This window comes from Physella acuta, unplaced genomic scaffold (genome assembly GCF_028476545.2).
Source record: "Physella acuta isolate Inbredline_101_S28 unplaced genomic scaffold, ASM2847654v3 ptg001167l, whole genome shotgun sequence".
Classification (NCBI taxonomy): Eukaryota; Metazoa; Mollusca; class Gastropoda; family Physidae; genus Physella; species Physella acuta.
This window is the reverse complement of record NW_026732684.1, coordinates 54,289-198,467: the sequence shown is the minus strand read 5'-3', so window position 1 is coordinate 198,467 and position 144,179 is coordinate 54,289. Positions and strand designations below refer to the sequence as shown.

The 144,179-nt window shown below is 39.2% G+C and overlaps 5 protein-coding genes and 4 long non-coding RNA genes across 15 annotated transcripts in view; 2 read left to right on the top strand and 7 right to left on the bottom strand.

Annotated features, from left to right (window-relative positions):
- Positions 1-12,921: 12,921 nt before the first annotated feature.
- LOC131956652 (thyroid hormone receptor alpha) lies at positions 12,922-14,696 on the bottom strand (the record flags this gene model as incomplete). The annotated part of the gene is made up of 4 exons (XM_059321185.1): positions 14,597-14,696; positions 13,718-13,818; positions 13,086-13,239; positions 12,922-12,992 (listed from the first exon to the last, which is right to left on the bottom strand). Coding segments are annotated over exons 1-4 (426 nt in total), but the record flags the coding sequence as incomplete, so codon positions are not given.
- Positions 14,697-36,351: 21,655 nt separating this feature from the next.
- LOC131956659 (protein PTHB1) lies at positions 36,352-89,005 on the bottom strand. Of its 4 annotated transcripts, none has more exons than XM_059321194.1 (23): positions 88,987-89,005; positions 77,981-78,114; positions 75,147-75,300; positions 73,159-73,223; positions 66,191-66,304; positions 65,780-65,954; positions 65,162-65,240; positions 61,853-61,940; positions 55,535-55,630; positions 53,274-53,403; positions 52,881-53,062; positions 50,766-50,842; positions 50,397-50,453; positions 49,440-49,542; positions 49,012-49,116; positions 48,278-48,418; positions 47,822-47,920; positions 45,359-45,531; positions 44,564-44,716; positions 42,904-43,086; positions 42,429-42,618; positions 42,155-42,322; positions 36,352-36,540 (listed from the first exon to the last, which is right to left on the bottom strand). In XM_059321194.1, the coding sequence occupies exons 2-23, from the start codon at positions 78,090-78,092 to the stop codon at positions 36,467-36,469; spliced, it is 2,718 nt and encodes a 905-aa protein (XP_059177177.1). In that variant the 5' UTR covers positions 78,093-78,114; positions 88,987-89,005; the 3' UTR covers positions 36,352-36,466. The 4 variants fall into 4 exon arrangements, with proteins under 4 accessions (XP_059177177.1, XP_059177176.1, XP_059177174.1 ...); XM_059321193.1 differs by lacking the exon at positions 88,987-89,005 and adding an exon at positions 79,333-79,351; XM_059321191.1 differs by lacking the exon at positions 88,987-89,005 and adding an exon at positions 78,696-78,835.
- On the top strand, positions 84,645-107,317 carry LOC131956660 (endoplasmic reticulum resident protein 44). Of its 2 annotated transcripts, none has more exons than XM_059321196.1 (13): positions 84,645-84,778; positions 92,751-92,817; positions 93,055-93,094; positions 93,187-93,256; positions 93,407-93,452; positions 93,855-94,039; positions 94,295-94,410; positions 96,394-96,451; positions 100,056-100,169; positions 100,354-100,465; positions 101,779-101,926; positions 103,669-103,792; positions 106,369-107,317. In XM_059321196.1, the coding sequence occupies exons 1-13, from the start codon at positions 84,737-84,739 to the stop codon at positions 106,501-106,503; spliced, it is 1,257 nt and encodes a 418-aa protein (XP_059177179.1). In that variant the 5' UTR covers positions 84,645-84,736; the 3' UTR covers positions 106,504-107,317. The 2 variants fall into 2 exon arrangements, with proteins under 2 accessions (XP_059177179.1, XP_059177178.1); XM_059321195.1 differs by having other exon boundaries at positions 106,366-107,317.
- LOC131956662 (uncharacterized) lies at positions 106,798-107,999 on the bottom strand. The gene is made up of 5 exons (XR_009388980.1): positions 107,945-107,999; positions 107,817-107,882; positions 107,011-107,105; positions 106,887-106,944; positions 106,798-106,853 (listed from the first exon to the last, which is right to left on the bottom strand). It is a non-coding gene; the product is annotated as an uncharacterized LOC131956662 (long non-coding RNA).
- A 47-nt stretch (positions 108,000-108,046) lies between these two features.
- LOC131956664 (uncharacterized) lies at positions 108,047-108,485 on the bottom strand. The gene is made up of 3 exons (XR_009388983.1): positions 108,445-108,485; positions 108,168-108,382; positions 108,047-108,105 (listed from the first exon to the last, which is right to left on the bottom strand). It is a non-coding gene; the product is annotated as an uncharacterized LOC131956664 (long non-coding RNA).
- A 1,218-nt stretch (positions 108,486-109,703) lies between these two features.
- Positions 109,704-110,142, bottom strand: LOC131956663 (uncharacterized). 2 transcript variants are annotated; one of them, XR_009388982.1, is made up of 3 exons: positions 110,102-110,142; positions 109,825-110,039; positions 109,704-109,762 (listed from the first exon to the last, which is right to left on the bottom strand). It is a non-coding gene; the product is annotated as an uncharacterized LOC131956663 (long non-coding RNA). The 2 variants fall into 2 exon arrangements; XR_009388981.1 differs by having other exon boundaries at positions 109,716-109,762; positions 109,796-110,039.
- Positions 110,143-115,915: 5,773 nt separating this feature from the next.
- LOC131956658 (adenosine receptor A2b) lies at positions 115,916-127,253 on the bottom strand. Its single transcript, XM_059321190.1, has 3 exons — positions 127,151-127,253; positions 122,491-123,555; positions 115,916-116,180 (listed from the first exon to the last, which is right to left on the bottom strand). The coding sequence occupies exons 2-3, from the start codon at positions 123,496-123,498 to the stop codon at positions 116,001-116,003; spliced, it is 1,188 nt and encodes a 395-aa protein (XP_059177173.1). The 5' UTR covers positions 123,499-123,555; positions 127,151-127,253; the 3' UTR covers positions 115,916-116,000.
- A 1,495-nt stretch (positions 127,254-128,748) lies between these two features.
- LOC131956657 (uncharacterized) lies at positions 128,749-130,090 on the top strand. The gene is made up of 2 exons (XR_009388978.1): positions 128,749-128,796; positions 129,835-130,090. It is a non-coding gene; the product is annotated as an uncharacterized LOC131956657 (long non-coding RNA).
- Positions 130,091-138,962: 8,872 nt separating this feature from the next.
- The window catches only part of LOC131956670 (epidermal growth factor receptor), a 19,006-nt gene continuing 13,789 nt past the window's right edge, over positions 138,963-144,179 (bottom strand). Inside the window, exons 4-8 of one of the 2 annotated variants that reach the window (XM_059321215.1) lie at positions 143,629-143,718; positions 140,787-140,918; positions 139,608-139,682; positions 139,403-139,518; positions 138,963-139,089 (exon numbers count right to left, since the gene is read on the bottom strand). In XM_059321215.1, the coding sequence (XP_059177198.1) occupies positions 139,000-139,089; positions 139,403-139,518; positions 139,608-139,682; positions 140,787-140,918; positions 143,629-143,718 (503 nt within the window). In that variant the 3' untranslated portion in view covers positions 138,963-138,999. Of the gene's footprint in view, positions 139,090-139,402; positions 139,522-139,607; positions 139,683-140,786; positions 140,919-143,628; positions 143,719-144,179 lie in introns of both variants that reach the window. The other variant, XM_059321214.1, reaches the window with a different exon arrangement.

Here is a 144,179-nt window from a genome sequence, read left to right as displayed (position 1 = left end):
TCTGAATGGATGAGGAATCAAATTTAAATTAGTTTTAAAATCGTGTTAAACAAAGCTCAATTGTAAGCGTGTGTACTAAAGTACTGTGTACATAACTATGTGTGCGTACGTGTGTGTGTGTGTGTGTGTGTGTGTGTATATATAGAGGCTGTTAAACTGGTGAACGGAAAAAAAGTCACAGGAAAAAAAAAACACAGAAAAAAAGTCACAGTTTTTGCTAGGAAAAAAAGTCACAGAGGAAAAATTTTATCGGAAAAAAAGTCACAGAAATAAAGTCACAGAAAAAAGCCACAAAAATATTTTTAGAAATATTTTTATTAATTTGTTAAGAATTGTAAAATTTTGTATGTTTATTGTTGTGGGTTGTATTTTTTGATAGCATAAATTATTTATAGACGTTAAAAGCATTATGATTTATAACAATTGTAAGTAAAAATACTCTAAGATAATTAACACAACAACTTTTGTTACGTATTTAGTTAAATACGCGGTAGAAAAGTTAATTATAAAAGAAATTTCAGCACATTTTGCCGTAGGCTATTCTCTGGTCGGCCTCTCCTCAGTAGGCATTGTCCGAACATATTTTGTGTTGTTGACGTTATGCGTCAATGACAGCCTTTGAACCTTGTCGGCTTTCTGTTTTGATCCTAAGTTTTGTTATGTAATGAGCGTGATCGTGATAAATGTGGGCAGTAAAGGTGGTTGTACTAAACATAACTATTGTTGCCATGAGTTGAGGGCAGCAAGTCAGATGAACTTACCATTTCATGGTAATTTGATATTGGTATTTAAAATAAAAACACGATGAAAAACGAGGACTTTGGAGCATACTAATCTTAAGTTTAAAATAATTACAATCTACATACTTCTTATAAATATTTTTAGATGAATTTTAAAAATCCTATGCGTATACAGCCTACACACATTACATTACATTTAATTAATCCTAAGTTAATTTGCACTCTCTAAATATTTAATACATAAAAGTATTAACAAATATCATGCAAATATATATTTGTGACTTTTTTCCTTGTGACTTTTTTTCCTGTGACTTTTTTTTCCTGTGACTTTCCTGTGACGCCTGTATCGTGGTGAGGGGAATGCACATGGTAGTGGTACTCTTTAAATGGTAGTAGATCACGTGATCAAACACGACACTCTCACAGCAGCCCTAACAGGCATGTATAAATTTGTCATCTAGTCGATATAGGTATTTGTGCTAAATTTCTCTTTTGCATATTTTTCGCTTTTTTTCCGTTTGCGCTTTTTCTGTTTGCGCTTTTTTCTGTGTGCGCTTTTTTCTCTTTGCGCTTTTTTCCGTGTGCGCTTTCTTCCGTTGCGCTTTTTATTTGGCGCTTTTTTCCGTTGCGCTTTTTTCCGTTGCGCTTCTTTCTGGGAACCATTTTAACTATATCGCCTGTGAAATATGCCCACTATATCGACTGTGAAATATGCCCACTATATCGCCTGTGAAATATGCCCGCTGTACCGCCTGTGAAATATGCCCACTATATCGCCTGTGAAATATGCCCACTATATCGCCTGTGAAATATGCCCGCTGTAACGAATGTGAAATATGCCCACTATATCGCCTGTGAAATATGCCCACTATATCGCCTGTGAAATATGCCCGCTGTACCACGCCTACGCCCGCTAGAAGGCTGACCTGTCCAAGATTTCCCCACAAACTACTTGACTTGTGTTCTACAATTATCTCCCCTCCAAGCTTTTCATCCATTTCACCCGGTCTCTCTTCCTCACCCCCACCCCTGTTGTTAGTTCTCGCCTTGTTTCTCAGAGCAACTCCAAGCTAGACCACAAGCATCGGGGTTGGGGGGGGGGAGGGAGGGAGGCTAAAAAGAAAATTCTCTTTCATCGGATCAAAACATTTTGGTGCCTGGGCAGCGGCAGAAGATTCCAGTGGCCATTTCATGTTGGCCATTAGAGCCCAATGGCCATTTCATGTTGGCCATTAGAGTCCAGTGGCCATTAGAGCCAAGGGGAAATTTCAGATCGGCCAGCACGTTGAAGGTTTCTTAAGACTGGCCCATCGGTCAGTTGGCCCACCGGTCAGTTGGCCCACCGGTCAGTTGGCCCACCGGTCAGTTGGCCCACCGGTCAGCTGGCCCACCGGTCAGCTGGCCCACCGGTCAGCTGGCCCACCGGTCAGTTGGCCCGACAATAATTTGGCCCACCACTAACACACCTTAAGCCCATGTCATCACCTGACCTTGGGGGTCAGCACACAGCGTGACGTCAGAGATGTGTCAAGCAGCGCATGTGTAGGCCAGCACCGGACAGATGGTCAGCACACAGCGTGACGTCAGAGATGTGTCAAGCAGCGCATGTGTAGGCCAGCACCGGACAGATGGTCAGCACACAGCGTGACGTCAGAGATGTGTCAAGCAGCGCATGTGTAGGCCAGCACCGGACAGATGGTCAGCACACAGCGTGACGTCAGAGATGTGTCAAGCAGCGCATGTGTAGGCCAGCACCGGACAGATGGTCAGCACACAGCGTGACGTCAGCACACAGCCGACCTTGCGGGGTCAGTTGCTGTAACTCCCTTATTCAATCTGGGCGTGCAAGGGGGGGGAGGATATGGATGGATTCAAGTGGCTTACGGGGAGGGGGTACGAGTGGCGTACGGGGAGGGGGTACGAGTGGCGTACGGGGAGGGGGTACGAGTGGCTTACGGGGAGGGGGTACGAGTGGCTTACGGGGAGGGGGTACGAGTGGCTTAAGGGGAGGGGGTACGAGTGGCTTAAGGGGAGGGGTTCAAAACACTTAACTTTGGGGAATTTTGGGGCATTAAAACTAGTGTTTTGAACGGACACACATTTTGAAAATTCATAAAGAATTAGTTTGAAGATATGCACTTAAAATTTTTAGCGGATTGCCCCAAAATATGGAAGAAGATTATGAATTGATTGTTTATTGGGCTTAAAAAATGTTATATTTTGTGAATGGTGGAAAACCTACGAAGGGGTTAATTTTTCAAGATGGCCGCCGTTGTCATAGTTACCAAGATTTTTTTCAAAAATTTTTTTTAGTGGTAATGCATATGCAGATGTATCTTAATAAAGCTGTAAAAAAATAACTGTTTTCTAACGAGTATTAAAAAAGTTTTTTTTTTTACCGGAGCCTTCCCCCTTAAGACTTACAGTGAATGAATCTATTCTGTGCTGCTTTTATAGGTATACAAACGACTCAGCATTGATTCATTAGTTCCCCCAATTAAACTCTTAGTTATTTCTTTCAGGCCTAGAAGTTATAAGAACAAAAAATCGGCAGTTCTTGTGTTAAAAATACCAGCTCAACGAGTGAAAAGCATCCAGAGGCGTAACTAGGGGAGGGCGAGGAGGGCGGCCGCCCCGGGCACCGACCCTAGGGGTGCGCCAAAAGGGGTTGAAAAAACATTTAAAAGCTCATTTTAAAATTTAGTTTTGAATTATAAACAGTCACAATAAAGAAATCTAACGGCCAAGGCCCTGTGCATACTGATTTAACTGTTCTCTTCCTTGATTTTGTAACTGTAAAACATATACCCTTAGGAAATAGTGACAAGAAAAAACCGCTTACCAGCTTTTCTTGATGGGGGCGGGGGCGCTTTTTCAAAGACTAAAATCGGAAAAATTTACTCTGGATTAGTGAGTAGATAACCGTTAGAAAAGAAAGCCATTGTACTAAAGCGTGTTATACGATTGTGTAGCATTAAAAAAAGAGTCAGTGACGTTTAAAATCTTTATTCAAAGATAGTGAGGAGGGGGGGGGGGGTTGAGGCATTTTCACCAACAAAAAACCGCAGGCTTTGTACTGGATCGGTGAGTAGATAACTCCTTTAACACTTACAAAAGAAACCAATTGTAATAATCTAATAACGCTTAATGTACGATTTCACTACCCAGTTTTGCTAAGACATGACGCGACTAGTTCTTTGTATGATTCTTACGATTCTCTCGACTTAACGTGAGTGATCAGATACTTTTACTTGATTGCATTACATCTTACCTGGACCACTGCATTAAAGAGAAATAAATATCACGGATTCTAGAATCACTATCCGTCAGTAAAATAGCATACGGTCGAGCGGGTGGTTGGAAAGCAACACTCTATGCCAAAATTTTACGAGAAGAAAATTAGTATATTGTACTGAATGGATTACTTTTTTAAATTGCTTTTTTCATAACACTTTGTTCAACCAAAATTGATAATTTAAAATTGTAATATACTATTATCGAAATTGATCTAAAGACACGACCAAATGTAGACCAAAAAAAGCTTGCACCTTCTACAAAGTACACCTAAAGCAGTGGTTCTTAACGTTTTGGAGGTACTAAACCCCACCTGTTTCATAGCGCATTTACTGAGCCCTTCTTAATAGTTGTATCGTCCACACTGACAAAATCCGACCGTGAATCATATGAGTTGGGTGTTTGTCTTGACTTCCGTGAAAGCACTGAGACTGAATTAGCGAACCTCTTGGGTTCGATGGAACCCACTGTTCTAAAACTCTTCTGATTTTCTTCTTTTATTAGTTTCGGCTTCCTAATGAGCATAGGCGTAGGCAACACTTCAACTCACTTGATTTTTATGAAGATCGAACTCTTATAATCCAGCATCCCCCTTCTCTATTTCAAACGATTTCCTTCAGGTCTTCAGGACTTATTTAGTCTTTTTCTCTTCCTCTTTCCCCGTGAGCTTCACACAAGCACCTGTATAGTGATGTTATTTTTGTTCTGTCTCATATTGTGCCTTAACCACCACTTTTTTATTCTCCACGGTCTGTAACCTAGCTCCGAGTAAAAGAGACTTCACATTTAGCTATAGATCCTGAATGAATTTTTTTGACAATGCATTTGAATTCCACATTGACTTAGAATGTTAAAACGCATTTTATCGCTGCTGATTCTAATCAGAACGTCATGGGCGGTGCCAAGATCTTTAAACCGATTATTATATCTTCTTTAACCAGTACAATTAGTTCTGCATTTGTTGTTGACTGTGTGCGAGAAGGCAGCACACATCTAATAATTCCAAGACTTCGAACTATTGTGTCCGTTGGACTCTAATTGGTTTCCTCTAGCTTGTTTCATTATACAGTTAACCAGTCAATGAAATACCCTCATGTACAATAATTTGCTATGAAATGTCAATTGTATAAAATTGTATAAAATTAATTTAACAAACTTCCAACAATATACTATATCATAACACAGACCAGTGTATCTTCCAGACTTTTTTCTCCGGGGGGCCACTTGAAATTTTCGGGGGGGGGGGGGGGGGGTGGCGGTAGACTTTCTTCGGGGGGGGGGGGGGGCGGACACTGCTAGAAGTATATATATTCTATATAAATTATATAAATTTCATTTCGTTCGGGGGGGGGGGGGGGCGGTAAAAAAATTTGAAGAGATGCCTGGAAGAAACTCTGACATAGACTGTTCCAAAGATAAAACATAAAAAGACTTAACCCAGATAAGGTTTATTTTTTTCTTACATAACTTATCATTTTTAAAGGATAATGTGTCTTAAGGGGAAATTGAATTTGCGTCGAGTAAAGTTTTAGGGAGGACAATCATCGTGATTTTTAACTTTTTTCCGGACTGTCGCACACACACACACACGCACACACACACTCACACATACACACACACACACACATATATATATATATATATATATATATATATATATATATATATATATATATATATATATATATATAAATGGGGGGGGGGCGCCAAACTGAAAGTTCGCCCCGGGCGCCGGGAGGGGTCGCTACACCTCTGAAAGCATCAGATGTAGCTGTATAGAGTCATTGCATATGACGTCACGGATCGTTCAGTATGTAAACACCCGCCATTGCCTAAGAAAAAAGCGGCAATTTTTACAAGCGGGGGGAGGGAGGGGCAGGAGCGTAGCGAACAGGGGAGGGCTGGTGGGTTCGAACATATGTCCCCGGGCGCCGATCGAAAGTTTGAGGGGGGGATGCAAATACAAATCTTGAGGGGGGGGGTGCAAATCGAAAGTTTGAAGGGGGGTGCAAATCGAAAGTTTGAAGGGGGGTGCAAATCGAAAGTTTGAGTGGGGGGTGCAAATCGAAATCTTGAGGGGGGGGGGGTGCAAATCGTAAGTTTGGGGGGGGGGGGGGGTGCAAATCGAAAAGTTTGTCCCCGGACGCCGGGAAGGGTCGCTACGCCTCTGCTTGACAATCATATAAATTAAATGCTATCAGAACTTGGAGTTATGCACGCTGTATCCTAGATCTGTATGCGCTATATGCGCTCATGTTTTAAGTTTAACGTACAGACGTTTAAATCACATTTAGGCCTACCCAAACACTTCATCAATTGACGGGATATTATCATATTATGGAACCCACTCCCCCTGACCAAAAACAAACTTCACATAGATCCAGAGGCGTAGCGACCCATCCCGGGGATAAACTTTTAATTTGGCGCCCCCCCCCCCCATATATTTTTTAATATTTATAATTCAGAACTGCAGCTAGAATGAGCTTTTAATTATTTTTTCAACCCATTTTGGCGCCCCTAGGGTCGGCGCCCGGGGACAGATGCCCCCTCTCCCCCTCACACGTCGCTACGCCTCTGCATAGATCTAGTATTAATTTGTATTTTAATCATATTAAATTTGAAAAAAAAAACAAGTTTAAAACAAACAACTATTTATTGCAACATTTAAAAAAGTTTATAAAAATCTGCATAAATGGTAATTATAAATATTAAAAAATAAAAGAAATAGTGAAACTATTTAGCTGTAGGTTCACCGGAAGTGTAAGGCAGCAGAAGTAGCACCGGTGAGAAGTCAAAAAAGTCAGGAGGTCACAGAAATATGAATATAACTTATTACAGGAATAAATTAACCGGGCAATATTGCATCAATGAAGTACACAGGTTTAATTATTGCAAATTTAAAAAGTTAGTGTTAATCTATCATTTTACGTACCCAAAACGATAGATTACCCCTTAGTCTACTAATCTAATTTACAAATTTAAAATGTAATGACTAAAAAAAAAAAAAAATGACTAAAAGTAAAATCAGAAATTTAATTAATTTAATCTTCATTGTCTGTCCCTACTATCCGCCACTCACACATCACTCACCTACATTCTCTTGTACTTTATACTTTTCAATTTCATTAACAACGTATTATTAGATCTAGATTCTACTAAATCTAGATCTGGATCTATCATTTTTACCATGACAATGAATGAGATATATATATAAATATAATTATATATTTAGATCTAGATCTATATAGAATATATTGTCATGATCATCCAACACTTATTATAATTAATAATAATAGTCTAGATCTAGACTAAATACTAGACTAAATGTATTTTATACTATAATACTTAAACTAATACTATGCATGACTAGCTGAATTAACTTTTTTTTACCTCATACAAATACAGCAATAGAATAGTTACAAAATAGTAACATATTTCATATTGTTCGTACTGTAAAACTTCACAAGTTCATTCATTGACTGGAGTGTTGATAGTAATGACGAGCAGTGGTAATTTTAAATATTTACAAATTACTGAAATATGTCAAAATACAACTCAGAATAATAAAGAAAATCTTTTTAACATGATAATATTTGTGAATTGTCATGTTATATAATTAGTTAAATATTTTCAAAATATTTCAGCACACCATATAAGTAAGTAAATAGAAAAATGTTATACAAACTATTTACACTTAAAAAAACAAAACAAACTGCTGTCTTTGGTATAAAAGCTTATCATGTAAACGTATTAATTTTTCAACAAGTATAAAAATTTTAACAATATAAATAGGACCTATACATTTGAGTGCTGCAGGTTTAGTTGAATTTGAGAAAATTAAAATAACATTTTAACAGAGATTGTAAAAGTAAAAGTAACTATTTGGAAAATTGATTTATTACTAGACACTGATTCAAACAGTCATGGTTCAATTGTTTCTTCTATGGCTAAAATTCTATAAAAAAATTTTTTATAAAATTATGCATACAATTTAACTGCAGCTTTCATCACAAAGCTGTATTTACATTTACAAACATATTTTCAACAAACAATCAAAATACATGTTGAGCAGATTTTCTCATTTAATATTATGCACAAAAACTTGGCTTTGCTTTGTTTAGATTTGTATTGCACAATTAAATGTTTAATTTTAGAAAATTTACATTTTCTCCGTGACAAAGTAAAAATCAAGATTTTTAATAACTCTTACATTTTTAAAGGATCCGATGTCACACAATGAAAATGAAAAAAATATATAAGCAAAGATTCAAGTGTAATTATTAATTTTTACAAAAGGAAGTTTAAAAATCAGAACATGAAGCTTTGATGACTTATATCAGGGGTCTCCAAACTACGGCCCGCCGTCCAAATGCGGCCCGCGAGGTCCTCTCATCCGGCCCGCGGAGATCTTTTTGTCCACGGAAAAAAACGTTTGTTAGTGATGGCTGAGGAACTTTGCCTAGAAAAATGAAAGACATGCCTGTAAGAAAATGGCCCGCGAACTGAAATTTTATAGTTAATGTGGCCCTCGGACTGAATAGTTTGGAGACCCCTGACTTATATGGTCAGATATGTCCATTGTTTGGATCTGATAGGTTTACATTGTATGTGGCTCAAATAGAACTTAACTTGTAGGCAAACCCATAACATTTAGGCTTAACCTTTTTCTGGCTTCACAATTTTCACTTGTTCGAGAAATTTTCTTATTGAGCTCTTAAAGCTCACTAATTCAGCTCATAAACTCCAATTAAACTCAAAGTGAGTGAGCACAAACAATCCACTGCTTCATCTGACACAATCTGCAGATAAAGCTGACAAGATCCTCAGATAAAGCTGACAAAATTCAAAGATAAAGCTAAAATTCAAAGCACTCCCCTGATAAGTAAAAACTGCCATCCCTGTTTGTAAGAAGGTTTGAACTTGTTTCCAAACACATTAATTCCTGAATCACCAGCAGCATGTCCTTCTAATCACAGGGTTCCAAAAAATACATCCATATGATGAACAGATCATCAGTAGCCTTCTATCAACTACTATCACTTTAGAAAACATTACACATTAACATCTTGGCACCTTTGTGAAGTAAATTAATATTTAACAAGTCAACAATTCAGTGTGTCAATAAATGAAGAGCATCAGTGCAATAAGATGATCAGATACAGACCACATGTTCTTGTCAATAGGGAGACAAAATCAGGCCCCATTATACACATGAATCCATCAGATACAGACCACATGTCAATAGGGAGACAAAATCAGGCCCCATTATACACATAATTCCATTGTGTCCAGCACAAAGAAATGAAAATATCCAAGGTTTTACACTAGCCTTTTAATATCTAGAGTTTTACACTAGCCTTTTAATATCTAGAGTTTTACACTAGCCTTTTAATATCTAGAGTTTTACACTAGCCTTTTAATATCTAGAGTTTTACACTAGCCTTTTAATATCTAGAGTTTTACACTAGCCTTTTAATATCTAGAGTTTTACACTACACTTCTAATAATATTACGAGTTTTACACTACACTTCTAATAATATTATGAGTTTTACACTATACTTTTAATATCTAGAGTTTTACACTACACTTCTAATAATATTATGAGTTTTACACTATACTTTTAATATCAAGAGTTTACTTAAAACTTTTAATATCCAGAGTTTAACTCTAACCCTAATAACCTACTCCTAGTATTGTACTAGCAATGTTTAGCTATTCAATCAATCACATTTAAGTCAATTCAAGTTTACCTTGACCTATTTCAAAAAATAATTATGGCATCTAGTTATGGCTTAAAATTTCATTTAAACACATTGGTACTTTGCATGAAATATGGCTTGTACTTTTGGTTAGAATAAATGATTAATAAAATGACTAAAAAATAATAATTAAAATATTGCTGACTAAAAAAACAAAATAAAATGTAGCTGACTAAATAAATGAAATAAATGTCTTAGCCAACAAAAAACAAAATAAAATGTAGCTGACTAAATAAATGAAATAAATGTCTTAGCCAACAAAAAACAAAATAAAATGTAGCTGACTAAATAAATGAAATAAATGTCTTAGCCAACAAAAAACAAAATAAAATGTAGCTGACTAAATAAATGAAATAAATGTCTTAGCCAACAAACAACCCAGATCTGCCACTTACAGCTTGACTAGAAAACCCATTGAACCAATGCATTAATTGCACCATATGCACACTGGTGTTGATAATCAGCTACGGTAAATCATTTGAACTCTTTTTTTATATAGGATGAAAGAAAAGTGTTTTTGCCATAGAATACTAATTGACATTGTACTGGTTGGCTTTGCACAGACTAAATGTGCTGGTGATGCCAGTAAAATATTATGAATCTTGTGAATATACCATTAGCCATCTTTTCTTGAGTCCTTGATTGACCTTGACCTCATGACCTACTTTATTTTTTCTAAGGTCCATGGGGGTGCTAACTGTGCTGGGCTCCTCCTGCCTGTATTGTACAGCTTGCTGGCTCCCGAGCTGAGTTAGTGCTGTATAGCTTGTCATGGTGCCACTGCCAGCAGTTGCTAGGGGAGGCTTCAGTTTAGGGGAGGTGGGAGCCTGGTAGTGGGAGCTGTGCTGGGGACTGGAGAACTGATCCATTTGGATGGGGCCTGGGTCTGTGTGAGCTAAAGGCTGATATATGTGGGCCTGGGGTACAGGCTGGATGATGTGGGTCTGGCGGACAGCCTGGATGATGTGGGCCTGGGAGATGGGCTGGAATGTGCTCAAATGCAAGTTGAGACTGTCAAGGGTGTAGGTTTGGTCCAATGGTGAGCTGTGATGGACTGCTGGGGAGGGATGAGAAGGGTACCCAGGTGAGCTGTGATGGACTGCTGGGGAGGGATGAGAAGGGTACCCGGGTGAGCCGCCAACTTCCATCTTGACTTGTGGGCTGTGTCCCTGCAGTTGTCTGAGAGATGCCTCTAAAGCAGCTTTTTTAATCAGAAGTGCCTCCACGTGATCTTGGATGCCCCGAGGTGGGGGGTGATAGTTGATCTGTTGAAAATGAGTTGACGGATGCTCATAATATGCTTCAAGTCTGCCGTTGCCCAACCAACGTGTGGCATGAGCATCCTGAACCTTGACTGACAACATATCACCTATTAGCCCACTAGGGCTACAGCCCAACACAACTCTGTCATGTCCTACATTTGCTGGAGAAGTGGACACCTGTCGGTCAATGTGTTCAACATGAGTGTCTAGATTTGCCATATCTTGTCCAATCTGAGCTAAAGTCTCTTCATCTGTTTCCATCCCAGCATCCACCATGGTGGATGTGCCAGCATCCACTATGGTGTAGACATCTTTTTTATCCACTTCTGTTTCACACTTGAGTTGGTAGCAATCTCTCATCTGTGCGTGGTCTTCTGTGTTCTCTCTCGGCTGTCTGGAGTTACTTGTGTCACCTGTGTTCTCTCTCAGCTGTCTGGAGTTACTTGTGTTACCTGTGTTCTCTCTCAGCTGTCTGGAGTTACTTGTGTTACCTGTGTTCTCTCTCAGCTGTCTGGAGTTACTTGGGTCACCTGTGTTCTCTCTCAGCTGTCTGGAGTTACTTGTGTTACCTGTGTTCTCTCTCAGCTGTCTGGAGTTACTTGTGTTACCTGTGTTCTCTCTCAGCTGTCTGGAGTTACTTGTGTTACCTGTGTTCTCTCTCAGCTGTCTGGAGTTACTTGTGTTACCTGTGTTCTCTGGCATCATAAGCTGACCTGCTGTCACAAGCTGGGCTGGCTTGAACCCAGTCCGGTCAAGCAGGGCCAGATCCAACAGCACATCATCTGAGCTGAGCATGGCCAACTTGGTCACTGTCTTGGCTTGGTAATCTCTGATGTCCTCTAAGTCAGGCAACCTGCTGTAGATCAGGCGGATCAAGCCAGGCTTCTCCTGTGCCAAGTACTTGTGGAAAATGTTCTGGATATTATCCATTATCCCAGTCACCAGATTGGAGTCCACTACACTTGTGTTATCTACAGATGCAAGTTAGGCCAGTGAATTAGTTTAATTTTAATAAAACAACATACAAAATATAACACTGGCTCTCTCTATACTACCCCTGTACATGCAGTTGGAATGACAGTACTTTAGAACTAAGCAAACAGACCTGTGTTGAGAAACCTGGTAGCACACAGACAACCAAGGATGATCCCATCTGCTGTGACAAACTTGGCATATTCTCTGGCAAAGTAGAAGATCAGAGACAGGTGGGGCTGCTCTTTTAAGTCTCCTTCACCAAGTCGAAAGTTGGGAAAGCAAAGCTCATTTTTCTGCTGGTCAAACATCTCAGCCAGGCGAATTGCAACCACGTCAATGAGACGAGCACAACACAGAGTGTAGAGGTCAGCACGCGTCACCTGCAGACAAGCACAAACATTGTCAGCTCACCAGAAATACACACGTCACTGAATGGCATGTCAAACGTGACAAAGTAATATTAGCTTATGACCACCTAACGTGGTCTACACATCTACCTTGTTGATGTCTGGAATGTTGAAGACAAAGTCCACCAGCTGCTTTAAGCTTGGGTTAGACAGACGTGATCCTGGTGCTGGCTTTGTCGCTTCAGTCTCGTCTGTGGCATACAGCTCCTTATGGGTCAGATAGATACATAGAGGAATGGAATGTCACAGATATACAGGGAACATTAGATTGTCACAGGTATAGTATACATAGAGGAATGGAATGTCACAGATGCACAGATAGGAATGGATTGTCACATATATACATAGAGGAATGAATAGTCCATTAGAACGCACCTGTCGACTGATGTACGTGTAGCAGTCTGACACAAAGGCCCTTTTGTAGCTGAGTCCTAAATGTTTCAGGGTGTTAAGTTCCTCATCTGTCAGTGTTAGCACCCCTTTTTTTTTTCTTTCTTTTCTATTGGTGTCAATCAATACTTTCAGATTTTGTCGCTCTCTCTCATTCAACACAGCTGCAGAGATTCAAAAAATTATTTTGGGTACATACTTTCTGTTACAGCAGCTCCTGCTACAATAAGTATGTGAAGTACACAAAACAGCCTTACATCCTGGGTCCATCCTCATGGCCAGACATCTCTGGAACCTGCAGTACTGGCAGGCATTTCTTGTCTCAGGTGTAATCTCACACTGTTTCTCCTTCTTACAAAGCAAGTCAGGAGTGCCTCCATTACTTTTCTGAATGGTCCGACGAAAAAAACCCTGATAATTGATCAAAAAGCAAGTTATTTAGACAATTTTCAAAACACATATAAAACTGATGATACATTTGAGCTGTTGTAAAGAGAATGTAACACTCCATTAGACCCAAAGTGACAGTTTTGACTTATTGCAATAAATAGCAACTAACACATAAGAAGAATGTGTCCATAGAGACTGACTAACCTTGAATCTAAGATGGTTCACCTAGCCCCTAAAATAGTTCACTTTTCTTAAGATGACAAATTATCAATTAGCTAGACTGCACTACTTTTCTTAAGATGACAAATTATCAATTAGCTAGACTGCACTACTCTCATCCAGCCCTACAGAGATGACATCCCCCAACACCCTCTATAAAGTCATCTCCTGAAAGACCTATACATGTCCTGGCAATGAGTCCTCTAATGTCCTGACAATGAGTCCTCTAATGTCCTGACAATGAGTCCATGAATGTGGTAGCATGTATGATGTGACCTACCTTACAGCCTTCACATGTCATAGCCCTGTAATGTGTCCCAGTAGAGTTGTCACCACACACCACACACTTCTCTCCTTCTTGTACATAGGAGGGGACGTAAGCTGACATGTCAAGTTTATACATTGGGAAGATTTCAGGAGTTAGTTATAAGTAGGTAATTTATATATTGCTAAGATTTCAGGTAGATCTATATTTGGCTTAAGGGTGTAAGTTTTAGAAACAAAAGATTTAATGTGTAAATTGTAAATAGGTAAGCTGTCAAGGAAGCTTGGATGTGAGTCCACCGAAACTGACCAGTTAGGAAAACTAAGTTGGCTAAGCATATTGCTGACCTTGACATGACAAAGACATTGAAATAGACAAACTCTACTTCACATGAATAAGAAGGAGGAAGTGGCGCTGGGTGGGTCACACACTGCGAAAGGCTCACACAAATGTTACACGCCAAGCGCTTGAGTGGAACCCACAGGGAAAGCGGAAGAGAGGGCGCCCAAGACAGACCTGGAGGCGGAGTCTTCTTGAAGAACTGAAGCCAATAGGGATGTCTTGGGAGATGTCAAAATTAATAGCCGAGGATAGGAAGAAATGGAAGGAAATGGTGGAGGCCCTATGCTCCATAAGGAGCAAAGAGGACTAAGTCAAGTAAGTCACTTCACATGCCTTGGTAAAAAATGAAGCTTTCATGTGTGATTTTAAATCTCTCAACTGTCTAGTGTAATGAATGTTAAAAGAAACCTTCTAGATGTGTCTCAACAACAAAATTGGTTAGATGCAAAGTGTGTTACAGATAGTTTAGTTGTCATCCAAATCAAGTGTATTATGATGTGGATGAAGGATGATGTGGATGAAGGTTGAAAAATTTAAGACAGATGGTTTCACCTTTTTTGTTGGCGTCTTTCCTCTTCTCACTGTCTGCCCGTGTACGTTTCTGTCCCTTGGGGCTGGATGAACTAGTAGATACTACAGACTGGGAACTCATTCTTCATTCAAGACAGCAACCATGCATCCTATCATTCATCTGCTATTGATGGTGTGATTCTAGTACTATAATCATTAGAATGTTTCATCATTCATTTTAATTGTATTGAGGTTTTGTTTTTGTTATCCTTTGTGTTTTGATTTCTCCCACTAATCTAAAGCCACAGGTGTTTTGCTGATGATCAAGTACCCCATCTCTAGACAGCAAAGTTGTGTTGTAGCTGAATCTTTTGTTGACTGCAGCTGTACTGGAAAATCGAAAGCACCTGCAACTGCAAGTAAAACAGTTCAAAGTAGTAAATAGATTCTTGTAAGTAAAACAGTTGAAACAGTAGACTACATAACGTGACCTGCCAGTTGACTACATAACCTTTTCATTAAAGACTGTTGTGACCAGCATTGCTGCAGGCAAACTTGATATTTTAAGAGGATTTTGTCAATGTTTACCAATGGTGCATTTTTGACGCGCAACCTTCTAATATTGAGCTTTGTTTACACTCCCGCACAGATGCCCTTGGATGTGCTTAACAATTACCTATGGTGTATATATTAATCAACCTCCGTAATAGTGACTGGAACATACCTCGACAACGGTCCTTGTATCAGGGGTGTTGTAGGGCGCTCTTTGGGAGCCACTTGTTACACTACCACTGGCGCCGAGTGCGTCCTCTGACTCGGGTTAGTCATTGAATGTTGTTGCTCACTGTGTCAATATTGTAGGGTGCTCCTTAAACCTTATGTAGGCACCATAGTGCTCATATGGGAGGCTGGGTTACAGTCACGGGGCTGGTGGAAGTGAGGTTTGATATAGCCAATGGTTATAGTACTCCACCATACTCAAAGCCTATTTTTCTGTTTAAAGGAAATGTAGGCACTATATTCCTCATGGGGGAGCCCAGGGCGCCTAATCGCCCTCTGCTGGGGCACAGGGGGATGCGCCTGATTCAATTTAGTGGATGAGTCTGGTGTAGTTGATTCAAGAAATACCCCTGATCTCCTATGTAGGACACCCGATCAACAGATATCAAGTGTTGCGATAGCTGCTCGGAAACTGGGCGCCAAATTGTATCCAACTTATACTTGATATAAATTAAATTTATATATAATATAATATACTAGCGTACCCGTCCACGCACGTTGCCGCGGGAAAAGAAAGTCCGACGAAATATATAAGAAGGGTTTCATCCATGCAGTGGCGTAGCGAGGTCAGGTGTCACCCGGTGCGGCACTTCATGGTGTCACCCCCCCCCCCCCCCGAGGCGTAGAGACCCGTCCCGGGGACAAACTTTCAGTTTTCGATTTGCACCCCCCCCCCCCCCATCAAACTTTCAATTTGCATGCTCCTTCAAATTTTTCTCTATATATTTTGCTATTTTTTTCCTTGGTTTCATCCGGTGCGGTCCGCCCCCCCCCCCCCCTCTGCATCCATGCGTTACCAATCCTATATTCTTAGACGCGTGACCTTATTTTCTAAAAGTGAGTCATTTAAATGTAAACAATGCCTGCGCTTTGATCATAAATATCGGGACACGGGTTTACCTACACTACCGCATGAAAACCTTGAGTGTACATTAATCACTCACCGAAATAATGAGGTAGAACACACTTCGGTGACCGCCCATGTATCAGGGATGAAGAAGGGCGCTCTCATGAGCACCCCCCCCCCTAGATTACACTACAGCATAGGCGCCGCTTACGGCCCCTGGCTCCTTAAAACTAACAGGCGCCATCGTGCCAAATAGCATCCGGTTAACAATGATGCAGATTGCGTAATTTGCTAAAGTGACACAAATGAACAGGATTTTTTCTTTAACACGAAAAAAAATTATTTGACGTGTTTTAAACATCAGTGTGACTGATGCAATATGCTAGCGTTACTAATGGTCTATTACTATTATTAGATGCTCGATCTCAATTTCTGATTGGATTGTCTAAAATTAGATGCTAATTGCTTCATTCGCAAAGTGACGAAACTGTTTGGATTTTTTTTACGGACAAAAAGAAACATCCCAGTTAATCTAACCTTGGTTAATTTTTATGATTATTAAAATAAAATGTATTACATGGCCCTCAGCGGCCCATGTGAGCCTCTGGTGGCCGAAACTGAAATTTTTGTTTGCAGCCTAATCGCACTCTGCCAGGGCGCCGGCGGACACGCCTGATTCAATTTTGTGAGCGTTTGTAAAGCCCCATCCTATCCATTGTCTATCACACTGTTAATAGCGAACGTAGTCGCCATAGCGCTCATGGAAAAGACCAAGGCGCCAAATTCCATCCAGCCGGGGGGGGGGGGGGGGGCATGCACAATTAAATCCCCCCAACACCACCCACCCACCCCACCAGAAACCTTCACGGAAGTATTCATCAACTCCCTTAAGTTTTATGGCTCTCGGATAAACTCTGTCGAACCGCAATCGTCTTTTATTTTTATATACCGTATATAGAGGAAAAATCGCACCATTCCGTGGCGCCGCCCTTGCGAAATAAAAAAAAAAGATTTTGTTACATAAACCTCACCTAAAGTGTTCTAATTAACTCCCCAAAGTTTGATGGCGATCGGATGAACGCTGGGAAACCGCAATCGACGTTTATTTTTATATACCTTTTATAGAGAAAAAATTTAATCGCGCCCTGCCGGGGCGCCACCCCTGCGAATTTGAATTTTTTTTCCCACATAAAACTCCCCAGTAGTATTCTCAACAACTTCCTAAAATTTCACGGCGATGAGATGAATGGTGTAGTAATGCATAAAAGACAAACAGACACACACACACACACACACACACAGACATTGCTGTATATATAGAGATAGATTATAAATTATTAAATTAATATTACATTAAATTATTAAAGTAATATATTATAAATATTATTATATATAAATTATAAATATTATATATAAATAAAAATTTATAAAAATTAATTTTTTCCCTGCAGAAAACTTCAAATGAGCATTCTCAACAGTTCTCCAAAATGCAATAGCTATTGGATAAAAGGTGTAGTAATACATGAAGGACATACACACACACATACTTTGATATTTAAATATATTGACTTGCGTGCCCACCACCTCGCGTTTCCGATCTCAGAAAAAAGTCGCATGCAATTTTTAATAGGGTTTTTATAAGTATATCATTACTTTACTAATCCTATATTCTTAGACGTGTGACCTTGCTTGTATTCAAACATCAAGTTATTAAAATGTAAACAATGTCTACGCTATAGTTATTAGATCATATTTGCCCACACTACCACCCAGCACACCCCAGCGTGCTATATGAAAGCTTTGGGTGTACGTTAATTTCTCTCAGTAATAAGGTAGTACACACTTCATCGATCATGTTAGGGACGTAGAGGGGCGCTCTCGGGAGCCCCCGGTTACCTTACGTTGGGCGCCGGGTACTGCCCCTGGCGTGGTTTTATCACCGAATGTCGTGTGCCACCGGGTCAGTATTGTAGGGTGCTCTTTAAAACTAAAATAGGCGCCATAGTGCTCACGGGATAGCCGGGAGCGCCAAATCTCACCTTGGCTCTGGCGTATGCTGCTGATTCAATTTAGTGAGCAACTACAATACCCCATCTGATCCATAGTCTCCCGCACTGTTTAAACGAATGTGTGCGCCATTTGGCTCACGGGAAAGCCCTAAGTATAACGTTTCATGGAAACAAAATGGGAATACCAGTGGCGTCGCTAGGTGGGGTGTCCCCCGGTGCTACACCTCATAGTGTCATCCCCCTTCACCGTCTCCCATTTTGCCGAATGACGTCAATTTGTGTGCACAAATATTAATCCACCAATTCATTAATAACTAATGTGGGAAAAGTATTGTTTTCTTCGTAAATTATTAGATTTCGGCTGACTTATCTATCAGTTATTCAAAATACTCAACAAAACCTTTTTCCCCTGTTAAGTAAGTAGTTGGTGTTATACTCCCCCCTCCCCCCTCCTCGGTTGATAGTTTTATAGTGTGCACAGTTAATAGTAAATATGTTATCTATAGTCAGTTATTAATATAGATAGAACTGGCAAAAAGCCTATTTCTTCTATATATTTTGCAACTTTCGCCATGGTGTCACCCCCTAAGTGGTGTCACCCGATGCGGTCCGCACCCCCGCCACGCGACGCGTCTGTTGAGTACCATTGCTATTGTACCATTGAAAACCCATTGATTTATCTAATAGCTTATTCAATTGACGTCGATCTTCATACAGACAGACGAAGTCTAGTGATACTCCTTACTTACTAAGTGTAATGACACATTGTTAAAATTATTTCTTTCTTTGTATTTCGCTGTTTTTCAATTAAATTGTTCAAGTGGTATGCCTATTTAGAAGTTTTCAAAGAGTAGATTGTTCAAGTAATAGGCCCATTAGACAGTTATTAGCATCAGTTTTAACGTCATGCTGCATTCTAATATTACCGCAGCGTAAGACCCTTTAACTTGTAACCTTTAACCCTTAGCATGTAAGCCTAATCATTTACTATACTACTACTAGGCATACTGTCTAGCTTAGGTTTAAAAAAAAATTTAATTGAATTTGAATGATTAATTAATTGGTTATCGCTGTTAGTGTTATGTGGAGTGCTTAAGTTAAAAGAGTAATTTCATGACCGAAAAATGTATGTTGAATATTCGCAACGTGATTAGAACTGCAAAAGTATAACCCGAATATTATATTAAATTAACTTTTGCAATGAATTTTTACAATTTAATTACGATACATAAGATAATTTTTTAACAACATTTTTATTTAAACAAATGCTATACTTTGTGGATTTTTTTATGTTGAAAATTGTATACATTTTTTTAAAATAAACCGGGAGTGATCTCGAATATTCTTATATGAAATAACAGGGGATGGCAACTCGGGATATAGACATGATTTTTAATCCATTTTAAATACTTAAACTTTTTAAAATAGAATAAAATCTCGTTGAAAAAAGAATTGCTCACCAATTGAATGCCAAATAAAATGTGCACAGTAGTGCGGAATATTATTAATACTTTATAAATTCACATTCGCTTTGTGAGAGATCGGAAATAGCGAAAATTACTACTTCTGGTCAATGAAAATTAGTCAAAAATTGACATAAGGGAGAGAATTAGATCTTTTACTTACGTGTGAAATTTCATTTATCTATCTGAAATAGTACTCAAGTTTTTGGCCTTTAAAAAATTCTAAGTAGAAAAAGTTCCACTTCCAGTTATCGGAAATCGCTCAAAAGGACTTGCAAACTATCAGCAACAATCGTTCACTTCCCTTTAATGCCCACGTTTATCCTGCTGGTTACATAACAAAGCATAGGATTCAAGACAAAATAAATAATGTATAAAGGCTGTCATTCACGCAATCATCTACCATATACAATCTCCCACAAGGACCCAGGAAAGACCGTAGGCAAAGAAAAACAAACAAGACACAATGACATGCCTACATGTTATACTGTGTATTAAAAATAAAACGGTAGTGATCTCCCCTAAGCTTGCTCGTATATCCTTGTATAACACTAAAGCAACGGGGCTGTTGCTTGCAGTGTCATTGGGCTGTACTCATTAAGGCGTGTTGTTTAAAATCATTAATATTTAAATCTTACTTAGTTAGTACTCAAGTTATTTGGCTTTTGAGAAGCCGGAAGTAGAGTCAATACAACTGAAACATCTCAACGTGTTCACAGACAAAAGTGAGGTGTAAGACGTCACGATTATATTCAGCATACCAGAAAGTAAAAATTGATTAAAAAAAAATTTGAGGCCGACTATTGTGACTTCTTTCCCCAGAAAATCATTTCTATGTATTTTTAACCGCATATATATATATATATATATATATATATATATATATATATTTGCCTCTGATCCACAATAAAAAGGAAAGCTCGAGATTTAGTTTAAAGGTCTACCTTATTACACCCAATCTATTGTATAGACATTTAAGTTGTATAGCAACTCTTCTTTTTTAAAAGGGTACAGTAACAATGACTTGAATATTTGAACTGTACATTATTCTTTGCCTCGACCTCTAGATTCGTCAGCTCACTTAGAGCGCAGCTACCTAGCTATTTCCAATCGTATTTAAGGATCATAACGTCAGTGTTTGAAAACTAATTAATTTACTATTCTAATGAAATACGGACATCAGTATCATCCTACTCCTAGATAGGAAAATTTGAAAGTAGTCGACTCAATTCGAAAGAAATAAGTTTCAGTAAAATTAAATAATTGTACATTCTTCATATAAAGAATCTAGATCTGTACAAGTATGATAGTTGAATGTGTGAAGACGTTCGAAATTAACTAATTGTTGTGCTGGCTTTGCGCAAAGATAGCCATAACGAACTCCCCATCAAACATGGCAACCGTCAAACCAAAAGCGGAATTGTTGCGGGTTTTTTTTAAAGTATATTTTTTTAAATAAAAAAATCTTGTGCTGTACCGTTTTCCCCGAAGTTCGTCCTGTTTTTTTTTTAAATAATTAATAAAGAAAAGTAATAAATCGAATTGAAAAAAACGCAGGGGAAATTATCTCCCTTTTGGCACACGTTTCCTAGTTTACTTGCAACGAGCCGACCCGCGGCGTATCATACGCCGCTATTTAGTTGTTTTATTTTCTACTTAACTTTTCAGTAATTTATAATTTGTGAATTCGACAGTACCAATGCAGACATTGAAAATAGTTGCCTTAAAACACTATCAGTAGGTCGTTAAGGACGATAATCCTCCCACCCGTGAAAGCAGCCTCCTCTTAGTTTCCTCCCCTACGTTTAAAATCGTTTCAAACTAAATTATCTGCCCCTAAAAGCCGCCACTAAACCCGGCTCTACGATTGTAAACATTTAGCGTGAACCACAGCTCACCAGACCGTGTGGGGGTAATAGGGATATGCTTAGAAAGGAAGAGAAGGGGGTGCTAGGCGCGCTTACAGCTTTGTGTTTTCTAGGGTATCCAAGAAGAGAATTATATATATAGATATCTAAAAGTATCATCTCTAATTAATGTGGACAATCTAGCAGTAGCTTCTGAACTTTTTTTTAGTATTTGCAGTTGAATTGTAGATTTAAATTATGCCTTAAATAACATCAGGGAGAAAAATACAATAAAATCACGACTATCACGCTAATTTCTAGATGGTACTATTAGATACTGAATCAATCTTGTTTGTTGTATATAGTAACTACCATTATGAAGAACTTAGTAAGAAGTAACTAGGACTTTTACTAGGTAGATCTAGATCTTAACTTTTATACTACATACGAATCCTTCAGCATTTATTTGCCTGGGCCTAGAACATAGCAAGGCATAAATAATCAGATCAATAATAAAGTCAAAGCTATGGGTTTTTTATTAGGGGGGAGGGGGGCTAATGGCTAACTTTTTTAAAAAAAATTAAGAAATAACTATATTTTTATTTTTGACTTTGTAAAGAAGCGTCCGCGCGTATGATCCTCTTTTTGGCTTCAAATTCCTCTTTCTAGGCATGACTGTTCCTACTTTTGGCTGACAGGGGTAGGCATGTCTGCCCCGGTGAACGGAAAAAAGTCACAGAAAAAAAAGTCACAAAGGAAAAATTTTATCGGAAAGAAAAGTCACAGAAATCTTTAAAGTAAAGAAATATTTTTTTTTAAATTTAATCGTTGTGTATTCTTAAATTTTGAGTGTTTATTTATTGTTTTTTTTTGTAGCATATTTGCAAACTTTAAAGTTTAAAACAATAATACATAAAAATACTATAAGATAATTTATACAGCAACCTCAAATTTCGTTACGTATTTAACTAAATAGGCGGTAGTAAAAAAAATTATTAAAGACATTTAGGCACATCATTGTGTTTTGCCGCAGGCCATTCCCTGATCGGCTTTTCCTTTGTCGGCCTAATCCGTCCATATTGTGTGTTGTTGACCTTTTCGTCAATGACAGTCTTTGTACCGTATCGGCTTTCTGTTTTGATCCTATGGTTTGTTATGTAATGCGCGTGAAAATGTGGTCAGAAAGGCAGTTTTGTATAAGCTGCGTGCAGCAAGTAAGATTATTTACGTTGTATGCCATCTCACGCTAATTTAAAGTTAATGTTTAAAAAAACATGATTAAAACCAATAAGGTTAGAATGTTCTATCAAATTCTATTAAATATTACATAGGCCTATAACGGAATTAAAACACGTACTTCATACAAAATATTTTTTAATAAATATTACTATGCGTAAACAACCTACACACATTATATTTAATAAATCGTAAGTTGATTTGCATTTTCTGAATATTAAATACATTAAAGTATTAACACATTTTATAGGAAATATATATTTGTGACATTTTTTTCTGGTTTTTTTTCCCTACATTCGTCTGCCCCAGGTTCATACAAGCTTTAACCCACCCACCCGCCAGTATGTCACACCCCATATTATAAAATTGGCTACCTAGCAGTGGTACACACTAGCGTACCAGCAACTACAAACTACAAGGCTAGCAGTGGTACACACTAGCGTACTTGTGTCAACAACTACACCAACACACCGCCTGACTCAGTGCTACGGGGCAAGGGTTGCCACGGTCCATTGGCCTTGCTTTAGGACAGAAGGGCGACCTCGACCTTTATCAAGTCCAGCGTTGCGCAGTAGGTGGGAAATGACTGGTCAGTGTGTAGAAGGCAGCTGACCGCTGTGCTCATGACCTGATTACAACCAGGAAATACGGCCTCAACTTTTCGTGATCGTTATATATGATCGATGAGCACATGCTCAATTGAAAGAACAAATCATGCTCTTGAAATGTCAGTCTATCGTGTTAAGAATTTCCATGTTCTTTCAAGACGTATTGATTAGTACCTGTTGTGTTTGCTGTCATTCACTCTGAACAACCCCATCTTACACCAATGCTCGAGTTTTCTTCACCTTCTGTCTTTTGGGACCCTCTAACCTATACAGAGTCTTATACTCTACTGCATCATCAAACATGCATACATGTTTGTGCCGAGACCAAAGTAGTCTGATGGTTCGATCTAGACCTAACCAGTCTGGTTATTGTATCAATAGACAACTGGAGCTTGCGGGTGATGTTTTGAGTAACCTCGACATATGAAGGGATTGTGTGGTCGCTCATCTGCCTTGAGCCAGGCACCCGTCCTAGCGGGTAGACTGGAGTAACACGCGAGACTTGCGTGTTTGCAGTTTTGTGGGACGTGCAGTTTATTGTAGAGAAAGTGAATAGTACTAGGCCTATATCACACAGGTTATATGCTTATTATAATATTTAGGCAATAGTTTAAGAATAAAGCACCCCGGCAGGCACCTTTCGAGAAATTTCTCACAATTTGTTAAATTAATTAATTACGCCCCATACAACCTCAGCTTTGTAGTAGTACTCTAGTGAATATGGGTAAAACTAAAACCAGAGTTCATTAGGCCTAATGTTACTTTAAAAAACAAAACAGTCATATAGCCTATAGTAGTAGTACTCTAGTGAATATGGGTAAAACTAAAACCAGAGTTAATTAGGCCTAATGTTTAAAAAACAAAACAGTCCTATAGTAAGTAAGTTGTTATTTCTTATGCCATATATTTAGACACTGAATGGCAATCGTCTAATATTTAAAATACTATTCTAAATATTGGTGTAGGTCTATTAAATTTGAATAAAAAGAAAAAATAATAATTCAATAGACCTAAACTTTGATCTGAAATTTTATGGTTACCATTTAGCCTGTATTATACTTTCTAGTTAGGCCTGGGCTTTTATATTTTTAATGACGGTAGGGGCCTACTAAATGAACTTTTCCAATAGAAAAAGGTAGTTAAACACAAAATAGTTGTGAACCGTTTGTAAATTAAGAACACTGCACATGCTAAACAGAACTTTTGTGCCCAAGCTTAGAATGATTACATACTACATAGACCTAAATGAATTCAAAGTTTCCTAAGGCTTTAATCAACTTAAATCGGTGAATGACTTCAGATTTAGAAGCTCCAAGTTTTTTTCTATGACCTTAATGTCCTGACTTGAACGAAAGGAGTCTTACCTTCAAGTTTGCAGCCTAGGTCCTAGACTTTGGGTCATGGCGTTTGACCACAACTGACCACAAGCTAGTTCAGGCCCTTTGAACCCAAGGCTAGTGCGTCATATGAGCACTGGACCTTAGCTGACCGCAATGGTCAGTCCGAGTAGGCGTGGCTAAATCACAGGACACGCTCATTGGTCACGACCCACAGCTTTGTTCAGTGCTATTTATAGACTCAGGCTCAACAACATATAGGGCCTTACATTAGTCAGTTGAGAAGTGTCTCTCCCCAGCTAGATCGTTCCAAAGTGGCCAGTAGTCCCAATGTATCTGTCAGCTGTGTCTTCAGTAGTCCCAATGTATCAGTAGCACCCCTGTGTGGCTCTTAGAAGACCTTTTAAATTCAGTGGCCAAAAGAAACCTACAGTTTATAAGTCTCATATTAAATGCATACAATTTCTTGTATTACAATCACTACTAGTAGATTCGATAAGCATTTCTAATCAGAAAATTTCACTGTTTCTAATGATCACACTCTTTTAATACTTGAGTATTAGTTATAGAGGCAAAAGCACGTAAAGATAGCTTGATAATTAATAGACCATTTCTCAATGTTTATTCTATTTTCATGGTATTATTATTTACGTATAATCCTAGGGTTTTATTTGACGGTGTAGTTACAAGTAGATCTAGATGAAAGTACTAATCATTCAGTTCTAGTATACCGGTAATGGTGTTTATATGGTGAACGGAAAAAAAAACCCATAAGAAATAAAATAAAAACACAGAAAAAAAAGTCACAATGGAAAAATTTTATCGGGAAAAAGGTCACAGAAAAAGTCTCAAAAATCTTTTAGAAATATTTTGATTTATTTGTTAAGAATTGTAAAATTGTGTATGTCTATTGTTGTGGGTTGTATTTTTTGATAGCATAAATTATTTATAGACGTTAAAAGCATTATGGTTTATATCAATTGTAAGTAAAAATACTCTAAGATAATTTATCCCACAGTCTCAACTTTTGTTACGTATTTAATTAAATATGCGGTAGAAAAGTTAATTATAAAAGAAATTTAGGCACACCGTGTTTTGCATATGTTTTGACGTAGGCTATTCCCTGGTCGGCCTCTCCTCAGTAAGCATTGTCCGAACATATTTTGTGTTGTTGACGTTTTGTGTCAATGCAGCCTTTGAACATTGTCGGCTTTCTGTTTTGATCCTAAGTTTTGTTATGTAATGCGCGTGATAAATGTGGGCAGTGAAGGTTTGTTGAGCTTAGCATAATTATTGTTGCGATGAGTTGAGGGCAGCAAGTCAGATGACCTTACCATTTCACGGTTAATTAATGTTGGTATTTAAAAAATAACGCGATGAAAACCGTGGACTTTGGAGCATTCTATTAAATGCTATTAATATTATGTTTAACATAATTACAATCTACATACTTCATTACTTCATACTAAATATTTTTAGATGAATTATAAAAATTATTATGCTTATACAACATACACACATTACATTACATTTAATTAATCCTATGTTAATTTACACAGTCTTAATATTTAATACATAAAAGTATTTAAAAATTTCATGCAATTATATATATGTGACTTTTTTCCTGTGACTGTTTTTTTTTCCTGTGTTTTTTTTCCTGTGACTTTTTTTTCCTACAATCGTTTATATACCTGCTGTACATGAACGATAGGCCTACACAATCTGTGTTAAAAACAAGTGTATTCAAACTTCTGCCACTCGCCTATACAACCCTCACTCGTAGCATGTCATTTAATATTATAACCCACAAATTAAAATAGAAAGTCAGCCCAACAAAACGCTTGCAATCTAAAAACAAATGTTTTAATATTTATAAAATATAGGCCTCTTACGATTGAAAAAGGACTTGACTTAATGTCAATTCATGAGATTTTCTTAGTACTTATTTTCTATATGTTGTGTACAGTGTCTTGCTAGTGACGAGCTGTGTATTAAAGACATGTGCTGTGTGTACACTATTTCTGGATACAGACATGTGCTGTGTGTACACTATTTCTTAATGGAGGCATGCGCTGTGTGTACACAATTTCTGTATACAGACATGTGCTGTGTGTACCTATGCCATGCTAGTTCACATGTTTTCTACACGCTGGGGTGGAAAACTTACTCCATTGGTGACGTCATAACCGAATGGTGTGTGACCCCAGGCTAGTTGGTATAGAAACGTAAGGTAAACTTAAAAGCTGTTGTTTGTGTACGGTACGCAAGTGGACTTGGATCCCCCGTGTTTTGTCCTTGGTTAGCTAGCCGTAAGTGGTGATCCTTTTGTTGCCAGTTTAAGACTTGCCTTCTTCCATCCATGCTTTGGGAGGGCTCTTAAATCTTACCGAAATTATAAGACTTGCCTTCTTCCATCCATGCTTTGGGAGGGCTCTTAAATCTTACCCAAATTATAAGACTTGCCTTCTTCCATCCATGCTTTGGGAGGGCTCTTAAATCTTACCCAAATTATAAGACTTGCCTTCTTCCATCCATGCTTTGGGAGGGCTCTTAAATCTTACCGAAATTATTCGACTGTACCATGTGCTTCATTTAAAAATTTTCACATCATTTGACCCTGTGTGTGACCTTTTGTTCAAATTTTCACATCATTTGACCCTGTGTGTGAACTTTTGTTCAAATTTTCACATCATTTGACCCTGTGTGTGACCTTTTGTTCAAATTTAACATGACCCCCCCCCCCCCAATGGCGTAGCCAGGGTCGTGTTATGGGAGGGGGGGTTCAAATTTTTTTCGATATACGTATGTATGTCATTGCTTTGCTACGATGTAAAATAAATGAAAAGAGTACTCTGATGAAGGAATAAGGACAAACACACAATATAGGCCGAAAAAAAACAAAACAAGTTATCACTCCAAAGAAAAAAACCAAACAAAATATACACATGGTGACAACCAAAAACAATGATCGCAACACAATCTGTTTTATAATTCTTGGGGAAAAAAATTACAGGATGATTTCTGTAATATTAAGACAAGCGAACTATAAGTGGAAATAATCTCTCAATATAGATATGTAGTAGGCCTATATGTCTACACATTTATGTTAAAACAGATAAATAATTACTTTAGTATGTAACATAGTACCTTAGCACTATTCGTTTTTACAAAAATATGTTGTCTAAAAATACTACAATCAGAATAAAATATGTTTTGATCATAAATGCTAAAATATTACAGTATAAAGAAAGTTTTTGAAATCAGAGTTTGTATAAAACCGCGCTTTTCTCTCTAATTGAAAAAGTAGATCTAATAGATGGAAAGTTCTGAATAATAACATGTATAACTAAAGTATTGGTCTTGCAGTTGAGAGCTTACATTTTAGAACTAGCAACTACGTGTGTGTTCTTTAAAGATCATTTTTACTTTCTCGTATACAGAAATAGAGTATAGAGAAAGTATTGTAATCGTGCACACAAATCACATAAAATTTATTTTGACAGTTTCCACCGTTTTACTTCTCAGTACTTCATCATAAACGAAGTATAGGTGACTTATTTTAATCGGGTAAAAATTCTAAATCCAGATTTAGTAAAATTTAGGCGCTTTACGCGTAATCGAGTCGGACTTTGCAATTCTGTCCGTATGTGTGTGTGGATGTGTCTGTAAACATGATAACTTGAGTACCGTTACAGCTAGGTTGTTGAAATTTCAGATATAAGTATTATATAAAACGAGCCGACCCGCGACATATCATACGCCGCTATTTAGTTGTTGTTTTTTCTACTTTTCAGTTATTCATAATTTGTGAATTCGACACTACCAACGCTGCCACTGAAAATATTTCTTTACAACACTATAAATAAGTAGCTCGTTATGGACGATAACCCCCCCCCCCCCCTCCGTTAAAGTAAACTCCACTTAGTTACCCCCCCCCCCCTAAGTTTAAAATTGTTTCAAACCAGTGGCGGAACTAGAAAAAATGGGCCACCCCGCAAAAAATTTTTTGGGCCCCCCATATATGTATATATATATATATATATATATATATATATATATATATATATATATATATATATTATATATATATATATATATATATATATATATATATATATATATATATATATATATATATATATATATATATATATATATATATATATATATATATATATATATATAAACACAATACGAACATAGGATACTCATTTCTGGCCTGATCGGGTTTTGAAAAAAAAATTCAATTAAATCTAATCACAACATGTCATGTGTATCAGTGGCGGAACTAGACAAAAGCCCCCCCCCCCCCCCCCCCCGAAGATTTTTTTTGGGCCCATATATATATATATATATATATATATATATATATATATATATATATATATATATATATATATATATATATATATAACAAGGTTCGCTCTCAATTTAAAAAAAATTCCATCTGGTACACGAATAAATCAGAGGTTTTCCAACACACGAGCTGGCCCCTTTCTAAATCTAGTCCAACACACTAAACTGAGGCTTTCATCAAAACGTTACTAACCGTGTGCCCTGTTTTCCAGAAGTTGAATTAAATGTTAACAATGTCGGCAGTTCATTTCTTGGATCTTAGGGCGCGGGTTTGTCCACACTACCAACTAGACACGCCAAGGCATGCTGTAAATCCCTCGGCGACGGCCCAGGTGTCAGGGGAGTCACGAGGCTCTTGGAGCTACCGGTTACATTACTGCACGGGTGATGGATGCAACACATTGTTTCTTCCGGCAGAGCTCCCCCCCCCCCTCCCCTCCCCCGAAAACAGTCTACCCTGGAAGAAACATTGGTGCGACACCTAATTAGATTTAGTCATCGAGTGTAGTAGCGAGACTTATTCCTAGTCTTGTGGGAACTTTTAAACGACTGTCTGTGGGGGCCAACTTGCTCATATGTAATGCGCTCAGGATGACACTGACGCCAGTTGTATTCAAGTAGTAACCTCATCCGCTTATGCAGGATCACGGGGCGCTAAATCACATATTTCCGTTAGGAGTCCCCACTCAAATATGTACAAATGTTAGGCCTATGACAGAAACCTTTGCGGGGCTGTACTCAACAGCTTCCCAAGTTTTCATGGCGATAGGATGAATGTAATGCATAATAATAATAGAGAGAAAAATGTTTTTCACATGTACAACTGTATGTGGCCAGGTCACGCGTTGGATAACCTTCTGATTTAGGGGAGGGGGGGATTAACAAAAAGCCTGACCCTCACACACCCCCACCTCAATGACTATTAATAATGTTCAATTAATTCTAAACGTTCTAATTAATTTCTAAATAATTATATAAAAAATAATCTTACCTGCCCTGTTTTGTGAATTAGATGTGCCTAATACTATGAAAGTAAATTAATATGTGTTGACTAGATCTAGTGCTGTCTAGTGTCTGACAAAATGTGCTGAAGTGGTGAATCGTACGGTTAGGAAGTAGTTCATAAACGATACATTTATCTCCTCGATACTTGTGAGGTTGAGAAAGAGGGATGGGATAGGGGTCGGCTCGGGAAAAAACTTGAAAGGGACAACAAAACGCCTTGATCTATGTATGTCAGCATCGCCCATTGTAAAACTTACTCAGGGGAGATAATTTGAAGTATAGGCCTTAAAAGTTTACTATATTTCTTGTAAAATCAAAAACAAGTAAACGTATATAAAACTGAAGTTTCTAGTATTATATTATTTTTTTAAAATTATTTGTACGATACAAGATAGTACAGGATACAAATTCAATCACTACCACAAACACATATTAACATTGAAAAATGTACAATGGATTTCGGGTCCCCTACCAATGCCGCAAATAAGAACTGCGCATCATGAAAATATTGCAAGCCCACTTCATATGTAGCGGCTTTTCGTGCTATGGACTTTGTTGTTTTTTTAAAAAGAATTTTGCCGGCGACAGCGTGTGTTTGATTGTAGGGAAATAGAACTCGGCCTTGACGATGGTTAAAAAATACAACTATAAATAACTGTTTTAAATATGTAAAATATTTGTCGACAATTTTTTGACCCCCTTTTTGGTCCCCATCCCCTGCCCCATCCGCCACAGTATACTTTGGAGGATCGGTCAAACAGTTACGTGTCCTCTATTTAGCTATCAAAGGGAGGGGGGGGGCAACGAGTCAAAGAAGTCATTCAAAATTTGAAGAGTTGCCTATATTTTACACTGTAGTTTGTGTAATGGATTTTATCTTTTGCGGAAGAGCGTGGTATAGTGACTGTAAAATAAAGATAATCGTACCGCAGCTACAGTGTTTTTCTTTTACAAACCAAATATTAAGGCAAAAATTAAATTCAAAATTAAAAAAAAAAAAATTTTGGTCAGCCGTGGGCCCCTAAACGGCCTCCCCCCCCCCCCCGCGCATTGCGGGGTCTGGCGGGACTGTAGTTCCGCCCCTGTTCATCAGGTAAATGAACAACTACTGACTAGTGTCTTTAACAAAACGTGCAGAAGTGGTCAGTTTACAGTTCATAGACGGTTCGTTAATCTATGCATTACATCTTATTGTAAGAGTAAGGGTGTGGTGAGGGGTAGAAGTGAGGGGTAGGGGGGAGGCGGGGGAGAGAGTTGGGAAGGGAAGGGCACAAGAAAGCGCCGATAAACATCTCCATCAATAGTGCCGACTTTTTCCGATCGTCTAGAAGACCAGGATAGTCGCCTCGCCGCAACATTTCCCCAGCCCGATTTCAAAGCGTACCGGCACAGTCAAATTTCAGATGCTACGTCTTTGAAGTTGTCTATATGTCTGGCGGTCTCTCGAGCTATAGTCTGTGCATTTTTCTCAAAGACGCTTGCCGACTATCGTGTTTGTTTGTAACTGTAGAAGAAAGATAACTCGACCTCCACCTATTTTTTTTTAAAAATAATTTAGCCAGGATTTTTGGGCCCCCAATTGGTCTGGGCCCCCCCGCATTGCGGGGTCTGGCGGCACTGTAGTTCCGCCCCTGTTTCAAACTAAATTATCTGCCCCTAATAGTCGTCACTAAACCCTGCTCTGTTTGTAAACATTTAGAGTGAACCACAGCTCACCAGACCATTTAGGGGTGGGGATGGTAGGGAGCGCGTTTACAGCTTGTTTTCTAGCGGCTCCCAAAAGAGAATTATATATATACGAGCCGGCCCGCGGCATAACATACGCCGCTATTTAGTTGTTTCTAATTTTCAATAATTCATAATTTGTGAATTCGACAGTACCAACGCTGACACTGAAAATATTTCTTTAAAACACTATAAGTAGCTCGTTAAGGACCATAACCCCCCCTTCCTTCCCCCCCCCTCCCCCCCTACGTTTAAAATCGTTGGCTCTGCTTGTAAACATTTAGAGTGAACACAGCTCACTAAAACCATGTAGGGGTGGGGAGGTAGGGAGAGCGTTTGCAGCTTGTTTTCTAACGGCTCGAAGAAGAGAATTATATATATAGATAGATTTGTAGATCCGTATCAACTTTTCAGCGATTTCCGATAACCGGAAGTGGAACTTTTTCTACTTTGAATTTTTCAAAAGCCTATAGCTTGAGTACTTTTTCAGATAGATGAATGAAATTTCACATACAAGTAAAAGATATGATTTTTCTCCCTTCTAACAAATTTTGAGTAATTTCCGTTGACCGGAAGTTGTAATTTACGCTATTTCCAAATGATCAAAATAATGCATGTGAATTTATAAAGTACTAATAATATCCCACACTATTATGCACATTTTGTTTGGCGTTCACTTGGTGTGCAGTTCTTTTTTCTACGAGATTCCATCTATTTTTAAAAGGTTTATTTTTATTTTTTAAAGTTTAAGTAATTACAAATGGTTTAAAATAAACTATTGTCTATATCGCGAGTTGCCATCGCCCGTAGAGGAACCGGATAAAAGGCCGACACGGACAAAAGGCCGACAAGACAAAAGGCCGACTGCCAAAAGGCAGACAAGACAAAAGGCCGACAAGACAGAAGGCCGATAAGTTTTATAAATAACAAACTACAATTACAGCCGTGTTTAATATCTAAAATATGTAATTATAAACGACTTTTTAAGTTTCTAATAAATATTGTTTGGTACATACAATAGGATAAAATAAAACACGATGTAACCAATTATTTATTGCTGTTATATTGGTCCATATATAGGAAATCACAGGGGTAAATTTAGACAAAAAACAAAAATAACACACCAATTTCGGTACACTTGTATCACAATCACAACAGAATTAATGAATCCAACGAATATAATATACACTTTTTTTCACGCAATTCTCAATGGACGAAACTAAATATAATTGAAATTTTGTCTGTATTTAACATGTAGTCTAGTCAAGGCAGCGATTGTTCTACTTCATTCGGTTTCTTTGATTTCTTTGCGAAATATGGTGGTAACGCCACCTTTCTGTTTATCCTTTGTACACTCCCGTCATCTCCAGTCGCATGGACCCCATAGTTCACCTTATAAGGATCGCAACTAGCATTGTCTCTTGGCGTTCCAACATGTTGCATGTGGGCGATGATGCCGGCGGCTTTTTACTTGGTTCTTTGATGATTATCTCACCTCGCTTACATAGAAGGAGCTATGAAAGACAGCAGTGACAGTATTTCGCAATATTTAAGTGTTGATCATTTGTATTTAAGACGCTCCCGTAATCTCCAGTCGCTTGACCCGATGGTTCACCTTATAAATAAGGATAGCAACTACCATTGTCTCTTCTCTTGAACGTTTCACCTTATTTCATGCCTTATTTCGATGGTTGTCAAGGTAGGAGCTATGCAGTAACACATATTTTGTGATATTAGAATTTGATATGCTTGTCGGCCTTATGGTCTGTTTGCCTTATGGCTGTCGTGCATACATTTCTTTTAAATCAATGTTTTTTCTACATAGTATTTAAATATTTAGGAAAATGTAAGGCTGTTTTGTAAAGTATCTTTACTTATAAAGTTAACAAATATTTATATTTTAAACCATATGTAACACATATGGTTACCAGCCTAGGGGGGATAAGTAATAAAGTTGTAATTCATTGGGTTGCGGCCCCTGTGCGACCGCAACTGTTGATGTAGTTTTTTTGCATGCTCTTCAGTGAGCGATTTTACCTGTGGCCCATGTCATGGGATTTTGGGTTGTTCATGCTTAGCCGTGTCAGTCAGACCTAAGGCTGAGGTAGATCACGACAATGTAGGCCTAATGAAGGTAATATTATGTTTTATATTACTGTACTACTCCTACTAGTGCTGCATGTTGTAGACTTGGGGTGGAGTATTATTCCTGCTAGTGCGGCATGTTGCACACTAGTTAGGTGTGTAGAATTTATTTAAGTAGTTCTTATTGTGCTGCGTATTGGCAGTAACATATTTTAGTGCACCCGTGTATGTTTGTAGCCAACACGTGGTATTACCAGTGATGTAACCGTTTGTTTACATTTGTTTTAGGGCTACAATTTAATCGTCGTCGGCATCGCCTTCTTCTTTGGTTTTTGTTTTGCTGTGATCTACTGTCGGTTGGTCAATCATTTGTCACAATTCGGCTGCTGTTTGTGTTTTCTAACGCTAAAATCAGCTCATTTTATTGTCATAAGGTGGTCCGTGAGCTTCGGCTTGATATAAACAATGTCTGGCTAGGAGGTGATGACAGCTGCTATTTATACTTTAGTGTGTGCACTTGTTTATTTTGAAAAAAATCACTGTGGCTAAATCAGCTGATCCAGTGTGGCTAAATCAGCTGATCCAGTGTGATTATCAAGTTCTACTATCACCACTCACAGTCAGAAAATCATCCCAGAATCAGGAAACCTAGTTTTTAATAGGTTATTAAAATACTACAAGCAAAGTTAAGTAATCAACAAATGTCACATGTTATAATGACAGAAATCAAACATCACTTGTTAAATTATAAAAAATATTCCACAACATTTGAGTTCAGACAGCTTGATCTATCAAGTAACTTAATAAACAGCAGTGTGTCGTGTCTAGATGGTGCCCCAGTGTGTCGTGTCTAGATGGTGCCCCAGTGTGTCTACATGGTGCCCCAGTGTGTCTACATGGTGCCCTAGTGTCTACATGGTGCCCCAGTGTGTCTACATGGTGCCCTAGTGTCTACATGGTGCCCCAGTGTGTCTACATGGTGCCCCAGTGTGTCTACATGGTGCCCCAGTGTCTACATGGTGCCCCAGTGCGTCGTGTCTACATGGTGCCTCAGTGTGTCTAGATGGTGCCCCAGTGTGTCTACATGGTGCCCCAGTGTGTCTACATGGTGCCCTAGTGTCTACATGGTGCCCCAGTGTGTCTACATGGTGCCCTAGTGTCTACATGGTGCCCCAGTGTGTCTACATGGTGCCCTAGTGTCTACATGGTGCCCCAGTGTGTCTACATGGTGCCCCAGTGTGTCTACATGGTGCCCCAGTGTGTCTACATGGTGCCCCAGTGTGTCATGTCTACATGGTGCCTCAGTGCGTCTAGATGGTGCCCCAGTGTGTCTACATGGTGCCCCAGTGTGTCTACATGGTGCCCTAGTGTCTACATGGTGCCCCAGTGTGTCTACATGGTGCCCTAGTGTCTACATGGTGCCCCAGTGTGTCTACATGGTGCCCTAGTGTCTACATGGTGCCCTAGTGTCTACATGGTGCCCCAGTGTGTCTACATGGTGCCCCAGTGTGTCTACATGGTGCCCCAGTGTGTCTACATGGTGCCCCAGTGTGTCATGTCTACATGATGCCTCAGTGTGTCTAGATGGTGCCCCAGTGTGTCTACATGGTGCCCCAGTGTGTCTACATGGTGCCCCAGTGTGTCTACATGGTGCCCCAGTGTGTCATGTCTACATGGTGCCTCAGTGTGTCTAGATGGTGCCCCAGTGTGTCTACATGGTGCCCCAGTGTGTCTACATGGTGCCCTAGTGTCTACATGGTGCCCCAGTGTGTCTACATGGTGCCCTAGTGTCTACATGGTGCCCCAGTGTGTCTACATGGTGCCCTAGTGTCTACATGGTGCCCCAGTGTGTCTACATGGTGCCCCAGTGTGTCTACATGGTGCCCCAGTGTGTCTACATGGTGCCCCAGTGTCTACATGGTGCCCCAGTGCGTCGTGTCTACATGGTGCCTCAGTGTGTCTAGATGGTGCCCCAGTGTGTCTACATGGTGCCCCAGTGTGTCTACATGGTGCCCTAGTGTCTACATGGTGCCCCAGTGTGTCTACATGGTGCCCTAGTGTCTACATGGTGCCCCAGTGTGTCTACATGGTGCCCTAGTGTCTACATGGTGCCCCAGTGTGTCTACATGGTGCCCCAGTGTGTCTACATGGTGCCCCAGTGTGTCTACATGGTGCCCCAGTGTGTCATGTCTACATGGTGCCTCAGTGTGTCTAGATGGTGCCCCAGTGTGTCTACATGGTGCCCTAGTGTCTACATGGTGCCCCAGTGTGTCTACATGGTGCCCTAGTGTCTACATGGTGCCCCAGTGTGTCTACATGGTGCCCTAGTGTCTACATGGTGCCCCAGTGTGTCTACATGGTGCCCTAGTGTCTACATGGTGCCCTAGTGTCTACATGGTGCCCCAGTGTGTCTACATGGTGCCCCAGTGTGTCTACATGGTGCCCCAGTGTGTCTACATGGTGCCCCAGTGTGTCATGTCTACATGGTGTCCCAGTGTGTCATGTCTACATGATGCCCCAGTGTGTCTACATGATGCCCCAGTGTGTCTACATGGTGCCCCAGTGTGTCATGTCTACAACTGTCCATTTGACTGAACTGTCCACACCACTGCTATCAGCTGTCCTGAGTTAAACTGTCCAGATCAGGAACCAACTTCTGTATTTTCTTATCAAATTCTCTGTCTTGACCTGGGGAATACAATCTTTTATTTATATACAAGCTTTTATTTGTCCTGTGTTAGAATAGAATTCTAGGTAACTTACACCCCTCCCCCCCTCCCCACACACAAAGGTTTAAGACCAACCAATTCATTGGGGGGGGGGGGGGGGGGGCGTACGTTTTCCCAAAAGACACATTGCCCGAATGTCAATTTCCAGAATGGGCACTTGCCGGAAAAGCCACTTGCTCGAAGGCCGTTTGCTCAAAAAGTGTTAATATATGATAAATTATATTACCAATTAGACATTTTTAATCAATTATAGTTTGAAATTTTGATAATCAACACAATTCTAGGCATAAAAACAAATTTGTTTATATTTTTAAAATTTTGCTTTTATTTTTTGAGTTATGAGAAAAAAACTGCCTTATTCTTTAATAAATGTAAGTTGATGTTAGCTGCGGAGTCTTTACATTCTTTAATGAATGTTTTGAACACCTTGTTTAACCAACACGTTGTGGTGCTTATAGGCCTATAGCTTTTATGACATAGTGTAGGTGGCACGGTGTCTCCTTACATTTAACAGATAATATGCTTATCTTGTGTTGTGATCATTTCCCAAAAGAATGAGGCTCGGTCTAGGCGGCAAATTTAAAAACTAAAGGTAGTCTTTTATGTGTGATCTCCATTTAATGCACCTTGTTTAGACGATCTGTTCAAGTGATTACTTAATAAAGAAAGTGAGATAAAATGTTTCCAGACATGCCTACCCACGTCAGCCAAAAGTAGGAACAGTTGTGCCTAGAATAAGGAATTTGAAGCCAAAAGTAGGAACAGTCATGCCTAGAATAAGGAATTTGAAGCCAAAAGTAGGAACAGTCATGCCTAGAATAAGGAATTTGAAGCCAAAAATAGGAACATTCATGCCTAGAATAAGGAATTTGAAGCCAAAAGTAGGAACAGTCATGCCTAGAATAAGGAATTTGAAGCCAAAAGTAGGAACAGTCATGCCTAGAATAAGGAATTTGAAGCCAAAAGTAGGAACAGTCATGCCTAGAATAAGGAATTTGAAGCCAAAAAGAAGAACATACGCGCGGACGCTACTTTACAAAGACAAAAAATTAATTAATTATTTTTTTTTAAAAAAAGGAAAAAACTTTGACAAAAACGGGATGGTGGAAGAGCAACTGTCTTTAGGGAATTTGTTGTAGACCCAATTCATTGACATCCAAAAGATAAAGGTATTTAAGACCAACCCAATTCATTGACATCCAAAGATAAAGGTATTTAAGACCAACCCAATTCATTGACATCCAAAGATAAAGGTATTTAAGACCAACCCAATTCATTGACATCCAAAGATAAAGGTATTTAAGACCAACCCAATTTATTGACACCCAAAAGATAAAGGTATTTAAGACCAACCCAATTCATTGACACCCAAAAGATAAAGGTATTTAAGACCAACCCAATTCATTGACATCCAAAGATAAAGGTATTTAAGACCAACCCAATTCATTGACATCCAAAGATAAAGGTATTTAAGACCAAGCCAATTCATTGACATCACAAAGATAAAGGTATTTAAGACCAACCCAATTCATTGACATCCAAAGATAAAGGTATTTAAGACCAACCCAATTCATTGACATCCAAAGATAAAGGTATTTAAGACCAACCCAATTCATTGACATCCAAAAGATAAAGGTATTTAAGACCAACCCAATTCATTGACATCACAAAGATAAAGGTATTTAAGACCAACCCAATTCATTGACATCCAAAGATAAAGGTATTTAAGACCAACCCAATTCATTGACATCCAAAGATAAAGGTATTTAAGACCAACCCAATTCATTGACATCCAAAGATAAAGGTATTTAAGACCAACCCAATTCATTGACACCCAAAAGATAAAGGTATTTAAGACCAACCCAATTCATTGACACCCAAAAGATAAAGGTATTTAAGACCAACCCAATTCATTGACATCCAAAGATAAAGGTATTTAAGACCAACCCAATTCATTGACATCCAAAAGATAAAGGTATTTAAGACCAACCCAATTCATTGACATCACAAAGATAAAGGTATTTAAGACCAACCCAATTCATTGACATCCAAAGATAAAGGTATTTAAGACCAACCCAATTCATTGACACCCAAAAGATAAAGGTATTTAAGACCAACCCAATTCATTGACATCGCAAAGATAAAGGTATTTAAGACCAACCCAATTCATTGACATCCAAAGATAAAGGTATTTAAGACCAACCCAATTCATTGACATCACAAAGATAAAGGTATTTAAGACCAACCCAATTCATTGACATCCAAAGATAAAGGTATTTAAGACCAACCCAATTCATTGACATCCAAAGATAAAGGTATTTAAGACCAACCCAATTCATTGACATCCAAAGATAAAGGTATTTAAGACCAACCCAATTCATTGACACCCCAAAGATAAAGGTATTTAAGACCAACCCAATTCATTGACACCCAAAAGATAAAGGTATTTAAGACCAACCCAATTCATTGACACCCAAAAGATAAAGGTATTTAAGACCAACCCAATTCATTGACACCCAAAAGATAAAGGTATTTAAGACCAACCCAATTCATTGACACCCAAAAGATAAAGGTATTTAAGACCAACCCAATTCATTGACACCCAAAAGATAAAGGTATTTAAGACCAACCCAATTCATTGACACCCAAAAGATAAAGGTATTTAAGACCAACCCAATTCATTGACACCCAAAAGATAAAGGTATTTAAGACCAACCCAATTCATTGACACCCAAAAGATAAAGGTATTTAAGACCAACCCAATTCATTGACACCCAAAAGATAAAGGTATTTAAGACCAACCCAATTCATTGACACCCAAAAGATAAAGGTATTTAAGACCAACCCAATTCATTGACACCCAAAAGATAAAGGTATTTAAGACCAACCCAATTCATTGACACCCAAAAGATAAAGGTATTTAAGACCAACCCAATTCATTGACACCCAAAAGATAAAGGTATTTAAGACCAACCCAATTCATTGACACCCAAAAGATAAAGGTATTTAAGACCAACCCAATTCATTGACACCCAAAAGATAAAGGTATTTAAGACCAACCCAATTCATTGACATCCAAAGATAAAGGTATTTAAGACCAACCCAATTCATTGACATCCAAAGATAAAGGTATTTAAGACCAACCCAATTCATTGACACCCAAAAGATAAAGGTATTTAAGACCAACCCAATTCATTGACACCCAAAAGATAAAGGTATTTAAGACCAACCCAATTCATTGACACCCAAAAGATAAAGGTATTTAAGACCAACCCAATTCATTGACACCCAAAAGATAAAGGTATTTAAGACCAACCCAATTCATTGACACCCAAAAGATAAAGGTATTTAAGACCAACCCAATTCATTGACACCCAAAAGATAAAGGTATTTAAGACCAACCCAATTCATTGACATCCAAAGATAAAGGTATTTAAGACCAACCCAATTCATTGACACCCAAAAGATAAAGGTATTTAAGACCAACCCAATTCATTGACACCCAAAAGATAAAGGTATTTAAGACCAACCCAATTCATTGACACCCAAAAGATAAAGGTATTTAAGACCAACCCAATTCATTGACATCCAAAGATAAAGGTATTTAAGACCAACCCAATTCATTGACACCCAAAAGATAAAGGTATTTAAGACCAACCCAATTCATTGACACCCAAAAGATAAAGGTATTTAAGACCAACCCAATTCATTGACACCCAAAAGATAAAGGTATTTAAGACCAACCCAATTCATTGACACCCAAAAGATAAAGGTATTTAAGACCAACCCAATTCATTGACACCCAAAAGATAAAGGTATTTAAGACCAACCCAATTCATTGACACCCAAAAGATAAAGGTATTTAAGACCAACCCAATTCATTGACATCCAAAGATAAAGGTATTTAAGACCAACCCAATTCATTGACACCCAAAAGATAAAGGTATTTAAGACCAACCCAATTCATTGACACCCAAAAGATAAAGGTATTTAAGACCAACCCAATTCATTGACACCCAAAAGATAAAGGTATTTAAGACCAACCCAATTCATTGACATCCAAAGATAAAGGTATTTAAGACCAACCCAATTCATTGACACCCAAAAGATAAAGGTATTTAAGACCAACCCAATTCATTGACATCACAAAGATAAAGGTATTTAAGACCAACCCAATTCATTGACACCCAAAAGATAAAGGTATTTAAGACCAACCCAATTCATTGACATCCAAAGATAAAGGTATTTAAGACCAACCCAATTCATTGACACCCAAAAGATAAAGGTATTTAAGACCAACCCAATTCATTGACATCCAAAGATAAAGGTATTTAAGACCAACCCAATTCATTGACACCCAAAGATAAAGGTATTTAAGACCAACCCAATTCATTGACATCCAAAGATAAAGGTATTTAAGACCAACCCAATTCATTGACACCCAAAGATAAAGGTATTTAAGACCAACCCAATTCATTGACATCCAAAGATAAAGGTATTTAAGACCAACCCAATTCATTGACATCCAAAGATAAAGGTATTTAAGACCAACCCAATTCATTGACATCCAAAGATAAAGGTATTTAAGACCAACCCAATTCATTGACACCCAAAAGATAAAGGTATTTAAGACCAACCCAATTCATTGACACCCAAAAGATAAAGGTATTTAAGACCAACCCAATTCATTGACACCCAAAAGATAAAGGTATTTAAGACCAACCCAATTCATTGACATCCAAAGATAAAGGTATTTAAGACCAACCCAATTCATTGACATCCAAAAGATAAAGGTATTTAAGACCAACCCAATTCATTGACATCCAAAAGATAAAGGTATTTAAGTCCAACCCAATTCATTGACATGCAAAAGATAAAGGTATTTAAGACCAACCCAATTCATTGACATCCAAAGATAAAGGTATTTAAGACCAACCCAATTCATTGACATCCAAAGATAAAGGTATTTAAGACCAACCCAATTCATTGACATCCAAAGATAAAGGTATTTAAGACCAACCCAATTCATTGACACCCAAAAGATAAAGGTATTTAAGACCAACCCAATTCATTGACACCCAAAAGATAAAGGTATTTAAGACCAACCCAATTCATTGACACCCAAAAGATAAAGGTATTTAAGACCAACCCAATTCATTGACATCCAAAGATAAAGGTATTTAAGACCAACCCAATTCATTGACATCCAAAAGATAAAGGTATTTAAGACCAACCCAATTCATTGACATCCAAAGATAAAGGTATTTAAGACCAACCCAATTCATTGACATCCAAAGATAAAGGTATTTAAGACCAACCCAATTCATTGACATCCAAAAGATAAAGGTATTTAAGACCAACCCAATTCATTGACATCCAAAAGATAAAGGTATTTAAGACCAACCCAATTCATTGACATCCAAAGATAAAGGTATTTAAGACCAACCCAATTCATTGACATCCAAAGATAAAGGTATTTAAGACCAACCCAATTCATTGACATCCAAAGATAAAGGTATTTAAGACCAACCCAATTCATTGACATCACAAAGATAAAGGTATTTAAGACGAACCAGAGACAGGAACATCCATTTGAGGAACACCCAGGGGCTGTAAGGTTTTCTTTTTGTTGGTTTGTTTGTTGGTCTGTCTGTGTTTCAACATTCCACTCAGTGGAGTCTCACTAGGGTCAAGGTCATCTTTCTTTGCTGCAGAAACTTGACGGGATTTTTCACCTCGATCTGAAGAAATCAAATCAAAATCAACTGCCAGTTCAAGTTCTAATAAGGTTTGAAAAAATCAAACTTTCATCAACTGCCAGTTGTAAAGAGTGAGAGGTGCAGCAACCTTTGATGCCGTCCACCAGAGCAACACCTTTCCCAAGTCTGTCACAGAACAAGGCAATGTGTTTCTTCAGCCTGCTCGTGTCTTGGGGCAGTGCTAGAGGGCTGGGGTTCACAGCCTGGTCCTTGCTGGACTTGGCCAGCACAGTTCTCAGCAAGTGGGTCAAGGCCGCATCCACAGACTCTTCCCAACCCTGGGGAGAAATAGTTCAAAAATAGTTGAAGTCAGTGAGACACAAGTTGAAGTCAGTGAGACACAAGTTGAAGTCAGTGAGACACAAGTTGAAGTCAGTGAGACACAGGTTGAAGTCAGTGAGACACAAGTTGAAGTCAGTGAGACACAAGTTGAAGTCAGTGAGACACAAGTTGAAGTCAGTGAGACACACGTTGAAGTCAGTGAGACATTCTTGAGGTTCACATGATAGTCTCACAGGTGCCAACAACAGGTGTCATGGCAGACTGTAGAACCTGGAACTTACCTGATCCTCACAGGTGCCAACAACAGGTGTCATGGCTGACTGTAGAACCTGGAACTCCTCCTCTGAAAGATCCAGCCACAACTTAAGCAGGAAGTTGATCAGGTAAGTTCCAGAGCTCAGGTGACTGGCAGCCAGCAACTCAGCTCTCCTCGTCTCCTCCGCTAGGTCAGCCAAAGCCAGGATCTGGAATCAGGGGCTTACTTCAGTCATAGTGATTAGGGTCATGGCAGATGGGTCATAGTAACTAGGGTCACTGTGACAAGCACACAACAGCTAGATGTGGGTCAAAAGTGTGACCTACTTAGGTCTGGTAATGTTTATTTTTACATTTGTTATAATACCATATATGGTCTGTGGTGTAATGACCGTTTTTTTCCGCTGTCTTACTAAGTGAGTCTTAGACTCAGAAATTTTCCATCAAGATATGATTGATTGATTCAGACCAGATGACCACCCCAACCAATGGCCTTATGATTTGAAGGTGACCTTCCATGTTGCCTAAGTCTATAAATAGACTGCGCACAGGCGTCTCGAGGCAGTTCATTGATCAGACGTCGTTGAGAGACATAAGCCCTGTGTGTTGCCGTTTAGTACTAAGTTGTTTAAGTAGCATATTCATATATTACTTGTGGTTAAGTAGAAGTAATTCTTTATGCTTATAGCAGTGATGTGTATACTGTGGTGATTTTTCTGAAGTGTTAAAAGCTGTGATAGTGTATCATATTATTTTTTCCCACAAATTGTAAGTTGGGTTTTGTTCATTCTGTAAATCTATTTCATTCCTGTATAAATCTAGTGTTCTGCCACGACTTTGTACACTCATTACAAGTTATATGCAGATTAAAGGTATTGTTGGCATCAGTAGTTTCTCTAGTGTTTCCCCTAGACATCCATTACGAGTCCTAGCGAACTAGTGTGTTAACTTTCTTTTATTTAGGCTTGTCGCCATCTGTGTATAATCAGTTAAACGAATCCGGGAGCGTTCGCCATCTATCTGGCTGATAGATTGGTGTCCGTTACAACAGCTATGTTTGGGTCAACAGCTAGATGTGGGTCAACAGCTAGATGTGGGTCAACAGTTAGATGTGGGTCAACAGCTAGATGTGGGTCAACAGTTAGATGTGGGTCAACAGCTAGATGTGGGTCAACAGTTAGATGTGGGTCAACAGTTAGATGTGGGTCAACAGTTAGATGTGGGTCAACAGCTAGATGTGGGTCAACAGCTAGATGTGGGTCAACAGCTAGATGTGGGTCAACAGCTAGATGTGGGTCAACATAGTACTCACCTAGTGCTGTGTATTTCTCAATAGTCAACATGTGCCTGTGTGTGTTTAACCTGTCTCACCTGTCTGTCTGTACGTGCCAGTCTCACCTGTCTGTATGTGCCAGTCTCACCTGTCTGTATGTGCCAGTCTCACCTGTCTGTACATGCCAGTCTCACCTGTCTGTACGTGCCAGTCTCACCTGTCTGTCTGTACGTGCCAGTCTCACCTGTCTGTCTGTATGTGCCAGTCTCACCTGTCTGTACATGCCAGTCTCACCTGTCTGTACGTGCCAGTCTCACCTGTCTGTACGTGCCAGTCTCACCTGTCTGTACATGCCAGTCTCACCTGTCTGTCTGTACGTGCCAGTCTCACCTGTCTGTACGTGCCAGTCTCACCTGTCTGTACGTGCCCTCCAGTAAAGTGTCCAGATTAAGTAATGGAGCTGGTGTCTTGTCTTTAAACCGGGTCAGCAGACGTTTCTGAATGACTCGGAATTGGGCAGCTCTTTGCGCCAACATATCCTGGCATTGTACGGCAGCGAGTCTCAGCTGGTCAACACAGAGGACATTAGGACAGTCATTAGATAGGACAGTCAAACAATAATTAGATAGGACAATTCAGTCATTAGATAGGACTGTCAAACAATAATCAGATAGGACAGTCAAACAATAATCAGATAGGACAGTCAAACAATAATTAGATAGGACAGTCAAACAATAATTAGATAGGACAGTCAAACAATAATCAGATAGGACTGTCAAACAATAATCAGATAGGACAGTCAAACAATAATTAGATAGGACAGTCAAACAATAATTAGATAGGACAGTCAAACAATAATTAGATAGGACAGTCAAACAATAATTAGATAGGACAGTCAAACAATAATTAGATAGGACAGTCAAACAATAATTAGATAGGACAGTCAAACAATAATTAGATAGGACAATTCAGTCATTAGATAGGACAGTCAAACAATAATTAGATAGGACAATAATGATAGATCAAAATGCAGAACAATTCATTAGATAAACAGTGCGTAGAAATAATGTGATAGGCTGGGTGGATAAGTTTATAAAATTGATTAGACAGCACAAACTTATAATGTCCTGCTTATCTAGTGAGTATTTGTCAAAATAAAAAGTGCCCAAAATTTAGGTTTTCTTTTGAAAATTGTTTTTATTACTTACTTCAAAATGATGATCAACAATCTGAAAATAATCCTCCAATGGTAAAGCCCCATCAAAAGAGACCCTAAAATCAGTCTGAGATCCCTTTTTGTAGTGGCCATTGAGTCGGGCCACCAATTCTTTCAACGGCAGCCACATGGTCTCTAGTTGGTCACTCTGTAAGCGGTACCTCTCTGTTCAAAGTTTACATGATCTATAGAACAATCTCTGTTCAAAGTTTACATGATCTATAGAACAATCTCTGTTCAAAGTTTACATGATCTATAGAACAATCTCTGTTCAAAGTTTACATGATCTATAGAACAATCTCTGTTCAAAGTTTACATGATCTATAGAACAATCTCTGTTCAAAGTTTACATGATCTATAGAACAATCTCTGTTCAAAGTTTACATGATCTATAGAACAATCTCTGTTCAAAGTTTACATGATCTATAGAACAATCTCTGTTCAAAGTTTACATGATCTATAGAACAATCTCTGTTCAAAGTTTACATGATCTATAGAACAATCTCTGTTCAAAGTTTACATGATCTATAGAACAATCTCTGTTCAAAGTTTACAAGATCTATAGAACAATCTCTGTTCAAAGTTTACATGATCTATAGAACAATCTCTGTTCAAAGTTTACATGATCTATAGAACAATCTCTGTTCAAAGTTTACATGATCTATAGAACAATCTCTGTTCAAAGTTTACATGATCTATAGAACAATCTCTGTTCAAAGTTTACATGATCTATAGAACAATCTCTGTTCAAAGTTTACATGATCTATAGAACAATCTCTGTTCAAAGTTTACATGATCTATAGAACAATCTCTGTTCAAAGTTTACATGATCTATAGAACAATCTCTGTTCAAAGTTTACAAGATCTATAGAACAATCTCTGTTCAAAGTTTACATGATCTATAGAACAATCTCTGTTCAAAGTTTACATGATCTATAGAACAATCTCTGTTCAAAGTTTACATGATCTATAGAACAATCTCTGTTCAAAGTTTACATGATCTATAGAACAATCTCTGTTCAAAGTTTACATGATCTATAGAACAATCTCTGTTCAAAGTTTACATGATCTATAGAACAATCTCTGTTCAAAGTTAGCATGATCTATAGAACAATCTCTGTTCAAAGTTTACATGATCTATAGAACAATCTCTGTTCAAAGTTTACAAGATCTATAGAACAATCTCTGTTCAAAGTTAGCATGCTCTATAGAACAATCTCTGTTCACAGTTTACATGATCTATAGAACAATCTCTGTTCAAAGTTTACATGATCTATAGAACAATCTCTGTTCAAAGTTTACATGATCTATAGAACAATCTCTGTTCAAAGTTTACATGATCTTATAGAACAATCTCTGTTCAAAGTTTACATGATCTATAGAACAATCTCTGTTCAAAGTTTACATGATCTATAGAACAATGTCTGTTCAAAGTTTACATGATCTATAGAACAATCTCTGTTCAAAGTTTACATGATCTATAGAACAATCTCTGTTCAAAGTTTACATGATCTATAGAACAATCTCTGTTCAAAGTTTACATGATCTATAGAACAATCTCTGTTCAAAGTTTACATGATCTATAGAACAATCTCTGTTCAAAGTTTACATGATCTATAGATCTGTTTTAAGTTTACATCTACATTCTACTAAAACTTTCTGGAATACTTACGTGATGTTTTTGAAGCAAGAACTGTAACAACTGGACCCCCCTTAACCTTGACTTACGTGATGTTTTTGAAGCAAGAACTGTAACAACTGGACCCCCCCTTAACTTTGACTTACGTGATGTTTTTGAAGCAAGAACTGTAACAACTGGACCCCCCTTAATCTTGACTTACGTGATGTTTTTGAAGCAAGAACTGTAACAACTGGACCCCCCTTAACTTTGACTTACGTGATGTTTTTGAAGCAAGAACTGTAACAACTGGACCCCCTTAATCTTGACTTACGTGATGTTTTTGAAGCAAGAACTGTAACAACTGGACCCCCCTTAACCTTGACTTACGTGATGTTTTTGAAGCAAGAACTGTAACAACTGGACCCCCCTTAACTTTGACTTACGTGATGTTTTTGAAGCAAGAACTGTAACAACTGGACCCCCCTTAATCTTGACTTACGTGATGTTTTTGAAGCAAGAACTGTAACAACTGGACCCCCCTTAACTTTGACTTACGTGATGTTTTTGAAGCAAGAACTGTAACAACTGGACCCCCTTAATCTTGACTTACGTGATGTTTTTGAAGCAAGAACTGTAACAACTGGACCCCCCTTAACCTTGACTTACGTGATGTTTTTGAAGCAAGAACTGTAACAACTGGACCCCCCTTAACTTTGACTTACGTGATGTTTTTGAAGCAAGAACTGTAACAACTGGACCCCCCTTAACCTTGACTTACGTGATGTTTTTGAAGCAAGAACTGTAACAACTGGACCCCCCTTAACCTTGACTTACGTGATGTTTTTGAAGCAAGAACTGTAACAACTGGACCCCCACCATAGTACTGGAATCCAATGGCTGACCCTTGACCTCCAGCATTCTCACCAAGCATGTCTGAAAAACATTGAGGTCAGGTTTGAGCACAACATGGGAACTGATTTAGTTAAGTGCTATCTTGTCTAGCTGTTTCTACAAGGAGACACAGCAAACATACAAGTAGGTTACAAAGGGAATAGGGGAGTGGGTTACACAGGGAACAGGGGAGTATGTTACACAGGGAACAGGGGAGTGGGTACACAGGGACAGGGGAGTATGTTACACAGGGAACAGGGGAGTAGGTACACAGGGACAGGGGAGTATGTTACACAGGGAACAGGGGAGTAGGTACACAGGGACAGGGGAGTAGGTACACAGGGAACATGAGGACATGAGGACCTAAGTATGATGTCCCGTTATCAAGGTGGTAGATACCTGGGAAAAGCTCATTCAAACTGACAGGTGGTCTGTTGGTGTCGACTGTTAATTTCTGGGCTGCAGTTTTCACAGGCGTCACAGGTTTGAGGACAAGTTTGGATGGCAGGTTGGCACGAGATGTCACTACTCGACGTCCACCTAAGGACAAAAATCAGTTTGGATGCTTTGGTTTTATGAGGGGGGGGGGGTTGTTAAAACTGAAAATAAAGGTGATCCTCTGTGAGACAACGCTCATGTGGATGCTAGATGGTACGAGGAAACAGAAGACGGTACAAGGAAATGATTTAGGGGAAGGCTTTGAGGGAAGGATTGTGTGATGTACATTGTATGCTTTGGTTTAATAGGAAATAATAGGAAAAATGTTAGTTGATTTCAATCAAAGTAATACAATGTTCAGTTGAAATCTATCTAGTGAACCTATGACTGGATAGAATTACCTGAGGCTGATGAAATCTATCTAGTGAACCCATGACTGGATAGAATTACCTGAGGCTGATGAAATCTATCTAGTGAACCTATGACTGGATAGAATTACCTGAGGCTGATGAAATCTATCTAATGGACCCATGACTGGATAGAATTACCTGAGGCTGATGAAATCTATCTAGTGAACCTATGACTGGATAGAATTATCTGAGGCTGATGAAATCTATCTAGTGAACCCATGACTGGATAGAATTACCTGAGGCTGATGAAATCTATCTAGTGAACCCATGACTGGATAGAATTACCTGAGGCTGATGAAAAGGTGGCAGAAATGTGCAGGTAGAGGTGGGAGGGCAGACCTGACCAACGCTGGAAAACAGCAACAAACGTCTCGGATGGGCTGTTGGGATCTGGTGGTCATGTCATAGGTGGTTAGCATAGGGCAGCAGGTGACATTTCAACTCAAATGTCATCTGCCATTAGTCAACATACTCAATGTCAACAGTCACCTGTCTGTACACATCAAATGTCAACACTCGCCTGTCTATACAGCAAATGAAATGTCAACAGTCGCCTGTCTGTACAGCACATCAAATGTCAACAGTGGCCTGTCTGTACAGCACATCAAATGTCAACAGTCGCCTGTCTGTACAGCACATCAAATGTCAACAGTCACCTGTCTGTACAGCACATCAAATGTCAACAGTCACATGAAATGTCAGGCTTATCTCACCAACTTTTGGGATGGTAAACTCTGATTGGTTGCAGCCTAAAGGCCAAGGACAAATCATTTCCAGCTTGACATTTTCCAGGACAAGACGAGACTTCATCTGGATCTGCCATACAAAGTTGCTGTTACTTCAAAATCATGGCAAGGATATCCACATGATGCAACCTCACTCCCTCACACTCATCCATCCCTCACACACACTCATCCCTCACTCCAACACTCATCCCTTCCTCCCACACATCCCTCCACCACTCATCCCTCCCTTCCCACACTCATCACTCCCACACCCTTTCACATGCACATGAATGTTCCCTCCCTAGTAGACACCACCCATCTTTTGGTTACCCATAAAGTTACAGATGGGATACCACCCATCTTTTGGTTACCCATAAAATTACAGATGGGATACCACCCATCTTTTGGTTACCCATAAAGTTACAGATGGGATACCACCCATCTTTTGGTTACCCATAAAGTTACAGATGGGATACCACCCATCTTTTGGTTACCCATAAAGTTACAGATGGGATACCACCCATCTTTTGGTTACCCATAAAGTTACAGATGGGATACCACCCATCTTTTGGTTACCCATAAAGTTACAGATGGGATACCACCCATCTTTTGGTTACCCATAAAGTTACAGATGGGATACCACCCATCTTTTGGTTACCCATAAAGTTACAGATGGGATACCACCCATCTTTTGGTTACCCATAAAGTTACAGATGGGATACCACCCATCTTTTGGTTACCCATAAAGTTACAGATGGGATACCACCCATCTTTTGGTTACCCATAAAGTTACAGATGGGATACCACCCATCTTTTGGTTACCCATAAAGTTACAGATGGGATACCACCCATCTTTTGGTTACCCATAAAGTTACAGATGGGATACCACCCATCTTTTGCTTACCCATAAAGTTACAGATGGGATACCATCCATCTTTTACTTACCCGTACAGTTACAGATGGGATACCATCCATATCTTCCAACTGTAAGCTAGAGGCCAACTGTGGATGTATGATTGTTCTCATAACAGATTGACAGAAGAAAGTTACAACTAATGTGTCAACTTAAGGACAAAGTTACAGGAAATTTCAACTTAGGGACAAAGTTACAGCTAATGTTAACTTAGGGACAACGTTACAGCAAATGTTAACTTAGGGACAATGTTACAGCTAATTTCAACATAGGGACAAAGTTATAGCTAATGTCTACACTTAGATATACAAGCACACAGAAGGACTGACATACAAGCAGACAGAAAGACAGACATACAAGCAGACAGACGGACATACAAGCAGACAGAGCAAACTACTCACCGACACATCATCTAGGTTTGGGCTGACATGGACATGTAATGACAAATCATCCTCTGGTTTAATTGTTGGTGCCAGCACTGAAATAGGACAAATATAGCACACTTGTTACATATATAGCACCTTTGTTACATCTATAGCACACCTGTTACATCTATAGCACACTTGTTACATACATAGCACACCTGTTACATACATAGCGCACTTGTTACATACATATCACACTTGTTACATACATAGCACACTTGTTACATCTATAGCACACTTGTTACATACATAGCACACTTGTTACATACATAGCGCACTTGTTACATCTATAGCACACTTGTTACATCTATAGCACACTTGTTACATCTATAGCACACTTGTTACATACATAGCACACTTGTTACATACATATCACACTTGTTACATCTATAGCACACTTGTTACATCTATAGCACACTTGTTACATACATATCACACTTGTTACATACATAGCACACTTGTTACATCTATAGCACACTTGTTACATACATAGCACACTTGTTACATCTATAGCACACTTGTTACATCTATAGCACACTTGTTACATCTATAGCACACTTGTTACATACATATCACACTTGTTACATACATAGCACACTTGTTACATCTATAGCACACTTGTTACATACATAGCACACTTGTTACATCTATAGCACACTTGTTACATACATATCACACTTGTTACATACATAGCACACTTGTTACATCTATAGCACACTTGTTACATACATAGCACACTTGTTACATCTATAGCACACTTGTTACATCTATAGCACACTAGTTACATCTATAGCACACTTGTTACATACATATCACACTTGTTACATACATATCACACTTGTTACAAACATATCACACTTGTTACATACATAGCACACTTGTTACATCTATAGCACACTTGTTACATCTATAGCACACTTGTTACATCTATAGCACACTTGTTACATCTATAGCACACTTGTTACATCTATAGCACACTTGTTACATACATAGCACACTTGTTACATACATAGCACACTTGTTACATACATAGCACACTTGTTACATACATAGCACACTTGTTACATATATAGCACACTTGTTACATCTATAGCGCACTTATTACATACATAGCACACTTGTTACATACATATCACACTTGTTACATCTATAGCACACTTGTTACATCTATAGCACACTTGTTACATCTATAGCACACTTGTTACATCTATAGCACACTACTGTATCAAATTTATAAATAATTCCGCTCTCATTAACAATTTTAATTTATTTTTATTGATCCAAACATTTGTTTAAATATAGTGCATGAATAAAACAAATTTTTTTTTTTTAAATGTGGTCACTCATAAGTAAAAAAAATCATTTTATCTTTGCTTCCCTACCCATCCATTCAAATACTTCAGTAATTGGCTTACTTTAAACAAGTGTAGACATTATATAAACAGATAAAAATCTTTCTAATAGCAAATACTAAATTACTATTGGTGAAAATGATACATTGCAATGTTTTATTAAAATTACACCAACTCACACAACCCAACCCTATAATATACACACCCAACCACACAACCTTACAGTCGTACAGCAGCCCATTTAACAGCAACCCAGCCCCACATTCCACACCCAGCCCCACACCCAGCCCCCACACCCCAGCCCCCACCCCACACACTGACCAGAGCTCTGACTTTTGGACTTAACATGTTTCATCAGATGAGCCATCTCAGCATCAAGTGCAGCATAGTTAACGTCCCACACCCCCACACCCAAGCCTCCCACCCCAGCCCCACACCCCCCACCCCAGCCCCCCACACCCCCACCCCAGCCCCCCACCCCCCCACACCCCAGCCCCCCACACCCCAGCCCCACACCCTCAAACCCCAGCCCCCACACACCAGCCCCCCACACCCCAGCCCCACACCCCAGCCCCCCACACCCCAGCCCCCCACACCCCAGCCCCCCACACCCCAGCCCCACACCCTCACACCCCAGCCCCCACACCCCAGCCCCACACCCTCACACCCCAGCCCCACACCCCAGCCCCCACACCCCAGCCCCACACCACACCCCCACACCCAAGCCCCACACACTGACCAGAGCTCTGACTTTTGGACTTGACATGTTTCATCAGATGAGCCATCTCAGCATCAAGAGCAGCGTAGTTAACGTCCCTTGAGTCCACCTGGGGTGGGACAAAAATGGCGGGATCTGTGCCCAGGTACATGACCTCTAACCTTCCAGTCTCACTGAGTGCAACAACAGCTGATCTGACTCCACTAGCAGGGGAGGGAGGGGGGATACAGAGATCTCATCAAAGGAATTTTTAAAAGCATAGAACATAAATGGTGGTAGTCTTGAATGGTGGTGTGCAGTGGTGGTGTGCAATGGTGGAGTGTGGTGGTGGTGTTGGTTTGTTGGTGGTGTGTGGTAGTGCTACAGCATTTTGAATTGAATCTCTGCCACATAGTGACCAAAGTTTGGACGTACTTAAAATTTCCAACCCTGAGTTGAACAGGAACAAACTGTGACTTGGCCATCCACTTGAGCTGGGAGTCTTGGTAGACGAGCAGAGAATTGGTGTGTGCTCCCACCAGGTAGTTGACTTTGTTCTCTACCACTGACATGAAAAACATCAAGACAATACAGATGGTGGAACCCACTGCTAGCAACACCTGGTCTAAACAATACAGATGGTGGAACCCACTGCTAGCAACACCTGGTCTAAACAATACAGATGGTGGAACCCACTGCTAGCAACACCTGGTCTAAACAATACAGATGGTGGAACCCACTGCTAGCAACACCTGGTCTAAACAATACAGATGGTGGAACCCACTGCTAGCAACACCTGGTCTAAACAATACAGATGGTGGAACCCACTGCTAGCAACACCTGGTCTAAACAGTACAGATGGTGGAACCCACTGCTAGCAACACCTGGTCTAAACAATACAGATGGTGGAACCCACTGCTAGCAACACCTGGTCTAAACAATACAGATGGTGGAACCCAATGCTAGCAACACCTGGTCTAAACAATACAGATGGTGGAACCCACTGCTAGCAACACCTGGTCTAAACAATACAGATGGTGGAACCCACTGCTAGCAACACCTGGTCTAAACAAGGCAATACAGATGGTGGAACCCACTGCTAGCAACACCTGGTCTAAACAAGACAATACAGATGGTGGAACCCACTGCTAGCAACACCTGGTCTAAACAATACAGATGGTGGAACCCACTGCTAGCAACACCTGGTCTAAACAATACAGATGGTGGAACCCACTGCTAGCAACACCTGGTCTAAACAATACAGATGGTGGAACCCACTGCTAGCAACACCTGTTCTAAACAATACAGATGGTGGAACCCACTGCTAGCAACACCTGGTCTAAACAATACAGATGGTGGAACCCACTGCTAGCAACACCTGGTCTAGCAATACAGATGGTGGAACCCACTGCTAGCAACACCTCGTCTAAACAAGACAATACAGATGGTGGAACCCACTGCTAGCAACACCTGGTCTAAACAATACAGATGGTGGAACCCACTGCTAGCAACACCTGGTCTAGCAATACAGATGGTGGAACCCACTGCTAGCAACACCTGGTCTAAACAAGACAATACAGATGGTGGAACCCACTGCTAGCAACACCTGGTCTAAACAAGACAATACAGATGGTGGAACCCACTGCTAGCAACACCTGGTCTAAACAATACAGATGGTGGAACCCACTGCTAGCAACACCTGGTCTAAACAATACAGATGGTGGAACCCACTGCTAGCAACACCTGGTCTAAACAATACAGATGGTGGAACCCACTGCTAGCAACACCTGGTCTAAACAATACAGATGGTGGAACCCACTGCTAGCAACACCTGGTCTAAACAATACAGATGGTGGAACCCACTGCTAGCAACACCTGGTCTAAACAATACAGATGGTGGAACCCACTGCTAGCAACACCTGGTCTAAACAATACAGATGGTGGAACCCACTGCTAGCAACACCTGGTCTAAACAATACAGATGGTGGAACCCACTGCTAGCAACACCTGGTCTAAACAATACAGATGGTGGAACCCACTGCTAGCAACACCTGGTCTAAACAATACAGATGGTGGAACCCACTGCTAGCAACACCTGGTCTAAACAATACAGATGGTGGAACCCACTGCTAGCAACACCTGGTCTAAACAATACAGATGGTGGAACCCACTGCTAGCAACACCTGGTCTAAACAATACAGATGGTGGAACCCACTGCTAGCAACACCTGGTCTAAACAATACAGATGGTGGAACCCACTGCTAGCAACACCTGGTCTAAACAATACAGGGTGGAACCCACTGCTAGCAACACCTGGTCTAAACAATACAGATGGTGGAACCCACTGCTAGCAACACCTGGTCTAAACAATACAGATGGTGGAACCCACTGCTAGCAACACCTGGTCTAAACAATACAGATGGTGGAACCCACTGCTAGCAACACCTGGTCTAAACAATACAGATGGTGGAACCCACTGCTAGCAACACCTGGTCTAAACTGTACTTTATTTTTTTTTTACCCATATCATTTAACATTACTTAAATGCAATCTTGTGAAAATTGAGAATAGTTGTCATGTATCTATAGTCGACAGTTGCTGTCATGTATTTATTTAGATGCTGATTTACATTTACAGGACACTACTTGTCAGTCAGGCTACAGAATGGTCAAGAGGGAAAACTTGAAAAGACTTACAGGAAGCATAAGGCAACAAGCAAGATGGATCATATTCCAGTTTCTTGGCAAACTTCAACATCCCATTATCAGTCAAACAGAAAATTGTTCTCTCCCCTGCAATATACAAAAATATTTTTCTAACCAATATTAGGTCAAACATTTTTATAAGCTTTTTAATAGTTCACATTATCTTTCTGTTTGTTGGTTTTTGGCAAATTTTGAAACGACATTTTAACTCACTGCTAGTGCAGCAACTATTTTGCAAAATGAACTTTCCAGATACATTAGTCTCTGGAAACAAAGCAAAAATATTTAATTTTTTTTAGAATGAACAGATGACTAAAAGCTGATGACAGTCAGCTCAATCAGCTGGTAGATGACAGTCAGCTCAATCAGCTGGTAGATGACAGTCAGCTCAATCAGCTGGTAGATGACAGTCAGCTCAATCAGCTGGTAGATGACAGTCAGCTCAATCAGCTGGTAGATGACAGTCAGCTCAATCAGCTGGTAGATGACAGTCAGCTCAATCAGCTGGTAGATGACAGTCAGCTCAATCAGCTGGTAGATGACAGTCAGCTCAATCAGCTGGTAGATGACAGTCAGCTCAATCAGCTGGTAGATGACAGTCAGCTCAATCAGCTGGTAGATGACAGTCAGCTCAATCAGCTGGTAGATGACAGTCAGCTCAATCAGCTGGTAGATGACAGTCAGCTCAATCAGCTGGTAGATGACAGTCAGCTCAATCAGCTGGTAGATGACAGTCAGCTCAATCAGCTGGTAGATGACAGTCAGCTCAATCAGCTGGTAGATGACAGTCAGCTCAATCAGCTGGTAGATGACAGTCAGCTCAATCAGCTGGTAGATGACAGTCAGCTCAATCAGCTGGTAGATGACAGTCAGCTCAATCAGCTGGTAGATGACAGTCAGCTCAATCAGCTGGTAGATGACAGTCAGCTCAATCAGCTGGTAGATGACAGTCAGCTCAATCAGCTGGTAGATGACAGTCAGCTCAATCAGCTGGTAGATGACAGTCAGCTCAATCAGCTGGTAGATGACAGTCAGCTCAATCAGCTGGTAGATGACAGTCAGCTCAATCAGCTGGTAGATGACAGTCAGCTCAATCAGCTGGTAGATGACAGTCAAGTGTTGCTCAGGGACTAGGGGACAGATTATTCTTTTAAAGATCGCAAGCTACATATCCTAGGGACAGATTATTCTTTTAAAGATAGCAAGCTACATATCCTAAGGGACAGATTATTCTTTTAAAGATAGCAAGCTACATATCCTAGGGACAGATTATTCTTTTAAAGATCACAAGCTACATATCCTAAGGGACAGATTATTCTTTTAAAGATCGCAAGCTACATATCCTAGGGACAGATTATTCTTTTAAAGATCGCAAGCTACATATCCTAAGGGACAGATTATTCTTTTAAAGATCACAAGCTACATATCCTAAGGGACAGATTATTCTTTTAAAGATCGCAAGCTACATATCCTAAGGGACAGATTATTCTTTTAAAGATCACAAGCTACATATCCTAGGGACAGATTATTCTTTTAAAGATAGCAAGCTACATATCCTAAGGGACAGATTATTCTTTTAAAGATCACAAGCTACATATCCTAAGGGACAGATTATTCTTTTAAAGATCGCAAGCTACATATCCTAAGGGACAGATTATTCTTTTAAAGATCGCAAGCTACATATCCTAGGGACAGATTATTCTTTTAAAGATCGCAAGCTACATATCCTAGGGACAGATTATTCTTTTAAAGATAGCAAGCTACATATCCTAAGGGACAGATTATTTTTTTAAAGATAGCAAGCTACATATCCTAGGGACAGATTATTCTTTTAAAGATCGCAAGCTACATATCCTAAGGGACAGATTATTCTTTTAAAGATCGCAAGCTACATATCCTAGGGACAGATTATTCTTTTAAAGATCGCAAGCTACATATCCTAAGGGACAGATTATTCTTTTAAAGATCACAAGCTACATATCCTAAGGGACAAATTATTCTTTTAAAGATCGCAAGCTACATATCCTAAGGGACAGATTATTCTTTTAAAGATCACAAGCTACATATCCTAGGGACAGATTATTCTTTTAAAGATAGCAAGCTACATATCCTAAGGGACAGATTATTCTTTTAAAGATCGCAAGCTACATATCCTAAGGGACAGATTATTCTTTTAAAGATCGCAAGCTACATATCCTAAGGGACAGATTATTCTTTTAAAGATCACAAGCTACATATCCTAAGGGACAGATTATTCTTTTAAAGATCGCAAGCTACATATCCTAAGGGACAGATTATTCTTTTAAAGATCGCAAGCTACATATCCTAAGGGACAGATTATTCTTTTAAAGATCGCAAGCTACATATCCTAAGGGACAGATTATTCTTTTAAAGATGGCAAGCTACATATCCTAAGGGACAGATTATTCTTTTAAAGATAGCAAGCTACATATCCTAAGGGACAGATTATTCTTTTAAAGATTGCAAGCTACATATCCTAAGGGACAGATTATTCTTTTAAAGATCGCAAGCTACATATCCTAGGGACAGATTATTCTTTTAAAGATAGCAAGCTACATATCCTAGGGACAGATTATTCTTTTAAAGATCGCAAGCTACATATCCTAAGGGACAGATTATTCTTTTAAAGATCGCAAGCTACATATCCTAGGGACAGATTATTCTTTTAAAGATAGCAAGCTACATATCCTAAGGGACAGATTATTCTTTTAAAGATCGCAAGCTACATATCCTAAGGGACAGATTATTCTTTTAAAGATCGCAAGCTACATATCCTAAGGGACAGATTATTCTTTTAAAGATAGCAAGCTACATATCCTAGGGACAGATTATTCTTTTAAAGATCGCAAGCTACATATCCTAGGGACAGATTATTCTTTTAAAGATCGCAAGCTACATATCCTAGGGACAGATTATTCTTTTAAAGATAGCAAGCTACATATCCTAAGGGACAGATTATTCTTTTAAAGATCGCAAGCTACATATCCTAGGGACAGATTATTCTTTTAAAGATCGCAAGCTACATATCCTAGGGACAGATTATTCTTTTAAAGATCGCAAGCTACATATCCTAAGGGACAGATTATTCTTTTAAAGATTGCAAGCTACATATCCTAAGGGACAGATTATTCTTTTAAAGATCGCAAGCTACATATCCTAAGGGACAGATTATTCTTTTAAAGACAGCAAGCTACATATCCTAAGGGACAGATTATTCTTTTAAAGATAGCAAGCTACATATCCTAAGGGACAGATTATTCTTTTAAAGATCACAAGCTACATATCCTAGGGACAGATTATTCTTTTAAAGATAGCAAGCTACATATCCTAAGGGACAGATTATTCTTTTAAAGACAGCAAGCTACATATCCTAAGGGACAGATTATTCTTTTAAAGATAGCAAGCTACATATCCTAAGGGACAGATTATTCTTTTAAAGATTGCAAGCTACATATCCTAAGGGACAGATTATTCTTTTAAAGATCGCAAGCTACATATCCTAAGGGACAGATTATTCTTTTAAAGATCGCAAGCTACATATCCGTTTTTCAAGCAAATAATGTTAGCCATATGTGGTTGCAACTTAAAAAAAAATAATTGCACAACAAATGAACAGTAAAAAATGTAAATAAAGAGAACCTTGATTAATTTTCAAAGAGTTAATATGTCATCTAATTAAGCAACATTCATTGTCTTTGATACTTGACCTACTTGAAAAGTTTAAAATAAATAAAATGGTCTGGAAGAAGTGTTTGAAATTTGGCTTGCAAGTTTCCAACCATGGACCATGACAGACCACGACAGACCATAGACAGACCATGACAGACCATAGACAGACCATGACAGACCACGACAGACCATGACAGACCATAGACAGACCACGACAGACCATGACAGACCATGACAGACCATAGACAGACCATGACAGACCATGACAGACCATGACAGACCACGACAGACCATAGACAGACCATGACAGACCATGACAGACCACGACAGACCATAGACAGACCATGACAGACCATGACAGACCATAGACAGACCATGACAGACCATGACAGACCATGACAGACCATAGACAGACCATGACAGACCACGACAGACCATAGACAGACCATGACAGACCATAGACAGAGGATAAAGTAAAAAAATTAATTCTGATGTCCTTTTCTAGAAGTGGGAAATAGAGTGAAGTACTACATCAAGTCAACAGATATCTCTCAAAGTTTGACGGTAACGAGAGAATTAGATCTTTTACTTTTATGTGATATTTCATCTAACTAACTGGAACAGTACTCGTTACAGGCTTTTGAGACATGTATGTAGAATAAATGCCACTTCCAGCTATCGCTAAAAAGTTGACAAAATTGCAAAAGTTTTTCCGACTCAGGGAGGTGTAAAATGTACAGATTTATCTAAAATTTAATTTTTTATTTTTTTGCACGATTACAATACTTTCTCTATGCTTAGTATACAAGAAAGTAAAAATGAAGTTTTTATATTTTAAAAAAAAATTTCCTTGGATTTAAAAGATTATTAGTTTTATTATATACTAGCGTACCCGACCCCGCGCGTTGCCGCGGGGATAGAATAAAGTCTGACGAAATGTATTAGAAGGATATCACCAATGCATTACCAATCATATGTTCTTAGACGCGTGACCTTGTTTTCTAAAACTGTGTTATTTAAATGTTAACAATGCCTGCGCTTGGATAATAATTTTCCTACACTACCGCATGAAAACCTTGAGTGTATATTAATCACTCACCGAAATAATGAGGTAGAACACACATCAGTGACCACCCATATGTCAGGGACGTAGAGGGGCGCTCTCAGGAGCCCCCCCCCACCCCCCGATTACACTATCGCAGAGGCGCAGCGTACGGCAACTGGCTCCTTAAAACTAACAGGCGCCATCGTGCTCACAGGATAACCCAGCGTGCCGATAGCATCCTGTAAACAATGATGCAGATTTCGTCATTCGCTAAAGTGACACGAAAAAAATTATTTGACGTGTTTTAAACATCAGTTTGACTGATGCAATATGCTAGCGTTAATAATGATCTATTATTAGATGCTCGATCTCAATTTCGGACTGGATCGTCTAATAATAGATGCTTATTGCATCATTCGCAAAGTGACGAAACTATAGTAGGCTCCTCATATTCAAAAAGTTATTTTTTCATCTTTCGCAAGGTGACGAAACTGTACAGGATTTCCTCGCGTTACAAAGTTATTTTTAGAAGCCTGTTTTAGTTTTACTGCTGAATATAGTAGTACCCCTTACTCGCTATGCAGGACACTCGATTAACGGATCCCAAGTGCCAACAGTCGCTCTAAAACTCTGGGCGCCAAACCGTGTATTGACGAAAGTTGTACCCTACATGGCGCCGCCCATAAGAAACTTTAGTTTTCTTTTTCGCAGAAATATTCCCGGGAGTATTCTCATCTACTCTTTAAAGTTTCAAGGCACTCGGATGAACCGCATCCGAGTTTTATTTTTTATATACCGTGTACAGAGAAAAAATCGCTCCCCCGGGGGCACCGCCCTTGCAATATTAAAACATTTTTTTTGCAGAACCCTACCATTTAGTGATCTAATCATCTCCCCAAAGTTTTATGGTACACGGATGAACGGTGTGAAACAGAAATAGACTTATTTTTATAAACCGTATATAGAGAAAAAACAAATCGCGCCCTGCCGGGGCGCCACCCCTGCGAATTTGAAAATGTTTTTAGCGCAGAAACCTCGCCATAAATATTCTCAACATATTCCCAAAGTTTCATGGCAATCGTGTGAACGGTGTCACGGCTATCCACTTTTATTATTTTTATATACGGTATATAGAGAAAAATCGCACCCTCCCGTGGTGCCGCCCTTGTGAAATTAAAAATGATTTTTTTACAGAACCCTTCCTTAAAGTGTTCTAATGAACTCACCAAAGTTTGATAGCGATCAGATGAATGGTGTCAAACCAAAATCGACTTTTATTTTTATATACCGTATATAGAGAAAAGCAAATCACGCCCTGCCGGGGCGCCACCCCTGCGAATTTGAAATTTTTTTTTTTTGCAGAAACCTCCCCTGGATATTCTCAACAGCTTCCCAAAGTTTCACTGCGATGTTATAAGTGGTGTGGTAATGCATAAAAGACACACACACACACAGACACACATACATTTCTTTTTATATATATAGATAGATTAATTTGTTTTTAATTTCTAACCTACAGTGAAAAACACTATTATTAAAAAAGGAAGTGGTTATCTCCCTTATAATTGACTGACCAAGTACCAGTATAGATGGCGCCATGCCAGAGTATTCCATGTAACAGATGTCAATAGCCTGCTCACCAATGTTGTAGGACCAGTCCACCTGCCAGGACACAAACAGAAATTACTGGAGTTCTATTCAATCAATTCATTACAGGGGTGGATATGTCAATTCATTACTGGACTTCTATTTAATCATTACATGGGTGGATATGTCAATTCATTACTGGACTTCTATTTAATCATTACAGGGGTGGATATGTCAATTCATTACAGGGCTGGATATGTCAATTCATTCAGGGGTGGATATGTCAATTCATTACTGGACTTTAATGCAATAAATGGTTAGGGGAGTTTCATTCAATAAATTAATTACTAATGTTTGATTTAATTACCAAATTAATGGACTTTAATTAAATCAATTAATTACTGCAGTTCATTTAAATAAATGAACTGCTGAGATTGCTGCAGTTTAATTAAATCAATAAATAGATTAAATCAAATAACCCCCACGCCTGACCTACCGCAACTTACTTGCCAGACTTGTCATTTTGTATAACCTTCCGCAACTTTCTTGCCAGACTTGACATTTTGTATGACCTACCGCAACTTTCTTGCCAGACTTGTCATTTTGTGTGACCTACCGCAACTTTCTTGCCAGACTTGACATTTTGTGTGACCTACCGCAACTTTCTTGCCAAACTTGACATTATGTATGACCTACCGCAACTTTCTTGCCAAACTTGACATTTTGTATGACCTACCGCAACTTTCTTGCCAGACTTGACATTTTGTATGACCTACCGCAACTTTCTTGCCAGACTTGACATTTTGTGTGACCTACCGCAACTTTCTTACCAGACTTGACATTTTGTATGACCTACCGCAACTTTCTTGCCAGACTTGACATTTTGTATGACCTACCGCAACTTTCTTGCCAGACTTGACATTTTGTATGACCTACCGCAACTTTCTTGCCAGACTTGACATTTTGTGTGACCTACCGCAACTTTCTTACCAGACTTGACATTTTGTATGACCTACCGCAACTTTCTTGCCAGACTTGACATTTTGTGTGACCTACCGCAACTTTCTTGCCAAACTTGACATTATGTATGACCTACCGCAACTTTCTTGCCAAACTTGACATTTTGTATGACCTACCGCAACTTTCTTGCCAGACTTGACATTTTGTATGACCTACCGCAACTTTCTTGCCAGACTTGACATTTTGTGTGACCTACCGCAACTTTCTTACCAGACTTGACATTTTGTATGACCTACCGCAACTTTCTTGCCAGACTTGACATTTTGTATGACCTACCGCAACTTTCTTGCCAGACTTGACATTTTGTATGACCTACCGCAACTTTCTTGCCAGACTTGACATTTTGTGTGACCTACCGCAACTTTCTTACCAGACTTGACATTTTGTATGACCTACCGCAACTTTCTTGCCAGACTTGACATTTTGTGTGACCTACCGCAACTTTCTTGCCAAACTTGACATTATGTATGACCTACCGCAACTTTCTTGCCAAACTTGACATTTTGTATGACCTACCGCAACTTTCTTGCCAGACTTGACATTTTGTATGACCTACCGCAACTTTCTTGCCAGACTTGACATTTTGTGTGACCTACCGCAACTTTCTTACCAGACTTGACATTTTGTATGACCTACCGCAACTTTCTTGCCAGACTTGATATTTTGTATGACCTACCGCAACTTTCTTGCCAGATTTGACATTTTGTATGACCTACCGCAACTTTCTTGCCAGACTTGACATTTTGTATGACCTACCGCAACTTTCTTGCCAGATTTGACATTTTGTATGACCTACCGCAACTTTCTTGCCAGACTTGACATTTTGTATGACCTACCGCAACTTTCTTGCCAGACTTGACATTTTGTGTGACCTACCGCAACTTTCTTGCCAAACTTGACATTTTGTATGACCTACCGCAACTTTCTTGCCAGACTTGACATTTTGTATGACCTACCGCAACTTTCTTGCCAGACTTGACATTTTGTGTGACCTACCGCAACTTTCTTACCAGACTTGACATTTTGTATGACCTACCGCAACTTTCTTGCCAGACTTGACATTTTGTATGACCTACCGCAACTTTCTTGCCAGACTTGACATTTTGTATGACCTACCGCAACTTTCTTGCCAGACTTGACATTTTGTGTGACCTACCGCAACTTTCTTACCAGACTTGACATTTTGTATGACCTACCGCAACTTTCTTGCCAGACTTGACATTTTGTGTGACCTACCGCAACTTTCTTGCCAAACTTGACATTTTGTATGACCTACCGCAACTTTCTTGCCAGACTTGACATTTTGTATGACCTACCGCAACTTTCTTGCCAGACTTGACATTTTGTGTGACCTACCGCAACTTTCTTACCAGACTTGACATTTTGTATGACCTACCGCAACTTTCTTGCCAGACTTGACATTTTGTATGACCTACCGCAACTTTCTTGCCAGATTTGACATTTTGTATGACCTACCGCAACTTTCTTGCCAGACTTGACATTTTGTATGACCTACCGCAACTTTCTTGCCAGATTTGACATTTTGTATGACCTACCGCAACTTTCTTGCCAGACTTGACATTTTGTATGACCTACCGCAACTTTCTTGCCAGACTTGACATTTTGTGTGACCTACCGCAACTTTCTTACCAGACTTGACATTTTGTATGACCTACCGCAACTTTCTTGCCAGACTTGACATTTTGTATGACCTACCGCAACTTTCTTGCCAGACTTGACATTTTGTATGACCTACCGCAACTTTCTTGCCAGACTTGACATTTTGTGTGACCTACCGCAACTTTCTTACCAGACTTGACATTTTGTATGACCTACCGCAACTTTCTTGCCAGACTTGACATTTTGTGTGACCTACCGCAACTTTCTTGCCAAACTTGACATTATGTATGACCTACCGCAACTTTCTTGCCAAACTTGACATTTTGTATGACCTACCGCAACTTTCTTGCCAGACTTGACATTTTGTATGACCTACCGCAACTTTCTTGCCAGACTTGACATTTTGTGTGACCTACCGCAACTTTCTTACCAGACTTGACATTTTGTATGACCTACCGCAACTTTCTTGCCAGACTTGACATTTTGTATGACCTACCGCAACTTTCTTGCCAGATTTGACATTTTGTATGACCTACCGCAACTTTCTTACCAGACTTGACATTTTGTATGACCTACCGCAACTTTCTTGCCAGACTTGACATTTTGTGTGACCTACCGCAACTTTCTTGCCAGATTTGACATTTTGTATGACCTACCGCAACTTTCTTGCCAGACTTGACATTTTGTGTCTCATCTTTCCCTGCTGTATCTGAGGCAACAGCCAGCACTTGATACCTGCAAGTCAAAACTTTACAGTCAAAGTCACCTGCGCAAACCTTCTTCATGAGACAACCATCTACCTGCGCAAACCTTCTTTATGAGACAACCATCTACCTGCGCAAACCTTCTTTATGAGACAACCATCTACCTGCGCAAACCTTCTTTATGAGACAACCATCTACCTGCGCAAACCTTCTTTATGAGACAACCATCTACCTGCGCAAACCTTCTTCGTGAGACGACCATCTACCTGCGCAAACCTTCTTCGTGAGACAACCATCTACCTGCGCAAACCTTCTTCATGAGACAACCATCTACCTGCGCAAACCTTCTTCGTGAGACGACCATCTACCTGCGCAAACCTTCTTCGTGAGACAACCATCTACCTGCGCAAACCTTCTTCGTGAGACAACCATCTACCTGCGCAAACCTTCTTCATGAGACAACCATCTACTTGCGCAAACCTTCTTCAAGAGACAACCATCCGTCTGAGACAACCATCCACCTGTCACAACCATCCACCTGATACAACCATACATGAGAAAACCATCCACCTGTAAGATTCCAGCCTCCAAGCAGAAGAAGCAGTGAGAAATGAATCAAGCCTGGGCAGGTATTTGATTGGTCCAGGTACCAGAGCCCCAGGCAGAAAGCGGCTAAAGGCAAAACTTTCCTGCTCGAATATGCTGACTGTTCCATCCATCGACTGGACACACAGGAAGTCTTTACCTAGACATAGACAGACAGAGTGGATTGAACCTACTAGACACACAGGAAGTCTTTGACTAGACACAGACAGAGTGGATTGAACATACTAGACACACAGGAAGTCTTTGCCTAGACACAGACAGACAGAGTGGATTGAACATACTAGACACACAGGAAGTCTTTGACTAGACACAGACAGAGTGGATTGAGCATAACATCAATGATGTGGGAAACTGAACCTTTAACCCTGGACTTACCTTTGACCCCACCAAAGGGCCCATAACAAAAGTTAAATGCAGTCCTCTGTAGAGTATGTTCATACAACAAAGAGAACTGGTACTGACTTCCATGCTCAACAGTTCCAGAAATTTCTGGAACAAATAGTTTGTCAAATACTTTAGGGCTCAAAGAGAATCTTACATTAAAACTAGCTAGAGTGAGGGTCATACACTTTAGACAGATTGACCAGTGACAAACTGACAAGTGGATCAAACACTTTAGACAAACTGACCAGTGGATCAAACACTTTAGACAGACTGACTGACCAATGGATCAAACACTTTAGACAGACTGACCAGTGGATCAAACACTTTAGACAGACAGACTGACCAGTGGATCAAACACTTTAGTGACAAACTGACAAGTGGATCAAACACTTTAGACAAACTGACCAGTGGATCAAACACTTTAGACAGACTGACTGACCAATGGATCAAACACTTTAGACAGACTGACCAGTGGATCAAACACTTTAGACAGACTGACCAGTGGATCAAACACTTTAGACAGACTGACCAGTGGATCAAACACTTTAGACAGACAGACCAGTGGATCAAACACTTTAGACAAACTGACCAGTGGATCAAACACTTTAGACAGACTGACCAGTGGATCAAACACTTTAGACAGACTGACCAGTGGATCAAACACTTTAGACAGACAGACTGACCAGTGGATCAAACACTTTAGACAGACAGACTGACCAGTGGATCAAACACTTTAGACAGACTGACCAGTGGATCAAACACTTTAGACAGACAGACTGACCAGTGGATCAAACACTTTAGACAGACAGACTGACCAGTGGATCAAACACTTTAGACTGACTGACCAGTGGATCAAACACTTTAGACTGACTGACCAGTGGATCAAACACTTTAGACAAACTGACCAGTGGATCAAACACTTTAGACAGACAGACTGACCAGTGGATCAAACACTTTAGACTGACTGACCAGTGGATCAAACACTTTAGACAAACTGACCAGTGGATCAAACACTTTAGACAGACAGACTGACCAGTGGATCAAACACTTTAGACAAACTGACCAGTGGATCAAACACTTTAGACAGACAGACTGACCAGTGGATCAAACACTTTAGACAGACTGACCAGTGGATCAAACACTTTAGACAGACAGACTGACCAGTGGATCAAACACTTTAGACTGACTGACCAGTGGATCAAACACTTTAGACTGACTGACCAGTGGATCAAACACTTTAGACAAACTGACCAGTGGATCAAACACTTTAGACAGACTGACCAGTGGATCAAACACTTTAGACTGACTGACCAGTGGATCAAACACTTTAGACAGACTGACCAGTGGATCAAACACTTTAGACAGACTGACCAGTGGATCAAACACTTTAGACAGACTGACCAGTGGATCAAACACTTTAGACAGACAGACTGACCAGTGGATCAAACACTTTAGACAGACTGACCAGTGGATCAAACACTTTAGACACACTGACCAGTGGATCAAACACTTTAGACAGACTGACCAGTGGATCAAACACTTTAGACAAACTGACCAGTGGATCAAACACTTTAGACAGACTGACCAGTGGATCAAACACTTTAGACAGACTGACCAGTGGATCAAACACTTTAGACAGACTGACCAGTGGATCAAACACTTTAGACAGACAGACTGACCAGTGGATCAAACACTTTAGACAGACTGACCAGTGGATCAAACACTTTAGACACACTGACCAGTGGATCAAACACTTTAGACAGACTGACCAGTGGATCAAACACTTTAGACAGACTGACCAGTGGATCAAACACTTTAGACAAACTGACCAGTGGATCAAACACTTTAGACAGACTGACCAGTGGATCAAACACTTTAGACAAACTGACCAGTGGATCAAACACTTTAGACAGACTGACCAGTGGATCAAACACTTTAGACTGACTGACTGACCAGTGGATCAAACACTTTAGACAGACTGACCAGTGGATCAAACACTTTAGACTGACTGACCAGTGGATCAAACACTTTAGACTGACTGACTGACCAGTGGATCAAACACTTTAGACAGACTGACCAGTGGATCAAACACTTTAGACAGACTGACCAGTGGATCAAACACTTTAGACAGACTGACCAGTGGATCAAACACTTTAGACAGACTGACTGACCAGTGGATCAAACACTTTAGACAGACAGACTGACCAGTGGATCAAACACTTTAGACAGACTGACCAGTGGATCAAACACTTTAGACAGACTGACTGACCAGTGGATCAAACACTTTAGACAGACTGACCAGCGGATCAAACACTTTAGACAGACTGACCAGTGGATCAAACACTTTAGACAGACAGACTGACCAGTGGATCAAACACTTTAGACAGACTGACCAGTGGATCAAACACTTTAGACTGACTGACCAGTGGATCAAACACTTTAGACTGACTGACTGACCAGTGGATCAAACACTTTAGACTGACTGACTGACCAGTGGATCAAACACTTTAGACAGACTGACCAGTGGATCAAACACTTTAGACAGACTGACCAGTGGATCAAACACTTTAGACAGACTGACCAGTGGATCAAACACTTTAGACAGACTGACTGACCAGTGGATCAAACACTTTAGACAGACTGACCAGTGGATCAAACACTTTAGACTGACTGACTGACCAGTGGATCAAACACTTTAGACAGACTGACCAGTGGATCAAACACTTTAGACAGACTGACCAGTGGATCAAACACTTTAGACAGACTGACCAGTGGATCAAACACTTTAGACAGACTGACTGACCAGTGGATCAAACACTTTAGACACACTGACCAGTGGATCAAACACTTTAGACAGACAGACTGACCAGTGGATCAAACACTTTAGACAGACTGACCAGTGGATCAAACACTTTAGACAGACTGACATGTGGATCAAACACTTTAGACAGACAGACTGACCAGTGGATCAAACACTTTAGACAGACTGACCAGTGGATCAAACACTTTAGACTGACTGACCAGTGGATCAAACACTTTAGACTGACTGACTGACCAGTGGATCAAACACTTTAGACAGACTGACCAGTGGATCAAACACTTTAGACTGACTGACCAGTGGATCAAACACTTTAGACAGACTGACCAGTGGATCAAACACTTTAGACAGACTGACCAGTGGATCAAACACTTTAGACAAACTGACCAGTGGATCAAACACTTTAGACAGACTGACCAGTGGATCAAACACTTTAGACTGACTGACCAGTGGATCAAACACTTTAGACAAACTGACCAGTGGATCAAACACTTTAGACAGACTGACCAGTGGATCAAACACTTTAGACAAACTGACCAGTGGATCAAACACTTTAGACAGACTGACCAGTGGATCAAACACTTTAGACAGACTGACCAGTGGATCAAACACTTTAGACAGACAGACTGACCAGTGGATCAAACACTTTAGACAAACTGACCAGTGGATCAAACACTTTAGACAGACTGACCAGTGGATCAAACACTTTAGACAGACTGACCAGTGGATTAAACACTTTAGACAGACTGACCAGTGGATCAAACACTTTAGACAAACTGACCAGTGGATCAAACACTTTAGACAGACTGACCAGTGGATCAAACACTTTAGACAAACTGACCACTGGATCAAACACTTTAGACAAACTGACCAGTGGATCAAACACTTTAGACAGACTGACTGACCAGTGGATCAAACACTTTAGACAGACTGACCAGTGGATCAAACACTTTAGACTGACTGACCAGTGGATCAAACACTTTAGACAGACTGACCAGTGGATCAAACACTTTAGACAGACAGACTGACCAGTGGATCAAACACTTTAGACAGACTGACCAGTGGATCAAACACTTTAGACAGACTGACCAGTGGATCAAACACTTTAGACAGACAGACTGACCAGTGGATCAAACACTTTAGACAGACTGACCAGTGGATCAAACACTTTAGACAGACTGACTGACCAGTGGATCAAACACTTTAGACAGACTGACTGACCAGTGGATCAAACACTTTAGACAGACTGACCAGTGGATCAAAAACTTTAGACAGACTGACCAGTGGATCAAACACTTTAGACAGACTGACTGACCAGTGGATCAAACACTTTAGACTGACTGACTGACCAGTGGATCAAACACTTTAGACAGACTGACCAGTGGATCAAACACTTTAGACAGACAGACTGACCAGTGGATCAAACACTTTAGACAGACTGACCAGTGGATCAAACACTTTAGACAAACTGACCAGTGGATCAAACACTTTAGACTGACTGACCAGTGGATCAAACACTTTAGACAGACTGACCAGTGGATCAAACACTTTAGACAGACAGACTGACCAGTGGATCAAACACTTTAGACAGACTGACCAGTGGATCAAACACTTTAGACAGACTGACTGACCAGTGGATCAAACACTTCAGACAGACTGACCAGTGGATCAAACACTTTAGACAGACTGACCAGTGGATCAAACACTTTAGACAGACTGACCAGTGGATCAAACACTTTAGACAGACTGACCAGTGGATCAAACACTTTAGACAGACTGACTGACCAGTGGATCAAACACTTTAGACAGACTGACCAGTGGATCAAACACTTTAGACAGACTGACCAGTGGATCAAACACTTTAGACAAACTGACCAGTGGATCAAACACTTTAGACAGACTGACCAGTGGATCAAACACTTTAGACAAACTGACCAGTGGATCAAACACTTTAGACAGACTGACCAGTGGATCAAACACTTTAGACAGACTGACCAGTGGATCAAACACTTTAGACAGACTGACTGACCAGTGGATCAAACACTTTAGACAGACTGACCAGTGGATCAAACACTTTAGACAGACTGACCAGTGGATCAAACACTTTAGACAGACTGACCAGTGGATCAAACACTTTAGACAGACAGACTGACCAGTGGATCAAACACTTTAGACAGACTGACCAGTGGATCAAACACTTTAGACAGACTGACCAGTGGATCAAACACTTTAGACAGACTGACCAGTGGATCAAACACTTTAGACAGACTGACCAGTGGATCAAACACTTTAGACAGACTGACCAGTGGATCAAACACTTTAGACAGACAGACTGACCAGTGGATCAAACACTTTAGACAAACTGACCAGTGGATCAAACACTTTAGACAGACTGACCAGTGGATCAAACACTTTAGACAAACTGACCAGTGGATCAAACACTTTAGACAGACTGACTGACCAGTGGATCAAACACTTTAGACAGACTGACCAGTGGATCAAACACTTTAGACAGACTGACCAGTGGATCAAACACTTTAGACAAACTGACCAGTGGATCAAACACTTTAGACAGACTGACTGACCAGTGGATCAAACACTATAGACAGACTGACCAGTGGATCAAACACTTTAGACAAACTGACCAGTGGATCAAACACTTTAGACAAACTGACTGACCAGTGGATCAAACACTTTAGACAGACTGACCAGTGGATCAAACACTTTAGACAAACTGACCAGTGGATCAAACACTTTAGACAAACTGACTGACCAGTGGATCAAACACTTTAGACAGACTGACCAGTGGATCAAACACTTTAGACAGACAGACTGACCAGTGGATCAAACACTTTAGACTGACTGACCAGTGGATCAAACACTTTAGACAGACTGACCAGTGGATCAAACACTTTAGACAGACTGACCAGTGGATCAAACACTTTAGACAGACTGACCAGTGGATCAAACACTTTAGACAGACAGACTGACCAGTGGATCAAACACTTTAGACAGACTGACCAGTGGATCAAACACTTTAGACAGACAGACTGACCAGTGGATCAAACACTTTAGACAGACAGACTGACCAGTGGATCAAACACTTTAGACAGACTGACCAGTGGATCAAACACTTTAGACAGACTGACCAGTGGATCAAACACTTTAGACTGACTGACCAGTGGATCAAACACTTTAGACAGACTGACCAGTGGATCAAACACTTTAGACTGACTGACCAGTGGATCAAACACTTTAGACAGACTGACCAGTGGATCAAACACTTTAGACAGACTGACCAGTGGATCAAACACTTTAGACTGACTGACCAGTGGATCAAACACTTTAGACAGACTGACCAGTGGATCAAACACTTTAGACAGACTGACCAGTGGATCAAACACTTTAGACAGACTGACCAGTGGATCAAACACTTTAGACAGACAGACTGACCAGTGGATCAAACACTTTAGACAGACTGACCAGTGGATCAAACACTTTAGACAGACAGACTGACCAGTGGATCAAACACTTTAGACAGACTGACCAGTGGATCAAACACTTTAGACAGACTGACCAGTGGATCAAACACTTTAGACAGACAGACTGACCAGTGGATCAAACACTTTAGACAGACTGACCAGTGGATCAAACACTTTAGACAGACTGACTGACCAGTGGATCAAACACTTTAGACAGACTGACCAGTGGATCAAACACTTTAGACAGACTGACCAGTGGATCAAACACTTTAGACAGACTGACCAGTGGATCAAACACTTTAGACAGACTGACCAGTGGATCAAACACTTTAGACAAACTGACCAGTGGATCAAACACTTTAGACAGACTGACTGACCAGTGGATCAAACACTTTAGACAGACAGACTGACCAGTGGATCAAACACTTTAGACAGACAGACTGACCAGTGGATCAAACACTTTAGACAGACTGACCAGTGGATCAAACACTTTAGACAGACTGACTGACCAGTGGATCAAACACTTTAGACAGACTGACCAGTGGATCAAACACTTTAGACAGACTGACCAGTGGATCAAACACTTTAGACAGACTGACCAGTGGATCAAACACTTTAGACAGACTGACCAGTGGATCAAACACTTTAGACAAACTGACCAGTGGTGTTGTAGACAGCAATTTTCCTGGGGTGTAGAACAGCCAGCTTTAAAACTTCTGAGGCCCTGCAGGGGGAGTAGAGTCAACATATTTCTCAACTCTTTATTTTCTTTTACATCCAAACAGTTCTATCTTTAGATCCAAACAGTTCTATCTTTACATTCAAACAGTTCTATCTTTACATCCAAACAGTTCTATCTTTACATTCAAACAGTTCTATCTTTACATCCAAACAGTTCTATCTTTACATCATCTTTACATCCAAACAGTTCTATCTTTACATCCAAACAGTTCTATCTTTACATCATCTTTACATTCAAACAGTTCTATCTTTACATCCAAACAGTTCTATCTTTACATCATCTTTACATCCAAACAATTCTATCTTTACATCCAAACAGTTCTATCTTTACATCATCTTTACATTCAAATAGATCTATCTTTACATTCAAACAGTTCTATCTTTACATTCAAACAGTTCTATCTTTACATCATCTTTACATTCAAACAGTTCTATCTTTACATTCAAACAGTTCTATCTTTACATTCAAACAGTTCTATCTTTACATTCAGTTCTATCTTTACATCCAAACAGTTCTATCTTTACATCCAAACAGTTCTATCTTTACATCATCTTTACATTCAAACAGTTCTATCTTTACATTCAAACAGTTCTATCTTTACATTCAAACAGTTCTATCTTTACATTCAGTTCTATCTTTACATTCAAAGAATTCTATCTTTACATTCAAACAGTTCTATCTTTATATTCAAACAATTCTATCTTTACATCCAAACAGTTCTATCTTTACATTCAGTTCTATCTTTACATCCAAACAGTTCTATCTTTACATCCAAACAGTTCTATCTTTACATTCAAACAGTTCTATCTTTACATCCAAACAGTTCTATCTTTACATCATCTTTACATTCAAACAATTCTATCTTTACATCCAAACAATTCTATCTTTACATTCAAACAGTTCTATCTTTACATCCAAACAGTTCTATCTTTACATCATCTTTACATTCAAACAATTCTATCTTTACATCCAAACAATTCTATCTTTACATTCAAACAGTTCTATCTTTACATCCAAACAGTTCTATCTTTACATCATCTTTACATTCAAACAATTCTATCTTTACATCCAAACAATTCTATCTTTACATTCAAACAGTTCTATCTTTACATCATCTTTACATTCAAACAATTCTATCTTTACATCCAAACAATTCTATCTTTACATCCAAACAGTTCTATCTTTACATCATCTTTACATTCAAACAATTCTATCTTTACATCCAAACAATTCTATCTTTACATTCAAACAGTTCTATCTTTACATTCAAACAGTTCTATCTTTACATCATCTTTACATTCAAACAATTCTATCTTTACATCCAAACAATTCTATCTTTACATTCAAACAGTTCTATCTTTACATCCAAACAGTTCTATCTTTACATCATCTTTACATTCAAACAATTCTATCTTTACATCCAAACAATTCTATCTTTACATTCAAACAGTTCTATCTTTACATCATCTTTACATTCAAACAATTCTATCTTTACATCCAAACAATTCTATCTTTACATCCAAACAGTTCTATCTTTACATCATCTTTACATTCAAACAATTCTATCTTTACATCCAAACAATTCTATCTTTACATTCAAACAGTTCTATCTTTACATTCAAACAGTTCTATCTTTACATCATCTTTACATTCAAACAATTCTATCTTTACATCCAAACAATTCTATCTTTACATTCAAACAGTTCTATCTTTACATCCAAACAATTCTATCTTTACATCCAAACAGTTCTAATAATAATTAGTATTATTGTTGGGCTTTAAAAAAAAATAAAAAATAAAAAACCACTTGATTTCTATTATATCAAGTTTTTAAATTATAAAGTTATCTCATTGTATAACTTGACCAGTAACTAAATGGTAAATAGAGGTATCATGAGCACTTACGATGAGAATTTTCCAATTTCCACCTGTAAAATGGGTTGTTTAAAAGCTTGTTCAAGAACCAAGTCTTCTGCAGAGCTTACGCCATTTGTGCTAGAGTTTGGGTTAGGGTTGTAGATCCTTAAAACTCCCTGATAGCTGCCAATTACCACTTTATCTTTCAAATGAGACCAAAAAAAAAAAGTCACACAAAAACATGGATGATGACAAGCTTTTTAATGCACTAAAAGAAAAAATAAATTATACTGACTTATTCCTCTTGCTGACAAAACTATGGATGAAATGTGGCTAGCCGTCAATTAAACAACAAACAAGTAGAGCAAGTAAAACATTTCACAAATATAGGCAGAATTGTCAATTATGAAGGAGACTGCACCATTGCAATAAAAACCCACATCTCTAAAGCTAAGAAACCTTTACAAACATGCAGAAAAACATGATTGGAGTGAAGAAAATAACCTCCAATACAAAAGTAGTCCTTAGAGTCCTACTTTACAAAAAATGTCCTTAGAGTCCTACTGTACGGTAGTGAATGAAGGAAATTAACAACCACCACTAGCAGAACGCTGGACTCTTCTCAAATGATAGACTACTAGGAGAGATGGAAATGGAAGCTGATCAGGGGTGGAACTACAGTGCCGCCTAACCCCGCAATGCAGGGGGGGGGGCCCACGCCGTTTAGGGGGCCCACAGCCGCCCATAATAAATTTTTTTAAGTTAAAATTAATTTTCTTGCATTTTTGACCTGATGGTTGTTTTGAAAAAAGAATTATGTAGCTGCGGTTGGACTTTCTTTATTCTATAGACACCATTCCAAGCTCTTGTATATTCTTTATCCTTTTAATAGATTTGTAATAATCAAATTAAACAGCAATTACTTTTCTTAATTATTTTTTTTTTAAAATAAGTACTAAAGAATGGTATAGTATAATAATGAAATGTAGTTAAAACTGATAATATTAATACAAAAAACATAAAAATAGACATAACACGAGACACCATTACTTATACAAAGCTTCATGATTTATATACTTTTGACCGACTTCATGATTAGAAGTATTAAGGTAAACATAAATGAAAACGGAGATTTTCAAAACAGACCAATGCACTCTTACACATGACATGTTGTTGTGATTAGATTTAATTGAATTTTTCTTTTCAAAAGCCGATCAGGCCAGAAATGAGTATCCTATGTTCGTATTGTGTGTTTATATATATATATATATATATATATATATATATATATATATATATATATATATATATATATATATATATATATATATATATATGGGGGGCCAAAAACATTTTTTTGCGGGGTGGCCCATTTTTTCTAGTTCCGCCACTGAAGCTGATAGACTACTAGGAGAGATGGAATTGGAAGCCATTTTAGAAAAAAATTAAAGAAGATGGCATTGGATGGGTCAAGTTTTAAGAATGGGTTCAGGAATGGAGCTTAACTGGACAGGAATGGAGCTTAGCTGGACAGGAATGGAGCTTAACTGGACAGGAATGGAGCTTAACTGGCAAGGCCAAGGGAGACGTGGAGGTGCACAACAGAAAGCAGCTGACAAAGGCAAGATTATCTTGGCTCTCTGCTAGATGCAGGAGCCCCTTGTGTCCTGGGCTGAGAAGAAAAAGATGATGAAAAGTAAGAAGTTTCTAAGTCAATGGGACAACTAAGTCAATGGGACAACTAAGTCAATGGGACAACTAAGTCAATGGGACAACTAAGTCAATGGGACAACTAAGTCAATGGGACAACTAAGTCAATGGGACAACTAAGTCAATGGGACAACTAAGTCAATGGGACAACTAAGTCAATGGGACAACTAAGTCAATGGGCAACTAAGTCAATGGGACAACTAAGTCAATGGGACAACTAAGTCAATGGGACAACTAAGTCAATGGGACAACTAAGTCAATGGGACAACTAAGTCAATGGGACAACTAAGTCAATGGGACAACTAAGTCAATGGAACAACTAGTCAATGGGACAGCTAAGTCAATGGGACGACTAAGTCAATGGGACAACTAAGTCAATGGGACAACTAAGTCAATGGGACAACTAAGTCAATGGGACAACTAAGTTAATGGGACAACTAAGTCAATGGGACAACTAACTTCTAAGTCAACGGAACAACTAAGTCAATGGGACAACTAAGTCAATGGGACAACTAAGTCAACGGGACAACTAAATCAACGGGACAACTAAGTCAACGGGACAACTAAGTCAATGGGACAACTAAGTCAATGGGACAACTAAGTCAATGGGACAACTAAGTCAATGGGACAACTAAGTCAATGGGACAACTAAGTCAATGGAACAACTAGTCAATGTGACAGCTAAGTCAATGGGACAACTAAGTCAATGGGACAACTAAGTCAATGGGACAACTAAGTCAATGGGACAACTAAGTCAATGGGACAACTAAGTTAATGGGACAACTAAGTCAATGGGACAACTAACTTCTAAGTCAACGGAACAACTAAGTCAATGGGACAACTAAGTCAATGGGACAACTAAGTCAACGGGACAACTAAATCAACGGGACAACTAAGTCAACAGGACAACTAAGTCAACGGGACAACTAAGTCAATGGGACAACTAAGTCAACGGGACAACTAAGTCAATGGGACAACTAAGTCAACGGGACAACTAAGTCAATGGGACAACTAAGTCAACGGGACAACTAAGTCAACGGGACAACTAAGTCAATGGGACAACTAAGTCAATGGGACAACTAAGTCAACGGGACAACTAAGTCAACAGGACAACTAAGTCAACAGGACAACTAAGCCTATCTGCGAGTTGAACTATGAATGTAAATACAGACCGTAACCATGTGTTGAGTTGTCAATGTTTCCAATACACATACAGCCAAGGTCAAACTCTTCATCTTCCCCAACACTAGCGGACCACCAGTCTCTTGTCTTAAACAAAGACATTCTCACTGCATCCTCCAGCTACCTGAAGAAGGTAATCAGTAGGTAGTAGGTAGCCACACAATCAGTAAGTTGTCACACAATCAGTAGGTAGCCACACAATCAGTAGGTTGTCACACAATCAGTAGGTAGCCACACAATCAGTAGGTTGTCACACAATCAGTAGGTAGCCACACAATCAGTAGGTTGTCACACAGTAGGTAGCCACACAATCAGTAGGTAGCCACACAATCAGTAGGTAGCCACACAATCAGTAGGTAGCCACACAATCAGTAGGTTGTCACACAATCAGTAGGTAGCCACACAATCAGTAGGTTGTCACACAATCAGTAGGTAGCCACACAATCAGTAGGTAGCCACACAATAAGTAGGTAGCCACACAATGAGTAGGTAGCCACACAATGAGTAGGTAGCCATACAATCAGTAGGGAGTAGGTAGCCATACAATCAGTAGGGAGTAGGTGGCCACACTATCAGTATTGAGTAAGTAACTATTATACAATCAGTAGGTAGCCACACAATCAGAAAACAGTAAAAACAATATCATTAGAATAAATCTCCCTTCATTTTTATTAGCAAAAATTGATTAATTAATCAATTATTTACCTAATTAGATTACAATTGTCCTGTATAGCAGACAATTTTTTTTAAATTTATTATATTTTGTAATTTTTTGGTAATCTATAGTTTTAGGTATGTAAAATGGGCTGAGACTGACTAGTAATCTGAATCTGAAAAAAGGTGACTCCTTAAATGTTAGTAATTATTTCACATTTCTAGGAGGATTTATGTTTTAAAATTTACAAAAATGTTTTAAAGTTTCATTTATGTACATGTTTTTAAACGATTGTATATTTTGTATTAAAACTTTTTAGTAACAAATAAAGACTAGTGATGTTTTCATCAGATGCTATCAAAATTTAGGGGAGATCACTCCCGGTTTATTGACATTTAGATCTATGATTCATTTATCCAAACCAACCCGTCTCACTATTTCACTGCAAAATATGTACGATTATACTAATTATACCAAAATAAATTATAGGGGGGCCTAGATTTGTCTAGATACCGATATGATAATGATATAAATAATCGGTAATCTATCGTTTTAGGTACGTAAAATCGCCCGCGACTAGTAATGTGAAAAACAAGTGACTCCTTAAATTTTAATAATTATTTCACATTTTGAGGAGGATTTATGTTTTGAAAAATACAAAAATGTTTCCTTGTTTTATTTATGTACCTGTTTTTAAACAATTGAATTAAAACTTTTCAGTAATAAATGAAAACTAGCGATGTTTCCAACAGATGCAACATTGCTCATTTACTGTAGCAGCCATCTTGTTGAAGTTTTTTTATAAACTTAAAGCGCAATATTCAGGGGAAGCCACTCTAACTTACAGATGGCCGCTTTTTATATAGCAAATCTGCTCGCAAACACTGCTGTTTAAAGTTAATTTCTTGCCTATATTGATATATTTAGCCATTGATTTAGGTATATTATTCATTTATCAATAATATTTGACACAAATATATCACAGTATACTTCTATTAAAGCCTTGACAATGAGGTAACTTTTTCGGACATTTCTAGCCGCGGGCGATTTTACGTACCTAAAACGATAGATTACCAAATAAATTAATAATCATTATAAAATATAAGACTAAGACTCTACTCTAATACTAGATCTAGATCTAAAAATGTTTTTTAATTTGGATTTGTGATTCATACTATTTGTAGATCGGTAATCTATCGTTTTAGCGTAATCAATTCGGCCGTCACTAGTAATGTAGGGATAAGGTAACTAATAAATATAGCTTAAATATGAATAAATGTTTGCATATTCTACTTAAATACTAAAGATAATTGAATATTAAACCACATTTAAGGGTTAAATCAATAAAAATGTCATGAAATTAAGGTTTAACAGCGATGTTCCAGATACTAAATTTGCTATTAAAAACAGCGGCCATCTTAAGAAAATATTATTTTGAGTCATTTCCCTTTAATTTCTATTTGTACGGAACTGTATTGATGTTTGCTATTAAATACGTTAGTCTTGTGTTTAAATAAAAAGCATGCGTTTTTTTTTTAATTCTGCCCTTTAAACAATTTAATTGACTGACAATAAACATCTGTTCTAGAATTATTATTATGAGATGCAATTTTTATACATTAAGATACTCCCTTTTTTTAATAGAGCTACCACTACATATCTAATGTTTATTTAAATATTAGTTTGAGTAAATTCTTATTGTTTGTGTTACTGTTTGTTTGCTATTTTCATTTAATATGTTCATGCTTTTTTCCTTTAATTAGTGATTTAATCATAAATGACGTCCCGTTTTTTGACCTCTCTTACTATTTGTAGATCGGTAATCTATCGTTTTAGCGTAATCAATTCGGCCGTCACTAGTAATGTAGGGATAAGGTAACTAATAAATATGGCTTAAATATGAATAAATGTTTGCATATTCTACTTAAATACTAAAGATAATTGAATATTAAACCACATTTAAGGGTTAAATCAATAAAAATGTCATGAAATTAAGGTTTAACAGCGATGTTCCAGATACTAAATTTGCTATTAAAAACAGCGGCCATCTTAAGAAAATATTATTTTGAGTCATTTCCCTTTAATTTCTATTTGTACGGAACTGTATTGATGTTTGCTATTAAATACGTTAGTCTTGTGTTTAAATAAAAAGCATGCGTTTTTTTTTTAATTCTGCCCTTTAAACAATTTAATTGACTGACAATAAACATCTGTTCTAGAATTATTATTATGAGATGCAATTTTTATACATTAAGATACTCCCTTTTTTTAATAGAGCTACCACTACATATCTAATGTTTATTTAAATATTAGTTTGAGTTAATTCTTATTGTTTGTGTTACTGTTTGTTTGCTATTTTCATTTAATATGTTCATGCTTTTTTCCTTTAATTAGTGATTTAATCATAAATGACGTCCCGTTTTTTGACCTCTCTTACCTTAACCCCCCCCCCCCCCCCCAGTTTCGCCGTCACGAAATAGTCGTAATGTCGAAAATAACCTTTTTGCCCTGTCTATTAAAAAGTCAAGCCATAATTCTAATGAAAAAGATATTTTCAGCATTTTTGTATTAGGCGAAATACTTAACGTCTCACGTTTCTTACCCATCCCACTTCCCGCGTAAAACGTCGTCTCAAAACCAGTTACTCCACCCCTTAAGTGTGCGATGTCATTTATGGTAGATGTCAAGTCCTATATACATTTAGAATAACCTTTGTTGTCAAAATGTTGATACCAAATACCCAAAATGAGTTATATTATTTATATGGGGTTGTCCATAAACGATGCTATGCTAATGTGACGTCAACTTACGCAGGGTGGTCGGGGGGGGGGGGGATGTGTGACGTCTATTTTGGAATCTTCTATAAAGCTGTGTTCAATGAAAATGAGGAACATAAAGCGTTCATTTTCATGCATACATTTGTTCATAACGAATGATGATAACTATTGCATGCCTGTTGTCCTAAGCGGTGTTAAACAACCTCAGCACATCATCCCCGACAAAAAGGCCTGCCACTAAATGCCTACCGACGAAAATAGGCCGCACTATATTGACTCCAAATGAAAAAATAACTTCTGACAACAAGGCTCAAACCAAGTAGCTCCTGACGACAATATTCGACAAGAGTCCATGACAATTATTGACTAGCAGGTAAAATGGGACACATCGAAAATTGAAAGTTTGTCGCCTCTGGGGGGGGGGGGTGACACCATTAAGTGCCGCACCGGGTGACACTCGACCTCGCTACGCCACTGAGCTAATGTAAAGCCACAGCTCAGTATAGGCTTGAATTTAACATAAAATAGTGTTAGCAGTGGACAGCCTCTAAGACTGTGCATTAGGAGTACGGCCGTCGGCAAAACGCCAGAGTCCGACGATATCTGAACATCAATTTTGTCTTTGATGAAGTGCGGAGCACCTTTAAGACCTGAGCTTGGCCCCTGTTGACACCACCACTAGCGCCGCTTATGTCCACATATTAATCACACGTTTTGCGTGGAGCTTAATGGACAGACGTTTATAGGTGGGACAGGGAGCCTAAATGCAGTTACCGAAGCCGTTGTGTCAAGGGCATTTTAGAGCCGAACGTCTCAGGGCAGCATGTTGCAGAAATTAAAAGCACGTGAATTTGTATAGTAGAGGGAGAACATCATGTCACTGTAATAAATTAAACACCAATATAATTCACCGAACTAAAGTCATTTAGATCTATTCGTCAGGCTAAATGTCGCTAAAGTCTCATCGCCATAGTCATTTAGTGCCTGTTTCGATTTTTTTTTAATTACGCGGTATCTCTTTCTTAAACATTAGCCTAAAGACAAATGACGTCACGCGCGCCGCGAACTTTGTGACGTTGTGCTTAGTGGGGGATGAAACGGCGTGGTTGAGAAAAAAATGACGTATTTCTTTTTTTTTTTTAACAGACGAATAAGTAATAGATTCTAATTTTCCTACGAACTGTAGGTTGATCTAGTTTTTTTTTTCTAGAGGGAGATATCACTATATTGTGATGGGGGGGGGGGGGGGGGGGGTTATATATAATTCTCAATATATTCTGATCTACTACTATTCATACGGCAACTATTATACTCGTGAGGAGGACGGGAATCACTCTTATGTTCCGCAGACACTAATTAATAATGTCAACAACTTCGTTTATGAAATAACATGAACTTTATTAACACACACTTATAGGTCATTTGCACAATATCAAAAACAAAATACGTCCGTCTTCTACTATATCTAACCCCCAACTAACTTCACTGCTGCGTCTTACGTCATCGGTACATTGTCGCACCATGCTCACGTCACACTCACGCCACACATATTTTATTAAACACGCGCATAATACTCTCGCACCAAATCGTCTACCGTCAAGTTCGTACCGTCCTTAGTAACCTGTACTCGTCTAGTCTAATTCTATATATCTACGCTATGACATATATAATGGGTGTTTTTTTTTTGTAATAATGGATGGTGTGGAGGGGTAAACATTGACTACTGAAGAAATAAAAAACTGATGACAGCAGAAGACAAAGAAAAAAAACCATGTGGTATTCAAATGTAACTAATAAAAATTTGAACATATTTTAAAAAACACAATAATCTTAATTTAGAAAAAGTGTAGGCCTAAGACTAATGTCTATAGACAAAATAAACAACTAGGCTTAATTAAATGGGTCGCCCATAAATGACGTCATACTTTTCCCGACGATTGCCCTCTCACCCAATAGTTGCTAAAAACAAGATGATGATTTAATATCATATCGCAGTTCTACTATACCCGAACCCTTAATCACAATTTCTAACGAAAACGAATATATTCTTCAGGGATGTATATTAAACAACAAAATCAACACAATATACATACGAATAGACATTTTCATCAAGGGAAACTACTCTAAATTTTATTTGGAAAGATGGCCGCTGTTTTTTTCTACTAATATTTATCTCGAACACCTAGTTTAAAGTTAGTTTCATGTTATTTAAATTGTTTTGGTCACTGATTGTTATTTTAAATCAATTATCTGTGATATTTTGTAAAATTTGACTTAAATAAACTTATTTAAAATTTAAACAAATATATTCATCAGTTACCTCTCCCGCACATTACTATCTCAGCCGAATTGATTACGCTAAAACGATAGATTACCTGTAGATCTATATAGAATCTGGAAAACTCTAGATCATCAGTAGATCTAGACATCTATATCTATTACTATTATATTTCAGAATTTAGATCTAATATGAATGGTAGACTAGTTTATAAACCCTACTCAGGTCGTTTCCGTTTCTATAATAAACAAACTCTTCTTGCATTAAGGATGCGCGAGCGAAGTCTAGAATCTATATCCGCCCAGGATATTTCGTCGCATCCTACAATCGACTCAATCTAAAAATAGAAACATGAACACGGCTGCAACTAAAAGGCTTAATTAAGTAGTGTAATAGTAAATTGAGTAAAGTATGGCAATTAGAATTTAGATGCATTTATAATAAGACGACATTTACTTTTGTTTTAATACATATCTTAATAATAAAAATGTTAAGGCCTTATTTTAAAATAAGCCGGCAAAAGAACAGGCATAACTGTGCATTCTGGCCGTAAATAATAAATACTGAGAAAAGTTGAATTATAAAAAGGTTCTGCTCAATGGCTCTCATTCGCTTTAACCTTCAAAAATTTATGAGATAAGCAATTAAATCATAAAATAATTATCATCATCTATAAATTGCGATACATAGTTATTGAACCGATCTGTTTATAGTTTATAGGCCTTTGGCGTAGGGCGAAATCCCCCTGTGACAAAAAACTAAATAAGGTCTACATTATAACAAAAAATATGTTATTATTATTAACAGTGTAGAAATTATTTTGATATATGTAGATCTATATTAATATTTATAGATTATATATTTATATTACAATTACAAATAAAATGTGGTTTTGTTTCGGGCAATTATACAAATTCCCGTATAACGAGATTACACGCAGACACTCGCCATGTTTATTATTATCCATCCGGTTTGTAGACTGCTGTTCGCCGAATCTTCAAATTTCGGATACTGCTGCTAAGCAACAATTTCCAACATGCACAAAGTGTCTTTATTAGGCGAAACTTTAGTGCTAGTGGTAAAAATTTCCATTATTTTAAACGGTTTCACAATTACACCAATTAGAATCTAGATCTAGAAATCTAGATTCTATCGTCTTCCTCCGAAAGTGAGCCGGTAGTCTAGCACTGGATTAGCTACTCTACTGAACTGTACTCTGCACTGTTACTCACTGTAGCTAGCTAATCTAGATCACTAGTCTAGACTCAAGAGTAGATTTTATAATTTAATTTTTGACTAAAATTTTCTGTCACTTATCCATATTGCTTACGGGTTAATTTTAGACCAAATTTAATTGTCTAGCTTACTCAAGGGCTGAGAAAAAAAATCGGTAATCTATCGTTTTGGGTACGTAAAATGGCCCGCGGCTATTAATGTACGAAAACGTTACCTCATTGTCAAGGCTGTAATAGAAGTATATTGTGATATGTTTGTGTCAAATATTATAGATAAATGAATAATAAACCTAAATCAATGGCTAAATATATCAATATAGGCCCGAAATTAACTTTAAACAGCAGTGTCTGCAAGCAAGATTTGCTATATAAACAGCAGCCATTTGTAAAATAGAGTGACTTCCGCCTGAATCTTGCGCTATAAGTCTATAAAAATAAAACTTTAACAAGATGGCTGCTACAGTAAATGAGCATGGTTGCATCTGTTGGAAACATCGCTGGTGTTCATTTATTACTGAAAAGTTTTAATTCAATTGTTTAGAAACAGGTACATAAATGAAACAAGGAAACATTTTTGTATTTTTCAAAACATAAATCCTCCTCAAAATATGAAATAATTATTAAAATGTAAGGAGTCACCTGTTTTTCACATTACTAGTTGCGGGCGATTTTACGTACCTAAAACGATAGATTACCAAAAAATCAAAATTACCTAATTCAGTAATTACCAGTCCGTCTCCTTATATAGATCTAATAGTATTACTCGCTAAGTTGGAGGTGTGGTCGTTTGCTAACAACAATATGGCTTCCGGACGCATGACTTCCGACGATTTTTCAGCCAAATTCCAGTGACCTTATACAAATTACTTTTAAAAATGTTTACCGTTGTAAAAATGTTTGCGTTGGAAAATAAAGGCTAAATTTAAAAGTTGGTTTTATTAAAAATACTAGAACTTTTTAAATATCAACCTGAAGAGTACAAAAATGAAATGAAGTCTGTAGAACTATTAGTATAATTAGGTTTATAAGTCTATGTAAAAAGGAATCAAATATTGCTAACCACTTTTTTTATAAACGATGGCTTTTGAATGACAACCAAATTTATTTATTTTTTTAAACCACATGAATGCTATTTGGGGATCACTAGAGAGGAACTCTGGGTGCATGGCCACTTAAAAAGTCTAACCGGATTTGTGGTTTTCTTTAGCTTCAAACATAAGAAGAGTTGTCATGGAGAGGTGTGTTGTGCATGGCAGTGAGTGACGATAAATATTAAATTAAGTAACTTTGTCTAAAACAAACTAAAAACTTCAAAATTGGTGCCTAATGGATTAAATATGGATGTCTATCATTCAGTGGTCATGTTTAAATTTAAAATTGGGTAAATTTTAGATTTAGTGAGAAAATCTATAATATATAACCCTGATATGTCACGCTCCGAATTTTTACGTTTATTTTGAGGGTCCTATCAAATGAAGAACTGCTCATCTCAAAATTTCATAATTTTTCTAATTCTAAACGTTGCTCCTATAATCGCCCAGTTTTCTTAACAGACGGAGAAAATTACTGACACTGTTTAGGGGGTCATTGTGAGTTCAGATCAGTTTAGATATCAGTAGTGTAGGCATATAACATACATCTTAGCATAAATATTGCTTTGAGAGATTGTTGATAACCTCACTTTAGTCGTCCCTAAACCAAGCAAGATGAAAAACTTATTTGGGATCATTTTGAGTTCATATAAGCTTTTATTTTCTAATATCTCGAATGTTTGGTAGCAGGGCCTACTTTTACTGCCACGTATGCGAGATATTAGTTTTCAAGACACAGTTCCTGAGAGTTGTAGACTATCTACATTAAGCTATTTTTTACTACATTTAGCTATTATATAATCTTAGGACTGATATAAAATTAAATTACGTTTAAAAAAGAGAAAAAAGAATAAATTTTTACATGTGATAAAGTAACAAATCTTAAATACAGTATTTCAGGCTGTTTTGAACTTGTAGTATTCAAATAATGAAAACAAGTTATTCATTTAAATTTTAATGCTGCATCATCATAATTTTATTAATATGTGAATTGATTTTTATAATTTGAATAACAAAAAAATATCTAGATTCTAATTAATCAAGAAAATACATCCAAAATTGCTTGGCCAGAGAAATTTCACACTATAGGCCATATCTAATAGACCTTACACGTCCCGTTCGCCATGGCATTTTTCAGGAATGATATCGAGGTATTTAAAGCAAGATCTTCAGATACCGTATGGAATTGCAAGAAAAAAAATGAAAACATAAAAGATATATTCAACATCCTAAAAGCATTATCGTGTTAAGAAATAAAATGCTGGATCTGAACAGTTGCCTGGTCCGAATAGAAGCAGATTAAATAACATCAAATTAACCCTCTCAATCCCAGCCACTCCAAAATGTAATACACCGGTTGGTTCAGGAAAAAATTATAGCAACTTTATCTTGCACTATACATTCAAGAAACAAAGTGTATTGTATTAAGTACTGATTGCTCCCCACGAAAGATTATCTTTGGAAAGTATCATCAACATTTATTGTAGTGCATGGTCCTACATGTTCAACAAAATCATGAAGCTGTACCTCAGTCAAAATTGTCGACCAGTCTCGATCACTATCTTTATTGAATTGTTTATTCGTTCTTGGCCTAGTGCCATCATCATCAATACTAGAACTAGCATTATCTTCATCACTAAAAATACACATTGCCACTTTCTTTATAATTTATTAATTCATCAGACTCTTCATCATTAACATACTAATCAATATCCTCATCCAAATGAGAGAGTTCAGCGCCATGATTTATCAAACTTGTTAGAAAATTGAAAGCCATTCTAAAACTACGATATCTCCGGCATGGATCAGTATTATTTTTATTAAATTTGTTAGTAATCTCACCTAGCCTCGTCTAGTCTCTCAGACGTGAGATTTCATTTTTATAGGCTACAGTTCAGTTGCTATTTATCAACGCCTGAGCCGTGTATTTTGCGGCCGGATTTGGCAGTTGCAGGATTGACATGGTAACTGCTGTTACGGGATTGAATGGGTTAAAACAGTATAAGCAATCTCATTTGAATGGTAGGGTGAGGGGGTATATACTCTTTGAAAAAAATCTACAGTGGTTTTGGCCTTGGATGACGTTGGTGCACGCTGGCTTATAATTAAAATGTGTTTCAAATCTGCATTTAAATAAATAAATTCAAACGCCTACCTCCTTCAGTAGACCTATTAGGCCACTTGCATGGTAACACATCTACATTTTTTTTAGATTTTGTAATGAGTGGCCTAGGCCCCCTCGCTAGAATAAAGGACTGTACTCAATAACAATGAAAATAATGAAATGCCTGCTTCAAACTGTTGATCTACTGTATTCTTACTACTGTAAATCTGTAATTATATCTTGCTTAAATAACCCCACCCTCAACCCCTTGCTTAGTTGAATATAAAATTACACTTTAAACGCTGTTAGGATTGTAATTGTGAGCCAACAAATAAATCCCTAAAAATGAAGCTAAAATTTTCTCAGCTAAAACTAAAAGAAATACAATTTACTTTTAAAAAAAAAAAAATACCATTGAACTGCCAGGTTTTTTAACAGAATTATTTAAGTCTTTTAATCAGTGTGTGCGTTTAATATGGTGTTCTGTTGACTAATAATGTATATAATTTGGTTTTTCTAATTGGAATTGTTAACCTATGTTTTTTTAAATGTGTCGGATTTTAGCTATTTAGTTATTTCTTTGCTTTGTCATTAAACGTAAAGTAAAGCATATTGCGTTTTGACCAATAACTATTTTTTCAAATACTTTTCTCAAACCAGTATGTATAACATAAAAATATATAGGCCTATAATCCATGTGTAACGGTTACTGTTAGTTATCAGAGATTGAAAAAATACACTGACTAGATGAATACAGAGTTATATAAATGCATATTATAAAAACACTCAAATCAGCATTCTAGATAGGGCCATTACAACTTTCAAAATGAGTTTTAAACAAAAAGAGTTCACTTACCTTGTCTGTTTTTGGCCATAGATTCTGCATTTGAATGTTTTATACCAGGGGTCTCCAAACTTTTCAGCCCCAGGGCCGCACTAACTATAAAATATCAGGTCGGGGGCCAGAGTTTCTTCTAGGAAGTTCTTCGAGTTGGCGAAACTGCAGCTGAAGGTCCTTGATGATCTCATATGCAAATGATTCAGCTGTTGATTTAGCCATGAAGACCTTGCACTGCTGAAAGTGTGTCAAGTTTTTGACCTGTACTTGTTCCAAAAACAAGACCCGTTTGGATCTGAAGGCCTTTATGTGGGTGTATAGAACAGAAACTAGATTTTACTTTCCTTGTAGTTTTAGGTTCAGAAAATTTAAATGACTAGTTATGAATGCAGCAAAGGTCAATTTCTATACCCACTCTTCATCAGACATTAATGGTTGTGTCTTGCCTTTACTTTCCAGTAAGGTGCCTATTTCCCTGCTTAACTTAAATACTCTGCTCAAAACTTTCCCACAATTTAGCCATCTTACTGTTGTATAATATGGTAAATGCTGCGTTTCTGTGTTTGTATCTTTCAACATGTCTCTGAACTATCTATGGTTGAGCCCATGTGGCTTTATTAAATTCACCATCTTCACCACAGGATTCAGTACACTGCTAATGTCCATATATTAAGCAAACAAAGCTTGCTGGTGAATAATACAGTATAGGAACACTGGTTGTAAAATGTTTTTCTCATTCGAGTGTCCAACTAAGCCTTTCTTTATGCCACTCATGTCCTTTTCTCCATCAACAGTCAGGTAACTAAGGCTAGTCCAGTCCAAGTTTAAATCGCATTTTTTAAAACTCATTGAATATACCCTCTCCGGTAAAAGTGGCATACATGCTATGTAGGGAAGCCAGCTCTTGTGAAATGTTCATGTCTTTATTCACACCTCTAATGAACACAAGCAATTGAGAGGTGGAGCAGCTGTCCAGCGACTAATCCATTGCAATTGAAACATGGCGTAACTTGTTGCATTTTTCGCTATTTGAGATACAATGTTTTCACCAATTTCTACAACACGGCGGGCAATGGTAGTTGCACCAAAAGATACATTTTCAAATTGTTTTGATTTTTTTTGGCAAAGTTCCTCAGCCACCTGCAACAAAAATCTTTTCCGTGGACAAAAAGATCTCCGCGGGCCGGATGAGAGGACCTCGCGGGCCGCATCCGGCCCGCGGGCCGTAGTTTGGAGACCCCTGTTTTATACAAAACTACTGGGCGTCTGCTTGTCGGGTCTGTGTCCACTCAATTCTTTTATCCCCCCAGTTGTAACACAATATAACAAATATAACAATAATAGTATGATATTAAGGATATGAAGTATATTGTCACCATGTAGAGTTTATAAGTAAAAGTGCTGGCTGACTGTTATGGTTGGCTAGGGTGCTGGGTGACTGTTTTGGTTGGCTAGGGTGCTGGGTGACTGTTTTGGTTGGCTAGGGTACTGGCTGACTGTTTTGGTTGGCTAGGGTGCTGGGTGACTGTTTTGGTTGGCTAGGGTGCTGGCTGACTGTTTTGGTTGGCTAGGGTGCAGGCATACTTTGTTGGGTCAAATTTACATCTCAACTTATTACAATTTTATATTGAAATACTGCATAAATAAAACTCATGTTTGATCATAACCCCCCCCCCCCCATCCTCAAACATAACCCCCTATGTACACAAGTAACAAGCAGGTCAAATTACATAGTTAACTCAAGAAATTCATGTTGAGACTGTAGTGAAAATTGTTACTGCTATAAAACAGTTGTGTATATCACATACATCCCAACAAAAGGAAGGCTAAATTTTTAAAAAAAGGCTGATGGCTTATAATCACAGCTGTGTATTGCTATCTTTTGTTTGTTGTTGTACGCCCTCTTCTCTACATTAAGGGGGTGGGGGGCTGCATGTAAGCTTGAGTATATGGTATGTGGAGAGCTGGTCACAGCAATCGATAGCAAATTATTATCTTAGCTATTGTTTGTTAGACGAGACAGAAAATCATTAACAATTACCACACCTGTTTAAACTAGTACATCCCACATACCATCCTCAATTCTTTTTTTTTTTTTTTTTTTTTACTTCTAATGTAGAAATGGATTTGCTTGTCCATATTATTTTCAAATTGTATTTAAATTAATGCTTTTTTTTTAATAAAGTATTATTTTTTAATGTCATAGGGTTTAAAAAAATTTTATATTTTAAAACCATATCATTTCTATCAGTTGTATAGCACAATTCCAAAGGAAGTGCCATCAGAACCATTATATAAGTATATACAAGAAAGTTTAAGTGAGCTCTATCTGTGATCAAATGATCAATATTTATTTTAAAGAAGTTAATTTCATAAATAATTGTTAAACAGCAATTTTAGTTTTGAAAGAACTATAATACCAACCTGTACATGGCACTACAACATGTACATGGCACTACAACATGTACATGGCACTACAACCTGTACATGGCACTACAATACCAACCTGTACATGACACTACAATACCAACCTGTACATGGCACTACAATGCCAATCTGTACATGGCACTACAACATGTACATGGCACTACAACATGTACATGGCACTACAACCTGTACATGGCACTACAACCTGTACATGGCACTACAATACCAACCTGTACATGGCACTACAATACCAACCTGTACATGGCACTACAATACCAACCTGTACATGGCACTACAACCTGTACATGGCACTACAATACCAACCTGTACATGGCACTACAATACCAACCTGTACATGACACTACAATACCAACCTGTACATGGCACTACAATGCCAATCTGTACATGGCACTACAACATGTACATGGCACTACAACCTGTACATGGCACTACAACCTGTACATGGCACTACAACCTGTACATGGCACTACAATACCAACCTGTACATGGCACTACAATACCAACCTGTACATGGCACTACAATACCAACCTGTACATGGCACTACAACATGTACATGGCACTACAACATGTACATGGCACTACAACCTGTACATGGCACTACAATACCAACCTGTACATGACACTACAATACCAACCTGTACATGGCACTACAATGCCAATCTGTACATGGCACTACAACATGTACATGGCACTACAACATGTACATGGCACTACAACCTGTACATGGCACTACAATACCAACCTGTACATGGCACTACAATACCAACCTGTACATGACACTACAATACCAACCTGTACATGACACTACAATACCAACCTGTACATGGCACTACAATGCCAATCTGTACATGGCACTACAACATGTACATGGCACTACAACATGTACATGGCACTACAACCTGTACATGGCACTACAATACCAACCTGTACATGGCACTACAATACCAACCTGTACATGACACTACAATACCAACCTGTACATGGCACTACAATGCCAACCTGTACATGGCACTACAACCTGTACATGGCACTACATGTATATGGCACTACAATACCAACCTGTACATCGCACTACAATGCCAACCTGTACATGGCACTACAACCTGTATATGGCACTACAATACCAACTTGTACATGGCACTACAACCTGTACATGGCACTACAATACCAACCTGTACATGGCACTACAATACCAACCTGTACATGACACTACAATACCAACCTGTACATGGCACTACAACCTGTACATGGCACTACAATACCAACCTGTACATTCATAATTACTAACCCATACCAGACAATGCATGTGTAAGAATTTTTTTTCCTTTCACAGGTTGTGTTGAGTGTTGCATATGGAGAGGTTATATCATTAAATGACCAAAACATAGACAATGTTTTAGGTAAGTCACCTCTATCATTAAATGACCAAAACATAGACAATGTTTTAGGTAAGTCACCTCTACCATTAAATGACCAAAACATAGACAATGTTTTAGGTAAGTCACCTCTATCATTAAATGACCAAAACATAGACAATGTTTTAGGTAAGTCACCTCTACCATTACTACATAAAACTAGTAGCATTTAGCAAAAGTATTTGAGCAATGAATGAATTGAGTGAACTCTTCCCCCCACAGGTAGCAGTGATATAGCTATAGTCAATTTCTATGCTGACTGGTAAGTAGTTTTCTTAGCACTTGGCTTGGTGTGACTTGAGTATAGACTACCAGTAAATAAATAAGGCAGCTCATAGAACTCAATGATTTCAGGTGTCGCTTTAGTCAAATACTGGCTCCAACTTTTGAAGAGGCTGGGAAAAAAATTCAGGAAGAATCTACAGTAAGTTCTCTCTTTGTTGTTAGGTTTCTGTATATCTTATGTATTGTTGTAAGACAGATTAAAGTTTTATTCTCAGACATTAGGCCCCCTAAGTTAACAATGATACAACCTGTGATTGATTTGACTAATTAGACAAACTTGATCTTGCAGGTACCAGGTCGCATTGTGTTTGCCAAAGTAGACTGTGACAGGGAAAGTAGGTTTCACTTCATTTTAAACATTGAGTTGGTCAAACTTTACACATTCAATGCTCCAACATCCCCTGCTTGACACCTTCAGTTGTTTAACTTTATGCCCTTCACACATCTACTTTACATGATATTGTTGGAAAAAAAATCATTGTAGATCTGTCTTGCTAGGTGACACAGCTACAGTGAATGTTAAAAGAGGGTTTTTAATGTATGGAAGTAAGGTTAAATTAATGGAAATAAACAGGAACCCTCAACCCTATCATCACACACACAGCAAATTCTCCCCCACCCTAAATTTCATGCGGCCAGTTACATTTCTCTCAGTTTAATTTTATTTAGTTCCCATATTGGCTTATGCCTATCTACATGTTTCAAACCTAACTGTTATTTCCAACTGGTTTGTACAGCAAATATTGCGACAAAATATCGCATTAACAAGTACCCAACATTGAAGCTATTCAGGGGAGGTAACATTGTCAAGAAGGAATACAGAGGCCAGAGATCAGTGGAAGCAATGGTACAGTTTGCTCAAGAACAAGCCAAAGACCCAGTCATAGAAGTGGAACAACTTTCCAACCTTGAGGATATTGATGTGAGTTCTTCTCTCCTTACTATGCTCTTTTTTTTATTTTTTACAATTCGACTCCAAAAATGTTTGATTTGTCCTCAGACAAAAAAAAGACATCATTTTTTTTAATTTGAGTCCAAATATTTGATTTGTCCTCAGACAAAAAAAAGACACATCATTTTTTTTTAATTTGAGTCCAAATATTTGATTTGTCCTCAGACAAAAAAAAGACACATCATTTTTTTTTAATTTGAGTCCAAATATTTGATTTTTCCTCAGACAAAAAAAAGACACATCATTGGCTACTTTGAGAGTAAAATATCAGACAACTACAGGGTGTTTGCCCGTGTGGCAAATGTGTTGAGAGATGACTGCCAGTTCCATGCTGCTTTGGGGTGAGTTCAAGCATTCACCTGCACTGTCAAGCAGTCACCTGTACTGTCTAACTAATTGTAGCTCATTTAAATACAGGGTTCATGCGGACTCATGAAATTACAGGATGTCCTGGAATTCTCCCAGAATTTTTTGAAATTTTGTAAGATGTCCTGAAATTTTACTCATATCAATAATTTTACCGTATATTTTTATGTGCGTAAGATCTAGATCTATAGGTAATCAGATCTGACCACCCCAGTAAAAAAATTTTGCTTTGTCGATTCTGCGCGTACAAAGCAAAAGTTTTAAAATATAGACCTATAGATCTAGCTGTCTTTTATCTGTGGGTTTAGTTTAATTCTTTTCTCACTTCTATGAGTGCGGCTCAGTTTGATAGGCCTGAAGTTCTTTTTTTTTTTTTAATTAAAAGTTTCAAGTAAGCCCAAATCTAGTTTTTGCCCAGCTAATTTGAATCAATAGTCCGATAGGCCCTAGATCTACTTTCTATTTACATGCTTGTTGTAATACTACCACCCTCCCATCCCATATCTCATTTTTGTTCTCACGGCAGGGTGGGGGGAGGGGAAGATTGCTGGTTGTAATGTTAACTCTGTGACCTCTAGTGATGTCATCAGGATTCTCAAGTAGCATTTTTGTACCCCATGACGTATTCTACAGGCCAACTGTAAGCTTAGATTAACTCAAAATGAACCCACGCTGGGGGAAAAAATACGTTACCGCCAATTTAAAAAAAAAAATGAGGTAAATTCTGTTTTTGGCAGAAATGTTTTATATTTTCAAGTATTATTTCCAAAATACGGTTTATTTCTAGTAGGACCTATCTAAACTACTCAGATTGATCTACTTGTTCATTAAGTGATAAAAAGTTAAAATTACAGTTAGGCTATTTACTGTTAAAGATTTCCATTTAAATCATGATACCATGTCCATTTTTAAAAGATAAGACATGGTTTCAGCTGTTCTGTTTGTTTATGATTGACATTGTTAGTATGGAGGCTGACATTGGTGAGGTGGAGAGTGGTTAAGTCACTTAACACTGGGATATGGTTACTCACACAATTTCATTGAATTAAAAACAATATAGTGCAAACATAATTGATTAACATTTTAAATTAGTTTATTGCTGACATTTTTTCTTATATTTTTAAAATTGTGTAATTAAGCTTTCATTTTTTCTTTGGGGAGGGGGTGAGGCAATATAAAAAAGAAAGCTGTTATTAGAACTGGTGCTAAGGAGGGTGTAAAAACAGGCTTAATTTATGGACAGTGAGTCATTGTATCAGAAAAGTGTCAAATTTTGATATTCAATCTACTCGGGGGGGGGGGGGGGGGGGCCTTCATCGCTGAACCAAAATTGGTAGAGAGAAAAAGATGTTAAAAAAAGCTCATTTTATGCTGTAGTATTGAGTTATACACAGTCAAATTTTAGAAACTAAACGGCTTCAAGACTCTATTCACAGATTTAACTTTTCTGAATAGTGTGACACAAAGTAAATATAAAAATTGTTACAGGATAGTGACTGGTAAAAAGTGCCACCAAATTTTCCAGTTAGGGGGGGGGGGGGGGGGAGGTGGCAATTTTATGAATAACAATTCATAAAAGGGAGGGGTGGGGCGCAAAATTGAATCTACTTTAACTGACCAGCTAAATGGTTTAGAAACAGTTACTTTTAAAAAAATTACAAATGTTATGCTTCAGAGCATTTTATAAAGACCTATCCTATGTGAGAAATGTCAAACTTCCTTCCATTCAGCACGTGGTGAGTCGCTAAATTATGTCCTGAAATTTTGGTTTTTCTCATGAAAAACTCATGGAATTCTCCTGGAATTTTAAGTTCACTTTGGTGTAGGAACCCTGTGAAAATAAAACAAGACCATCTGTACTGTCTAACTAATTGTAGCTCATTTAAATAAGACCATCTCTACCAAGTAATAAATTAACCACATTTAAATAAATCACCTGCACTTTTTTTTTTCTGTAGACCTGTATCAATGTCAGAGAGAACATCTGGTGATCACATCAGTGCTCGACCATCCAATGTAAGTCATGTCAGTGTTAGACCACCCAAGTCATGTCAGTGTTAGACCACCCAATGTAAGTCATGTCAGTGTTAGACCATCCAATGTAAGTCATGTCAGTGTTAGACCATCCAATGTAAGTCATGTCAGTGTTAGACCATCCAATGTAAGTCATGTCAGTGTTAGACCACCCAATGTATGTCATGTCAGTGTTAGACCATCCAATGTAAGTCATATCAGTGTTAGACCATCCAATGTAAGTCATGTCAGTGTTAGACCACCCAATGTAAGTCATGTCAGTGTTAGACCACCCAATGTAAGTCATGTCAGTGTTAGACCATCCAATGTAAGTCATGTCAGTGTTAGACCACCCAATGTAAGTCATGTCAGTGTTAGACCACCCAATGTAAGTCATGTCAGTGTTAGACCATCCAATGTAAGTCATGTCAGTGTTAGACCATCCAATGTAAGTCATGTCAGTGTTAGACCATCCAATGTAAGTCATGTCAGTTTTAGACCACCCAAGTCATGTCAGTGTTAGACCACCCAAGTCATGTCAGTGTTAGACCACCCAAGTCATGTCAGTGTTAGACCACCCAAGTCATGTCAGTGTTAGACCACCCAAGTCATGTCAGTGTTAGACCACCCAAGTCATGTCAGTGTTAGACCACCCAAGTCATGTCAGTGTTAGACCACCCAAGTCATGTCAGTGTTAGACCACCCAAGTCATGTCAGTGTTAGACCACCCAAGTCATGTCAGTGTTAGACCACCCAATGTAAGTCATGTCAGTGTTAGACCACCCAATGTAAGTCATGTCAGTGTTAGACCACCCAATGTAAGTCATGTCAGTGTTAGACCATCCAATGTAAGTCATGTCAGTGTTAGACCATCCAATGTAAGTCATGTCAGTGTTAGACCATCCAATGTAAGTCATGTCAGTTTTAGACCACCCAAGTCATGTCAGTGTTAGACCACCCAAGTCATGTCAGTGTTAGACCACCCAAGTCATGTCAGTGTTAGACCACCCAAGTCATGTCAGTGTTAGACCACCCAAGTCATGTCAGTGTTAGACCACCCAAGTCATGTCAGTGTTAGACCACCCAAGTCATGTCAGTGTTAGACCACCCAAGTCATGTCAGTGTTAGACCATGTAAGTCATGTCAGTGTTAGACCACCCAATGTAAGTCATGTCAGTGTTAGACCACCCAATGTAAGTCATGTCAGTGTTAGACCACCCAATGTAAGTCATGTCAGTTTTAGACCACCCAAGTCATGTCAGTGTTAGACCACCCAAGTCATGTCAGTGTTAGACCACCCAAGTCATGTCAGTGTTAGACCACCCAAGTCATGTCAGTGTTAGACCACCCAAGTCATGTCAGTGTTAGACCACCCAAGTCATGTCAGTGTTAGACCACCCAAGTCATGTCAGTGTTAGACCACCCAAGTCATGTCAGTGTTAGACCACCCAAGTCATGTCAGTGTTAGACCACCCAAGTCATGTCAGTGTTAGACCACCCAAGTCATGTCAGTGTTAGACCACCCAAGTCATGTCAGTGTTAGACCACCCAAGTCATGTCAGTGTTAGACCACCCAAGTCATGTCAGTGTTAGACCACCCAAGTCATGTCAGTGTTAGACCACCCAAGTCATGTCAGTGTTAGACCACCCAAGTCATGTCAGTGTTAGACCACCCAAGTCATGTCAGTGTTAGACCACCCAAGTCATGTCAGTGTTAGACCACCCAATGTAAGTCATGTCAGTGTTAGACCATCCAATGTAAGTCATGTCAGTTTTAGACCACCCAAGTCATGTCAGTGTTAGACCACCCAAGTCATGTCAGTGTTAGACCACCCAAGTCATGTCAGTGTTAGACCACCCAAGTCATGTCAGTGTTAGACCACCCAAGTCATGTCAGTGTTAGACCACCCAAGTCATGTCAGTGTTAGACCACCCAAGTCATGTCAGTGTTAGATCACCCAAGTCATGTCAGTGTTAGACCACCCAAGTCATGTCAGTGTTAGACCACCCAAGTCATGTCAGTGTTAGACCACCCAAGTCATGTCAGTGTTAGACCACCCAAGTCATGTCAGTGTTAGACCACCCAAGTCATGTCAGTGTTAGACCACCCAAGTCATGTCAGTGTTAGACCACCCAAGTCATGTCAGTGTTAGACCACCCAAGTCATGTCAGTGTTAGACCACCCAAGTCATGTCAGTGTTAGACCACCCAATGTAAGTCATGTCAGTGTTAGACCACCCAATGTAAGTCATGTCAGTGTTAGACCACCCAATGTAAGTCATGTCAGTTTTAGACCACCCAAGTCATGTCAGTGTTAGACCACCCAAGTCATGTCAGTGTTAGACCACCCAAGTCATGTCAGTGTTAGACCACCCAAGTCATGTCAGTGTTAGACCACCCAAGTCATGTCAGTGTTAGACCACCCAAGTCATGTCAGTGTTAGACCACCCAAGTCATGTCAGTGTTAGACCACCCAAGTCATGTCAGTGTTAGACCACCCAAGTCATGTCAGTGTTAGACCACCCAAGTCATGTCAGTGTTAGACCACCCAAGTCATGTCAGTGTTAGACCACCCAAGTCATGTCAGTGTTAGACCACCCAAGTCATGTCAGTGTTAGACCACCCAAGTCATGTCAGTGTTAGACCACCCAAGTCATGTCAGTGTTAGACCACCCAAGTCATGTCAGTGTTAGACCACCCAAGTCATGTCAGTGTTAGACCACCCAAGTCATGTCAGTGTTAGACCACCTAAGTCATGTCAGTGTTAGACCACCCAAGTCATGTCAGTGTTAGACCACCCAATGTAAGTCATGTCAGTGTTAGACCACCCAATGTAAGTCATGTCAGTGTTAGACCACCCAATGTAAGTCATGTCAGTGTTAGACCACCCAAGTCATGTCAGTGTTAGACCACCCAAGTCATGTCAGTGTTAGACCACCCAAGTCATGTCAGTGTTAGACCACCCAAGTCATGTCAGTGTTAGACCACCCAAGTCATGTCAGTGTTAGACCACCCAAGTCATGTCAGTGTTAGACCACCCAAGTCATGTCAGTGTTAGACCACCCAAGTCATGTCAGTGTTAGACCACCCAAGTCATGTCAGTGTTAGACCACCCAAGTCATGTCAGTGTTAGACCACCCAAGTCATGTCAGTGTTAGACCACCCAAGTCATGTCAGTGTTAGACCACCCAAGTCATGTCAGTGTTAGACCACCCAAGTCATGTCAGTGTTAGACCACCCAAGTCATGTCAGTGTTAGACCACCCAAGTCATGTCAGTGTTAGACCACCCAAGTCATGTCAGTGTTAGACCACCCAAGTCATGTCAGTGTTAGACCACCCAAGTCATGTCAGTGTTAGACCACCCAAGTCATGTCAGTGTTAGACCACCCAAGTCATGTCAGTGTTAGACCACCCAAGTCATGTCAGTGTTAGACCACCCAAGTCATGTCAGTGTTAGACCACCCAAGTCATGTCAGTGTTAGACCACCCAAGTCATGTCAGTGTTAGACCACCCAATGTAAGTCATGTCAGTGTTAGACCACCCAAGTCATGTCAGTTTTAGACCACCCAATGTACACCTAATTTGTGCATGTGTTCTTGTTTTAGACAAAAGATGATGTGCCCTACACTGGCCCACTTAACAGCTATGATGTACTATACCAGTGGGTCACAGAAAAATGTACCCCTCTAGTCAGGGAAATCACATTTGAAAATGCAGAGGTCAGCTAATTTTCTTTTCTTTTTGCTTTTCTTGATCCCTTCTCCTAGGTAGATTAAATGAGAAAATCATAGCTTTGTTGATGGCACATGTAAAAACAAAGAGATCATACAAATGAGAAGATGATTGTAATTGAGTTTGGTTTTGCTATTTGTTCTACTATATGTGAAACTTTCTGATTGTCAGGAGTTAACTGAAGAAGGCCTGCCTTTCTTGATATTGTTCCACCACCCTGATGATACAGCTACAGTGGAAAGTTTTAACAAAGTTGTTGCTGAACAAGTCATGCATGAAAAAGGTGGGTTTGGACCAGATTGTATCAGTAGTTTAACAAACTCAATATAAGAAGGGTTTGGACCAGATTGTATCAGTAGTTTAACCAACTCAATATAAGAAGGGTTTGGACCAGATTGTATCAGTAGTTTAACCAACTCAATATAAGAAGGGTTTGGACCAGATTGTATCAGTAGTTTAACCAACTCAATATAAGAAGGGTTTGGACCAGATTGTATCAGTAGTTTAACCAACTCAATATAAGAAGGGTGGGTTTGGACCAGATTGTATCAGTAGTTTAACCAACTCAATATAAGAAGGGTTTGGACCAGATTGTATCAGTAGTTTAACCAACTCAATATAAGAAGGGTTTGGACCAGATTGTATCAGTAGTTTCACCAACTCAATATAAGAAGGGTGGGTTTGGACCAGATTGTATCAGTAGTTTAATTCTTTAATTAGGTGTTAACTCATTTTTTTTCTCTATCCACCACACACAATGTGGGTACTAAATTGAAGTTTGTATTTATTGTGTTCCTTTGTATTTCTGAAACTTACAATATCAATTTAAGGAACCAAACTACTAATACTTGTTATATTACAATATCTATTAAAGGAACCAAACTACTAATACTTGTTATATTACAATATCAATTGAAGGAACCAAACTACTAATACTTGTTATATTACAATATCAATTGAAGGAACCAAACTACTAATACTTGTTATATTACAATATCAATTAAAGGAACCAAACTACTAATACTTGTTATATTACAATATCAATTAAAGGAACCAAACTACTAATACTTGTTATATTACAATATCAATTAAAGGAACCAAACTACTAATACTTGTTATATTACAATATCAATTGAAGGAACCAAACTACTAATACTTGTCATATTACAATATCAATTGAAGGAACCAAACTACTAATACTTGTTATATCACTATCAATTGAAGGAACCAAACTACTAATACTTGTTATATTACAATATCAATTGAAGGAACCAAACTACTAATACTTGTTATATTACAATATCAATTGAAGGAACCAAACTACTAATACTTGTCATATTACAATATCTATTAAAGGAACCAATCTACTAATACTTGTTGTATTACAATATCAATTGAAGGAACCAAACTACTAATACTTGTTGTATTACAATATCAATTGAAGGAACCAAACTACTAATACTTGTTGTATTACAATATCTATTAAAGGAACCAAACTACTAATACTTGTTGTATTACAATATCTATTAAAGGAACCATTTGAATCTGATTAAGCTTGACCAGGATGAAGGTTAAATAACGGTTTATTTTTTCCAGTGAACATCAACTTCCTAGTTGCTGATGGCCTCAAGTTTGCCCACCCACTCCACCATCTAGGCAAGTCTACAGATGACCTCCCTATACTGGCCATTGATAGCTTTAGACACATGTACCTTTTTCCACACGATGTCAGGAAAGATCTTAGGTTAGTCACAGATACCTCGTCTGGTCAAACTGGTTAGTGTTGTACCAGGGTTGGTTAGTGTTGTACCAGGGTTGGTTAGTGTTGTACCAAGGTTGGTTAGTGTTGTACCAAGGTTGGTTAGTGTTGTACCAAGGTTGGGTTAGTGTTGTACCAGGGTTGGTTAGTGTTGTACCAAGGTTGGTTAGTGTTGTACCAAGGTTGGGTTAGTGTTGTACCAGGGTTAGTTAGTGTTGTACAAAGGTTGGTTAGTGTTGTACCAGGGTTGGTTAGTGTTGTACCAGGGTTAGTTAGTGTTGTACAAAGGTTGGTTAGTGTTGTACCAGGGTTGGTTAGGGTTGTACCAGGGTTGGTTAGTGTTGTACAAAGGTTGGTTAGTGTTGTACAAAGGTTGGTTAGTGTTGTACCAGGGTTGGTTAGTGTTGTACCAGGGTTGGTTAGTGTTGTGTTGTACAAAGGTTGGTTAGTGTTGTACCAGGGTTAGTTAGTGTTGTACAAAGGTTGGTTAGTGTTGTACCAGGGTTGGTTAGTGTTGTGTTGTACAAAGGTTGGTTAGTGTTGTACAAAGGTTGGTTAGTGTTGTACAAAGGTTGGTTAGTGTTGTACAAAGGTTGGTTAGTGTTGCACCAGGGTTGGTTAGGGTTGTACCAGGGTTGGTTAGTGTTGTGTTGTACAAAGGTTGGTTAGTGTTGTGTTGTACAAAGGTTGGTTAGTGTTGTACCAGGGTTGGTTAGTGTTGTACCAGGGTTGGTTAGTGTTGTACCAGGGTTGGTTAGTGTTGTACCAGGGTTGGTTAGTGTTGTACCAGGGTTGGTTAGTGTTGTGTTGTACTGAGGTTAGTGTTGCACCAGGGTTGGTTAGTGTTGTACCAGGGTTGGTTAGTGTTGTACCAGGGTTGGTTAGTGTTGTACCAGGGTTGGTTAGTGTTGTACCAGGGTTGGTTAGTGTTGTGTTGTACTGAGGTTAGTGTTGCACCAGGGTTGGTTAGTGTTGTGTTGTACAAAGGTTGGTTAGTGTTGTACAAAGGTTGGTTAGTGTTGTACAAAGGTTGGTTAGTGTTGTACAAAGGTTGGTTAGTGTTGCACCAGGGTTGGTTAGGGTTGTACCAGGGTTGGTTAGTGTTGTGTTGTACAAAGGTTGGTTAGTGTTGTACAAAGGTTGGTTAGTGTTGTACCAGGGTTGGTTAGTGTTGTACCAGGGTTGGTTAGTGTTGTACCAGGGTTGGTTAGTGTTGTACCAGGGTTGGTTAGTGTTGTACCAGGGTTGGTTAGTGTTGTGTTGTACTGAGGTTAGTGTTGCACCAGGGTTGGTTAGTGTTGTACCAGGGTTGGTTAGTGTTGTACCAGGGTTGGTTAGTGTTGTACCAGGGTTGGTTAGTGTTGTACCAGGGTTGGTTAGTGTTGTGTTGTACTGAGGTTAGTGTTGCACCAGGGTTGGTTAGTGTTGTGTTGTACAAAGGTTGGTTAGTGTTGTACCAAGGTTGGTTAGTGTTGTACCAGGGTTGGTTAGTGTTGTGTTGTACTGAGGTTAGTGTTGTACCAGGGTTGGTTAGTGTTGTGTTGTACCAGGGTTGGTTAGTGTTGTACCAAGGTTGGGTTAGTGTTGTACCAGAGTTAGTGTTGTGCCAAGGTTGGTTAGTGTTGTGTTGTACCAAGGTTGGTTAGTGTTGCACCAGAGTAGGTTAGTTTTGTACCAAGGTTGTTTAGTGTGTTGGATAGTTTTTGAGATGTGTCTATTGTCCTCAGCACACCTGGCCTGCTGAAGCAGTTTATTGAAGATCTTCACTCTGGCAAACTTCATAGAGAATTTCATCATGGGCCAGACCCTACCACACAAGCAGCTGTAGTCATTCAAGCAGATGATGATACGGTGAGTAGATGAACAGAGGGTTGTGTAAGCACTCTATTTAAAATGATGCTGCACCATCATTGGGGCTGCCTGAATTTAAAATGATGCTACACCATCATTGGGGCTGCCTGAATTTAAAATGATGCTGCACCATCATTGGGGCTGCCTGAATTTAAAATGATGCTGCACCATCATTGGGGCTGCCTGAATTTAAAATGATGCTGCACCATCATTGGGGCTGCCTGAATTTAAAATGATGCTGCACCATCATTGGGGCTGCCTGAATTTAAAATGTCACTGACGCTGTAGCTAACAGCACCAGTCAATTGATAACTGTGTGCTTTGATAAGACAATCATTAGACACGATGTATCACCCAATGTACCAGTCAATTGATAACTGTGTGCTTTGATAAGACAATCATTAGACACGATGTATCACCCAATGTACCAGTCAATTGATAACTGTGTGCTTTGATAAGACAATCATTAGACACGATGTATCACCCAATGTACCAGTCAATTGATAACTGTGTGCTTTGATAAGACAATCATTAGACAAGATGTATCAGCCAATGCACCAGTCAATTGATAACTGTGTGCTTTGATAAGACAATCATTAGACACGATGTATCAGCCAATGAGCTAGCCACTCTGTCACCCACCTTCCCAGCATCTATTTCTAGCAGGTGCTAGTCAACTTTATTGTCTGAGCCTGCAAATAGCCTCAATTTTTTTTTTATTTAAGAAAGTTTAACATTTTTTTTTCCATTTTGTAAGAAATAAAGAGGCAAATTTATTTGGTCTATTTTCCTAAGTGAACATGTACCAGGTATAAAAATATTGTCAGTAACAGACACTACCACTCTATTTTACTCACTATTTGCATGAAAAAGTTTATTGTAGAGAAGGGGTTGGGTGGCTGTGGACTGAACATTTTGATGACATTTGTGTTGTGACTTTGGCTATTATATTAATGACAATGTGGGTTGGTGGAAAAAATTCTGCTGATTAGCATGTTGTCATTGGCTGACAGCTGGCAGGCTGTGAAATATACACTAGATGACAGTATCAGTGTGGCAAGTGCTTACATCTCTGTTTTGGTGGGTGGTTACATCTCTGTTTTGGTGGGTGCTTACATCTCTGTTTTGGTGGGTGCTTACATCTCTGTTTTGGTGGGTGCTTACATCTCTGTTTTGGTGGGTGCTTACATCTCTGTTTTGGTGGGTGCTTACATCTCTGTTTTGGTGGGTGCTTACATCTCTGTTTTGGTGGGTGCTTACATCTCTGTTTTGGTGGGTGCTTACATCTCTGTTTTGGTGGGTGCTTACATCTCTGTTTTGGTGGGTGCTTACATCTCTGTTTTGGTGGATTTTTTGGTCTGTCAATCTATGTGGCTAGCAGCATCTATGACTTTCTGTCACAGATTGAGTTAGTTAAACATGTAACATGTTGAGTCAATGATGACTTTCTGTCACAGATTGAGTTAGTTAAACATATAACATGTTGATTCAATGATGACTTTCTGTCACAGATTGAGTTAGTTAAATATGTAACATGTTGAGTCAATGATGACTTTCTGTCACAGATTGAGTTAGTTAAACATGTAACATGTTGAGTCAATGATGACTTTCTGTCACAGATTGAGTTAGTTAAACATATAACATGTTGATTCAATGATGACTTTCTGTCACAGATTGAGTTAGTTAAACATATAACATGTTGAGTCAATAATTACTTTCTGTCACAGATTGAGTTAGTTAAACATATAACATGTTGAGTCAATGATGACTTTCTGTCACAGATTGAGTTAGTTAAACATATAACATGTTGATTCAATGATGACTTTCTGTCACAGATTGAGTTAGTTAAATATGTAACATGTTGATTCAATGATGACTTTCTGTCACAGATTGAGTTAGTTAAATATGTAACATGTTGATTCAATGATGACTTTCTGTCACAGATTGAGTTAGTTAAACATATAACATGTTGAGTCAATGATGACTTTCTGTCACAGATTGAGTTAAACATGTAACATGTTGAGTCAATGATGACTTTCTGTCACAGATTTAGTTAGTTAAACATGTAACATGTTGAGTCAATGATGACTTTCTGTCACATATTGAGTTAGTTAAACATGTAACATGTTGAGTCAATGATGACTTTCTGTCACAGATTGAGTTAGTTAAACATATATCATGTTGATTCAATGTTGACTTTCTGTCACAGATTGAGTTAAACATGTAACATGTTGAGTCAATGATGACTTTCTGTCACAGATTGAGTTAGTTAAACATATATTATGTTGATTCAATGTTGACTTTCTGTCACAGATTGAGTTAAACATGTAACATGTTGAGTCAATGATGACTTTCTGTCACAGATTGAGTTAAACATGTAACATGTTGAGTCAATGATGACTTTCTGTCACAGATTGAGTTAAACATATAACATGTTGAGTCAATGATGACTTTCTGTCACAGATTGAGTTAGTTAAACATATATCATGTTGATTCAATGATGACTTTCTGTCACAGATTGAGTTAGTTAAACATATAAAATGTTGAGTCAATGTCACTACTTTTTTTTTCAGCAGAAAAACATTCCCAGGGACACAAGTGATGAACCCAGAGAACCTGCACCTCAAAAGATCACATCACCACCAGAGTCCACATTTAAAAAGCTGGCACCTTCACGAAACAGATACACAATATTACGAGATGAGCTGTAAACATATGTAGATGCCTGATCTTAAGCACATATACTGTAACAGTATATTTGATATTTTGTAACAATGACAGTACTAAATGTTGAATGAAATATTTGATTAAGTAAATGTTCTACTATTTATTCTAGTAGGCTGAATGGTTAACAGTTTTAACTTGTAGAACAGAGTTCAAGGTCAAAGTGACCACATATTTACTGCTGTTTGAGGTGACTTCTTAGACATGACCTACTCTGGGCTGACTTGTTAGACATGACCTACTCTGTTTGAGATGACTTGTTAGACATGACCTACTCTGTTTGAGCTGACTTGTTAGACATGACCTACTCTGTTTGAGGTGACTTGTTAGACATGACCTACTCTGTTTGAGCTGACTTGTTAGACATGACCTACTCTGGGCTGACTTGTTAGACATGACCTACTCTGGGCTGACTTGTTAGACATGACCTACTCTGTTTGAGATGACTTGTTAGACATGACCTACTCTGTTTGAGATGACTTGTTAGACATGACCTACTCTGTTTGAGCTGACTTGTTAGACATGACCTACTCTGTTTGAGCTGACTTGTTAGACATGACCTACTCTGGGCTGACTTGTTAGACATGACCTACTCTGGGCTGACTTGTTAGACATGACCTACTCTGGGCTGACTTGTTAGACATGACCTACTCTGTTTGAGGTGACTTGTTAGACATGACCTACTCTGTTTGAGGTGACTTGTTAGACATGACCTACTCTGTTTGAGGTGACTTGTTAGACATGACCTACTCTGGGCTGACTTGTTAGACATGACCTACTCTGGGCTGACTTGTTAGACATGACCTACTTTGGGCTGACTTGTTAGACATGACCTACTCTGTTTGAGGTGACTTGTTAGACATGACCTACTCTGTTTGAGGTGACTTGTTAGACATGACCTACTCTGTTTGAGGTGACTTGTTAGACATGACCTACTCTGGGCTGACTTGTTAGACATGACCTACTCTGGGCTGACTTGTTAGACATGACCTACTCTGGGCTGACTTGTTAGACATGACCTACTCTGTTTGAGCTAACTTGTTAGACATGACCTACTCTGTTTGAGGTGACTTGTTAGACATGACCTACTCTGGGCTGACTTGTTAGACATGACCTACTCTGTTTGAGCTAACTTGTTAGACATGACCTACTCTGTTTGAGGTGACTTGTTAGACATGACCTACTCTGTTTGAGGTGACTTGTTAGACATGACCTACTCTGGGCTGACTTGTTAGACATGACCTACTCTGGGCTGACTTGTTAGACATGACCTACTCTGGGCTGACTTGTTAGACATGACCTACTCTGTTTGAGCTGACTTGTTAGACATGACCTACTCTGTTTGAGGTGACTTGTTAGACATGACCTACTCTGGGCTGACTTGTTAGACATGACCTACTCTGTTTGAGCTAACTTGTTAGACATGACCTACTCTGTTTGAGGTGACTTGTTAGACATGACCTACTCTGGGCTGACTTGTTAGACATGACCTACTCTGTTTGAGCTAACTTGTTAGACATGACCTACTCTGTTTGAGGTGACTTGTTAGACATGACCTACTCTGTTTGAGCTGACTTGTTAGACATGACCTACTCTGTTTGAGGTGACTTGTTAGACATGACCTACTCTGGGCTGACTTGTTAGACATGACCTACTCTGGGCTGACTTGTTAGACATGACCTACTCTGTTTGAGGTGACTTGTTAGACATGACCTACTCTGTTTGAGGTGACTTGTTAGACATGACCTACTCTGTTTGAGGTGACTTGTTAGACATGACCTACTCTGGGCTGACTTGTTAGACATGACCTACTCTGGGCTGACTTGTTAGACATGACCTACTCTGGGCTGACTTGTTAGACATGACCTACTATGTTTGAGCTGACTTGTTAGACATGACCTACTCTGGGCTGACTTGTTAGACATGACCTACTCTGTTTGAGCTAACTTGTTAGACATGACCTACTCTGTTTGAGCTAACTTGTTAGACATGACCTACTCTGGGCTGACTTGTTAGACATGACCTACTATGTTTGGGCTGACTTGTTAGACATGACCTACTATGTTTGGGCTGACTTGTTAGACATGACCTACTCTGGGCTGACTTGTTAGACATGACCTACTCTGTTTGAGCTAACTTGTTAGACATGACCTACTCTGGACTGACTTGTTAGACATGACCTACTATGTTTGGGCTGACTTGTTAGACATGACCTACTATGTTTGGGCTGACTTGTTAGACATGACCTACTCTGGGTTGACTTGTTAGACATGACCTACTATGTTTGGGCTGACTTGTTAGACATGACCTACTCTGTTTGAGCTAACTTGTTAGACATGACCTACTCTGTTTGAGGTGACTTGTTAGACATGACCTACTCTGGGCTGACTTGTTAGACATGACCTACTCTGGGCTGACTTGTTAGACATGACCTACTCTGGGCTGACTTGTTAGACATGACCTACTCTGGGCTGACTTGTTAGACATGACCTACTCTGTTTGAGGTGACTTGTTAGACATGACCTACTCTGTTTGAGGTGACTTGTTAGACATGACCTACTCTGTTTGAGGTGACTTGTTAGACATGACCTACTCTGGGCTGACTTGTTAGACATGACCTACTCTGGGCTGACTTGTTAGACATGACCTACTCTGGGCTGACTTGTTAGACATGACCTACTCTGTTTGAGCTAACTTGTTAGACATGACCTACTCTGTTTGAGGTGACTTGTTAGACATGACCTACTCTGGGCTGACTTGTTAGACATGACCTACTCTGTTTGAGCTAACTTGTTAGACATGACCTACTCTGTTTGAGGTGACTTGTTAGACATGACCTACTCTGTTTGAGGTGACTTGTTAGACATGACCTACTCTGGGCTGACTTGTTAGACATGACCTACTCTGGGCTGACTTGTTAGACATGACCTACTCTGGGCTGACTTGTTAGACATGACCTACTCTGTTTGAGCTGACTTGTTAGACATGACCTACTCTGTTTGAGGTGACTTGTTAGACATGACCTACTCTGGGCTGACTTGTTAGACATGACCTACTCTGTTTGAGCTAACTTGTTAGACATGACCTACTCTGTTTGAGGTGACTTGTTAGACATGACCTACTCTGGGCTGACTTGTTAGACATGACCTACTCTGTTTGAGCTAACTTGTTAGACATGACCTACTCTGTTTGAGGTGACTTGTTAGACATGACCTACTCTGTTTGAGCTGACTTGTTAGACATGACCTACTCTGTTTGAGGTGACTTGTTAGACATGACCTACTCTGGGCTGACTTGTTAGACATGACCTACTCTGGGCTGACTTGTTAGACATGACCTACTCTGTTTGAGGTGACTTGTTAGACATGACCTACTCTGTTTGAGGTGACTTGTTAGACATGACCTACTCTGTTTGAGGTGACTTGTTAGACATGACCTACTCTGGGCTGACTTGTTAGACATGACCTACTCTGGGCTGACTTGTTAGACATGACCTACTCTGGGCTGACTTGTTAGACATGACCTACTATGTTTGAGCTGACTTGTTAGACATGACCTACTCTGGGCTGACTTGTTAGACATGACCTACTCTGTTTGAGCTAACTTGTTAGACATGACCTACTCTGTTTGAGCTAACTTGTTAGACATGACCTACTCTGGGCTGACTTGTTAGACATGACCTACTATGTTTGGGCTGACTTGTTAGACATGACCTACTATGTTTGGGCTGACTTGTTAGACATGACCTACTCTGGGCTGACTTGTTAGACATGACCTACTCTGTTTGAGCTAACTTGTTAGACATTACCTACTCTGGACTGACTTGTTAGACATGACCTACTATGTTTGGGCTGACTTGTTAGACATGACCTACTATGTTTGGGCTGACTTGTTAGACATGACCTACTCTGGGTTGACTTGTTAGACATGACCTACTATGTTTGGGCTGACTTGTTAGACATGACCTACTCTGTTTGAGCTAACTTGTTAGACATGACCTACTCTGTTTGAGGTGACTTGTTAGACATGACCTACTCTGGGCTGACTTGTTAGACATGACCTACTCTGGGCTGACTTGTTAGACATGACCTACTCTGGGCTGACTTGTTAGACATGACCTACTCTGGGCTGACTTGTTAGACATGACCTACTCTGTTTGAGGTGACTTGTTAGACATGACCTACTCTGTTTGAGCTGACTTGTTAGACATGACCTACTCTGTTTGAGCTGACTTGTTAGACATGACCTACTCTGGGCTGACTTGTTAGACATGACCTACTCTGGGCTGACTTGTTAGACATGACCTACTATGTTTGGGCTGACTTGTTAGACATGACCTACTCTGTTTGAGCTGCCTTGTTATCTAGTTATAAAACTGTAACAAATTATTTCAGTATCCAAATATAAAACAGTAGCAGATGATTTGAGTATCTAAATATAAACTAGCATTATCTAAAAATAAAAACTGTAGCTGTATGGTTGGCTTTACGCTCATTATGCTGCATGTGACTACAAAAAGAATCCTTTTCTTTCTGTACATAAATGATTTGTTTACTAATAATCTGCTCCAATTTTTGCTGAATTTTTTAAATGAGGTGGGGGGGGGGGGGGGGTGTTGTCTTTTAAATCTTAATTTTTGTGAACATCATAAATTGATGTGCGTAACATCATAAATTGATGTTGTAACATCATAAATTGATGTTGTAACATCATAAATTGATGTTGTAACATCATAAATTGATGTTGTAACATCACAAATTGATGTTGTAACATCATGAATTGATGTTGTAACATCATGAATTGATGTTGTCTGTCTGTCAACATGAGCTGCTACTAGAGTCTCCCTTTCTCTCCTGTGTCCGTGTTGTATGGTTCTACAGCTATGTCTGAGTCATATGGTTCCAAAGCTATGTTGTATGGTTTCACAGCTATGTCTGAGTCGTATGGTTCCACAGCTATGTCTGAGTCGTATGGTTCTACAGCTTTGTCTGAGTTGTATGGTTCCACAGCTATGTCTGAGTCGTATGGTTCCACAGCTATGTCTGAGTTGTATGGTTCCACAGCTATGTCTGAGTCGTATGGTTCCACAGCTATGTCTGAGTCGTATGGTTCCACAGCTATGTCTGAGTCGTATGGTTCCACAGCTATGTCTGAGTCGTATGGTTCCACAGCTATGTCTGAGTCGTATGGTTCCACAGCTATGTCTGAGTTGTATGGTTCCACAGCTATGTCTGAGTCGTATGGTTCCACAGCTATGTCTGAGTCGTATGGTTCCACAGCTATGTCTGAGTCGTATGGTTCCACAGCTATGTCCCTGTCATATGGTTCCACAGCTATGTCCCTGTCATATGGTTCCACAGCTATGTCTGAGTCGTATGGTTCCACAGCTATGTCTGAGTCGTATGGTTCCACAGCTATGTCTGAGTCGTATGGTTCCACAGCTATGTCCCTGTCATATGGTTCCACAGCTATGTCTGAGTCGTATGGTTCCACAGCTATGTCTGAGTTGTATGGTTCCACAGCTATGTCTGAGTTGTATGGTTCCACAGCTATGTCTGAGTCGTATGGTTCCACAGCTATGTCTGAGTCGTATGGTTCCACAGCTATGTCTGAGTCGTATGGTTCCACAGCTATGTCTGAGTCGTATGGTTCCACAGCTATGTCTGAGTCGTATGGTTCCACAGCTATGTCTGAGTCGTATGGTTCCACAGCTATGTCTGAGTCGTATGGTTCCACAGCTATGTCCCTGTCATATGGTTCTACAAGAAAACTTTTTTTTTTGTGAATTTATTTTTGAAAAGTTTTTGTTACATTGACTTTCTGGGATTTTGTGGTCATTTTATTTATTGCTTCTTTTTTTCACATGGCGAAAATCAAACGCTGTCATTGTAACATTGTTAATGTGACATTGGTGTGTGTAGACCTACATGCACTGTGTATGAGGGGTTGTGTGGTGACGTGGGTGGGGGAACAATGTATGTGTGTGCAGTGATCCATTGACCATCTAATGACTCCTAATGTGATTTTGTTCATGAAGACCAACATTTTTAATATATTTCAAGGTAAAAAATATTTTAAACTATTTTTATTTAAAAAATATTTTAAACTATTTTTATTATTGGTGAAAAAGTTGTTTTAAAAATGTGTAATTTAATTTTTGCAACTAGCGTTTTTGTTAGCGCTAATGTTAAAGCTATTTGCCGATTTGGTGGAGCAAACGTTTTCTTGATCAGTTTTTTCTTGGATTAAAACATGTTGATACAATTGAGAAGTGTCGGGTGAGGTGTGTCCATTGTAATCGTGTCTACAAGGTCAAGGCCAACAGGTCAACCACCCCTGGTCTGCTCCTACTGCCTGATGTTCCATTCTAATGCCCACAAGTGTTGGCTGGTGTATTCTATCCAGTCTCACTCTCCTCAATGATGGGAGTCAACTCTCCTCATACAAGTTAACACCAGGCGGTTAAAGCTCTACCATTTGTCAAGTGTTGCCTCGAGTTCTACCATTTTTTTTAGTTCGCAAGTAGGTTTGTGGCAAATCGTGTAACCCAATTTTTATTCACTTCTAATGCAGCGATTTTGTTCATACTTTCAAGACATGATCCAATTTGATGACATTACAAGTCCATCTTTTTAAAAATTTAATTAGAAGCATAATTTGTCATTAAAATTCATGAAATGAATTTGAAACTAAGGAGAGATATCAAAATTAGATCACTCGACAGATTATGCAATAACAGAACGGAAGATAACTAGCTAGACACGAACACACTAACAGATGAGCTGTGGTTTACAATCTGAGCAGTTTTTCTTGACTTTTTTCTACGGAAGGAAAGTGGGGGGGGGGGGAGGATTATAAACAGGCATGCACAACAGACCATATCGCTATCACCCCCTCCAGTCTGGTGAGCTGCGTTTCACGCAGAATGTTTACAATCGTGAATTAGTGACGGCTATTAGGGGCAGATAATTTAGTTTTTAAATGATTTGAAACTAAGGGGAGGTAGCAAGTTCTTCTTGATCTTTCCATTGTCGTCTGTAAAATGTCACGGACGGCTGCTTTCACGAAGGGGGGGGGGGGGGGTGGATAATCCTCCTTCACGAGCTACTGATAGTGTTTTAAAGAAAATATTTTCAGTCGCAGCATTGGCAGTGACGAATTCACAAATTGTGAATCATTGAAAAGTAGAAAATAAAACAACTAAATAGCGGTGTACACTACGCTGCGGGTCGGCTCGTTTTATTTATTATCCCCGAAGAAAAGTCTGGGCTTTCTCCCAGAGGCGTACATTTAAAATGTTATCTGGCAAGCGTAGTAGAGGGGTTGGTGGTCGGTCAATTTTCATCACGACGTGGATAAAAGACGGCTCTAGAAGCGCAACACCATTATGGATCATTCATATGGTTATATTAAGAATAGCCTTTCTAGGAAGGAACAAAAAATGGAACACACGAATAAAAACCTAAACAATCAAATGTATTTGTTCCTTTTTTTTAAATCTATAATATAAGGCTGGTGATAGTGTGTCAATCCTTCCATCATCGCTATAGATTTTGGAACCATAAAAAGTAGGCTATATTTCAACACTTTTTTTTTTCCTTTTCTTTCTTAAAATAAAAAAAAAATTCAACACAAGCATCGCATTTTCTTTTAATTAGAAATAGAGTATGGTTTATTTATATAGCGACTTAAATTGTTTTTATAGTTGACACAGTTTTTACTCTTTTGCATAACGTGTAGAAAATAATAAATACACATACATTGCTAAAGTATATTAAACGAATGAAAGTCAAATCATATTTTTGCTTAGATTCCCAGAAAAAAATGGATACATTTTAATAACAGTAGGCTAAAAAAGGGTAGTTAATTAAAATGTTTAATACTTATGCCAAGGGAGGTAATTTAAAAAGAAATTCAACTCAATCTACTAAAAAATGTGAATGAAAATTCTGCTGACGTCCAAGAAGATATTATTGTTGGAATAGTATTATAATTAGTATGGATTGATACAGTTCACTGTGGTAGGTAAAACACGGATATTTTAAATACTGCCTTTTGTTTATTATATGGATGAGTTGGGGTATTTTATAGTTGTTTACTAAGTTGGATCAGGCAGTTGCGCCGGCGCCCGGCAGGGTGTGATTTGGCACACCGGGATAGTCTGTGAGCACTATTCGTTTAAATTTTCAATTAAGTTGTGTATGTAGTTATGCGTTTGCGTTTTGGTTGTTTGCGTTTGTTTTTTTCTTTTGTGTTTGCATGTTGCATTTGTGTTTTCGTTTGTGTTGTTTATTGCGTATGCATTTGTGTTTTCATTGTGTTTGTATTTTCATTGTATTTGGTTTTGCGTTTTCTTTTGTGTTTGTGTTTTATTTTGTGTTTGCGTTGTGTTTATGTTTTGTTTGGTTATGTTCCCAAGTTAATACATTTTAAAACAATTCACCGTGGCGGAGCACGGGCATGCAGCTAGTACATTATATGTTAAAGTTTCATCTTTAGTTTTATAAATTGGTATGAATGTAGCAGATTTGACAGATACATTAAAACTCTATCGTAGATTGGGTTGATCATGAGCTAATGTGTTGGGTGGATCATGAGATCATATGTAGAGTGGATCATGATGTACAGGCCAATGAATGTAGGGCTACAGATGTACTCGCCAGTGGATGTAGGGCTACAGATGTACTGGCCAGTGAATGTAGGGCTACAGTTGTACAGACCAATGGATGTAGGGCTACAGATGTACTGGCCAGTGGATGTAGGGCTACAGATGTACTGGCCAGTGGATGTAGGGCTACAGATGTACTGGCCAGTAGATGTAGGGCTACAGATGTACTGGCCAGTGGATGTAGGGTTACAGATGTACTGGCCAGTGGATGTAGGGCTACAGTTGTACAGACCAATGGATGTAGGGCTACAGATGTACTGGCCAGTGGATGTAGGGCTACAGATGTACTGGCCAGTGGATGTAGGGCTACAGATGTACTGGCCAGTGGATGTAGGGCTACAGATGTACTGGCCAGTGGATGTAGGGCTACAGTTGTACAGACCAATGGATGTAGGGCTACAGATGTACTGGCCAGTGGATGTAGGGCTACAGATGTACTGGCCAGTGGATGTAGGGCTACAGTTGTACAGACCAATGGATGTAGGGCTACAGATGTACTGGCCAGTGGATGTAGGGCTACAGATGTACTGGCCAGTGGATGTAGGGCTACAGTTGTACAGACCAATGGATGTAGGGCTACAGATGTACTGGCCAGTGGATGTAGGGCTACAGATGTACTGGCCAGTGGATGTAGGGCTACAGATGTACTGGCCAGTAGATGTAGGGCTACAGATGTACTGGCCAGTGGATGTAGGGCTACAGATGTACTGGCCAGTGGATGTAGGGCTACAGTTGTACAGACCAATGGATGTAGGGCTACAGATGTACTGGCTAGTGGATGTAGGGCTACAGATGTACTGGCCAGTGGATGTAGGGCTACAGATGTACGGGTACACCAAGGATTAATCTGCGAATGGAGGTGGTTGTGGAGGCATGCTCGTGTTTGATGACGTTTAGCACGAGCGTGGCATCGAGCGTCGTATGGAGACCAGACGAGATGGTGAACACTTCCTGTTTGCTGATTTCACATCGACGACAACTCAACACACTCTTCAGCTAAAAAAGAAAAGAAAATAAATCAGTCAGACATCCGGTCATACACATCAGTCATTTTTTTTATGAACCGCCGCGGAAGTGTATACGTGCAGATGTTAACTGACAGATGGATGCAGATTTTAACTAACAGAACGCTTCCCCTGACCCATAATGTTATAACTTTACTTAATACACCTGTGTTGCCTTGTGACGTTTAGCCATGCCTTCAATGACTGACGTTGATTGGAAAACCTGATTTCATTATTAGATCAGAGTAAATTTTAACATCAGAATATATGAGGGGAGTAAGTTGCAATGGGAGAAGATGGGAAAATCGAGATGCATAAGATAGGTGTGTTGGTGTGGGACTGGTGGTGTGGTATGGGACTTGTGGTGTGCTGTGGGACTTGTGGATGGGTGTGAGGGACTTGAAATTTGGTGTGGCATTGTGGGCATATTGATGTGAGACTGGAGGTGAGTTGGTATTGGGCAGTGGCGGGGGGGGGGGGATTACACCTTGACGTAAACCTGCTAACAATAGAGAAAACAATTCCACATCCAGCCGTATGAATAACCTACTATTTATTAATCTACCGTAATTTAATTTTTGTGAATATTCATATTCACACCAAAGTGCTACCGACACCCGCGCGTAATATTCACATCCACACCGTGGCGAAGCACAGGTATGCAGCTAGTCTATAATAAAACGCTGCTGGTAGTATGTCAGTCATGCCGTCATCGCTATAGATTTTGGAACTATGTGGAAGTCTTTCCCTGGGCGCGGACGGCCGGGTAAACGTGTTGTTTGGCGCTGAAGGAATATTCGCACCCACGCGCAAACCCTGAGGTAATTTCCATATTTTCACCAGTGTTTCTTCCAGACTTTTTTCTCCGGGGGGCACTTGAAATTTTCGGGGGGGGGGGGGGGGCGGACACTGTTAAAAATATATTTTTTCTATATAAATTATATAAATTTCACTTCGTTCGGGGGGGGGGGGGGCGGTAACATTTTTTCCGGGGGGGGGGGCTCCGCCTTCCCGAAGAGATGCCTGGAAGAAACTCTGATTTTCACTATGGCGAAGCACGGGTATACGCGCAGCGCTGGAGGAATAAAAATGACTCACCGTGGCGGAGCACGGGTATGCAGCTAGTCTATAATATAACGCTGGTAGTAGTGCGTCAGTCCTCGTGTCATCGCTATAGCCTTTGGAAACATAAACATCGCACCATGCAGTGCTTTTCAATGCATCGCATTGTCTTATTATAAATTATAGAGTAGGGTTTCTTTATATAACGACTTAAATTTATTTTATAGTTGCAACTGTTTTTACTGTTTTGCATAACGTAAAGAAAATATTAAATACACGCACATTGCTAATACATATTAAAAGGATCAATGTAACATATCATTTTCGTTTAGATTCCTGGAAAAAGTAGATACATTTCAATAATTATAGGGTCGAAAGAACGAATTAATTCAATTGTTTTGTAATTTTCCAAGAGAGGTAATTTAAACATAAATTCAACTCACGCTAATTCAAATAAACCGGGAGTGATCTCCCCTAAATTTTCTCGAATATTCTTATATAAAACAGGGGTTGGGAACGTGGGATATAGACATGATTTTTAATCCATTTTAAATACTTAAACTTTTAAAAATAGAATAAAATCTCGTAGAAAAAGAATTGCACACTAAATGAACGCCAAATAAAATGTGCATAATAGTGCGCAATATTATTAGTACTTTATAAATTTACATTAGTTTTTTGAGAAATCGGAAATAGCGTAAATTAGTACTTCCGGTCAACGGAAATTACTCAAAATTTAACAGAAGGTAGAAAATTAGATCTTTTACTTACATGTGAAATTTCATTTATCTATCTGAAATAGTACTTAAGTTATAAGCTTTTGAAACATTCAAAGTAGAAAAAGTACCACTTCTGGTTGATATGGATCTACGATTTTGATAAAATACTTATATATGAAATTTCATCAACTTAGCTGTAACGGTACTTAAGTTATCGTGTTTACACACAGACAGACAGACCCCCCCCCCCCCCCCACACACACACACACATAAATGCAGTAGTAATTAAAATAATTGACCCGCGGCGTCATCTAAACCGCCGCCGAACAACACGTTTTTCCCGGGCGTCCGCGCCCATGGTGGTGTGAATATGGGGTTCCCATAAAGAAGCGCAACGGAAAAAAGCGCAAAAAAACCTAACAACAAACCCAACCACAACCACAAACACCAATACAAACACGAAGAAAAAACAAACAAAAAAGCAAACGAAAACAAAAACCTAACAACAAACCCAACCACAACCACAAACACCAATACGAAAACAAAGAAAAAAAACGAAAAAGCAAACGAAAACAAACCAAATCTAAACGGAAACGCAAAACCAACGACAAACACAAACCCAAAGAAAAAAACAAATGAAAAAGCAAACGAAAACAAACCAAATACAAACGCAAAACCAACCACAAACCCAAAGAAAAAACACAAACGAAAACGAAAAAAGAAAGAACGAAAACGAACCAAAACGCAACCACTAACGCAAAACCAACCTAAACACAAAGAAAACACTAACGCGTACATAAACGCAAAGTGCTCACAGTCTAGCCCGGGGCGGAATCGCCTGTTTCAGCTTAATAAACGACTATAGTACCCCAACTTATTCATAGTCTTTTGCACTCACTTAAACGAACGTAGGCGCCAAACCGAACACGTGAGGCCCGGGGCCCCAAATAGCACCCTGTCTGGGCACCATAAGACGCCCGGATTCGATTCACTTAAAGTCTATAGTAGCCTTTCTTATCCATACTCTATCGCACTGTTTAAAGCGAAATTATGCACCATAGCGCTCACAGGATAGCCCAGAGCGCCAAATTGAACCCTGGTGGGGCGCCGGCGGACGCGAGTGTTTCAATTTAATGAACAATTATAATACTCCAAGCTTAACTGTAAAATACCTACAACATTTGCACTTGATCAATCCCCGCTAATTATATAATTATTTTTTTCCCAACACCAAAACAAAGTAATAAAAAGTAAATTCTTTTCCACTAATGCAATGTTTTATAAAGGGAAGTAATTGTGTTTTCCTAATTTATCAAAGGGAAGTAAGTGCTAAAGGACTAAGTATAAATAATTTTCAGACATAATTAGAATTTTTGTAAAAGATGATATTTTTTTAAAATTGTGTTTAATGAACATGCCGACAATTATTTCTATGAGTTTGAAAAATGAAAATTATTTCCCAACACTTTAAATAGTAATTTTTTAACTCATAAATTTAGACTATGAGCACGATAATAATCTAACACTTAAATCCATCGAAGTATGTCCACGACAAACAAACTTATTACATGTTACATACAGAATTGAGCTTTATATATTAGACTAGCCGTCCCGGCCAGGCCCTGCTCTGGCTTCTGTGAAAAACCTTTCTGTTAAAGACCATTACCTGTGTGTTTAGTAATCATCATAAACCCGGCATTGCCCACCCAAACCACAACCAACCAAAACCAAAACAACAAAACGCAAACATAACGCTAACACAATTACAAATACAAACGAAAACAAAAACTTAACAACAAACACAACCACACCCACAAACACCAATACAAACACAAAGAAAACACAAACAAAAAAGCAAACGAAAACAAAAACCTAACAACAAACCCAACCACAAACACCAATACCAACAAAAAAAAAATCAACGAAAAAAGCAAACGAAAACAAACCAAATCCAAACGCAAAACCAACCAAAAACACAAATACAAACCCAAACAAAAAAAACACAAACAAAAACGAAAAAAGAAAGAACAAAAACGAACCAAATTAAAACGCAACCACTAACGCAAACCCACCTAAACACAAAGAAAACACTAACGCGAACATAAACGCCCGGGGCGGAATCACCTGTTTTAGCTTAATGAACGACTATAGTACCCCAACTTATTCACAGTCTTTTGCACTCACTTAAACGAACGCGCCTGTTTCAATTTAATAAACAATTTTAATACTCCAAGCTTATCCGTAAAATACCTACAACATTTGCACTTGATCAATCCCCGCTAATTATGTAATTATTTTTTTTCCCAACACCAAAACAAAGTAATTAAAAAGTAAATTATTTTCACGGAATGCAATGGTTTTATAAAGGGAAGTAATTGTGTTTTTCCTAATTTATCAAAGGGAAGTAAGTGCTATAGGACTAAATAAAGACATAATTAGAATTTTTGTAAAAGATGATATTTTTTTTAAAACTTGTGTTTAATGAACATGCCAACAATTATTACTATAATTTGAAAAATGAAAATTATTTCCCAACACTTTCAACAGTAATTTTTTAGCTCATAAATTTAGACAAATGCGCACGATAATTTTCTAACACTTAAATTCGTACACTTCCAACGACATACAAATGCATTACATACAGAACTGAGCTTTATATATTAGATTCGAGAAAGTTTAGGGGAGATCACTCCTGGTTTGTTTTGTTTTTCGGTGTTATTAAAACGGGTTGTGAAATTAGACTTTTATAGAATGTTGTAAAGACTCTGCCTGGGCGCGGACGCCTAGGAAAGCGTGTTGTTTGGCGGTGATTCTAATTACATTGCCAAAGTGAGTTTTTTAGAACCATAGAAGTAAACACCTTTTGCCGTACATTTACTTGCATCGCCATGTCTTATTGGAAGCTATTGAGTAGGATCTATTTATTGGACTTAAATATTTTTTATTGTTAACAAAGTTTTGACTTAAATTTTTTAAATTATTGATAGTTTTTACTCCTTTTCATACTATTTTTTTTTTGCTTTTGTGTTTTAGTTTTTGTTTGCGTCTCTTTACGATTTTGTTTTCTGTTATATTTGTGCTTGCGTTTATGTTTTTCGTTTTGTATTAGTTTGCGTTTGTTTTCTTTTGTGTTTGTATTTGTGTTTCCTTTTGTGTTTTGTGTTTACGTTTGCGTTCGTGTTTTCTTTTGTGTTTGAGTTGTGTTTGCGATTTTGAGTTTGCGTTTGGGTTGAGTTTGTGCTTTCTTTTGTGTTTGTATTTGTCTTTGGGTTTGTGATTGCGTATTGCGTTTGCGTTGTTTTTTTTTTGTTTGCGTTTGTTTTCCTTTGTATTTGTGTGTTTTTTTTCGGTTGGTATTTTTTAAAAGATTCACCGTGGCGAAGCACGGGTATGCATCTAGTGTTTGTATACAAAAATACGGTATCTGGTCTGATCGAACGGCCCTCCTGGATTTTCCCGACGGGTAGAATGTTTTTGTGCTACCTTCCCAGGTCGATCTACAACCTCATGGAGCGATATAGGGGGGTCGTCGACCGAAATTGATTTTCAATATATAGCTCACTAGCGTGCCTGTTCCCGCGCGTTGCTGCGGTCTCCAAATTAAGATGTAAGATTTTAAAAGGGTTTCATCATAGCGGTACCAATCCTCTATTCTTAGACGTGTGACACTGTTTTCTTACACTGAGCTATTTAACTAATGCTTGCGCTGTATTTCTTTGATCGTAATTGTCGTAGCAGGGGTATGCCCACACTCGTGTCGTGCTGTATGAAAGGCTTGAGTGTACGTTAACCACACTCTGTTATAGTGAGGTAGAACACACTTCGGCGATCGCCCAGGTGTTAGGGACGTACAGCGACGCTCTCGGAAGACCTCAGTTACATTATCGCTGGGACGCCGCGTACGGCCCTAGGCTCGGTTTAATCATCGAATTGTGTGAGCCACCTTGTCAATATTGTAGGCTGCTCTTTAAAACGAACGTAGGCGCCTTTGTTATGGGGATAGAAATAGCGATCGCGATAAAGATAGAGATAAGGATAGAGATAGAGATAGAGAAAGAGAGAAATATATATATATATATATATATATATATATATATATATATATATATATATATATATATATATATATATATATATATATATATATATATATATATATATATACATATATATGGTGCCGTTATGCAGAAGTTTGGATGGAGTTATGCTAAAGTTTGGGTAGAGATGCAGGATTTGGGTCGAGTTATGCAGAAAAAAGACCAACAAGTAACCTGCTCGCCCAGCTCATCATACAAAAATACGTCAAAATCAATTTCTGACTAAGCAGCAGAAACATCAATATTATTATTAGCCAGCCGGCAGAAACATACAAATCATTATTAGCTAGCCGGCAGGATCATCGATACCATTATTAGCAAGCCGGCAGAAACATGAACATTATTATTATTAGCAAGCGGCAGAATCATCAATATCATTAAGGCCGTTAGAAACGTCGATACCGTTTTTAATGGGCAAACTCACCTGAGAACGAAATGTCCGGTTGAAGAATATGATGATGATGGGGTTGATGACGCAACAAAGAAACGACAGCCAGACGAGAAACGTCAGGATGTTCGGGCCGGGCCAGTCGTTGTGCTTGTGGGTGATGTTGATGACGGAGAGGGGCAGGCACAGACAGGCGTAGCCGCATGTCACGACGAACAATGAACGCATGGCCCTCGATGTTTTCCTGTTGAATCCCCGCGCCCCAGACATGACCCCAGACACGACCCCGGGCATGACCCCGGGCATGACCCCGGGCATGACCCCGGGCATGACCCCGGGCATTATCTCTCCTGATGCGAGTGTAGATGTTGTCACTGGCAACGGTACAACAGAGAAGATCCTGTGGTGAGTCTTGAGCTCGCGGATGATCTGCAGGATAGAGAGGAGAATGACGGCGGCGGGCAGGAAGCTGCAGGCCAACTCCTTGACCAGAGGCTGCTCCTGGGCGCCGCTCCCCTGCAGGGTGCACGAGTAGTACGCCTCGTCGTAGCTATAGTTGCCCCACGACCACAGCGGCAACAGGCCCATGATGAGCGAGCCCAGCCAAATGAGAGCCAGCAGTGCGCATGCGCTCTTGACGGTCAGGATGTGCGAGTATCTCAAAGGTCTGCTGACCGCCAGACACCGGTCTAGACAGACGGCCATCAAACTGTAGGCACTAGAACTGCGTCCAATCGTCCTCATGCTGGCCGTCATTTGGCATGTCAGCTCAGAAAATGGCCATCTGCTGACCATAGCACTGGCTGCGGCGAACGGAATGGCAAAGACCCCGATGCTCATTTCTCCAACAGCCAATGACGCCATGAAGACGTTGGTCGGCGTCTGCAGGGCCCGGCTCTTGACTATGACGCCGATAAGTAGCGCGTTACAAGTCAGAGTCAGCAGCGAGATGACACCAGCGCTAAATGACAGCAAGATCCTGATGACATCTAGCTGTGTGACATCTAGCTGGTCTGACCAAGGCCCGATAGAGCTGTTGATCATGACATTGTCATCGACGTTTGTCCAAAGACATTTGATGTCACGTGATCAACACGTCATCTGGGGAAAAAAGCCTATGTTAATGTATGATTGTTTGTATCAACCTGTTTGACAACCTGTCTAGTGCTGATCTTGCATGATCCCATTATGACAAATAAAATAACAAATATAAAAATCCTTTATAGCAGGGGCTCCCAACCCCGTGCCCGCGGGCGCCATGGCGCCTGCCGAACGATTTGTATGTGCCCGCCTCTCACTATTCGACAGAGACAGAATTTTTTTCATAAACATTATTGAAAGGTTGAAGGGGATGGAAATCGAAAGTTTGAAAGGGGGGGGGGGAGTGCAAATCTAAAATTTGAGGGGGGGGGTGCAAATCAAAAGTTTGAGGGGGGGGGTGCAAATCGAAAGTTTTGTCCCCGGATGACGGGAAGGGTCGCTACGCCCCTGGAAGGAGTTTGTCGATTTAAAATAGGTGGTGCCCGCCACCCTACCGATATTTTAGAATGTGCTCTAGAGTAAATAAAAAAGGGTGGGAACCCCTTCTTTATAGCAACAAGCTTTGAAGTGCACTGAAAGTAAGAAAATAAAACTAATTTGCTATCTTTAATAAAAGCTATTGTTACTAGAACAAGTAAAAGATCTCATGAGTGACCAAAGGTTTTACTCTAGAAAACAAATTATTTTTCTTATTTTCAGTGCATTTAAAAGCTTGTTGTTATTAAGTTTTTTATATTCGTTAGTGATTCCTAATTTATGGAGTCGACACCACTAAAAATATTCACTCAAAACATCATCAGTAGCTCGCGATATCTGAAAGACGATTATATGCCGGTGAAAGCAGCAGTACGTGACCACAATTTAGAGACATCAGCAAGCTGATATTGTGAAGGATATTTTTTTTTATCTCCCCTTTGTTTCAAATCTTTAAAAACTTTATTAGCTGCCCCTAATAGCCTTCACTAGATCGACCACAGCTCACTAGACTGTTAGGGCCCAGGGGTCGGCAACCTGCGGCTCGCGAGCCGCATGCGGCTCTTTTGATGTCAAGTTGCGGCTCTTCAGCTCGATGCACAAATATTAAAAATTATTTTATTTTATTTTTAAAATTCATAAAAGTATTAGTCTGCAACACTCGGTAATGAAATATATAATAATAAATATAAACAATAAACACTCTATTTTTTTTAGAATATTTAGATCAATTACCGTAATATCACCGTTAATCACTCACCGCCTGAGTGTCGAGGACAGAAAGTGGCGCTCTCGTGAACCCGATTACAGTACCACAGGGGCGCCGCGCACGGCCCCTAGCTCGGATCAATCATCGAATGTCGTATTGTAGGGTGCTCCTTAAAAGTAAGGTAGGCGCTTAGTGCTCGCGGGATAGCCCTGGGCACCCTGTAGAGACACAAGAGGACGCGCCTGATTCGATTTAGTGAGCGACTATAGCAACCAATTGTATCCATAGTCTATCGCGCTGTTTAAAATGAACGTATTGTTGCCCATCGTGTCTATAGTGTATGGCGTTTTTTTTAAAAACAAACGTAGGCGCCATAGTGCTCGCAGGTGAGCACGGGACGTTCGGGTAGCGCAAAAGACGAGGCGCCGGCGGTTGTGCCTGTTGCAGTTTGCCGCTGAATATATTGGTACCCCTTACACACTATGTACAACGCCCGATTAACGGATGCCAAGTACTACCATAGCCGTTCTGGAACTCTGGGCGCCAAAACGTGTATGGACAAAAAATGTACTACCCGGGTGCCGCCCATAATAAAAATTTTTCGCAGAAATCTTCTCGGGAGTATTCTCATTTACTCCCGAAAAGATTCATGGCACTCGGATAAACTGTGTCAAACAGCATCCGACTTTTTTTTTACAGTATATAGAGAAAAATCGCACCTTCCCGGGGCACCGCCCTTGCGAAATTTAAAAAGATGATTTTTTTTTGCATAAACCTCCCTTGGAGTGTTTTAATCAACCCCTTTAAGTTTCATGACGATTGGAAGAAGTGTGTCAATCTGAAATCGATTTTTCTATTTTTTTATATACCGTATATAGAGGAAAAGTAAACTGCGCCATGCCTGGGCGGCGCCACTCCTGCGAATTTGAAAAACTTTCTTCGCAGAAACCTCCCAAGGAGAATTCGCAACAACTTCCTGAAGTTTTATGTGCGATCGGATGAAAGGTGTAGTAATGCGTAAAAGAAAAACAGACACACAAACACACAAACACACACACACACACACACACACACACATATATATATATATATATATATATATATATATATATATATATATATATATATATATATATATATATATATATATATACACACATGTATAAAATTAAAGGTCATAACATTGAAATAAAAAATATTGCTGGCTCTTTAAAAACTGGGAATTTGCGTAAATTGTAATTTTTGGCTCTTCCGTCTCAAAAGGTTGCAGACCCCTGTGTTAGGGTGATCGCGGCTAACTGGTTATCTCCCCTTCTGTTATTGGATAATTTATCGAGTCTTTTAAGTGTGTTACCTCCGCTAAATTTGGAAATCGTTTAATTAATATTCAATGACTAATTAAACATCTAATTAAAATTAAAATATAGATGGTCTTGTATTGTCATCGAAATGGAACGTGTCTGGAAATCACTGCATTAGAAGTGGGTTAAAATTTAGTTAAGTGATTTGCCACAAACCCACAAACAAACAAACAAAAGGTGTGAACAAAGTAAAAGCTTATAAATAAAATGAAATTGATGGAGTGGTCAGGCCACACACACACTCTTTGTGTTCCACACACACACACACCTTGTGGTCCACACACACACTTTGTGTTACACACACACACTTTGTGTTACACACACACTCTTTGTGTTCCACACACACACACACCTTGTGGTCCACACACACACTTTGTGTTGCACACACACACTTTGTGTTACACACACACACACACACCTTGTGTTCCATATACACACACTTTGTGATCCACACACACACACTTTGTGTTACACACACACACACACCTTGTGGTCCACACACACACACACTTTGTGTTACACACACACACACACCTTGTGGTCCACACACACACCTTGTGGTCCACACACACACAATTTGTGGTCCACACACACACCCCTTGTGCTCCACACACACACTTTGTGGTCCACACACACACCTTGTGGTCCACACACACACACACCTTGTGGTCCACACACACACCTTGTGTTCCACACACACACACACACACCTTGTGGTCTACACACACACACTTTGTGCTCCACACACACACCTTGTGTTCCACACACACACATTGTGTTCCACACACACACATTGTGTTCCACACACACACACACACTATGAGTTCCACACACACACACTTTGTGGTCCACACACACACACACGGCCGAGTTAAACATTAGATGGCTGAGTTAAACCTTAGATGGCCAAGTCAAACATTAGATGGCCGAGTTAAACCTTACATGGCCATATTAAACCTTAGTTGGCCGAGTTAAACATTAGATGGCCGAGTTAAACATTAGATGGCCGAGTTAAACCTTAGATGGCCATGTTAAACATTTGATGGCCGAGTTAAACATTAGATGGCCGAGTTAAACATTAGATGGCCGTAAAAAACTACACTGTACTTACCTTGTATAACGAAGGCACTGTGTCAGGTTGCTATGGTAACCTAGTGCTGCTGGTTCTGCGAGTCGATGAACCGTGCCAGGCTGGAATGTGTCGTCTGCTGGCGCCATCTTACAAGAGACCTCAATCAATAGGAGCATCACACACATACAGACAGACAGACACAAACACACATGCACAGACCTCAATCAATAGGAGCGTCACACACATACAGACAGACAGACACAAACACACATGCACAGACCTCAATCAATAGGAGCATCACAGACAGACAGACAGACAGACAGACAGACAAAAACACACACACGCACGTCATACACAAACACAGGCACAAAATCACACACGCACAGACACACACATCACAAAAAGACACACATAGAACAAAAAAAAACACTCGCACAGAAACAAAACACTCTCACATGCACAGAGATACACACACACACACACGCACAAACACACACGCACAGAGACACACGCACAGACAAACACGCACAGACACAAACACCCACACACTTTGACTTTATGTGATAATCAATTACTTTTTTTTTAATTTTTGGTGACACCAAGTTACATGGGGTAGGCATACATAGGATACGGAATTTGTATTCAACTATATCTCGGGTGGTAGATTGCGATACATTTGTATATTTTATTTTGCACAATATCCACTATCTAAAAAGATTGGCTGAATATCAGCTGTTTAGAAAATATACCGGCAGTGATCTCCCCTAAACTTTCCGAATATTCTTATATAACACTACGGGGGATGTCAACTCGGAATATAGCCATGATTTTAAATTCATTTTTAATAACTTAAGCTTTTTAAAATAGAATAGAATCTTGTAGAAAAAAGAATTGCGCACCAAGTGAATGGCAAACGATATGTGTATAATAGTGCTGACAATTATTTGTACTTTATAAATTCAAATGCGTTTTTTTGTTTTGTTTTTTTTTAAGAAATCGGAAATAACGTAAATTACTACTTTCTATTAGGTAGTCCAAACTGGCGAAAAAGTGCGTTTTATGGTCAGTTTTTGCGGTTTTCAAAAAAAAAATTTCACTACTTCTAGTTGTCCTATAAGAATAAAAATTATATGTCAATAAAGTTTAAGTCTTTATCTGTCGTAATCTGGTATTTTTATATCTGTAACACATGTCTGAATGTGTTTTATATTTGTTTGAAAAGTATCAGTTACGTCAACAAATTTCACCGTTTTGCGTGTACCGATCGACCCCACACTGTTTTATTTGGTCGCGGCTTCGCGACGAAGCATCGTAGAAGCATAATCTTAATGTCATTTTAAAGATCGAATTCTAGGCTATCATTTGATGTATAAATTGAAAAAATAACTTGTTTATTTCATTTAAAAAATACAGATTTTAAACTTTAAATGACGATATATACATAGAAACAAACTAATTCTGTTTCAATTTTTACACCGATGTAAAGTTCAGTTTTATAACTACTTTGTGTTGTAAATTCAAGTATTTCTGATTTACGGTCGCGAAGCCGTACCCCCAATAAACATATAACCCTCGAGTCGACTTTCAGCCCCGAGTAAGTTGCTCGCCAAACGGTTTTAAATTTAAAGGTTGACGATCGATGATGCTAAACGGATTTTACCCTTGCTAGAGCCTTCAAACAAGTTGTAAGTATCATTTTTAAAGTTTCATTTCCATTTTAATAAATGAATTTTAAGTTTGAATGTCAGTTTGGTTTAATTAGTACACGTTATTAATGTAAATTTGAACGCTTCAAGTCCACGGTTTTAGCGTGTGAACTACGCTTGTACACAGGGTGTGTTTAGACATGAAGCTATTTAATTCGGGACATTCTAGGGACTTAAAATATGGATGCACTTAACTATTAGATGCTAGTGTTTACTAATTCTTTAAAATCTATTGACTGGGATCAATGATAGGGTCGTATTACTACAGTTTATCTGGACTATCACGTCAAAATTATGAATCGACAAATTCAAAATGGCCACCAGACTATCTTGGTTACTATGTGGACGAACTCAATTATTTACAGGGAACGAAGGTTAAATACTTATAAAATATTAATGAAACACAAAAGAAATGTATAATTATAATAACTATACATTTTTATCGATTTATTTAAAACAAAAGACACTAAATTTTAAGGACTAATGTGATTAAATTTTTTTTATTTTCTGTTGTGTGCTCTGATTCTGATTCCCCTGCTAAATAATGTGAAATGGTCTGCGCCAGTCTCCGTAATAAAATGTACCAGATCAATTTTTAGATGGTGGTGCAATTTATTAAGATTCTACATGTTGTGACTTAGTTTTAAATGTTATATTAGTTGTAAGTGTAAGTAGTACTAGTAGTATTTCTCATTATTTATTTATTTTATATGCATATAATAGTAACAATGAAGGACAGTTAAGTTGTCCTATAGGATGTTGAGAACCACAGTATGGCATCTTCATTATTGGATATCTCAACCAGTGTGGCACAAGCAACGAATATTTCAAATTTCATTCAGTAGAATTACTCTTAAAAATATATATAAAGTATAAATTACTTTTAACAAAAAGGTGTTTTCAGGCTTTTTCATGTTTCTAGTTATAGTCATAGGACAAATAGTAGGCCTACACAATAGGCTGGTAGTAAATTTAATTCTATTTTATTAATCACTAAATCAATTGTTTATTCCATAGCTGGAGACATTTACAGTGGCCTATCCAGAACTTTCCTTACAAGGGAAGGGAAGAAGGCCAAGACCCCACTCCCCCCTACAATTCCCAAAACATATTACTTACTCTTGATGCTCCACAAGATCAAGGTTGAGGGAAACAAGACGTACAAAGATGTGGAGTTGTAGTTTTAAAAACTGTTCCCCCAAAGCAGTTATCAACCGTATAGGTTTGAAAAGAAACCAAAGCATGTGGCATCAACTGCTGCATCACTTGTAGGCATCACGTCTTTATTAAACTACATTACATTACATTTACTCTACTAAATTTTGATTCTGTTTCTCCTGCACTAGATAACTGTGGTATTTTTTAAAATAATATTTTAACTCATGTGATTTTTGAAAATAATTAACACATTTTTCCACGTTGATGTTACCAACACAATAGTTTTAGAGTTATTCCAAAGCAAAAAAAAAAAAAAAAAAATTGAATTTTTTTTTTTTTATGAAAATAAAAGTGACCAAAACGCATTTTTGTCATTTTCAATTATTTTTTTACCTTAGAAAGACTCATTTTAGATGACTGAAAAAAATTGGGCATATATATTACAAACATTGCAGCAACTTTACTAATTTCTACACTTCTATGTTATTTAGTTTAAAAAATATGGGTTCTCAAAAATGGCACTTTTTGAAAATCAGTTTTTTACCAAATTTTGCTTTTTTAAAAATCGCATAACTTTTTTATTTATTGAGATATTTTTATAAAATTTGTGGCATAGACCTTACAATTAAAAGTTCTTTCATGACATACTCACTCCAGAAGTCTGCAATCAATAGTTAATTTCAGTTTGGACTACCTATTTCTATCATAGGAAATTACTCAAATTTGATACAAGGCAGAAACTTAGTTTCTTTAATAATACAGTGGTTCCCGAACTTATTCGAGTGGCGACCCTTTCTATAAAAATTAAGTGAACCGCGACCCCCATAGAATAAAAAAGTCAAAATTAGTAAAGAAATTAATAAGCACTAAAATAATATTTTGTCGTAGACTTTCAATATGAATTATTCTTGATAACCGTTTTAAAGCGATGAGTGAAATTATATGCTATTAACTAGCCTCAACATTCGCGTTTAAGTTTTTTGAATGCCAACCTTATTTCATTCAGAACATGTCAGACTTTTTTCTTTACGATTTTTTTTAATGCTAGGGTTTAGTCTACCAGTTGGCGACCTCCCAGACACCCCGTCGCGACCCCTCTGGGGGTCGCGACCCACAGTTTGGGAACCCATGTACTAATCTGTGAATTTTCGTTATCTATCTGAAACAGTACTAAAGTTATAGGCTAAGGTTAGGGTTTAACCAATCTGGGTTTAGCCATGATTGCACTGACGCAATAGTTAATCATAAACTTAGGGATTAGACTAAGACCCCCTTATCAGCGATTATCTATCTATCTATCTATCTATCTATCTATCTATCTATCTATCTATCTATCTATCTATCTATCTGTCTGTCTGTCTGTCTGTCTGTCTGTCTGTCTGTCTGTCTGCCTGCCTGCCTACCTACCTACCTACCTACCTACCTACCTACCTACCTACCTACCTACCTACCTACCTACCTACCTACCTACCTACCTACCTATCTATCTATCTATCTATCTATCTATCTATCTATCTATCTATATATATATATATATATATATATATATATATATATATATATATATATATATATGTACTAGTTGCATACCCGTGCGCTCCGCCATGGTAAATGTTTTTTAAATGTACCAACTTGGGAGTAGGGGAATAGAACAAAACTAAACACAACACAAACACAACACACACAATACAAACGCAAAAGAAAACACAAACAAAACACAAGCGAAAACACAAACGAAAACACAGACGAAACACACAAACACAAAAGAAAACACAAATACAATGCAAAAACAAACGAAAACACAAACGCAAAACACAAACACAAAAGAAAAAACAAACGCAAATAAAAACACAAATGAAAACACAAACACAATGCAAACACAAATGCCAACGGAAAAAACCTAAACGAAAAAACAAACACAACACTCATAACATAAACACAACTTAAATGCAAACATAAACGCAGTGCTCACAGTCTAGCGCGTGGCACCAAATCGCACCCTGTCCGAGCGCCGTCGGTGGAGCCTAATTCAGTGAATGACTATAAAAAACCAGCTTGTCCGCAAACGCAAAGATAGAATAATAATTAGTAAACAGTACTTCAGTGTATAAAATAAATAAAAGGCAATATTGAAAATATCCGTGTTATACCTACCATATTGCACTTTACCAATTCATGCATTTTTTCAGTACTATTTTATATAAACCGGGAGCGATCTCCTCTAAACTTTCTCGAATATTCTTATATAAAAAAAACAGGGGATATGGACATGAATTTTAATCCATTTTAAATACTTAAACTTTTTAAAATAGAATAAAATCTCGTAGAAAAAAGAATTGCACACCATTGAACGCCAAATAAAATGTGCATAATTGTGCGGAATATTATTAGTACTTTATAAATTTACATTCGTTTTTTGATAAATCCGAAATAGCGTAAATTAGTATTTCCGGTCTACGGAAATTACTCAAAATTTGAAAGAAGGTAGAGAATTAGATCTTTTACTTACATGTGAAATTTCATTTATCTATCTGAAATAGTACTCAAGTTATAGGCTTTTGAAAAATTCAAAGTAAAAAAGTACCACTTCCGGTTATCGGAAATCGCTCAAAAGTTGTTACGGATCTACGATCTTGATATAATACTTATATATGAAATTTCATCAACCTAGCTGTAACGGTACTCAAGTTATCGTATTTACAGACACACAGACACACACACAGACACACACACACACACAGACATACGGACAAGATTGCAAGATTATGTTTTTCCGTATCAGTGAGGTGTAAAACGTCGAGATTTGCAAAAATCTCAATTATTATTTTTTTTTGCACGATTACAAGACTTTCACTATACTTCGTATATACGAGAAAGTAAAAATTACAATAGAGTTTCATGACTAAAACCAATGTGCACCTAATGAACGAAATGACGCGTGTATAACAGTGAGGAATAGTTGATTAAAATGATAATTAGTAAACAGGACGTTTAGTGAATAAAATAAATAAAAGATAGCCTTTTATCAATCCACGCTAATTATAATATTCCAACAATAATGTCCTCTTACAATAATGTCCTCTGTAGATTTGCATTCATTTTTTGTTAATATTATTCCTACAATAATTTCCTCTTGGAGATTTTGCATTCACATTTTTAGCGCAATTTCCATACTGACAATTGCGATTATTAACTCGTCAAGGATGGATGTGTGTTGGTTGTGTGTCCGATGTGTGTCCGCAGCTTTAAGTCGTATCTCCTCCTCAACGAAGCAATATCGAGGACTAGTTCCAAAGCAAATATGTTAAGCAAGTTCCGAGGATGAACATAGGCAAAAAAAAAATCCCGGAATTCCTTCCTGGATTTCCCGGAAAAGCCAAAAAAAACTCGAAAAAAATGCAGTTTTTTGCCCATATTTCGGCAACCAGACCACTTAGCGACTTGAAACATTTACCAATCGATTCCTGCCATAATTTAGAACAATATTGCCGAAGAAAGTTTTCAAAAATATCCTTTCGTTCGGTCACAAAAAATTAATTAAGGAAATTGCGCTTAAATTGTCACTAGACTTTTTATTAACTTGTTTTATTAGCGTGAGTTGAATTTATTTTTAAACTACCTCCCTTGGCAAAATTACAAAACAATTTAATTAATAATTTTTTACTAAAATGTATTCATTTTTTCTAGGAATCTAAACGAAAATTTGCGTGTATTTAATATTTTCTTCACGTATATGAAAGAGTAAAAACTGTAGCAACTAAAAATAAAATTTAAGTCGTTGTATAAACAAATCTTACTCTATTACTTATAATCAGACACTGCGATGCAAGTAAAAAGCATGTCATGTGATGTGTTCACTTTTATGATTCCAAAATCTATAGCGATGACTGACGGACTGACGCACTACCACCAGCGTTATATTATAGATGTATATATATATATATATATATATATATATATATATATATATATATATATATATATATATATATATATATATATATATATATTTATATAAACAACTATTTACCACTGTCCGGTCACTTTAGGTCTACTATCTTACCCATCGTATAAATGGGTGTGACATTTATATCGCTCTACACAATTATGGCCTGTCCCGTTCTGGTGGTGAGGGGGGGGGGGGTTAGGGGGATAACCAGCTAAGAGTGAACATAGCGTCAGTTTTTAGATGACGGTTCTAAACATACATATACAATTCAACATATATACTGATTCAGAAATAGATTTCAATAAGTTACAGTGGTATTATGGCAATAATCCCATGCCAACGCCACTGTATATATGGATAATATAATGGTACTTTGAGATACGAGTTTAAATCACTCGTATCTCAAAACAATTTTCTACATTGAAATTAATTGAATTCTAAACAAAATATTATCACAGATGTCATACAAAATATCGTCCCAGTTGGGTTTTTAAAAATCTTTTTAAATAAGAAAAATGTATTGATACAAGACAAATATTGTTTAATAATATAACATAATATAATAATAATGCAAAGAAATCCACTGGCAATATTATTTAATAATATAACATAGGATAATGCAAAGAAATCAACTGGTTTAAATAAAGTGGTTTTACCTTGCAAACTAGCCGATTTGAGCTTATAGATGACGCTGATTGAGGTGTAGGCCCAGTGTAACCAGAGGCGTAGCGACCCATCCCTTCGCCCGGGGCGAACTTCAAATTTCGAGCCCTCCCCCCCCCCCCCTCATATATAAATATATATAAGTGTGTGGGTTTTTTTTAAAGTTGCATTATCCTTTCAAAAAAAGATTAGTAATGTCAGAAAAAAATATCTGAATTTAAAGGGAAGTTTGTAGCAGGTGCTAATTCGTTTTGGACTGTCTTTTTATGTTTTAACTTCGGAACAGTCTCTGTTTTGATATGGTACATAGTTGGATTATACGTTTGTTAAATTGAGGTCATGCTATTGACATAAAATAGCAAATTATTGTACAAATTAGAATACGATATGGGTATTTCATTGATTGTATAATGAAACAAGCTAGGGGAAAAAACTGTAATCCAACGGACACAGCAGCTCGAAGTCTTGGATTTATCAGATGTGTGCTGCCTTCTCGCAAACAGTCTACAACCTTCTCGCAAACAGTCTACAACAAATGCAGAACTAATTGTACTGTTTGAAGAAGCTGTAATAACCGGTTTAATGATAGTGGCACCGCTCATGACGTTCTGATTAGAATCAGCAGCGATAAAATGCTTAGAACAGTGGGTTCCATCGAACCCAAGAGGTTCGGTAACTCAGTCTCAGGGCTTCCGTGGACGTGAAGACACACACCCGACTCATATAATTCACGATCGTGGTGGTGTAGGGTGGAGGTGTAGGGTGGAGGTATGGGGTGGAGGTGTGGGGTGGAGGTGTAGGGTGGAGGTGTAGGGTGGAGGTGTAGGGTGGAGGTGTAGGGTGGAGGTGTGGGGTGGAGGTGTAGGGTGGAGGTGTAGGGTGGAGGTGTAGGCCCAGTGTAGGGTAGAGGTGTAGGCCCAGCGTAGGGTGGAGGTGTAGGGTGGTGGTGTAGGGTGGTGGTGTAGGGTGGTGGTGTAGGTTGGAGGTGTAGGCCCAGTGTAGGGTGGTGGTGTAGGGTGGAGGTGTAGGGTAGAGGTGTAGGGTGGTGGTGTAGGGTGGAGGTGTAGGGTGGTGGTGTAGGGTGGTGGTGTAGGGTGGTGGTGTAGGGTGGAGGTGTAGGGTGGTGGTGTAGGCCCAGTGTAGGGTGGTGGTGTAGGGTGGAGGTGTAGGGTGGTGGTGGAGGTGTAGGCCCAGTGTAGGGTGGTGGTGTAGGGTGGAGGTGTAGGGTGGTGGTGTAGGGTGGAGGTGTAGGGTGGAGGTGTAGGGTGGAGGTGTAGGGTGGTGGTGTAGGGTGGTGGTGTAGGGTGGAGGTGTAGGGTGGTGGTGTAGGGTGGAGGTGGAGGTGTAGGGTGGTGGTGTAGGGTGGTGGTGTAGGGTGGAGGTGTAGGGTGGTGGTGTAGGGTGGAGGTGTAGGGTGGTGGTGTAGGGTGGAGGTGTAGGGTAGAGGTGTAGGGTAGAGGTGTAGGCCCAGTGTAGGGTAGAGGTGTAGGGTGGAGGTGTAGGGTGGTGGTGTAGGGTGGAGGTGTAGGGTAGAGGTGTAGGGTAGAGGTGTAGGGTGGAGGTGTAGGGTGGTGGTGTAGGGTGGAGGTGTAGGGTGGTGGTGTAGGGTGGAGGTGTAGGGTGGTGGTGGAGGTGTAGGCCCAGTGTAGGGTGGTGGTGTAGGGTGGAGGTGTAGGGTGGAGGTGTAGGGTGGTGGTGTAGGGTGGAGGTGTAGGGTGGTGGTGGAGGTGTAGGCCCAGTGTAGGGTGGTGGTGTAGGGTGGAGGTGTAGGGTGGAGGTGTAGGGTGGTGGTAGAGGTGTAGGCCCAGTGTAGGGTGGTGGTGTAGGGTGGAGGTGTAGGGTGGTGGTGTAGGGTGGAGGTGTAGGGTGGTGGTGGAGGTGTAGGCCCAGTGTAGGGTGGTGGTGTAGGGTGGAGGTGTAGGGTGGAGGTGTAGGGTGGTGGTAGAGGTGTAGGCCCAGTGTAGGGTGGTGGTGTAGGGTGGAGGTGTAGGGTGGTGGTGTAGGGTGGAGGTGTAGGGTGGTGGTGGAGGTGTAGGCCCAGTGTAGGGTGGTGGTGTAGGGTGGAGGTGTAGGGTGGTGGTGTAGGGTGGTGGTGTAGGCCCAGTGTAGGGTGGAGGTGTAGGGTGGAGGTGTAGGGTGGAGGTGTAGGGTGGAGGTGTAGGGTGGAGGTGTAGGGTGGAGGTGTAGGGTGGAGGTGTAGGCCCAGTGAGCCAGTGTAGGGTGGAGGTGTAGGGTGGAGGTGTAGGGTGGAGGTGTAGGCCCAGCGTAGGGTGGAGGTGTAGGGTGGAGGTGTAGGCCCAGTGTAGGGTGGAGGTGTAGGGTGGAGGTGTAGGGTGGAGGTGTAGGGTGGAGGTGTAGGCCCAGTGTAGGGTGGAGGTGTAGGGTGGAGGTGTAGGGTGGAGGTGTAGGGTGGAGGTGTAGGGTGGAGGTGTAGGGTGGAGGTGTAGGGTGGAGGTGTAGGGTGGAGGTGTAGGGTGGAGGTGTAGGCCCAGTGAGCCAGTGTAGGGTGGAGGTGTAGGGTGGAGGTGTAGGGTGGAGGTGTAGGGTGGAGGTGTAGGGTGGAGGTGTAGGCCCAGTGTAGGGTGGAGGTGTAGGCCCAGTGTAGGGTGGAAGTGTAGGGTGGAGGTGTAGGGTGGAGGTGTAGGCCCAGTGTAGGGTGGAGGTGTAGGGTGGAGGTGTAGGGTGGAGGTGTAGGCCCAGTGTAGGGTGGAGGTGTAGGGTGGAGGTGTAGGGTGGAGGTGTAGGCCCAGTGTAGGGTGGAGGTGTAGGGTGGAGGTGTAGGGTGGAGGTGTAGGCCCAGTGTAGGTGGAGGTGTAGGCCCAGTGTAGGGTGGAGGTGTAGGGTGGAGGTGTAGGGTGGAGGTGTAGGGTGGAGGTGTAGGGTGGAGGTGTAGGGTGGAGGTGTAGGGTGGAGGTGTAGAGTGGAGGTGTAGGCCCAGTGTAGGTTGGAGGTGTAGGGTGGAGGTGTAGGGTGGAGGTGTAGGGTGGAGGTGTAGGGTGGAGGTGTAGGGTGGAGGTGTAGGGTGGAGGTGTAGGCCCAGCGTAGGGTGGAGGTGTAGGGTGGAGGTGTAGGCCCAGTGTAGGGTGGAGGTGTAGGGTGGAGGTGTAGGGTGGAGGTGTAGGCCCAGTGTAGGGTGGAGGTGTAGGGTGGAGGTGTAGGGTGGAGGTGTAGGGTGGAGGTGTAGGGTGGAGGTGTAGGGTGGAGGTGTAGGGTGGAGGTGTAGGGTGGAGGTGTAGGGTGGAGGTGTAGGGTGGAGGTGTAGGGTGGAGGTGTAGGGTGGAGGTGTAGGGTGGAGGTGTAAGCCCAGTGAGCCAGTGTAGGGTGGAGGAGACGGCCGGAGGACTCGCTGTTAATGCTAAGCTTTTTCGGTAATTTTAATTCACTTACTCGGTACAATCGTAACGCTAAACTTTATCCCTAAACTTAACGATAAACTTTATCCCTAAACGTAACAGAAGCTAAACTTCGCCTACCATAATTGAACCTAAATGTTACCTTATAATGTTTGGTTGCTCTCGTTTAATTTTCTCTTGGCTGGTCTTTGCTTTTTTTTTTCGCCACGCTTCATTCACTTTCCCATGCAGGCCGTTAAATTCAACTATATACGTTAGTGTGTGTGTGTGTGTGAGTGTTCGTTTGTGTCCGAGCTTTGTTGATAAACCAGGGGAATGGTTCAGAACCCATTTGCAAGTTAGCAAAACATACTTTTAAAGTGGGAAAGTAAAATATCTATTTGTCTAGTGGAGTATTATTTATAGATAGTTAAAACTAACCCTAATATTCTTAAGCGTATACAAATATCATTACATTTTTTTTAATTTTTAAAGTCAATTGTCGCCACATTTTTTAAATTTTAAAAGTAAATTGTCACCACATTTTTAAATTTTGAAAGTAAATTGTCACCACATTTTTAAATTTTGAAAGTAAATTGTCACCACATTTTTTAATTTTGAAAGTAAATTGTCACCACATTTTTAAATTTTGAAAGTAAATTGTCACCACATTTTTAAATTTTGAAAGTAAATTGTCACCACATTTTTTAATTTTGAAAGTAAATTGTCACCACATTTTTAAATTTTGAAAGTACATTGTCACCACATTTTTAAATTTTGAAAGTACATTGTCACCACATTTTTAAATTTTGAAAGTAAATTGTCTCCGTTGAATGGGCGTCTGTTAATCGGCTAGTTGGGACAATACGGTTCAGAAATCGTGATATAAGGTTGGGCTAGAGTGAATTGAAACTTATTTATACATAATAATGTTATCAATAGCTTGATCAGAATTTATATAAAACTTGAAATATTACACAATCACGAAATGGTTTTCATGCATGCATCTTGTGCTACAAGTAGGATAACTCTGGATTACTGAGTTCTCTCCCCGTGACATTTCTGCACTCAGAGCTCGGGTCAATATCGGACACAATACTGAAGCTTGGGATAAGATTTGGCTGGGCAGAATCCAACACAGCGACTCTCGTACAGGTAATCCTTGCACATCTGTGGGTAAAACACAGACATCAAACACAGACATCAAACACAGACATCAAACACAGACACAGACATCAAACACAGACATCAAACAGAACTATGCTTCCAAAAGCTAGGCCATTTTTTCGTTAGTCAGCAATAAATACATTTTTTCGTACATGTTTTGTGTATAAAATTAAAAACGAAATTAATTACATCATCCAAAAATACTCCTCTATCTAATTCACGACGATGTCATATGCCTCTAGCTTCAAATAAAACATCAGAATACACTAGTAATACCCAATGTTCATTGTTTAGCAATTAAAAAAACGCCACGTACAATGCAGTCTTGATCTTGGGCCCCATCACAGCCAACAGCACACGTAGCATGACAGCAGTCAGCATCAGAGGGACCAAAACATCGACCGTCGCAGCTCTCATGGCAGGACCTCGACACTACTGAGTACAAAGAGGGCAGTTTTTACAACGTCTAGCATCTGACAAGTTCTCTATTCATTTGACAAGTTCTCCATCAAGTTTCTAACCTTTTTGACAAAGTGACTTGTCATTTCCCCATCTTGTGCCCTTGTCACAAATTGACGTGTCATTGTTGTCAGCCGCTGGACAAAAACAAAACAAAAATTAAATGTCACAAAACCAAGACAATAACAAAATGTAACAAAACCAATACAATAACAAAATGTAACAAAGCCAAGACAATAACAAAATGTCACAAAACCAAGACAATAACAAAATGTAACAAAGCCAAGACAATAACAAAATGTAACAAAGCCAAGACAATAACACAATTAAATGTAACAAAGCCAAGACAATAACACAATTAAATGTAACAAAGCCAAGACAATAACACAATTAAATGTAACAAAGCCAAGACAATAACAAAATGTAACAAAACCAAGACAATAACACAATTAAATGTAACAAAACCAAGGCAGTAGCAAAATGTAACAAAGCCAAGACAATAACACAATTAAATGTAACAAAGCCAAGACAATAACACAATTAAATGTAACAAAACCAAGACAATAACACAATTAAATGTAACAAAACCAAGACAATAACACAATTAAATGTCACAAAACCAAGACAATAACAAAATGTAACAAAACCAAGACAATAACAAAATTAAATGTAACAAAGCCAAGACAATAACACAATTAAATGTAACAAAGCCAAGACAATAACACAATTAAATGTAACAAAGCCAAGACAATAACACAATTAAACGTAACAAAGCCAAGACAATAACAAAATGTAACAAAACCAAGACAGTAACACAATTAAATGTAACAAAACCAAGGCAATAACAAAATGTAACAAAGCCAAGACAATAACACAATTAAATGTAACATAACCAAGACAATAACAAAATTAAATGTAACAAAGCCAAGACAATAACACAATTAAATGTAACAAAGCCAAGACAATAACACAATTAAATGTAACAAAGCCAAGACAATAACAAAATTAAATATAACAAAGCCAAGACAATAACAAAATTAAATGTAACAAATGTAACCAAAAAAAATTAAGGCAACAAATTGAATACAACAGTAGAATTATATGTAACAAATATATAAAAAATTAAACTGAACAAACTGAACACTATAAAATGAACATGTTCAGGAGAAAAAGTATGTGGGCTTATATTTCAATTCTACTGTGTTGTTTACTGTGACTATTTTATGGTGGGCCTTACAAACCTGTTTCATCGTAAGCGCTCTCCAAGAAGTGTACGTTCTCCCAACGTCCGCGTAAAATGGGTTCCCAGTCAATCGTGTTGATGAAACCAAGGAACGGATTGCGTGTGAACAAAACTTTACCCATGGAAATTTCTGAAATTTTCAAACTAGTTTGAAATTACGTCTGCTGAGATTCTTTGATACAGACAAGAATTTAAGATTAACATTCCTGACGAATGTACATATATTAAATGTCACGTGACACAAGCTGATTAAGATCAAGAGACACAATGCTGATTTAGGGAATGTGATATACAGAGGCGTAGCGACCCTTCCCGGCGCCCGGGGACAAACTTTTCGATTTGCACCCCCCCCCCCCGTCAAGATTTTGATTTGCACCCCCCTCAAACTTTCGATTTGCACCCCCCCCCCCCTCGAGATTTCGATTTGCACCCCCCTCAACCTTTCAATTTATTTTTCCAACCCATTTTGGCGCCCCCTATGGTCAGCGCCCGGGGACATATGTCCCCCCCCCCCCTCGCTACGCTACTGGTGATATATCCTAATGAGGGTGAAGTGGAGATTAAAAATGGTGGTTGTAAAAAAAAAACAAGGGTGACAAATAAAGTTTGGCTGAATAAACAATGTGTAGCTTAAACCCAACCATAACCCAACCTTAATCACACAGCCCTAATCACACAGCCCTAATCACACAGCCCTAATCACAGCCCTAAACCCAACCCTAAACCCAGCCCTAAGCCCAAATCTAATGACAGCCTAAACTAACCCTAAACCCAGCCCTAAGCCCAACCCTAAACCCAGCCCTAAGCCCAAACCTAATGACAGCCTAAACTAACCCTAAACCCAGCCCTAAGCCCAACCCTAATGACAGCCTAAACTAACCCTAAACCCAGCCCTAAGCCCAACCCTAATGACAGCCTAAACTAACCTTAAACCCAGCCCTAAGCAAAACCCTAATGACAGCCTAAACTAACCCTAAACCCAGCCCTAAGCGCAACCCTAATGACAGCCTAAACTAACCCTAAACCCAGCCCTAAGCCCAACCCTAAGCCCAACCCTAATGACAGCCTAAACTAACCCTAAACCCAGCCCTAAGCCCAACCCTAAACCCAGCCCTAAGCCCAACCCTAAGCCCAACCCTAAGCCCAACCCTAAGCCCAACCCTAATGACAGCCTAAACTAACCCTAAACCCAGCCTTAAGTCCAACCCTAAACCCAGCCCTAAGCCCAACCCTAAGCCCAACCCTAATGACAGCCTAAACTAACCCTAAACCCAGCCCTAAGCCCAACCCTAAACCCAGCCCTAAGCCCAACCCTAAACCCAGCCCTAAGCCCAACCCTAAACCCAGCCCTAAACCCAGCCCTAAGCCCAACCCTAATGACAGCCTAAACTAACCCTAAACCCAGCCCTAAGCCCAACCCTAAGCCCAACCCTAATGACAGCCTAAACTAACCCTAAACCCAGCCCTAAGCCCAGCCCTAAGCCCAACCCTAAGCCCAACCCTAATGACAGCCTAAACTAACCCTAAACCCAGCCCTAAGCCCAACCCTAATGACAGCCTAAACTAACCCTAAACCCAGCCCTAAGCCCAACCCTAATGACAGCCTAAACTAACCCTAAGCCCAACCCTAATGACAGCCTAAACTAACCCTAAACCCAGCCCTAAGCCCAACCCTAAGCCCAACCCTAATGACAGCCTAAACTAACCCTAAACCCAGCCCTAAGCCCAACCCTAAGCCCAACCATAATGACAGCCTAAACTAACCCTAAACCCAGCCTTAAGTGCAACCCTAAACCCAGCCCTAAACCCAGCCCTAAGCCCAACCCTAATGACAGCCTAAACTAACCCTAAACCCAGCCTTAAGTGCAACCCTAAACCCAGCCCTAAACCCAGCCCTAAGCCCAACCCTAATGACAGCCTAAACTAACCCTAAACCCAGCCCTAAGCCCAACCCTAAGCCCAACCCTAATGACAGCCTAAACTAACCCTAAACCCAGCCCTAAGCCCAACCCTAAGCCCAACCCTAATGACAGCCTAAACTAACCCTAAACCCAGCCCTAAGCCCAACCCTAATGACAGCCTAAACTAACCCTAAACCCAGCCCTAAGCCCAACCCTAATGACAGCCTAAACTAACCCTAAGCCCAACCCTAATGACAGCCTAAACTAACCCTAAACCCAGCCCTAAGCCCAACCCTAAGCCCAACCATAATGACAGCCTAAACTAACCCTAAACCCAGCCTTAAGTGCAACCCTAAACCCAGCCCTAAGCCCAACCCTAAGCCCAACCCTAATGACAGCCTAAACTAACCCTAAACCCAGCCCTAAGCCCAACCCTAAACCCAGCCCTAAGCCCAACCCTAAACCCAGCCCTAAGCCCAACCCTAAACCCAGCCCTAAACCCAGCCCTAAGCCCAACCCTAAACCCAGCCCTAAGCCCAACCCTAAACCCAGCCCTAAACCCAGCCCTAAGCCCAACCCTAATGACAGCCTAAACTAACCCTAAACCCAGCCCTAAGCCCAACCCTAAACCCAGCCCTAAGCCCAACCCTAAACCCAGCCCTAAACCCAGCCCTAAGCCCAACCCTAATGACAGCCTAAACTAACCCTAAACCCAGCCCTAAGCCCAACCCTAAGCCCAACCCTAATGACAGCCTAAACTAACCCTAAACCCAGCCCTAAGCCCAACCCTAATGACAGCCTAAACTAACCCTAAGCCCAGCCCTAAGCCCAACCCTAAGCCCAACCCTAAGCCCAACCCTAAGCCCAACCCTAAACCCAATCCTAAGCCCAACCCTAAACCCAATCCTAAGCCCAACCCTAATGACAGCCTAAACTAACCCTTAAGTTGCGGTAGATGCAGCTCCTTGAGTCCCGTCGATTTTTCATCGTTTCTTGATGACAGCACCACAACCAGACTGTACTCGTCGCCTGGTGGAAGCGTCAAAAAAATTACATGGCTTTTGTATGCGTGTATGCGTGTGTGTGTGTGCGTGCGTGTGCATATGTGTGCGTGTGTATGTGTGTGTGCGTGTGTATGTGCGTGTGTCCGTACGCGTGTGTGTGTGTGCGTGTGTCCGTACGCGTGTGTGTGCGTATGTATGTGTACGTGCGTGCGTGTGCTTGTGTGCGTGTGTATTTGTGTGTGTGAGTGTGTGTATTTGTGTGTATGTGCCCACGTCTAAGAATTGAGGTGCGAGACTGTGGCACACGAATTTTGAAGCTGGTGTATCAATTAAAGTCCTCCAACTGCTTTCACTTTATTAATTCGTCACGAAAATCACTGTTTAATGAATCACAAAAACGAACAAATCTCCAATGTTAAAAATACACGCAATTACAAGAGCAAACACAAACAGAAACCTAAACACTAACGCAAACGAAAACACAAA

Bases quoted from the DNA above. Each gene is read 5' to 3' on its own strand.
- LOC131956659 (XM_059321194.1), bottom strand. From the start codon at position 78,092: ATGTCTTTGTTTAAGACAAGAGACTGGTGGTCCGCTAGTGTTGGGGAA. The intron at 65,241-65,779 runs GTGGATGGTTTT...TTTGACTTGCAG, and splicing joins TGGAGGCTGGAATCTTACAG to GTATCAAGTGCTGGCTGTTG. The intron at 55,631-61,852 runs GTCAGTCAATTA...TGTATATTGCAG, and splicing joins GCCATCTATACTGGTACTTG to GGGAGAGAACAATTTTCTGT.
- LOC131956660 (XM_059321195.1), top strand. From the start codon at position 84,737: ATGCACAAAGTGTCTTTATTAGGCGAAACTTTAGTGCTAGTG. The intron at 92,818-93,054 runs GTAAGTCACCTC...TTCCCCCCACAG, and splicing joins AAACATAGACAATGTTTTAG to GTAGCAGTGATATAGCTATA. The intron at 101,927-103,668 runs GTTAGTCACAGA...TATTGTCCTCAG, and splicing joins GATGTCAGGAAAGATCTTAG to CACACCTGGCCTGCTGAAGC.
- LOC131956658 (XM_059321190.1), bottom strand. From the start codon at position 123,498: ATGATCAACAGCTCTATCGGGCCTTGGTCAGACCAGCTAGATGTCACA. The intron at 116,181-122,490 runs GTGAGTTTGCCC...TTTCTTTTTTAG, and splicing joins ACCGGACATTTCGTTCTCAG to CTGAAGAGTGTGTTGAGTTG.